Here is a 122880-nt window from a genome sequence, read left to right as displayed (position 1 = left end):
GATTTGTGGTAATATATAGGAATAATCTAACACTGAACTTCAAAAATATTCAAATTAAAATAGTAAATATAAAAATTGTTCACTAAGATAAAAAAATAAATAAATTAAAAGTTAGTCCCACTTACCATTTTACCATTCATATAAAAAACATAAAAATTATTCATTAAGTTTTTAATTGTGAATTCGAGTTTTCGAGCTCGAATTCACAACCAAGAGAATTGTGAATTTTAACTTTAAAATTCGAATTCTCGACCGAAATTATTTCTAGTTGTGAATTGTAACTTTAAAACTCAACTTCACAACCAATCTATATTCTAGTTGTGAAATCTAGTTTTAAAACTCTAATTCACAATCCAGACAATTAGTTGTGAATTCTAGCTTTAAAACTCGAATTCACAATAACCAATCTATATTTAAGTTGTGAATTCAAATTCACAATCAATACTGACGATTCAGTTGTGAATTCAAGAACATTAACAACACAAACTCAGCTCGTAACAATTTTCGAAAATTCCCCAATTTCTATTGATTATTTCTCTCACATTCTCAAACACTATAAAGTCGATCATCTCAATTTTTTCTCCTCAAATCAGCAATTGACGTCGTGAACCACGAGGCAGGAGGTCCTGCCGTTGCCAAAACGGCTTGAACATCGATGGCGCTGCCGACGTAGCATAGATGACCTCCCTCAGCTCGGCAGCTTGGCGGCCTCGGCGCGGGATAACACGAACGACGCCGAGTTGTTCAAATAGACGCACGAACAACGCTGAGCTGTTCAAATCCGAGCATTTTTTTTAAAATGTTATTGTGGTAATTGGATTTCCAATTGAATGTTAGTTACTTCATATTATCATATCATTTGTATGCACCATGTAAATAAAATTTAAATAATTTTCGACATAGGTGGCAAGTTTCATATATCGGAATAGTAGAAATTTGTTTTAAAAAATTATGTGTGTTTTATCGGCGGAGAGAAAAAGAAGAGAAAGAGAGAACAGAGAGTAAAAATTAATGGTAGGGCATAAAATTATCTTTTTATATAAAATTTGGTTAATTTTTAAGTTTGTTATCTTAGTGGATAATTTTTATTTTTGTTATATGAAAATGAATAATTTTGTATATTGACTCTAGAGACACACTTATGTGAGCGCCGCTTAAAAGTAGCGCTCACAGTGAGCGCTCTATACAAATGAAACTTTGATTTCAAATGAAATTATAAAAATGAAACTTTGAAACTTTGATGATATACAAATGAAACTATAAAAATTAAATGAAACTAGAAGATTTCAAATGACACCGGAAGATTTCTAATCCTATAAAAATCAAATGAAACTACAAGATTTCAAATGACACTGGAAGATTTCAAATGACACTTCAACATTTCGAATAACACTACAACATTTCAAACGACACTATACAAGATTTCAAATGACACTACAAGATTTCAAATGACACTGGAAGATTTCATGTAGTATCATTCGAAATCTTAAAGTGTCATTTTAAAATGTTATAGTGTCATTCGAAATGTTATAGTGTCATTTTTAAGATTTCATGTAGTGTCATTCGGAATCTTAAAGTGTCATTTTGAAATGTTATAGTGTCATTCGAAATATTATAATGTCATTTTAAAATGTTATAGTGTCATTTAAAATGTTCAAAAGTGTCATAGTGTCATTCAAAAATTTAAAGTTACATTTGAAATTTTAAAGTTTAATTTGTATATCATCAAAGTTTCAATCTATAATAGTGTGAAAGGAGCGCGCATGGTGAGCGCACAAATTGCACGGCGCTCATTTAAGTTTTTGTCTTGACTCTAACCTATATCATAAAGTATATAACATATGATTTCTCATTATTTAACTTGCTACCAAAAGCGCCGTACAATTTGAATAAGATAATAAAATAATAATTTTTTGAAGAACTCATTTATAAATATTCAATATTATAAATTAATAATTTTAGAATATTATAATTATAAATAATATGGTAATTTGTTAAAAATTAATTGAATATTATTTAATTTTTCCTCAACACACTTTTGTAATTCTTTTTGACTAGTGATCTCTCTTGCACTCACCCAAGACTTTACGCATTTGATCAATCAATCGTGGATGGATGATTTTTGGATACCTTTTAGATAAAAAGTCATAGTTGAGATTTATGATCCAAAACTTTTTTTAATATATATATATATTGAAATTTATATAGTAGTTACAGTATGTATCATTTACAAATATATTTAATTAGTTAAAATGTGTCGGTTAATGTATTTAATTAGTTACATTGAATTTTTAGATGCATAAAAATATTTAAGTGGATACCATGATTTTTTTTTTTTGAGAACCAACATGAACTTCATTCAACTAAAACGCATCAGAGTTTGAGACAAAAGGAAACGAAACAGAGGAAGAAAAGACAGAGCGAGAAACTAAAGCATATTTTGCCAAACGGTCAGCTTCAACAGAGTTTTCTCTCGGCTTCCAGCTCCACTTGACTTGGTGCATACTGTCAGCTCGGGAAAAAATGTCCTTGAGTGTGTCTCCGATGAAAGATAAGTCCTCCTCCCTTTTGAGCAATCTCCAATAAAGCGTTTGACAGTCTGTTTCAAGGATGACATCTCTACATCCCTTCTCTTCGCAGAAGATACAACCTTCAAGAATGGCCCTAGCTTCTCCCTCCTCAGCCGTGAACACCCCCGGGATAAAACCCCACCGAACACCCAACAGAACATTCTCCGCATCTAACATGACAGCTGCAAAACCCATTCCCATTCCCTCTCCAATAGCAGCGTCGCATATGATCTTAACCTGTGTTTCTCGATCACACGAAACACTCCCGGGTTTAGAGCTGATCATCGATGAGCAAGTCGGTCTTTTCCAAGAGGCACCCTGAGCCACCGTGAGGCATTCAATGTGAGTGAGTCTCTTGTTTTGAAAAAGCAACAGATTTCGAGCATACCAAGAGGCCCAAGCAATGGTGGCAAAAGTGGAGTGGACCTCCTTGCTGGGATTCAGCCTCACCTGTTCGAACCACTCTTCAATATTCCATACTGCATTCGCATTCATGGGACGAAGCCGGATTGGCGAGATTTCCCACAGAAAGGTAACCCACGGGCAATCACGAAGAGCGTGCTCCATAGTTTCAACCTCCCCTCCGCATCTACAGCAAGCTGGATCAACCTCAATAGAACGCGCTATTAGAGCTCTTGACGTCGGTAGAGCCCCACTCAAACATTTCCAGAGAAAGATCTTGACTTTGGGTATAACCTCCAGTCCCCAAATCCAATTCCAGAGGTTTGTCGCAGGATGGGAGGAAGAAGCTTCATCACGATTCCGGTGAGAGCAAGCTAAAAGATATCCCGACTTAACGGAGTAAGTGTTACCCTTTCCTGTTGGCCAGATCGGTCTATCCGGGCTGGTCAGATTGATACTCAAGTTACCCAAAAATTTCCATATCTCCTCATTCGGCAAGATTGCAGCCATCTTCTCCAAATCCCATGACATCTCATTTTCCGAAACCAGTTCCACCACTTTGGCATTTTTCCAGCGATCAAGGACACAAGCAGGAGTGAAGCCGCCTTTCCCGTTTGGGATCCAATTGTCTTTCCCGATTCGTATTCTTCCGCCGTCTCCCACTCTCCAAGCAATTCCTTGCTCCAGAAGGTCACGCCCCGCTAGTAAGCTTCTCCAAACAAAAGAGGGATTATGGGCTTTACTAGCCAAAAGGATGTCCGTCCGAGGGAAGTATCTTGCTTTTAAAGAACGAGCTAGAAGGGTCGAATCATTTTGAAGTATTCGCCAAGTTTGTTTAGCGAGCATTGCTTGATTGAACAAACTTATGTCTCTAAAGCCCAGCCCACCTTCATTTTTTGGGACACACAATTTCCTCCAACTTTTCCAATTTATCCTCCTCTCGTCGTTCTTCTGACCCCAGAAAAAACTCACCGCTATGCTGTTCAGTTGCTTACATATCTGATCGGGGATGGAGAAACAACTCATCATATACGTTGGGATAGATTGGAGGACCGATTTGATAAGAACCAGTTTTCCCGCACCTGATAAGAAACGACGCTTCCAATCCTTCGCCTTTTTTCGAGTTCAGTCCACCAGAAGTTGAAAAATCTCCACTTTTGATTTGCCAACTACACAAGGGATGCCCAGATATTTGCCTTGAGAGTTCTCACGCTTTACTCCAAGCTGTGCCGCTAGTTCTGATCTAAGAGACTCCAGAACTCCCGAGCTAAAAGAAATAGCAGATTTATCCATGTTGACTTTCTGGCCCGACACCGCTTCATACCGAGCAAGAATGGAGCTGACCTCTCCAATCTCCTCCCTACATGCTCTCCCGAAGATGATGCAGTCATCTGCAAACAATAAGTGGCTGATCCGAGGGGCGGTGCTGCACAGTCGAGCACCGTGAATGAGGCGGCTCGTCTCCGCCAAACGAAGAAGACTTGAGAGGGCTTCCGCGCAGAACAGGAAAAGAAAAGGCTAGAGCGGGTCTCCTTGTCTAAGGACACGACTTGGTTCTAACGGATCACCTGGAAAACCATTCACAAGCACACGAAAAGAAACAGAGGTAACACACCTCATAATTAGATCAACCACCGAAAAATGAAACCCAAGTTTTCTCATCATGGCATCTAAAAAAGACCACTCGACCCTATCATAAGCTTTCGCCATATCCAACTTAAATGCAAAACAACCTTTAGACTTTGCTTTGTTAGATTTCATCATGTGAAAAATTTCGAACGCAAGCAAAGCATTATCAGTAATTTGGCGACCAGGAACAAAGGCTGACTGACTCTCGTGAATAACAGAAGGGAGAATCCTTTTGAGTCTGTTGGTAATGGCCTTGGAAATAAGTTTATAAACAACGTTACATAAACTTATAGGACGAAAATCTGAGGGGGTGGTGCATTTTTTCTTTTTGGGGATAAGGCAAATGAAGGTCGAATTAAGAGGGCTCGGGCCAGCCCCATTATTCAGAATATCAAGAACAGTAGAAATAACATCAGACTTTGCATGGGACCAACAAGAAGTGTAAAAAATGGTAGGCATACCGTCAGGCCCCGGGGCTTTAAGAGGGGGCATTTGTTTCAATGCACAAGTGATCTCCTCCGCAGAGTAAGGAGCAGTAAGAATGTCGTTCATCTCATCCGTGACAGTTGGCTCGATGGTGCGTAGAACGTCCGTCGGATTCTGATAAGGGCCACCCGAGAAGAGCTCCTGAAAGTGATTTCGGAAAATGATATCCATCTTCTCAAACTTTTTAGTAACCGTGCCATCCAGTCTTTGAATGCTTCGAATGTGGTTTCGTTTCTTTCTACCATCAGCAATTCTGTGAAAGAAGCCCGTATTACGGTCCCCTTCCGCCAACCAGTCAGCCCGGGATCTCTGCTTCCACATTATCTCCTCCTTGGACATAAGATCATCCAGCTCTTTCTCCACCCTCCTCTGGTCATCTTTAGTGAAGGGATCCTTGCTCGGCTTTTGCAGCTGTTCTAACTCCTCTCTTAGCTCCTTACACCTTTTCTTAATATGGCCAAACTCCTTTTGTTCCCAACTTTTGAGTTCGATACCCATGGCTGTCATCTTACGATTGAAAGCATCCGCAGAGTTCGAAGGACCCCCGGAATCCCAAAGAAGGTCGCAAAGAGGCTTACATCTCTCGTCCTTAAGCAACATTGCTTCAAAACGAAACGGTCTCGGACGGGGGCGAGTATCCTCTTCCCCTTGCTCGAGTGATAAGAGGAGTGGGCTGTGATCACTCGACTTCCGAATTAAGTGTGAAACCTCATACCCCGGAAAAGCAACAGTCCATGCCTCGTTGCCAAGAACCCGATCAATCCGTTCCATTATGTTTGCGTCGCCCATCTGATTATTTGTCCAGGTATAAGGATCTCCCGTAAATCCCAGGTCAATGAGGCCACATCTGTCCATCGTCTCTCTAAAAGCACATAAGCGAGAATCAGCCTTTGGGTTCCCTCCCTTTTTCTCAAAATGGTACAACGTTTCATTGAAATCTCCACCACATATCCATCTCTCTCCGAGGGTAGGGAGTAGCGCGAGCATGAGATCCCACATGAGCTGGTGGTCAGCCGTGTTACTCCATCCATAAATTCCGCAAAAATCCCAAGCCGGGTCACTATGGTTGTCGATGGTTGCCAGAATATGATGTTGAGAGCTGGATTTAATGGTGACCAAAATGTCATCAGTCCAACACAAACCTAAACCTCCCTTTCTTCCTCCTACTTCATTGTCACAATCAACTACAAAAGAGTTATCGAAATCAGTTTTCAACAGTATTGGCGTCCAGTCCTCGGCAAAAAGTTTGGATTCCGATATGAACACCAAAGAGGGTTTCTTCTGCTGGATTAACCAGGCAAGTTGACGAATTGTCGGTTGGTTCCCAAGCCCCCGACAATTCCAGAAAAGGCAATTCATTGTGCCCGACGGGATTGCTCCAAAGCAATCTCCGCCGATAGTGCAGTGGGTGGGGAGATATCATTGATCAGATTGGTTCCTTTGAGGCGTTTCTGAACAACTTCAACCTCAACGTTTCCTGATCGAAAAGTGACATTTTCCTCCGCCATCAGATGTCGCTTCCTTTGGTTACCAGTGAGATTATGGACAGTTGGGGTTTTTGGGGTTGGGGATCGGTTAAAGCGGGTCCATGTTTTTCCTTTTTTTGGCTGAGGTTGTTTTGTTGATTGGGTAGGAAGCTTTATGTTCAGGAGCTTAGCAAGGTCGTCATTGGGGGTGATGTCTTTACTTGGATTGAAGGGGGCTGTATCGGCAGAAGGGTTTTTTCCGTCTTGTTCAGTTTTTGATGTCGAGTTCAGTATTTGTTGGTTGGCTTTTGGGGTGGAAGATGATTGTTGAGGGGTGGGCTTGTTACTGGGATGAGATGGAGAGCAGTGAGTTTGGATGGGTGGATTGTGTGCGAGGGGAGGTGGTCTAGGTTTAGTGGGTACAACGGGTGGATGGGTTGGGGCGTGGCATTGAAGGTCACAGGAGGGGTTTGGTTTTGATGCCAGAGCTTGCTGGGGTTTCTTTGTGCGTAGCCGTTTCAAATGAGAAGCTTTAAGGATGGGGCCATACTCAATATCTTCAAATTGTTTACCACCTTCTTCTTCATCCGTTTCTTTCGTACAAGCACGTGTGTGATGGCTCATAATGCCACATTTGTAGCAGAAGATTGGTAAGCTTTCATATTTCAAAGGGATCCATAACTGGCGAGCCTCGAAGAAGATGGTGATTCCCCTCAGCAAAGGGACTGTGATATCCATATTAACCTTAAAGCGGGCAAAGCAACCAGCGTAGTTCGCCGTCTCATCCACATCCTCAACGATACCAATCTGCTTTCCGATGTTCCGGATTATGTTTGGAGTCGTACATTTGATCGGTAAGTTGTAAGCCCTAACCCAGAAGCTTCCTCTGTCCACTCTGATATTTGAGGGTTGGACATTGTCATCAAGGCCTTTAATCGCGAACAAATGGTTATCAAAATGCCACGGTTGTCTCTGCAGCACCCATTCCCGGTCGGCTACAGAATCGAAAGTGAATAGGAAAAGATTTTTCCTCCATTCTTTGGCTTCAAACTCCTTTCGAGTTTTCCAAGACTTCTTCATTATTTCCAAAAGGTGGAAAGCGTTAGGGGGCTTCAGAGATATAAGACTTCCGACCAGGCAGAATCCCTTTGCCGATTGACCATCAAGATCTGAGGAGATATCAATCAGCGTCGACTCCTTTTCAGTCCGTTCTTCCGGGCCGTTCACCAAATCAGAATCACGAGACGGATCTCCACGCTCCATACCTGCGCAACTGAAACAGAGAAACAAAACAGAACAGAACTTACTAAACCAAAGACGAGCGAGAGAGATACACAGCACAACGAAATCAGTCAGACGAGGGAAAGCAAGAAAAAAAGGAAGAAGAGACAGAAGCCGAAACTTGGCAACCAAGACTCCAAGGAGGACGAAACCCTAGGGGAACCTAGAGAACAAACCCTAGAGGTATATGAATGAAAATATTGATTAGCTACAACGAATGGATACATGAATTTATTTGGCTAAACATGCATGAATTTATTTAATTTTAATACATTAAAGTATTATTTATCAGTAATATCTCTAAATTAACATGACAATTTATTGAAAGGTATTGGGCATATAAGTAACATGAAAATGCACCGTGTTTTAATAGCGGGCTTTAGTGTATCTCGGCCATTCTAGTTAATTTATCTAGGACACCTGAAAGTTTTTGCTCCCGCAAAATATAAATGGACAGATTGTTTGAACAATAGATCCAACACCTACTTATCAAAATGAGTATATACAACAGAATAAATTTGTATTATAATGTTAATTAATTACAGTTATGAATCAACTATAAAAATTCCTTCTACAATGAATATACTGATTAATCGAATATATCCAGATCTCTTAATCGATACAATACTGATTGACCGCAACCATTTTACCACCTGTAATTTACTCGATTTGATAGAAAAATCAACTAAAATTGACTCAAACAGAGCTGGTGGCACCAAAGCAAACTATTGGGTCCGGTAAGGAGCAACAAGAGGTGGTGGCGGATGGCGGTCGTTTTTTACTTTTTTTTTATAGAATTATAAAATATAAAGTAGAATTATTTTATTTATTTAAAATTAATACAATTAATCGGAATATTTGGTAATCCCCCGAATATAGTGATTAAGGGAATATATATAAATCATATCCACATATTCATATTACGATAGTGATTTGTAGCAACTGTAAATTGTATGGCCAATTATCTCAAGATAAATAGTACTCCCTCCGTCCGCCAAGATTATGTAAAAATTACTATATTTGGCGCCCGCCAAGATTATGTCACTTTCCTTTTATGGCAATGGTCCCACCATCCTCTTTAATATTTTATCCTTACTAACACTCTTTATTTACCAAAAACCCACTCAAAATTCAATCTCAACCACACATCTCATAAAGTGGTGGGACCCTTTCTCCACTACATCAAAATCATCACCAATTTTATTAAATCCCGTGCCCAAGCAATTTTACATAATTTTAGCGGACGGAGGGAGTAGTATGATGGCCAAGATCACATTGTTGTTGTCAGTGAAAGTTCCGTGCAATTATTGCTGTGTTTGTAGTTTTCTGAGATCGGATCTTACTATTTTCTATGCTAACATATTTCTTTTTCTTCTTCTTTATTGTACAGGAGAGTTATTTAAATTTGTTTCATTGATCCAGGATTTTGACCAAGAATTTAGAATTGGAACTGAAATTAAGGATCAGGATCTGCTAAATTGTTTTTTGGTCATAAAATAATGTTACAATTCTAACCAACTCTAACATGCTGTGCACGAGTTTAAATTTAATCAAATCGGAAAATTGGTTAGTATTTCGCTGAAAATCTCATCTGCCAGCTCAACAGTTAAATCCATATATATCTAAATCTCTTCAACATATTAAATATAGAGGCACTCTCCCGTGCCATCGATTGCACTGCAGCTAATTTTCGAATTTTAAAAGAATTCAACCGTTGCACATATCAGCTTTTCCTTTTTTTGGTTCCCCATTTGACCGTTGATTGCAACGGTAGTATAGGTTTTTAAATTTCTTGTTCTTCTTTTTACATTATCTATATATACCCCATTTCTACTCCATTCAATTCACTTCTTCAAAATCCTCTTCACATCAAAAAAATCTTTACAAAAATGTCTTCTCCACAATCATTTCCTTTTGTGGAAATGAAACTTTAATCATCAAACTAAAACACAAGGGCTGTGGAGGATTAGTGCTTAGACCGAGACCACTATTTAAGCACCAACTTAAGATGCTGTGGATGCTCTAATAACTGGAGTGAAAAACTAATCATGATTAGTCAACTAATAGTTGTTAATTGCGTAGCGTTAAATGAAAATGTCTTGCACTTGATTCCAGCTATTTTCGGAATTTTAATTGGATTCTAGAATAATACTAGGAATAGGATTCAACATGCATCATGTGAATCAGTTTGATCGATCGTATCTTGATTTAAGTAATATTTAAATATCAATGAAATCATTATATGGTACACATTGTTATAGTATAGTGGGAAGAAAGTAGTAATAGTTGGAATAAAATAAAATCAAGGTACATAAAATATTCGAATTGGTTGAGATATGGACGTCCTCTCATGTTTCATGTTAGATGTAGACGTCTTTGTCACAAATATTGACGTTTACGTGATTTGAGTTTCGACCAATTTAGTAATGGGATTCATCACTTTTACTTCTCTAATTTTGATTAAATTTAACTCCGTTGTCATAGTGGTAAGTTAACTGCTTACTTCAAATACAAGTTTGCTACGTTATTTTGAGAAATGGCTAGCAAAGATAAGGTAATGCTATAAAGCTATAGCTGTAAATTAAGATCAAAACTCTAGTGCGAATGCATTCAATTTTAATTAATAATTTATTAAAGTTAATTATAGGTTAATTAATGCTTCAATTAAATATTAGTAAGTCTCAACTAGAATTTAATTAAATAATATTTGGATTTTAATTTTCAATTAGAATTTAATAATTATTTTAATTTAATTAAATAATGAAAAGGAATAATAGCCGCGTGTGCGTCGCATTAATTAATTATGAGTGTCATATGTCAAATGAAAAACTATTATGATAGAAAATTTTCTTCGAGTATGGTGGAATATTTTTTCTCGGACAACTCATTTTCACTCGTTTTCCCTTCAATGCTAGATACTATTATCTTTGAATAGTGGTGTGAAAATATTTTTCAACATTTTTTATTTTTTTTTCATCTTTACATCTCTAATAAATACTATATGATAAAAATTAAATATGAAAAAAATAATAATTTCTCATTTTCTTCTTATCCATCCTTTTTGAATGGTAATTTTACAATCAAAGTTTAAAAATATCTTAACATTTAATTCTTCAATGGATATTTTTGAGAAAAGTGATAAAGGTTGGGAATAATTTTGTAATTTTATTCCTGAAATAAATAATACAGAGAAAACTTTTGGCCCTTGGTGTTTGAATTATTTCTTAGTGTAACTGTGTAAGTGATGTAGCTCTTCACTTGAGAAAGAGTTGATGGTTGCTTGGAAAACTGAAGGGTGATTGTATAAAATATTAATCAGAGCTCATGAGTGATTAAGCATTGCAGATATCAACATAATAACTGGATTTTCAAGAAAAGGCCCATTTTTTTATTTTAATTCGGATTTTGGAAATGACGATAAACATGCTTACCAAGGTATGTGTTTTCCCCCTCTCTACAAAAGCCGCCGTCTCCATTTTTTTATGTTTTTATTTTATTTTTAATGCCATAGCTTTCTGACAATAATTAGTGGTGGGTTTTAGCTCTTTTAAATTCTGGTATATTTAGGATCTAAATATATACATTTCGGGATTTAAAAAAATTTATGCACGATCTTTTTATTAATAGAAATAGCTGATTTTTTATTTTTTTATTTTACGTACAATTTTAAATTTCTTTTGAACTGAAATTAGATTGGTAGTCGAAAATTCCAACGTGGTCAATTCAGCAATAATAAAAGAGTAAAATTTTGAAGTAGTCGAAATGAAGCATAAAACACAATTTATGGCCACACATTGAAAAAACACAAAATTTGGCCATTTTTATTGATTTGGACGTTTGTACCCTTAATGAGGCGGACCGGGTAGGATCAGGCACGCGGGTTGCGTGCCGGGTCGGGTTAGGCACTTATGGCACTATTAGTGCCATAAGTGCCAACAGAAATCCAAAATAAAACTAAGTAAAATGGTCATTTGGGCACTTATGGCACTAATAGTGCCATAAGTGCCATATGTGCAGCACAAATACAAAAACAACAACATCATTTAAACCCTAAATGAAACATCTAAACCCTAAATGGATAATCTAAACCCTAAATGAAACATCTAAACCCCAAATGAATAATCTAAACCCTAAATAGAATATCTAAACCCTAGAGGAAAATGTTTAAAATAGTTTTTTTTTTGCACTTATGGCACTAATAGTGCCATAAGTGCCATACGTGCAGCACAAATACAGATCAGACAAATCTGATCCGCCGACACCTGGTGCTCCTCCGCCACCGTCCTCCAGACCGGCGGCTACAACGACGACGATCGCGCCGCTCTACTCTACAAGCCCTGCGCTGCCGCTGACGCCTCCTGCGACTGGCAGGAGATCAACCCCGCCCTCGCCCTGCGCCGCTGGTACGCCACCAACCACATCCTCCCCGACGGCCGGCTCATCATCGTCGGCGGTCGCCGCCAGTTCAGCTACGAGTTCTACTCGAGGAGATCGGAAGCCGAGAGGCCGCGCAACCTGCCGTTTCTGGAGAGAGAGAGAGGGATCTGAGATGAGAAAGAGAGAGGAGAGAGATGGAAGGGTAGAATAGTCATGATATACAAAAAATGGCCAAAATTTATCTTTTTTCAAATGGTGGACAAAATTTGATGTTGTGTGTTGAATAGGGCCATTCGGCCCTATTGTTTCATAATAAAAAGTGACATAGTATAGGAATATATCAAAATTTCGTCATTTATAACTAAATATAAGTTTCAAATACAAGAAGCTGCTTCAGGCGCAATCGACGAGCTCAATGATGATCTTGAAAAGTATCACATCGTCACGATATGAATTCTTTTTCAACCATGCTCTTGAAAAATGGATTTCAATTTGATCGTGAATCTTTTTTTTAAAGTTGTTGTGAAATCTTCTTAATTGAACGATTTGTGGATTTGAAACTCATATTGAATTATAAACGATGATACTTTAGTGTGTTTCAATACTGTGTCATTTTTTCTTATTGCCAATTTGGTCTAATGTTGAAATTTTCGACTGCCAACTCAACTTTGATTAAGGTTGATTTGTACAAGAGAGAGATGAACGAGAGATATATAAAGTTTTCATTTCGTCAATTAAATATCAAAACGGTATTGTTTGATATTTAGTTAGAAATATATATATATATATATATATATATAGGGCCGCTCCAATGAGAGCCCCTAATTTTAGTGAGATCTAGGGCACGATCTGATGCGTTTATTTTATCAATTCTATGGCTGATACTGTATTTGGAGGGTGATTTTTTTTTCGTAGGGTTTGAATCCTAGAGGGAGCAGAATATTTTAAATTTTGTTATTCATCAGTATATACTGCATTGTTCATCGGTATATAAGGCTTGTTCATCAGTATATATGTCTTATTCATTACGAATTTTTAAAATTTTATTTTTCATCAGTATATACATCTTGTTCATTAGATATACGTTTTGTTCATTAGTATTATACTCAATCCGTCCCAGCTTTTTGTATCTACTTTTAGTAGTATTTATATATATATATATATATATATATATATATATATATATATATATATATATATATAGGGGAGCGCTCCAATGAGACCCCCTATTTTTAGTGAGACCTTAAATATGATCCTGTGCGTTTATTTTATCAATTCTATGACTGATATTGTATTTAGAGGGCGACTTTTTTTTCTCAGGGTTCGAATACTGGAGGGAGCAAAATATTTTAAATTTCGTTATTCATCAGTATATATTGCTTTGTTCATCAGTATATATGTCTTATTCATTACCAATTTTCTAAATTTCGTTATTCATCAGTATATCAATATATACTGATGAATAATGAAATTTAGAAAATTGGTAATATATGTCTTAATCAGTATATATGTCTTATTCATTGAAAAATAAAGGTCTCAGTGTCTCACGAAAAATAAGGATCTCATTGGAGCGCACCCCTATATATATAATTTGATTTATGATGTAAATCAAATCAGATGAAATTATATATGTACAATTAATTCCGTTTGATTTGGTATATAGTTAGAAAAATACAATTTGATTTTTTGTTTATAGAAAATTATTGCTTATAATTTAGGTTTGATTTTGAAAAGCTATGCCCGCTCATCAATTCTCATCGTGACCACTGGCGGCCCATTTTTCCTCCTCCAAACCACAAACATTCACATGTATTGTATATATATATGTTCTTTTTGAATATTTATATTGCCACACACTTATCACGCTTTCATTAGTCTCCCCCTTGGGTCGATGTCTATCTGTGCTGTAAATAATTAGAGATAGAGCCGCCAACGCCAACTATCTGTTCAATACAATTTGGATATATGATATAAATAAATAATAGGTATTAAAATTATAACTAATTTCGATCATTGATTTTTATACTATATGATTATAATTATCAGAAAATGAAATATCATTGAATTATACAAAGAATAATAAACCTCATTTTCCAATTAAAAATGTCTCATTCTATCTTGATAAGACACTCAACACATAACAAACACTAATATGATCATAAATTATGCAATATGTCACAAAAAAAAATTACTCTCTAATTTTTTCTCTCTTACTTAGTTTGACAGTAAACTAATTTTTATTTTCAACTTTATTATAAACAAATCACTTAAAATTAATACTTGTGTCCCAAAAAATAGAGGAAGAGAGTAATATATAAGACTATTATTGAGACACGATGGTCCCTCAAAATTAATTATTAAATGGAGGTGGTGGTAGTATATGTACAAGCTGAGAACACTTGCAAGTTGCAACCTCAAAAATTATTTGAGATAATAACGAAAAATGTGCGAGGTTTAGTTTTTTTAATTTGCAAAACACAAGTCAATATTTCGAACAAGTAGCAAATTCAATCTCTTAAATACATGAACCTAAAAGATGTAATTTAAATTAGTGGAGAGTTTGAGGCAAACAAGGCAACAGAGATTGTGTAAAATTTCTATTCCATGTTGAAGGAATTTTAAAAGCGACAAATTTGACGCTTTCAATTTCCCCACTTTTATTTGTCCTTTTTAGGAACCTTCGTTTCTCTTTCGTTTCTAACCCGGACGCTATTCTTATTGGGAGAAAACTGTAATTTTGGTTTCTCCAAAATAATAAAAAAAATTATTGGCTTTTTGCACAAACGAAACAATCATTTACAGCTCTTTTAAACATGTGAATAATCAGATTTGTTGACGACAGCATTGCTTGGCGTGCAGCCGATCCTGACCACTTTCGCGCACAATAATTATTATTTTCCATCATATGTATTCATATTTATTTTTTACTAATAATTCTGTAAAATCTCGTCTGCGTTTGTGTTGCAAATGAGTGGAAATTTGTTTGTTTGAGCTACTTTATATTAATTTTATATTCAATAAATATCGTTCATAATTTTATTAATATTTGAATTTAAACATGAGTATTGTCTGGATGGGCGTAGACAAATTTGATCAATTATTTTCTTATACATACATATAATTAATATTTGGACAATCATAATACCCACTCATTTAGATTTTTCGTATACATTACTGATTGTTTGATGAATTTTGACTTACTACAAACCTCTCTTTCCTTATAATAAATGTGCATGAGTGTTGTGTAGCACATATATATAGATCTATCTATCTTGAAACTAATCATGGCTGTTTGGTTGAGAGCATTAATTAGGATTGATGGGAACCATTAATTAGTCATACAGTTGAGTCGAAATAGTCATATATGATGAATGTATATTTCGTGACATGAAATTCACGTTGGTAAAAAAAAGGAAAAGGCATAGTGTGAACAATGATTCTTACGTATTTTCTTGTTTTTAATTATTGAGTGAAATGAAATTGACGGAAGAAGGTAGAGAGTATTATTAATAATATTATGACATGGCAATGGCATGTTAGGATGGGGCCAATAAAGAAATTATAAACATGTGAAATCCCATTGCCAACTCTTCCTTTGCTATATTTACGCAGACTATATGGCTATAGCTATTAAATGACGAGTCATCACCTACCACTCGCCTATATATATATTCATCCACAATAATATTACTCATAACACCACAATTTAACACAACATACAGCAACATCAGGCTGCAAATTCTCTCACTAAAATTAGAGGTTTGTTTATTTCATTTACTTCTACTTTTTTAGTGCGTCGGCGTCTCTTTTCTTTTCAAACAAATTTTGTTGATTTCTGGCATTTCAAAAGGATTTACCAAGTTTCTGCATGCTCTCTCTCTCTCTCTCTCAGAGCAGAGATATATATATATATATATATATATATATATATATATATATATAATACAATTTCCGTGTGTTGTTATGACGTTGCTTATTAATTAGAGAATTTGGGCTCTTTCCGACTTAATGCCGAATTGATTAACTGAGTTTTCCTTTTTCACGACAGCCTCTCCACATCACCCTCAAATTTTTATTTTTATTTTTATTTTTCTCCCTTTCTTCTCCTCCTCTTAATTTTGAAAATGTGGATTTATTAGACAATGTTTAATGAACATAATCTAGGTAGCTAGCATTTGTTTGTATGAATTTTTGGGAAATTAATCTCTACAAATCTACTCTTGATATCGATATGCAGTAATTTGTCACATTTTTGGAATGAAGTAATATTTTTCACTCAAAACTTTTGCCCAACATTTTTTTTTCGAACGTAATTTGATGTTACTGTGAAATCTGTCTCTAATATTTAATTAGCCAATTTTTTCAAACATCATTTGACTTTAAAAGTAAATGTTAACTAATTTAACCATTGAGAATCAAGTCTCATGAAAATCACTTCTCTTGATAACAAACCTTCAATTCTTTAGCTTCTTGAAAAAAAGAACATAATGACTCTATTTTTAATTCAAAAATTATTTGGAAATTACGTCAGGTAAAACATATACTCCGTATGTTCTTCAAACATCTTCATTTCTTTCTATTTTGGTCTGTTCCCAAAATATTTTTTTAATCTATTTTTGGAAATACTTTCACTAATTATTATTCTTACTATCTTCACTTTTTATAGGATTCATTTTCCACTCATCAAATACATAACTAACTTTTACTCCGATCCATCCGTCCACAAAAAATAGTTATCTTTTGTCATTTTGGGATGTCCATAAAAATTAATTTCTTGCTATTTTTAAAAACTATATAACACATGGTGGACCTTATTCTCCACTCATAATACAATTAATTATCATTACAAACACTACTTTTTGGGTGAGGTTATTTCTCCACTGACAATACAATAATTATTTTTATTAAAATATATGTGTCGTCTTTTACTATGATTATTTTTTGTGAACAAAGGTAGTATTAAAATTTGTGTCACAATCCCCTAGAAAGATGATCGTGGGACGGATGGAGTATTAGTAAATAATTCCCACTGAGTAATCATTAAACTTGTACAACCACACATCAGTTTTCGTCATTTTACTTCTCACATGTGATTTATATTAAGAAAACCATAGTTAATTTTATTCTGTTTTCACTTTTTTTTTGTTTTCTTGTAATAGATTTTTAATTGCTTCAGTTTTTAATATGTATGAAATTTGTAATACAAAGTAATCCTAGTTAACGAACACCATCTTTTGTAGTATATGATATACTTTACTAATTTAGGGTGGAACATTTAGATGAAAATAATTTTGATTGGAATAATTAATATTTGTAGAGTTTCATTACGTAATGTGAGGCACGATTTGACGCGTATAGAATGTAATTTAGGTGATGTGACTGCATGAGATACCAAACATGAATTCTCTTTTCATTGTCCAAATAAATTACTTAGTTCTATCAATTTAAAATTTAAATATAGTTTTGGTTTGGAGTTTTACACAAATATTAAGGAATAACTTAGATTTTTTTAAACTTAGATATTCACTATATATAATTTCAACTGACACAAAAATTTATATGGACGGACTCGGGACGTAATTCTGCACTTTGATCTAACCTAGTAGTATTATACTTTTCGTATTACAAGAGAATATATATATATATATATATATATATATATATATATATATATATATATATGCGGTATGGTCCGAAAGAAAATCATCTATGCAAATACTTTTTCTAAATTAAATTGACTGACATAAAGAATAATCGAAAATCAACATAAATATTCTAAACGGCACTTTAGTGAAACATCATAGTAACTTTTTAAATGAGTATTATTTTGAATTGGAGGGAGGAATAATTCATGCGTAGCCTCAAAGATTATTAACTCTTAAAATGATCAACAAAAAAAAAAACGTAAATTAGATTAAACTCGCATCTTATTTAGATACATTCATTTCTTGTCTAAAAAATGCATTCATTCCAGAGAGATAAAAAAAAGAAGAAGATTCATTTCAGAATAGGCTGCTCATGATCTTGTGTTTTCCAATCCTTCCATCGCTAGCTCTAATTGAATATTCAAAGTAATAATACAGCTATCACTGACTTTACATTTAATGTTTAGATGCCTTAAATATATTTGTTCGTTTGAGTACTGTTAACGTTACCTTGACTTGTTTATTTATTTGCATTATTATACGATAGAATTTTTGAATCTAGAACACGTTATTTTTCTGAAATTATGAAAAATGGTTGAATTGAAAAAATTGATGAAGCATTATTACAATGTTGGTCCTTTGTTTGGTGACAGATAGAAGAAAAAGTTGTATTAAAAAATGGGGTTGTTATCACTGTTGGGGGTGTCGCTGATGCCGATTCTACAAGTGCTTCTGTTATGTACGTTGGGGGCTTTCATGGCTACTGACTATTTGAAGCTTTTCCCTTCTCAAACTAGAAGAGCTTTGAACCGAGTAATTACTATAATCACTTCTCTCTCTCTAGTTTCCCATTTCCAAGAATGATTAATGGTTGTATTAATTGCATGTGCATGGTGGCAGATAGTGTTTGCAGTGTTCACCCCAGCACTTGTATTTTCAAGCCTTGCAAAGACAGTCAGCCTCCAAGACCTTATCTCATGGTATGGATTGAATGATTAATTTAATTAAATTAGTAAAAAGTAGGTAAATTGAGAGATGCATATGCATATGCAGGTGGTTCATGCCGGTGAACATCGGAATCACGTTTCTGTTGGGAGGCACACTGGGATGGATAGCTTGTAAATTGATGAAACCACAACCCTACCTCCAATATCTGGTCATAGCCATGTGTGCAACTGGAAACTTGGGAAACATAATGGTCATTCTAATCCCAGCAATGTGTGAAGAAGCTGGCAACCCCTTTGGTGACAAATCTACCTGCAGAACACTTGGTCTCTCATATTCGTCTCTCTCCATGGCTGTATGCATACCACTCTCTCTCTCTCTTTCTCTCAACTCTCCACCTCCCCTTATATATGTCTATTTATTCATGTTGTGCAGCTAGGCTGCTTCTACATGTGGACGTACACGTACCACTTGATACAGAACTCGAGCGCCGTGTATCGCTCGTCCCTTGCAGCTCAAGACACCCCTGGGGAACCCAACAAGGATTTGGAAGCCAGTCCCACAACTCTTCTTCTTCATAATAGTGTAGGTGTAGGTCATATTGATATTTACAAATTAACAATTCATTCTTGTGTAATTACCCAAGTGAAATTAATGTGTGTAGACACGGGATTTGAAGCCAGCTGCAGCTGTATGGAACAAGTTGTTGGGGGTTTCACGTCAATTAATGGAAGAACTAAAAGCACCACCAGTTGTTGCTGCCGTGAGTTTCTTTGATATCTCTTAGCTACCTACTCACACTTGGAGCTTATTATATGGAGTACTATTTTGCAGTTCATTGGGTTCGTATTTGGGGCTGTTTCGTGGCTTAGAAACCTTGTTATTGGCGACAATGCTCCACTTAAAGTCATCGATGATTCCATCACAGTCATAGGGTATATATATCTGTATCTCTCTGATATTTCTCTTGATACTTCATCTGATCTAATCTGTACATGTTAATTTAGGGATGCAACCATTCCTTGCATCAACCTCATCCTCGGGGGCAACCTCTTACAAGGATTCAACAAGTCGAAATTGGAGCCAAAACTGGCAGTTGTGGTGATCGTGGTGAGATACATGCTGCTTCCTGCAGCAGGGATCGGAATTGTAAAAGGAGCGGCGCATCTGGGGCTTCTCCCGAACGATCCTCTGTTCCAGTTCGTGCTGATGGTGCAGTACACTCTTCCACCAGCAATGAACATAGGAACCATGACACAACTAGTTGATGTGGCTCAAGAAGAGTGTTCTGTCCTTTTTCTATGGACCTACATCGCTGCAGCCTTTGCTCTCACTGCATGGTCTACTGTTTTCATGTGGTTTTTGTCTTAAACCTTTCTTCCAATCCCATTCAGGAGCTCAACAAGAAGATGAGTCACCACATTATTTTGGTTTGCTATTCTATTCATTGTTTCGAGCATATTTTTCATTTTTTGGGTTGCTTGTATTCATGCATATTGTTGTAATATATATTTTACTTGTTCATTTCAAGTTAATACCACATGTATCTACTCCTTCAAAGCGATGAAGTATATTTCATTGAGCCCTTTGATTAATACAATCAAGTAAACTACCACATGCTGCAAGGCGATGAAATATATTTGATAATGAAAATAAGTACATATGGAGATTACTCAATTAACAAGAAAAAATGAATATGTAGCACAATGATGTACTACTTGAAGTTGATAGTATTCCAAGATTATCAAACAAAACAAGAACAATAAATTATTGCACATATCCACCAGTTCATTCGTGTAAATAAAATCTCCCGATGTTGGTATTACTTACTATCAGCAATGCCAGTAAGCCGTGGTCTGTCTTGGAATATATCTGGGAGCCTGCATATCCCCAAGGATGCAGCAAGCAATCGGTGTACAATCGCATCTGTAAGAATATTGAGTTTTAAAATCACAGAGCTAATTTCAAATCACAAAGTGATGAAAGTAACAATTTTCTACTCATACCTGCATATCTTCTTACGGTGCGTTCTCTTAGGTTGTAAATTTATCATGTGAAAAGGAAGGATAAACAAAATTTCACCCTTTAAATCTTTCATTTCTTTTCCCACATTTTCTACTTGACCCTTACTCATTCCTCATTTACACTACAAATGAGGGATAATATTATCACACCATTTTTGGAGGGATAATATTATCCCTCCTTTTCCCATGATAAATTTATAACTAAGGTCAGAAAAGGAGGGATAAACAAAATTTAATCATATGATTCGTTTGTCCAATAAATTGTCGGGTTTGTATACGAATCTTAGGAATTCTCCCATCTTTTGAGACAAGTGCAATACCACCATCACCAGCAGGCATAGGCATTGGCTCCAAAGATCCACAATAACTGCACATAAGATAAAGCTTGCAAATAAACTATAAAGAGAACAATCATGTATTGCCTACACTCATTCCAGCCTTCTGCTTGTTTGCAATGAGTTTCACGGGTTCAAGAGTAGAAGACAGGCAGTTTTCCTTAATGCCTACAGGTACATATTTACCTCTATAAGGTTTCTTACAGAAAATTGTGTCCTTCTAATGTGCATTTGGATAAGGAAAGCAGTTCTGAACAGACATAGCTCACAGGAAAATGCACACATCATCATGCTCAGATTAAGTCTGGAGATTTGACCAGCAAAAGCGCATTTTCAATTTTCTACACTTTCTCACCCCCCCCCCCACCTCAATCTCATGTTCTTCACTCTATTTACTTATTTTAATAGAATTTAATTCTTCAATATATTCTCATCCATGTCTCATCAGTAGCCTTGCTGTACTTTTTGTAAAGCTTATCATGTTTCTAGCTTCATGGACTTTCCCTTCTAGAGGCTCTTTTCTTGAGTCAAGCCTTTATGAATATATATATCTCATATAATCCACAGTTAATTTGAAAGTAAGCATGGGCACGTCATGTGTGCAGCAATGAAATATAGTTGGCATTATCAACACAGATGAAAAGTCTATAGGATTCAACAGAAGTGCATACATTCATTAAGGTAATTCTTGTCCTTTGGTCCTACTTTTGGTCATTCTCCTTTACCAATGGGACTGTTTGGTTGAGTGCATCCTATTCCCCGAGTAAAATTAATGGTTTACTGCATAAATACCCAGCATGTCTTAAACAACAACAGACAAGCTCAACATTTTCAGAGCATGCTTTTCATGAAATTCTGTCTATAAGGTCCCAAGACAAAGCTGTGATCCTCTCATGCAGTTTAAATCATGCTTTAACTCAACAACCAGCAAGAAATTTCCATATCAGGATGAATAGATAAACTTTATCAAATGGTTTATAGATGAGAAGCATTAATCAGTGCCTGAGAATGCAGGAGGACAAGTTGTGTCATGAAGAAAAAGAAATTAGTTCAGTTACTAGAGCTTACGAGTGCCAGTTCCGCTTTATAATGCCAATAACACGACCTGATGGGCGAGTTGGCACGGCACTCTTGTTCCCAGTTGAAATCTGCCATGGATTTGAGACTCTAGGAGCATCATCAGCACTGCTTGGAGCTAAGTGAAAATCATCATCCTCTGATACACAGTATGAGAAAGGGTTAGATGGGACATCAAAGCAAGAACTGTAGAAAACAAGCATAACGTGAATGTCTACAGTCTACTGTATGTAGATATATATATATATAGAGAGAGAGAGAGAGAATGGATACATGTCTAACTTGTATACTATGAGCATGTTATTAATATGCTTGTAAAAATGAAACATGCTCACACAAAGAGGTGGTCAACATAAAATGGATATATTAAAACCACAAACCATCATTTGCTATTGCGAGAGATTTCTCTTCTTGCCAGCAATCTTGAGGCAAAAGTTCCACAGCCACAATATCACCATCAAAAGCTCTGTTCATGTTTGTAGGTCCATAAATAATAATTTCATCTCCAATACTTTCACTCCCAGCATATGCTTCAAAAGGATTGTAACGATTAACCCGAAGTTTCCCTTGGTGGTAAATTCCACGATGCATACCAGAAGTAATTTCAGACACGGGCTTATGCTGCATGAGGACAGATTACGAAAAAATTTATTAAAATCCCAGCTGCGAGAGAACAGAAATCTATCACGTTAAGTACATCAAAGCAGCAGAATATTTGGGCTGAGTACCTCAGCATAGATTGTTTTTCTCTTCAAGGGCCTTAAATGGCATCTATAAACCAACTTAGTCCCTCAAGTTGAATTTTATGGTGCGACAAAGCCAATATAAATGGCATAGAAATAATAAACAATACCTGTCTCTGCCACCCTCAATAGCCTTCCTTTTGTTTTCTGTATCATTTGTAATAAGCAATACCCGTACTGCAGCGCCAAGGTGATTCTGATACCATTGTGCCGCCACCCGGATTGCTGAAATCAGCATTATTATAACAATTCAAGCAGAAAAATATACTTCCAGAATCCAGTGTGCATTTAACTGGGAATTATACTCAACTTTCTTGCTTAAAATGATCAGGACCAGAAAAAACAAACAATTAAATTCTCCCTCTAATACCAACATGATTGCCCATTTTTTGTTGCATTACCTATCTCGACAAAATTATGTTAGATCAATGGATCCATCAACTATAAGCAAGAACATACCTCTGTCGTTCCTATCATTTGGACTTTCACCAGTTTCAATCTTCACATATGTATCCCTAAAGCAAGAGAGCTAATAAATAAGTAACACATTTTAATCTTTTCTTACTGCAGAAAGACAGTTCAAAACACGACAAGAAAGAGCAACAATTCACCAGGGAGTAACTAAGCAAGCGAAGTTGTTGGATAAAAAGGAAATCAATAGACCATGATTACAAAAATTATGCTCAACTCTCATATTAACTGAGTCAATCTATATCTTATACTCCCTCCGTCCGCCAAGATTATGTCACAATTACTATATTGGGCGTCCGCCAAGATTATGTCACTTTCCTTTTATGGCAATGGTCCCACCATCCTCTTTAATATTTTATCCTTACTAACACTCTTTATTTACAAAAAAACCACTCAAAATTCAATCTCAACCACTCATCTCATAAAGTGGTGGGACCCTTTCTCCACTACATCAAAATCATCACCAATTTTATTAAATCCCGTGCCCAAGCAAATTGCCATAATCTTGGCGGACGGAGGGAGTATATGTTCACTTCTGGACATATGTCGTTTACCTTGAACTCAACAACAGTTAGGGCAAAAATATATTTTATTTAATATTTAATTTATTTATATAAATATGTCGTTTAAATTGGTGGAGGACAAAGTAGCAAGCAAGTAGTATAAAAAGTCATAAGTTTGACTTGGGAGACTAACTCAGAAGAAAAGCAAATTGGCGTCGGGCATGAGGCATTTGGCGTCTCAACGAGGAAGAAGCTACCAAAAACCACCATCTTTGATCTTCTCCAATTCACTCTTCGAATCTTCGTTACCCCTTCGATTTCTCATCCATTCTCTTCGTCTATGTAATCACCCTCGCCACTTTCTAGATCTATCTGTTTATTTATTTATATATTTGTGTATATTAAGTAGAATTAGGGGACGCCTATGATCCGTGAGGAGATGAATCGCCGGTTTTTTCTGCTTTTGTTGTGTGAGTTATTTTTGTTCGGGGCGTTGTACGACTCCGCGCTCGGTTCTCCGAACTCCCCATGGGGAGTGAATCGGTACGGCGCTGCTTTCCAAGCTGCGGGACGCCGGGTTTTGATGTCCGATGCTACCAAGTGAGTTTGGCTTCCTTTTTTTTTTATTTTTATTTTACTACTGTGTTGTTGAATTGATCTCTCCGCTATGTTATAGTTGTATCTACAGTGAATTGGGATTCTGGAACTGGATTTTCGTTTTGCAATCTTAATTTTATTAATAGTTTGTGAGAATTTCATTTATTCATTCTCGTCTTTTTTTTTTTTTCTCTGGCTCAGAGTGCCTGATACTGCATTAGTGGCTGCTTTGGATGGTACTATTTATCTATTGGATGTTGGTGCCCTGAAACCACTTTGGTCATTTTCGTCAGGCCCCAAAATTTACTCATCATATCAGAGTCCCCTTAGTGATAAGGACAATGCATCTGGAATAGAAAGTAATTACTTTATTGATTGTGGAGATGATTGGGAACTATACGCTCATAACAGCCTTGGCAAACTGGTATTTAAATATTTCTTACGTCCTTGAAATTTATTCATTAGAATAACTGGAACTTTGATGTACTATTAGTTTTCTGCAAGGTTAAACATATATGCCTGAAATATATGATCCTAAATCCAGATATAACTTTCTCCTGCACATGTGACATGTCTGTTAGCTTATATGTGTTTTGGATTTGGCTGGAGAGTTCTTGTGTCTCCTCTCACATTACTAACCATGCAGTATATTGTCAAAATGGCCAATCCAACAACATAATCCAATGTGTCAAAATGTATTTTTGCATCTGTTTCTAGTTAATCATGGTTGGTAGTTGAATTATAATGGGAATGTAGATCTTGAACTTACTTAGGGTTTTCAGCGAACTGCCAGTTGAACAATGAATAGCTCAAACCCAGTTCGTTTCAGTTTGATTGAGCTTGACCATGATACAAGCTTTTCATAGTTCAGCTTGAGCTTGATTCATTTTAAAATATATATAGTTTGGAATTCATTGAGTAAGATTCTTCAACGGATCGTTCATCATGTTAGATCAGCCCTGTTTTGGACTCAGGTCGTGAACGTGAAGTATAATTGAGCTCATTAAGCATATTGTCAGATATATATAGATAAGCTCGATGCAATATTTGAACTCAAGATAAACTTGTTAAGAGTTAACGAGCAATCTCAGAAGCCCTTAGTATAATAAAAAGCTTTGAAATGCCAATCAATAGTAGCTTAGACAACCTCACTTTAAAGAGGGGAAAGTCTGGGTCAATTCTTTGTGTCACTTGAAACTGAAATGTAGGCGCAGGAAACTCCATGGGCTTCTTAAAAGTCATTTAATTTATGGAATTGTGTATCTTTATATTGGTAAGGAGATACTAGTTATCAATATTGAAATTGCGTTTCTTTGTGTTCACTAGAATTGCTGGCTTTACTGGTCTTCCTCTTTTATTGTTTGGTTAACTCTCTAACATTCAGTGATTTATAATAACTGCATTGATTCTGTATATTACCTTCTGTGATAAAAAGCATGTAGTTAAGTTCATTTATCATGTATTTGGCCCCTAGACTTAAAAGCATAGCGCACTGTGTCTCATCCGTCCAGCATGCTTCTCGTGAATAAAAAGAAGAGAATCCTTTCTTATACATATATCAATAGTCTATCTAAGTCCACATATTGTATAAATGAATTTGAAAGGAATCATAACTATGATGTATCCTTACATGAAAAATACTAATTTACCTTGCTTTGACTCACTATGACGAACTTCCATGCATAGTTGGGACTATCAAATTGGGGCATGAACCATCATTTCTGTGTGCCCATATAATAAAAATTCAATTACATAATCCCATTTAAGACAACAAAAACAGTCCTAGTGGATGACACATACATGTAAAACATTGTAGTCTCACAATTTTCATGTTATCTATGAATTTTGTAAATTAGCTTTAGCAGCATTAGTGTTGCGTATGAAAGTATTCAGCCACTAAAAACATTTTGATGGTATCTAAGAAATTATTCTCATCCTAAGGAAGTTCTTGTCAGAAACTAATTGCTACTTAGGTATCAACAGAAAATGAAATCAAAATTGCAAATGAAACCTTGACTTCTTAATTTGATTGATGTATTATGTTACAGTGCCTTGTCTTCTAAGAGGCCTATGTTCTTTTCTTCATATCTATATCCATGTCATTTATTTGTTTATTTTTTAACAGTCTGCCTCTAAATTTGTATGTGACTTGCACATCTTTTAGAAACTTATGAAGAGTCTTGAAGAGTATATAAGTTCTACACCTCAAATAGCAGAGGATGGAGGAATTGTACTCGGTACCAAAAAGAGCTCTGCTTTTTTAGTTGATGCAAAGACTGGAAAAGTTATCCATGTATACAGAATGTCTGATTCTCCATCAACCACTGAGAGCAGTTTAAATGAATTTCCATATAATGCCTCTGTCAATAAACAGTATGACTCTGAGTCCAATATAAAGACCGATGAGCTACCACTTTACATTACAAGGACAGATTACACATTGACGTCGTTTCTTCCAAATTCAGACAAAGTCCTATGGAACGTGACAGTTGCTGAAATTGGTGCTGCATTCCTATGTCAAGATGTTGAGAAGTCACTTACGGATACTCTTCCTGACGAGTCTTCGGAGCCTGATCTTCCTTATAAGATGCCACTGCCGTGCCAGTCAAGGGCACTCGTCTTTCGCTTCCGTAATCAGAATATGTTTGAAGCCTTGTCCTTGGCCCATGGGCCGTCAAAGCATCATGATATGATGCTTCCATCATCCACAGCTGATGTTCTTCCGTCACAGCCAAATGTTGAAAAAGTTCTAGAGCTTCTTCCTGTGCAGAACAATGGGGGTAAATTTTTTGAGGCACATGACAGCAAGGACCTTGAGGGTATTCAACCTTCACATGCACTCAATAAGAATTGTGGCATAAGTAATACTCATGACGCGGAAGTCCTTTCAGATTATGGATCTGTAACACCTCAACGGAAATTAAGCACATCCCGAGTTGTTCTTGTTTTTATCTCTCTTCTAGTCTATTTTGTCTACCATTACAGTGTGGTCTCTAGAACAAAAGCATTAGCTGTGCAGGCCACTGGTACGAGTTATATGAATGTACATTCAAAGAGGAAAAAATCTCGAAAAGCAGTAAAAAGCGGAAGTAATGATGGAAAACAAGACAAAGAAAACAATGAGGTTCAACACACCCATATGGGGAGTGATAATAACTTTTGGATGAACCTCAACCGACCAATTTCTTGCAATGGAGATGGAATTGAACGCATGATTGGTAAATTAGTTATTTCAAACAAAGAGATTGCAAAAGGTAGTAATGGTACCATTGTTCTTGAGGGGATTTATGAAGGCAGGCCAGTAGCCGTGAAGCGCCTTGTGAGAGCTTACAATGATATTGCCGTTAAAGAAATCCAAAATCTTATTGTGTCTGATCGTCATCCAAATATTGTTAGATGGTACGGGGTAGAGCAAGACCGAGATTTCGTGTATCTAGCTTTAGAGCGCTGTTCTTGCAGCTTAAACGATCTTATTCTTATGCACTTAAAGTCCCCTACACATCCAACTTTTGAAAAGAACTTGGATGGTGAGGTTGCAGCAGAGTGTTCAATCCGCCTGGATTCTGTGGACGACCTTATGCATGGATTTGACTTGTGGAACTCAGATGGCTATCCTTCGCCTTTATTATTAAAACTGATGAGGTTATCTAACTTTTCTCCATTTTTAGTTTTAGGGTAAAAATCTCAGTAATACAAAATTCTTTGACAGAAAGCTGATTGTGTATTGGGTTTCTTGCTTATTTTTTATGATGCACATGTGAAATGCAGGGATATGATATCAGGAGTTTCCCATCTACATGAGTTGGGAATTGTTCATCGGGACCTGAAGCCTCAAAACGTGTTGATAATAAATGAAAGATCTCTATGTGCAAAGCTTTCAGACATGGGCATTAGCAAGCACCTTGTTGGAGATATGTCAGCCTTGAGTAATCATGGTACAGGTAAGAATAGTTGTTGATAAGTGAGAGAGCCAATTAATGTTTGCCAAGGAAATGTAATATCGTCTTTCTTAGTCAAGTATAGTTCTTGATAGAAAATGAATCTATATAAATGCTAAGGTAGGTCATCATTGGCCGACATATGTGAAGATGTATGTTATCATTATGGAATGTCATTTTTTCTAATGATTCTACTTTAGGCTGTGGTAGTTCCGGATGGCAGGCACCTGAGCTGCTTCTTCATGGGCGGCAAACACGAGCAGTTGATTTGTTTAGCCTTGGTTGTGTTTTCTTTTTCTGCATTACCGGTGGCAGACATCCCTTCGGGAGCCGCTTGGAACGTGATATCAACATTGCAAAAGATAAAGTTGATCTTTCCCGGCTGGATCATTTTCCGGAAGCAGTTGATCTACTCTTGCAATTGCTAAATCCTAATGCTGAAATGAGGTATAAATTTTCTATTCCCTCTTACTTACGGCAACTGCACAATAGTTACTCATAGTAATGTTTAACATTGCCATCTCTGAACTTTCAATTTTAAAGGTTAAAGGCGAGCGAGGTGCTTAACCATCCTTTTTTTTGGAGCGCTGAGATGCGGCTTTCTTTTCTCCGTGACACGAGTGATAGGGTGGAACTGGAAGATAGGGAGGCTCAGTCGGATCTCTTGAAATCATTAGAGAGTATAGCACATTTGGCTTTGGGTGCAAAGTGGAATGAAAAGATGGATCCTTCATTTCTTAATAATATCGGCCATTATAGGCGATACAGGTTTCATAGTGTTCGCGATTTGCTACGAGTCATGCGCAACAAGTTGAGTCATTACCGGGAGATTCCTGCAGAAATTCAGGTACTGTAGTGTGTTGTGATATTTGTTACTTTGGTTACAGTCTGACCACCTCTGTTTAGTTGTGGCTGAAGCCTTTGCCTTTGGTGTTGTGTCGTGTCGTGTTCTTGTCAGGAACTAATCGGACCGGTACCTGAAGGATTCGATAGGTATTTCAGGAGTCGGTTCCCAAAACTATTGATTGAAGTGTATAAAGTGATGAGCACATACTGCAGTAAGGAAGATTGCTTTGCCAAGTACTTCAATGGAACTGGATTCTAGTTGTGCTGCATTAAGCTTCATGTTTGTATTTTGTACATAGAATACGGGTATTGTATTTGTACATAAGTTAATTAAAGCTTGTTTTGAGGTATTTTAATTATTCGTTGTTGCACAATAATCCTCCAAGAAACATTGGTAATTTCTTTGTTGATTAAGAAGACAAGTTGAAACTTTAGAATATCTCAAAATCTTTGATAGTTTCTAAAATTTGAGCTAATTTTGCGATTTCACAAAAAATAAAAAAGTTAACTTTGCTTAATTCATGAATTTCATGTCATTAAAAATGTATGATTGGAAAAAATATAATATTGACGATAAAAAAATTTAATCATGAAAACTAAACGCCTTTATTGTTGTATTCTAGTCATGATTTCTTAGATTTAGCTCATTTTAGCAAAATCAGATTGATAGTTTCTAACGGATGGCAGAAATTATGTTGAAAAATAATTTGATTTAGGGTTAATTACGCCAAAAATCATGAACTTTGGGCCAATTTTCAATTTTTATTTTTATCAAAAAATCCCTGAATTTAAAGAGGTGAATAATTTTTCCATGACTTTCAAGAATCCCAAAAATGAGTGCTGACATGACACCTTTTATGTGATTTGAAAAATGACATGGCGTCGCCGGCGGTGAACCAAAACGACGTCGTTTAGTTGAGGGGGTAAAACGACGTCGTCGGAGAACTGACGAGACGTTGCCGGGACCGCCTGCTTGGCGGCCTCAGGTCTGCTAATCGTCGGAGTCAACGACGCTAGATTCAGCAAGAGAGAGGAGAGCTGGGCTTGATTTTGAGTAATTACCTTGGCTGGAGAATGATTAATGGATCTAAGGGAAAGAAAGAGAGGGGAACACATGGAAACGCGGCGATGGCGCCGGAGTTCGAAGGTCGAGGTGGTAGAGATGACTTTGATGGAGAAGCTAGGGCACGAATTGGGAAGGGAAGACCTCGGTGCGTGCGTGCCTTGCACACATTACGTTTAATGCAATAATTTATTCATAAAATTATTAAAAATATAGTATAGAATTAAAAAGACATAAATTGAGAATTTAGAAAAGGAAAGAAAGAAATATAATATGAAAATAAAAGACATAAATTAAGAATTTAGAAGAAGAAGAAAAGAATGATTAAGTAGAAAAATACTCTTAACGTTCACAAATTAAGGACTTACTTGGCCCAATTTGTGAACATTAACGATTTATTTGCCTCAATTTGTAAACATTAAGAATCTAATTGCACAAAACATAACGTTAGAAACCTATTTGCTTTTTGCCTACTTAACGCTTTTGAATACGATGAGGATTAAATATTGACGATGGAATCAAAGGCAAAGGTAGGGCTGACAATTTTGGATACGATACGAAATCGCACAAAATTAATGGGCCAGTGTCAAGTCTTATCGGGTTCGTGTCCTTATCATGTTGACCTAATAAGGACACGATAATTTCGTGTCGAATTCGTATCGGGTTCGTGTAACTTGTTAGAATTAATATTATTATTTTTAGTAAATTTTATTTTAATTATTATTTTAGAGTTAAGGTTTTTAAGATTTTAGAGACTTTTTTCTCTAATCTTATCCTTTGTTCTGCCGCCAAGAAACACAAATTCATGCTATTCCTTATTTATTTTAATTTTAATCTTGATTGCATTGCTATCGAGTCATGTTTAATAAGCTCTTTACTAAATCGTGTCATTTTCGTGTCGTGTCAATATGATTCAAATCATGTTGCTATCGTCTTTGTGTCGTGTACGTATTTGTGTAGATCGTGTCATGTTCGTGAACAATTTCTTAATAGGTCGTGTTCGTGTTTGATTTTATCGTGTCGACTCGATAATGACCCGACGTCCAGTGGCGGCGACGATCCGGCTGACGGTGCCGGTGCCTCCGGTGGGGCCCGCTCTGGGTCAGTACCGGTTGAATCTGATGGCATTCTGCAAGGATTTCAACGCCCGAACCCAGAAATACAAGGCCGAAACCCCAATGGCGGTGACGATCACGGCGACAACACGTTCGAGTTCGCGGTGAAGTCTCCGTCGGTGACATGGTACCTGAAGAAGGCGGCGGGGATCGAGACCGGGAGCGGGCGGCCGGGGCACGTGAGCGTGTCGATGATAACGGTGAAACACGTGTACGAGATCGCGAAGATCAAGCAGAGCGACCCTTACTGCCATTATTGGGACCGCCAATTCCATGGGGATCAAAACCTCTAGTCTAGGTTGAAAACCTTTATGCTTGTAATTATAACATGATATATGTCAAAACCTCTCGTGGAAGATTGACTTATTCACTTCTCTATTTTATTTGGTTAACTGCTAACTTACAAATGCTTGAATTTGAGATATGTGTAAATCTAAATGGTATAGGAGTCCAGACTAGAGACCAATAATACGGAATTGAAGAACCGTTGAACTTATAAATGCTTGTATTTGATTGCTATGAATAAAACATAAATTTCACTGCAATAATAGAGACAATGATACACTCAAAGTGACAAATGCGAGGGGAAAACATCTTTTGACAATAAATCATTTCTCAAAATCCGACTGAGCATTGAAATGTACTGCTTTAACCAAAGACACGTCCATCAGAATTTAAAAATGTCAAACACTGCTAATGCTATAGAAAGACTTCTCATACAGTGTTACAAATTTTACAATCCTGACATTAAAAATGAATATGCTATTATAAACACCAAAAATAGAAAAATAAAAACACTAATATTCAAGAGCAAGTTAAAAGAAAGTAATTACACAAAAAAAAAAAAAAAAAAAACTGATCGGCTCAATTCTCTGTCAAATGGAAGAACCAAGTTGCCTCTCCTACGACTTGAACTCCCACACAACATAGCTCCATAGCAAACAAGATTGCACACAAAAAATATAATGATAAATTTTCGAAAACTAGAAAGCTTTCCAACTATCAGAGTCCCTCGATGGCGTTTGAGCTTCATGCGTAGACCTAAATGGCTCACCTGACCCGAATGGATCGGCTGTGTCGTCAAAACCATGATGGCCATAATCAGCGTCCCGCGTGCTACTCATGGAATCAAATCTCGTGAACGACCCGCGTGGTGCCCCGAAGTTATAGTCAGAGTCAGCAGTGCTGCGGAAAGAGTCGAACCTTGTGAGGGTCTCTGGTTGAGCAAAGTATTCCTGATCGAAGTCAGCAGAATCTCTAGTGCTTCGCATAGAATCAAATCTGGTGAAGGATTCTCGTGAATTGAAAGGGCCACTGTCTTGCATGTTGAAGGAATCGAATCTTGAGAAGCTGTCAAATGAATGCTGCTCTTCCGAACCATCACTGAATTTTTTCGGAGATGAACTGAAGTTATACATTGGCGTGGTTGGCACAGAGTCTGCAAATGCAAACGGACTATTCCTTGCGAACAGATTGTCCGCATGAGGAGAGCTTAAATTGTAAAGCGGCGTGCTTGGAACTGAATCAAAAAATGGTCCCTGCTTTTGGAAAGATGTGTTGGATGGGGTGCTGGGGACTGAATCGAAAAAGGGGCCCTGCTTTGGAAGAGCTGTGTTGGATGGTGTGCTCGGAACTGAATCGAAAAATGGGCCCTGCTTCGGAAGAGATGCGTCTGTGCCTCTGGCCCCGGTTCTGATTGGGTTTAGACCCCACTCATCAGGGCCAAACAAAGAACCAGCTTCCTGAGTAACAAAGTGAAGGAAAAGTTTAAGATGCCATAGCAAACTCAAAAATTAAAGCTGGAAAAACTACTGAAACCAAAACGTTCTTCCGGCATACCTTTGAAGCAACAGAAACGGAATCCCATGCTGCATCTGCATCATAATGTGAATCGAATGTACCCCAACTTGGATCATCAAAACGTTTGTCCCCAGAAAATATTGATTCAGCCCTGAATTCACTGCAATTGCAAATCAGATTATTTTGGGATTTCTTGTAGAAGAGCCACAAGGTTTATAAACAGATTGAAAAACCTTTAGATGGGAACTCAGATGTCTAAGTTAGCCAGACCACCCGAAAGAGGCAAATTCTTTTAGTCTGGAATATGGAGAAACAAGTAGTGCCATTACCTTTGGGTGTCAAATGCATGTGGTGAGCCATTCATGTTAAAGTCCCTATTCATTCGTAAATCTCGGAATTCCTTGGACGGGCTGGCAACTGCATTACTTCCTGCCGGACTGTCGGGTGGAGTTCTTGCTGTATGCTCTGAGTTGTTGGTCTCTGGCCTGTCATCCTCAGTTCCTCTCTCCACAGAACTTGGCAACTCTGAGTTGTCATCAGCCTTAGAAGGTGATTTTCCAGTCGTGCTGTTATGAAACGAAGAAACCTTCTCTCTAAAGGCAGATTTTGGTTTGGGAGGAGCAATCACGTTTTGCACTTCAAGAGTAAGCTCTTTGACATAAGTGAATCCTAAAAGAATGAACACCGCCAGAGGTGTGACTAAGTGAGAATTATCTAAAACTAAAAGTAAATACTCTGCTCTTTCTAGGTAAGAAGCTTTGGTAGCATCCAAAAGTACTTTTAGCATCAACAGAATCCAAGCTTTACATAAAGTACCTTCATCTTCAAACTTATCCCAATCTTCATCCCAGTCAGCTGCAGTTCCTTCAATGCCAGGTTGCCAACCTGGACATGAGCTTCGCAATTAAATATTGATAAAAAAGATATATCTCATCAACCATGAGAAACTCCAACATATCCTATTTCAATCACTCACTTATGCCAGTCAAGCATAAAAGAAAATTTAACAACCAAAATCAAAGTAAGAAACATAACATCATCCTTAAAAACCAAAGAGAGGTCAACAGTAAAATCATGTTGCATAAGAAAAAACAACTTAAACAATAGAGCTCAAGCTGTGCAGTGGCAGATTATAGACAACAATAAATACATGTTTTCAAGTTTACTATTCAGACTTCTAGTACCAAATTTGCATAAAACTAATCCCAGGATTTGATATACCGTTCACGGACCACATATTAATTAGATTGCAGTGACAAATAAAAGTAGAAAGTAGCAATAACTTATGTTAAAACATACTTTGCAAAATCTAGGGCTAATAAAGTGGTTTTCAATTATTCAAATTACAAGACATGCAGATGATGTCAGCTAGGCACGCATATATTGTGATTACCAAATGGAAGCTCAAGGAGTGAAGTTGGTTTTGCACGTAATCCATAAGTTTTGCACCGTTCATTCAAGGCTTTCACTAGTTCCTCAAGATCTGATTGGACTTGATTAGCTCGATCCTGTTGGACAATGAACTTTTTTTACTTGGAGATTCTCACAAGTCTCCACTAGATCAATCAGAGGTGGTACATACCTGAGCACCATCCGCATTCTCTTGGTCCAGTTTAACAATTGCCCTATACAGTTCCATTTTTTTCTCCTACATATGAAATGATCAATATAGCATCATCTGACATCTAAAAAGATTGAGAATCATACAATTGCCAATACCATTGTTATAGATAACAGCGGAACCAAACATAATGGTTACCTGAATATCACGAAATGTGGCCTCTTCAATTGTTAATTTTGAAGCTACATCTCCAACCTGCATGTACTTCTCTTCGTATTTCTTCGCTAATAATTCAGCCTGAGGAGGGACAGTTCAGACAAATGAGTCAACAAATAGCAATTAAAAGTGGACACGAATGAGTCATATCCGAGAAAATACCTCTCTTTTGTCGCCTACAACTTTTTCAGATATCTCATTCAACCTATTATCGCATCGACTTTTGTACAGGACCTGAAATCAAATGGTACTTCAGGAATGCAGAATATATGTCATAAGTTCACAAGAAATCAAAAGGGAATTTCTTCTTCTTATTATTATTCCTGTGTTGTGACAAAACTGAAAAAAGAAAATTGGTCAGGAAAAAGTTGACCAAGAGATAATGACATATAATGAATGATTATGCAACTTAGCATAAAAAATGAAAGACCCTCAACAAGATATCTTTTCAAATTAAAACTTGACAAGTGTAGATCCCACACATAATTTGCATCTTTATGCTAGCTTTCTCCTTCTCACACAAGAAATGAAGAACAAACTCACAAGTTCTTGCATCTTAGCATGGTAGAAGTGAACTTTCTGTTTAGCTTCCAGAATATCCTTTTCCAGCTCTGCCACCTGTATAGTAGAGATCGCATGTTCAAACAAATGAAGGTTCCAGGGTAAAGGGCAGAAAACTGATACCAGATTATCCGCTCTTTGGTTTGATCATAGTGCCCAATATTACAAGCCAAAGTGAAAGATAATGCTCCATTGTAGGAAAACAAAATTCCTTTTCAAAGCATGGTCAATTTTCATTGCAATTGCCTAGAGATCACGAAAGTAAACTTCCAGAGAAAGCACACCCAGAATGAACAATTAGCTCATCATCACATCCACAACAGATAATATAAAATTACAAGAAATGGATGGGTTGGTAGAGCCTGATATAACGGATTATGCTACAGTATGCTTCACACTGTGATTGAAGAAACCAAACAAACAGAAGCTTGGGGTTAAGCGCGCTTAACATTTTAGCTAAAGACATCAAAAGAAACAGGATCTCAGTCTCTGAACATGACAATGGTTACTCAAAGAAAATATAGGGAGATACCTTATGCCCAACGTTCTTAACATCTATTGCAACCTTACTGCTGTTCAGAAGTAAACTAAAACTCTAGACAAAAATAGGCTAAATTGACATGTAAAATAGGTCACTTCTCCAGTCTCTACAATGTTTTCCTCTAGTGTACTAGTTTCCAGAGTTTAACATTCAAAATATCCAGGGCCATCATCCAGAGGTAGAATCAATAGTCAACTATAAAGTATCAAAGAGTATAGCTTATGTGAAAGAAAACAATATTTGGGGCTTATAATTATATTGAGATACCAGGATCATGATTTTCCTCACACATAAAACTTCCATATGAAGTTAGACTGCCACAGGTTAATAAAAACAATCCCCCAGATGATAAGTGAAAGTTTAGGCCTTGAACCAGATGCTTCACTACATTGTCATTTGTTAATCACCCACAAAGAAAAACCAATGTCGTAAAAGTCCAACGGCACACTTGAGGAATTTTGTCTCGGCAAGGCAAGGCATAAGCCTTGGACTAAAGACCAAAAAAGAAATCAAAAAAATTATAAAACAATAGATAGCAAGTCAAACATAAAACTTAATACTCCCTCCGTCCCCAAAATAAGTTCCTCTTTGAGGACGGCACGGGTTTTAAGGAAAAATGGTAAAGTGTATTGATAGTGGAGAAAAATATGTTATAATTAGTATTGGGAGTGGTGAAAAGGTGAAAACGTGTTATAATTAGTATTGGGAGTGGTGAAAAAGTGAAAAGTAAGAATAACTAAAGTATTATTAGTGGTGGGGTAGCTGTCCAAAAATGGAAAGAAAGAAAGAGGAACTTATTTAGGGGACGTCCCAAAAAGAAAAAAGAGGAACTTATTTCAGGGACGGAGGGAGTAGTTTAGACTTATGCCTTGGACTAAAGACCAAAAAAAAATAAAAAAGATAATGGGTACTCATTTGGTGGTGGCACGGGTTTTAAGAAGCTAATTAAGTGCGTGTGAGTGGAATAAGGGTCCCACTTTTATTGTGAGTGGGTTGTGTGGGGTACACTTACCAAAAAAGGAAATGGGTACTCATTTGGTGGACGAACCAAAAAGAAAATATGGATACTCATTTAGTGGACGGAAGGAGTATAAAACAATAGTCAATAGATAGCAAACATAAAATTTAATAGTTTAGAAGTCTTAAAAACGTCAAATGTAATAGGTGGCAGCGGCAGGCGGTGGTCGGTGCTGGAAGCAAAAGGGAGGAAGGAAGAGGTGTGCAGACACTGCTGGGATTCAAGCTGCTTTCTTTCATCTTCTATTTGTATTTTCTTTTCTTCCTTTTTTTCTTACAGATTTAGGGTTAGAAAATAGTTAAAGGGCTACTGGACTTTCGCTTTTATGCTTAATATTTGTGGGCTTTTACATTTTACTAAAATTAGACTGAAAAAATCAACCCAATTTCACCTATAACCCTAGGACTGCAGAAAGCTGTGAGGCGCACGCCTCACTGCACCTTTCTAACACCCTTGAGGCGTATGCCTCTTCTGGCCGAGGCTTAAGCCTCAGGCAATCCCACGGAGGCACTTGCCTCGAGGAGGCACACGCCTAGACCGCCTTTTACAATACTGTGGGAAACAAAAAAGTTCTAAGTTGTGTATCCAAAAAAAAAATTGGCTTATTTAATTTTTCATAGAAAACTTGAATGATTGCTATTATAATTAAAAACCCAAAGACATTACAAGAAAATGAAGCTCGTAATAGGGAAGTTTTCAAATATAAATTTAGAAAAGAGAAATCCATATATCAAATGAACAAAGAAAACATAAAATGAAGAATCGTTAGAAGAGGTGTGGGATTGGTTAAAGTTTGGAGTTGCCGGTGGATCTCAAGTAAAGATTTTAAGGCGTATTTTGTGTCAGTATTGTTAAGGATTTACATAGTATATGTAGTGAGGTTAACTTCAGCCTTGGGGGATTTCTCAGCCCCTTGTAATTTCTTATTTCTTATTTTCAAGCTACATATTCTGTTACTCTGAAATTTAATTTCTACTTCCTGTGTACTTCAGAATCCCTGCGTTTGTGTGCATGTAAGAGAGAGAGAGAGAGAGAGAGAGAGAGAGGAAGCAAAATGGAAGGATGTTGTATTCCTGGGTCTAAAAATAGCTACCTATAACAAAAGACGCTTCATGTTTGAGAAACAGCGGTAACAATGAGTAGATTCATGATCAACAAATGCTACGTGACATGAGTTCAAATCAATGCACTAACAGCGATGAGTAACTAGTTAAGTCAAAATCACTGAAGAAATGTAGAGAAAAATAAGAAGGAAATTATACTAGTTTGACCAGTTTAAAGCATTTCGCTTTGAAAAATACCAGACTTCTAAGTGTCACTTCATAAAGTTGATTTCCAAGTTTTGTGTATTGACTACACCATACTATTGAAGTGTGACTTCAAGAAAAAAAAGTAAAGGGAAAAGAAACAAGCAGGAAGAGGATGGTTGGGCCAGAGGTAGTCCAGATACATATGTATACACAATTTCAATCTATAACTATGAGACTATAATAGTTTAAGATGGGTTGGGATACCAGAGGTAGTCGAGATACATATGTATACGCAATTTCAGTCTGTATCTATGAGACTATACTAGTTTAACTTCTCTATCCAGTATTGCTACCAAATTTATTTAAGCATGGTAATATTAAATTTTAGTATCCAAAACAAGAGTGAATTACTGGAAAAGCAGAGCAGCGACATAAAATAAAACTCACCTTTTTCTCAGCATCCTTTGCCTCCTCAAACTTTTTGTTCAATGCATTTTGCTCCTCTGTGCTAAGCTGGTCTAAAAGATGCTTCTCCAGCTCTGGTACTTTAGCCTTTTGTTGAATGGGCTCATCAGGGTGGGGAACAGGGACTGGACGTGGTGGCCTACCGGGACCAGCAGAAGGAATAGCTCTTGCATTGTTAGTCCCTTGGGGTTGTTGAAAACCTTACAAACAATAGACGGATCATTAGTCAAGTAAATCAAATTCCAATGTAGAGGTTGTAAATGAATGAAATGAAATGAAATGTCAACCGGAAGGTGGTCTCCAAGATGTAACACCATGTACAGCAGTAGGTTGACCAGGAGCGGCAAACAATGTCTCGTCTAATATAAAGGAGTGAGGAAGCACTGTAGGAAGATGGCGCCCTTCCCTGTATCGCTCCATCAAATAGAGAGCAACACAGAATTCTTTCAAAGAAAGCATACTGTCATTGTCTTCATCAGACAAATCCCAGACCTGCTTCAAGACCTCTAATAAAACAAATACAACAATTGATATCAGGAAAATAGGCAGGACGCAGCTATGGATAGCAGAGGGAGTTTTTTAAATGATGTCAAACAATCATAAACGGACAACATGCTTTTTACAAAGATTAAAAACAATCGTAGGAGCCAGCAAATACCATTAAAAGTTTAGTCGCCTAAGTTTGAGATTTTATTCTTTCAAGCCAGAGGGACCACCACAAGTCAGGGACAATAGACCTCCCACAGGACTTTACCCTTATATAGTTATATTACTAATGAAACTTCCCAAATTGGATAAAATCAGATCACGCACTGAGTGACGGATAGATAGTCCACTCACCAATGCACTCCAAACTTCACGATTACCACACTATGATACATCAGAGATCCCACTAGGCCTATGATATTCAACATAGGCATAGGCAAAGTCTGTTGACCTCCTCCTTAAAGCTTTCAGCCATCGAAAGAAGCCTAGAGAGACAGCTAACTATGAATATCAACATACCATTTGAATGAAAGTTTTGACGCTTAGCTTTACCAAGCACTAGTACTACAACCCAAACTGAAATCAAAATACTGCTTCCTATAAAAAAAATAACACAGCAAGAGCAGATACGACAAAGTCAGAACTCATCATAAATTATTTCAGAATGCAGAATGACCGATAAGAGACAATTACCCTTCAAATCAGTTTTGACCTATTGAAGATAGAAAAGAAACTGCTTTTAAATAAGATGAAACAGTAATAACCGAACACCAAGTCTATTATCAGGATAGAGAGAAAAAATCCACTTTTAACTAACCACGTTTTAAGCATTGATAGAAAAGAAAAACAGACCAGAGAAAGTATAGATAAAACTAGCTTTTCAGATCATAAATGTATTAGAGAATACCTCGAGGTAACTTCCAACTCAAGAATAAATTGCGTGCTTGTTCACCAGTAATTTTCCCATCTCTGTCAGTGTCAACTTGCACAAACACCTTGCCATATTTCTGAACATCAGACCCGGTAATTCTTGGCCAAGGAGGCTTAGATTGTCCAGCTGCAGGAAGACGTGGTCCAGCTGCAGTAGGATGATGTCCAGCTGCAGGAGGATGATGTCCAGCTGCAGCAGGAAACAGAGGAGGTTTATGTGCTGAAACATGCTGGCTTGCTTTCCCAGACTGAAATTGCGGAGGTTGAGAAACACCACTTGGCTGAACTGAAGGCTGGTCTCTAGATAACACTGAATTCCCCACTGACGAGACAGGTCCGCTACCTGTTGGATATGCAGGTCCAGAGGAATTCTGTTGTGGTTGAGAAGATGATGCAGAGAATACATCTCCAAACACCGAGTCTGACGGAAAACCATTTCCAGTTGTTGGAAGTGATTTTGGGTCGTCCTTTTTGACCTGGGTGGAGGAAGCAGATTGTAGCGACCCACTGATGTCTGGTGCTTTCAGTTGAGCCACAGGTGATGCCGTTTGGCCAAAGTCACCCTGAGTTGCAGAAGGAATCAAGCTTCTGTTGGACACTTGAGAAGAAATTCCAGCTCGGGAGCCATCCACACTCCCACCAAGAGAATCAAAGGAATTAGGGGGAGTAGATGTGGTTATTAAACCAGTCCCAGGCATACCGTGGGTTGCAACAATTGGTTGAGATTGAAATCCAGAACCAGGAGGCGTTGTCACTTGGTTTGGCTGCGTTAGAAGTGCCTGCTGGCTACTTACACCAATACCTGGCAGGGGGGATGGAGGACCAGCCGATTGTGCAGGAGACGGATTTGCCTTTGCATTTGACTGAGGAGCCAGTATCCCAAGATTTATCTGAGGAGGGGGAATTTTGGATGAAGCAGGACCATATAAGGCAGCCTTTACAAGTTCTGGAGTCAAATCTCGCTTGCTTTGAGCAACTGTAACAAGTTTAAGAGCATTGTAAAATTCTTGACGACCCAGGAAACCGAGTCGATTTTGATCAGCGAATGTCCATATCTGCACAAAAGCATAATTATTTAGTACCCATTATACAAAACATATCCAAAGGGCAAATTGCCGTAGTTGCAATAGATTAAGGTATTTGCATGACAGTCTATTGTCACAACTATTCTTGCTGAAGCAAATAAATATCTCTTCAATTAAAAAAAGAGCAGCAAGTTAATTACAGTATGTACCGTAGCACTATAAACAAGTATGAAAACACTTATCACTATATGGACTATTTTCAGTGACATGAATAAATTGCAGACATAAATATAATGTTTATGATGGAAGAAAGCGTAACATACCCTACCTATCTTCAAGATTAATTATTAATTTGGTGAACCTCCGCCTACACCTCTACTCTATGTTTTGCATTGATTGTGCAACAAACAATCAAAATAGAGAAGTATAATTCTACATAACCTGCTTCCATCCCAACTTTAAAGCTATTTATTATCAAAACATTTTTCGGAAACACATGTATAGGAAACAAACACGCCAATTAACAAGCAAACAAAAAAAAAGTAGAGAAGCATTCTAAACCTACTCCCATCCAACTTCAAAACAATGGGACTTAATGCTCTCTTTCTAAATCCCATGGATGATTAAGCTTGAACTACAGAAACCAAACAGACCCACCCCTAAAGTTTAACCTTCAGATTCTCACAGATCCATTGTTTCAGCCACCTCGTACAAAGCAAAGATTACTCTAAATCCTCAAGGGAACAGCAAAGTTAACAACTGCAAACCTGCTATGCTGTTTCTTAGCTAAAGTACCTTGGATTTGCTTACTTCTTACATCCAATGATTAGTTTCCGGAACGATTTAGCTAAAACTACAGCAACATGGTTTAACCTTCTAGTTACTAAACAAGCTAACCGTCAGTCGAAGGAAACTCACTGCCACGAGAAACTATCACCGCATCTTCAACTAAATTAGCCAGTAATAAGAATGGCAAACCAACGCATCACTTAGCAATCTTAAGACGGTGAGTTGGTGACTGATTGCAAAGGATAGTACAGTGGGTAAAGCAACTTATCTCATCAACAAGTAACGAGCACACAAAAACAAAACTGATAAAATAGAAAGTAGATAGAAATCCAGAAGATAGTAGAACCTGAGCGAGGACTTGTCTGGGTAAATTTGAAGCTTGGAGAAAATTAACGGCCTCATTCCCACTAATCCGCCCATCCCGATCCACATCAGCTCTCTGGAAATACGCCTCAAATTGATCCATATTCGGATTCTGCCCCGCCATTTCCCTCGATTCCAACGAGAATCGCGACGCCGACGAATCCGATCGATGAATCAATGCACAGATCGAAATTAACCGCGAAGCATTCTAAGGTCGGATGCACGGTGGCGGAACCAGCGGGATCTCTAGATTAGGTTTTAGGTATGGGTAGTGCTTCCGTGTGGGGTGGAAAGCTAAACAGCACAGTGCATCGACTATAAGGATTGAATTGCTTCGGAATTCCGCAGGAAGGACGGCGTCGGGGGAACCTCCGGTGCGGCGGAGGATGCGTCGGTTGTTGCGGCGGCGGCGGCGCCGTGGAAGAATCTAAAAGCGTCGGAGAAAATGTAGTGATGGGAGAATCGAGAGAGGGTAGGGGGGAGACTGGGAAAAAATGATTGTTTCTCTCACCAGATGACACTAATTCCTTGTTTGTCTCTCGTTATAATTTCGATTTGGGATTTTCTTTATCGTTTTTATTTAGTCAGCACTTAGCATCTTCCTTTTTTTCTAATTAGAGGTCTAATTAAAGCATAGGTGAACAAAAAAAATTAAAAACAAACAAAGTTCAATTTTCTTACAGCAGTCATTTGAAAATGAAATCATTTATCAAGTCTTTTGTCTTAAATATAAATCCTTTTATTCGAATTTTATGTGATTCATTTTTGTGATTTAATATTATGATTGAATTATTTTTTCTGATATTATTACTTATTACTTATAATAGTATAAAAGTGTGACAATTTGTACATACAAAAATTGAGCTTAATTCGAATAGAGTTTTTGGTCGAACCGAGTTAGAGCCGCATAATTGAGTGTTTTAATTCTTTTAAATTAATAATTAAATAAAATTATTTAAAGATCACAGCACAATAAATTTAAATTTAAAATCTTTAATCTTAAAAATTAATCATTTTATCATAATAACATACAAAATAATTGAGTGTTTTTACTAACAAATCATCTGGCGGCGATATAGTGGCGGCCAAAGAAAGCAGCATTCAACAAAATTTAGAGGAATAATTTATTTAGCTACGTATTCATGTCGTAACATTTTTTTTTAATGAAATGAAATTCTAACCCGCACAACAGCTAAAATACATATACACTATATATTTGCTTTTTACTTGTTTCAGTTCCAAAAACTCCCAGTCAAAAAGTTTGTCGTACCTTGAAGTTCATATTCGAATCACCATAATAATAACTAAGACACAAAAATGGAGTTATTTTATAAAGTGTTACAATAATTAACCACGTTTTGGTCAGTAGCAAATTAGCACGCTCTAAAAATTTTTGGCAACTAGAAAGAACTAACATGATCCTTTTCCCACTCCTTCATGTCAACGTGGTACCTTTTTTGCATTTGAGAAAAAATGGAGATATATTATTGACATCGCTTATCACAATCCTACTATGCACAGGATTCTCAATATTAGAATAGAAGCAAGGAAAATGTAGAGAAATATTTCCTGCACATTTGGAGCTTGGATTCCCCATGATGAAAATCTGAAACTTCCAATCCTCTGATGATGGCTCCTTAATTTTTGAGAAGCCATGAAATTCACAGCTATCCAACTTGAGCCCAAAACAGAAATTCAAATTTCACTCCTGGGAATTGATACAAAATATTCACTGTTAAACCAGGCCAAAATGTAGATGACAACAACAAAACCCAAAATTAAGTAAAAGATAAAAGGAGAAAATAAATAAAAAGAGAACAAAATGTAGCAGCATTGAAAAACACATAGGGCATAGGGGTATGGAGAAACTGCCTCACCAAGATGTTGGCTCCATAGCATTGGATGGATAATGGAAGCATGCATGATCTTCTGCAAAGAACATCCTTTGTTCTTGACTTTTTGGCATTAATAAAAATGGTTTTTTTTGTTCACGTGTATAAGATTGCATCCATATTGAAGAAGGGCTCCTGCAGCTTGATGTGCATCTGCAATTGATCCAAGACCAAATGTGTGGCTTCCAAATGCGGAAGCTTCTTATCCCCAGCAATAAACTCCAAAACATGGTTATTGATCTCAATGGCACTACATCCCACCTCTTTCTTAGCCCCCCCAATCACCATCTTTCTTTTAATTCGTTCCACATCCCTCCATCTTCTCTCAGTTGCATACAAATTCCTCAGCATGATGTAGTTGCCATCGTTACATGGATCCGCAGTAATTGCCTTCTCCACCACCTTTTCAGCCTTGCTGACATCCTTAGCATAACCGCAAGCAAAAACAAAAGAACTCAAAATGATCCCATTCGCCTCATACGGCATGCTCTTCATCAACCTCTCCGCTTCCTCCAAATGTCCAGCCCTACCCAATAGATCAATTAAACAACCATAATGCTCAATTTTTGGAGTCAGCCTAAATGCAGCCATTTTACTGAACCATCTCTTTCCTTCCTCCACTAAACCACCGTGGTTGCAAGCTGACAGGACACCAAGCATGGTTATGTCGTTTGGATTAAACCCCTCTCTCTTCATCTCTACAAACACCTCTAGTGCCTCCTTAGCACACCCATTGAGAGCCAGACCATTAATCAAAGCATTCCATGTGCATGTCTCTCTTGCCTCAACCTCATCAAAGACTCTTCTTGCTTTCTCAATTTCCCCACATTTACCATACATATCAACCAATGCTGTGGAAACATTTGCAGATCTATCCAACTTCTTCTTCTTCACAAGCTTATAAACCCAATTCCCCAAATCCAGAGCACCCAAATCCGTGATTGCTGGAAGAATACTAACAACGGTAACATCATCCAGCTCAAACAGTTTCTGTGCAAGCAGTTGCTCGAACAACACTAACGCCTCATGGGGTCTCTTATTATGACAATACCCACCAATCATCGCGTTCCAAGAATACAAATTCCTGTTAGGCATCATATCAAACAACAACCTAGCATCATCTACACCTCCATTGCTACAATATCCATCAATCATAGTCGTCCAAGACACTACGTTTTTCTCCGGCATGGCATCAAACAACATCTTTGCCGATCTCATCTCTCCTAACTTCACATACCCATCAAGCATCACATTAAAACCAGCTGTATCTTTCTGAGTCTCAGGCATCCCATCGAAAATTGCTTTTGCAATATCCATATCCCCACCCCTGATATATCCATTGATAAGCGCAGTCCACGACACCGGACTCCTCTCGATCATTTCATCAAACACTTTTCTAGCAAAATCCATCTGCCCCAGCTTCCCATACATATCAACCAACGCAGTCGTCACATACGTATTGGAGTTGAATCCATACCTGACGACATGAGCGTGGACCTCCATTCCTTCCCGCATCAAGAAATCCAAGCCGCAGCACTTGGGCAGTGTGGTGAATGTGTAATTATCCGGCACGAAGCCTTCTTCTCTCCTCAGATGAGCGTAAAGCCTAACGGCTACAGAAAACTGGCGAGATGAGCAGTGCGACTTTATCATAGTGTTGCACAGGAAAGCATCGGACCTGTGCGGCATTTGATCGAACAGACGGCGGGCGTGAGCAGTGCCGCAGTGCGGGTTGGCGGCGGAGAAGGTGGTTATGAGCTTCGTGAGGAGGTTGAGGTTGTCGTGGAGCGCGTTGACGAGCATGAAGGCGTGGATTTGGAGGAGGGTGGTTGTGCGGTGGCCTTTCAGTTGGAGGAGAGAGAGGCACTTTCTCTCTCTTGTGCTCCAACGCACTCCTGATTCTATCATTCTTCAATTAATCCACGGAATCTTCAGCTGCTGCGTGCTCGATAGTCATTCATCCCTACAACTTCATAGTAATGTAGAAATAAATTAGTAACACAAATGGGAGTAGAATGTAATTTCTAAAAATTTCATAAGTTTTAATGGCGGAAGTTGGTCATGCTTCAATGTAAAAAAAAAACAATGCTTTCTTAAGTATATACAGTATATTAATTAAAAAAAGTATATATATTTATTTGAAATCAGAAAAACAAAATAAATCATTTCAGTGTTTTATTTATTCAAAACCTGTATGAAAATGAAATAGTATACGAAAGTTGGATTTCTTATCCGATCATGAGTTGGTGACTTATAATTTAATTCTATCAAAGACATATATGCAATTGAGTTTTTAATTAGTAATTAATTGTTTAAATCAATAATTCTAATGCATATTTATGTTGGGCCTTATTTAATTTTAAGCTAAGACTATATATATATTATACAGGCCCATTTCATCACCACAACTCTAAGCCCATATCAGCTCACATAGTATAAATTTGACTTTATTTGAAGAGGAATTTACGTGTTATCACTAGCTTTAGCCACATATCTTGATTCTCCCAACTTCAGCCACGTTTATTTCACTTGCTTCCACTGATCATATATTAACTTCACCCATTTTTTATTTTTCTACCTCATTTTTCTTAAAAATTTGTCAAAAAGCTTGGTTCAGCAAGCTTTCTTCTCTGATCTTTCATTGCAGAGATTCATGAAATGGTAATGTCATGGTTCCTATAAATTTCCATAATTCTATTTCAACACAACAAAGCACCTTCATCTTTCTTCTTATTCATTTACTTTATGCAGAAATTCAGCCAAAGGGAAATCAGCAACAGTTTCTCCTTCTTTTGATATCTCCTCTACAGCACCAAATTTCTCTTTTCTGATTTTCCCCTATGTAATTCAACCGATAATTTTTATTGTTCTATAAAATTTTCATAACTTTATTTCAACAGACCAAATTACCATCTACTGCTTTCCACTTATTTTGTGCAGACATAACACATAGCTTCATATGCCTCTCACCATAATTCCTAACCTTAAATCCTTGAATTGGGACTTTTCAAAATAACTCAAAATAGTATAAAATTTCTACCTTTTTCATTGAAAAGAAATCAGAAGCATAGAAATAGAATGAGAATGGGAGATAGGCAGCGTGTATTGAATTTTAAATGGGAGACAACTTTTCTGGAGTGCTTTGAGGAGGACGGCGGCGGCGGCAATGGCACCGCGGCGGTCGCTGATCGTCCACGGTGATGTGCAGGGGAGGAGAGTGACGGCGGCGGTGGCCGTCAGGCTGCTGTCCGACCCAAGGCAGAGATGAGGCGATTTCAGGAAAAGAGAGATCAAGAGTGGAGGGCGTCCTGGCGGCAGTCATGGCGACTGCTCGTCGGACTTAAGAGGAAGGGAGACGTTTTAGGGTTTTTGTATTTTTTTTGATTTGGGGAAGAAGATGCTTTTCTGAAATTGGGGGAGAATAGAGAGAGATGAGGAAAAAAAGAGAGGGAGACGCCGGTGGGAGTCGGCGGCTGGCGGAGTGTTCACCGGGCCAGGAGGCGGCAGCTGCCGCTGCAAATTCAGGGGGAGAGAAATGGAGCGTGACTGTGAGTTAGAGAGAGAATGTGAAAAGAAAATGATGAAACGTGAGTTATAGGGAAAGGAATTGGACTCTAGTAATGGACTATACCTTTCGGGTCTTTTTTCATTTAAATAAGAGATTAGAGATTTGGGTTTGGGTGTAGTTTTTTTTTTTTTTTTTTTAAGAAGAAGAAGAGAGAGATTAAATGGTTTAATGACTTGAGCTTTAGGAGTAATTATTTTGATGGGCCAAAGTCTTACATATGGGTAATTTTAGACACAGCCCCCAATTTTCTCACTATAGCCACTTATTAATAAAAATAATTAAATTACTTCTGATTATACTATTATACCCTTATACTATTTTAAATATATAATAAATTATAAGTTATAAAAATTAATTTGAAAGTACGTATATTTTTTTCACAGAAATCATATAGCCCCATCCTTATTTAATACAGATAAATCATATAGTCCCCAATTTAAATTTTACTTAAATACGTGATTTTGACATATAATAAACGCAGAGAACAGAACACAGAAAAAAGAAGAAGAACGTCAACATGAGAAATAACATATGAATTCACAATGACGACAAATTGGCAGAATGAAACACTTTCCACTAGCGAGACTCAGTAATACATTATGTGTATTTTTCCTTGTGTTATGGCAGAATCCATAATCCATCATGTGTAGCCATATATCTAGAATCAAGTCAAAACTGAATAATGCAAGACCATAGTTACATTAATCAATCTGTAACTATTACATAGATGAATAACTAAAATACAGACTCTATCTCTAGCTATAACTAATGAATCGACTGAACAAAGCCTATATATATAGTAGTGTTATATATCTAAACAACAAAACTTTGTCATTCATGTCGACGAAATCTTCCTCCCTACACTTATGAAGGAATGGTGAAACTAACTGAATAATGCTGCCCCGGCTTCTTCATCGCCATTGATGATCTCTTATTCCTTGAGGTTCGTCCCAAGAGATTGAGACGTAACCTCATCCTCGTAATCCTCCTCCTCCTCACGCCCTCTTCACCAGCCCCAAATTCCCAATCTTCGCCCTCAGCCCCCGCTCCCGGGCATCCGGCACCAGCAGGATGTTCTCCGGCTTCAAATCGCAATGAACATAACCAATGCTGTGGATGTGATTCAAACCTCTCAGAAGACATTTCACAAGCACCGGGGCTTCAAATTCTGGGAGACCCAGCCACGGCCTCGCCATCGTTTCAGGCCCAAATGGGGACACCAACGGCTCCCGCAACTTCACCGGCTTCACCTTTGGAGTCTCGGTTTAACTATAATTATACAGAATTGGGGCAGCTGGCATCTCGTAAGAAATCCCGTACTCAACGATTCTGAAATCGAAATTAGGGCATTCTTTTCAATTTCATTTCCTTTGATGGGGATATGTCGGGGTTTGGCGAGGGGTTTGAAGGCGGGGTGGGAAGGAGCGTCTTTGGAGTATTTGGATTTTTTTCAGGGGATAGAAGGGGCGGAGGGGGTGCCGCTCGATTTGAAGGTGGTGACGATGGTCAGGGCGGAATCGAATTGTTGTTCGAGGCGAAGCTCGTCTTGCACCGGATGAATTTCTGCTCATTGGCGTTGTTCCACCGGGAGAAGCGGATTTCGGTAGCCGACCGGTGGGGCTGGGGGCGGACCTGCAGCGAAGCAAGAAATTAAACTCTTGCTGGTGAAAATAAGTATGCTTGGTTGCCACTACAAAAAAATATTTATGTTCTCCAATTATTGATGTTTTTAGATTTTAAGTTGAGGTTATAAAAATGAATTATTTAGAAATACTTGAGCTGGGGTTATAAAGTTTTGAGATTAACGTATCATGTCTTTGAAATTAATTTTCAGAAACTTATTGATTTATTATAAATTTTAAATGGGGCTACAAGGGTATAATAGTAAAATTATAATTATTTTTATTACTTTTTTAAATAAAGGGCTACAATGAGAAATTTTGGGGCTATGTTTAAAATCACCCCTTACATATTTTTTAAACTTATTCTTATTTATCTAAATTGAGCTTCTAATTTTTAAATGAATTTGAGTAAAGAGGTAGGTTTATAATCCGAGCTAGCTTTATTAATTGAAATTGGATTTGGTCTTAATTAAAAGTTTAGTTGATTTTTTTTTCATAAAGAAAATATCTTTAAGTATTTATTTATTAATTAATCTAAAGTTTTATAAATAGTTTCATAGATTAAAATTCTAAGTATTTAATTATTTTCAAGTACATCTAGTCCCTTATAAGTTACTCCCTCCGTCCCATTAAAGTTGGCCACATTTCCTTTTTGGGCGTCCCACTAAAGTTGGCTACTTTCCTTTTTGGGTAAAAATTACACCAAATTAAACTCTATAATTAAGTCAACTAATCTACACCTATTAACCTAACCTATCCTCACTCATATTTCTCTCTCTCACACCGCACCTCCCTCTCGCCTCTCTCTCTTATTCTCCGCCGCCGCCTCTCCCTCTCTCCCCCTCTATTCTTCTCCGGCGGACGCAACCCCCATGGCCGCCGCCCCCGCCCCCGACCTCTCTTGCCTCTGCTCTCCCCCTCTCTCTCTCGTCGTCTCCGGTGAGCAAGGGTTCCGATTCGCGCGATTTAGGGGTGGTTCGCCCAGATCTGAGGTGGCGCGACCCCATGGCCGCCGTCTCTCTGTCTGCGCCGCGACCCCATGGCCGTCGTCCCTCTGTCTGCACCGCGACCCCATGGCCGCCGCCTCTCTGGTCTGCGCCGCGACCACCGCCGACCCTTTCCCCTCTCTGAGGGTGGCGGCAGTTCAGAAAGAAGTACGCGGCGGCGGCGGCGTCTGGTTTTGGGGCGAGAAACAGGGCTGAAAATCTAAGCTTGGCCGCGATTTGGGGGCCTAGGGCTCCAGTTGGAGTGAGCGGCGGAAAATCGAGACATGGGGCCGTTGAACATCGAAGTCAGGGAAGGTTAGCGGCGATGGGACGACCACCGGCGCCGTTTGGTTTTGATTGGGGTTTGATTTGGTTTTGAGAAAATTGGGGTCTGATTTGGTTTTGGTTTTTGATTTTTTTGGTGACAAACGAATTCGCATAGCCAGAAAATTTGGGGCGGTTGTCGTCGGCGGCGCCGGCGCCGGCGACCCCGTCGGCCGGAAAATGGGGAAGAAGATACATATTTAGATTAAAGAAAGACTTAACTATCTCTTTAATTTTGTTGGACCACATTTAATCTCCACTAACTATCTCTTTCTTAATCTCCGTGCCGAAAAGAATGTAGACGACTTTAATGGGACGGAGGGAGTATTTGAATTTTATATGACTAGGTGCGGCGCGACTAGGACATAACTCTTGATTTGAATTATTCAAGTTATCTTCGAGTGCAAATTTTCAGATGTGGGATTTATTTTAAATATATATTGTGGTTAATTATTGTCCATTTTAATATTATGTGTTTACCATATGTGAGTTAAATTAAATATGGTAGGGGCCAGCATAATTGGTCCAGGACGTCACAATCTTTGGTATGCCACAATGCGATTTCATGTTAAAGTTAAGGTTGCAACTATAGTCGCCAGGGTCCAGGACGGAAAGGTCCTTGGTATGCCATCGTGCGAATAAATGTTATGAATGTTAAGATCATATATGTTATCGTTTTATTAATTTGGACAATTATTACATGTTCCGAGACTGAGTATGCTCTGTATGCTCATCGCACATTTAGGGGGGTGTATTAGTTCAAGACTTTAATAGATTTTTGCAGACTTTTAAAATTTGGGTGTATTCGTTCAAGACTTTTAAAAGTCTATGAAAATCTGGGTGTATTTAAAAATCTACGGATTTTAACATTTGACTGATTTCCATGGATTTTGCTCAAAAAATACACATGAACAAATCCGAGCTCGAATCACGAGAATTCAAATCTTGAGAGTTTCCAGCGCTCGCTGGGTGCCAGCGGACGCGGCTGAAGAAGCTAGCGCCGGCTAGCACCTAGCGGCCGCTGATGGAGGAGCTACAACGATGGCTGGGCACTATAAAGCCAGCGGTCGCTGGAACCCAGCGCTCGCTGGGTATCCAGCGCTCATGGGCTCCCAGCGGGCGCTAGGTTCCTCTCTACCGCCCGTTCAATCCCAGCGCTCGCTGGATTTGTGGATTTCAAATCCGGAAAAATCACGTCAAATTCTTGCTAATTCATTAAAAATTCGGGCAGGAATTCATTTAAAATCATGAAGAATCCGTGAGAATTCTATAGACTTTTAAAATCCACAGACTTTTAAAATCTACATAAATCTTGAACTAATACACCCCCCTTAATGTTTCAGGCTATTGTTGTTGGAGAGGCGTGAAGGGTCGAATGAGCACGTCAAGCTATTTTGCAAATAGTTGATTTTAATTGCAATGGCATCTAAGCATCTAATGCTTTACTTAGTAAAGTTTTGTGTTTTAAATTGATTACAAGTTATGATTGAATTAATAATTAAATATCTTCATGGCTTATTTATGTCATGATTTGGGACAAATGTGTTGATTGTTGGCTTTAAATCAAAGTTAGTATTTGAGTATATTATTTAAAAATTGATATCTTTAAAATCGTTTTAAAAAGTGTTTTGAAAGTTTGTTTAAAAGTCTTTTAAAGGTTTATATCATTTCAAGGTTTACATTATTTAAATTGTTTTTAGAATATATATGTACACATATATACATATAGATTTTCGTATTAAATATTTATTTAAAATTCTAGAATAAAACCTTAATTAGATTAGGGTGTTACAATATATATACTATCTGGTGAAGTATAATCGAACGGATACAGATTTAATCGGTGATTTGTTATAGAATTACGAATTATACCTAGTGTTGTTTGGAAAAGCGAGAGAGAAAAGCAAAGTTGAGAGCACGAAAATCTGATTGCTGTAGTGTTGCAAGTGAAGTAAGCGTAAATTACAAAAGGGGTATGCATGGCTATTTATAGATTACAAGCTAAGGGCAAAATAGTAAATTCAGTGCTAAAACATGCGCCTCGCATGGTCGAGGGCATAGTAGTTACATTTGCTCCCAAGCGAGAGACTTCTCCGCTCTTTTGGTGATTTCTCTGGCGGAGGCCATTCCTCTGACACGGGCCACTTCTCTGGCGGGTGTGGCTTCTCTGACAGAGGCCATTTCTCTGGCGGGTATGGCTTCTCTGACGGAAGCCATTTCTCTGGTAAGGCTCATTTCTCTGACGACACTCGTTCCTCTGGCGAGGTCCGTTCCTCTGATAAAGCTCATTCCCTTGCTCTGCATATATTACTCCTCATCACTATCATCTAAATTATTAATTTTTTTTTAAATAATTTTCACCATCTTACATATATATATATCTACCTATTATACAATATATTTTGTTATATACTTAAAAAGAGAGAATAGCCAAAACTCCTAAAAACACACTAAATCACATGCTTTCTCGCCAATTTGCAATTAAGGTAACAATTGTTTGGTCTTATTATGAATGTGAGATAAATAATTATGAACAGTGTATTCACTGTTCCAATCCATGAAGAAGATCTCTGCAAATCTTCATGGGCGAGATTGTATTTAAAATCTTTCATTTTTCCTCATAAATTTCTTCAATAACTTTGCAAATTTTCTATCAGAAAGCTACCTCTTGCCAATGGCATCGCCATTCACCGGCGACAATAGCACCACCACCACCGCCCTTTCTCTCATCTCCTGCTTCATTTGACAATTTAATTGCACCGCCGTTCGTTGGCTACAACCGTAAAAATGCAGCTTTTGTTTGTCCTATTCGCATGAGCCATTTTAACAGTAAATTGACTGTTGAGATTACATTTGCATTTATGGACTTAAGAATACAATTTTTTTTAGGGCAAAGAAACTTTGGCTTCAAGACTTTGTATACACAGACACACATTATTGTTATTGTATTTGTAATCTGGAAAAGGAAATTAGACGTTATTAATGGGATGAAGGGATTATAAAATAATTAATTTAAATGATAATTTGTTAAAGATGGATATTTTCTTATTGAAATTATTTGAGACTTGATAAATTCGAATTGTAATGAATTAAAATTTATTTAATGATTAATTATTTATTAATTAATATTTATTTAGTAATTGATTTGTGATAGTATACTTTAATTAGTGTCTATAAAGAATTTATAAAGAAAAAAATATTTTAAAAATCACCAACATTGTACAAATAGTTTCAATAAAAAAAAACATTTGCATTCAAAAAATTATCATCAATTTTCTTTTGTATTAGTTATTACTAATTAATTGTATCAGCTATTATTAATATATTAGTGTGTGTTAGTATATTAGTATATTAATTAGTTTATTTTTCTAATTTAAAAGCTATAGTACATTCCTCATAAGAATAATATCTATTATTTAAAGATGTTTAAATATTTATTTTTAAATAGATATCACTATGTAACCCATATGAGAAAGTATGGTTCATCAAGTGACCAGCGACAAGAGCCACTTGATGGTATCGCATAATAGTATGCATATAATTGAAAAAAAATATGTGCATAAAGATAAATATAATGTGGAAAGGAGGCAGACCAAGTATATGAGAGAGAAATTGATGTGTTTAATTTGAGGTACAAAGTTGGGCTCTTATTAATTGAGAATTGGGCTGCTATATGTATTATTAGTTACTGTTTGAGAATATAACTGCAAAATTCAAGTGATTTCTCATTAAAAATTAAACAAGTGATAAAATCGGCTACAATGAATTATGTATCTATAAAAAAAATTTAATAATTATATTACAAAGTGATGTCCTGTCGAATTTGAACGGGTAACACACTAGTTTTATTAATTAGCTTGATGGTTCGTGAAACACCAAATCCTTCGCTAATATTTAATTTATGGAAAGTATTTAAGTACTAACTACTAAGTTTGTTGATATTATTGAGGGAATCAATGTTTGCTCAACATTCATAGGTTCAACTACTACTAAATTTCACATTATATATAGAGAAACGATCAATTGAAATTCACAAGTAGTGTAAGAATTGAGAATTCGTCTGAACAGTGGCGAACAAATTATTTCATTTTAATAAACAAATCAATATTTTTTATGAACAAACATTTTGATCTGGGGTTCGAATCCTTATAGTGTCAAAATTTTCAACATATTAAATAGATATGTTTGTTCATCAATTATAGTGGTTTGTTCGTAGAATTTATAATTTTGTTCATTATTCTCAATTCTTACAAGATTTCAATATAACTTAACTTATAAAATAATTGTACTTCACATATAAAGTATCTGCATTTTAGTGGTCTTGAGTTCGAATTCCAAAGGAAGCAAAATTACAGTGCAATTCATTACCACGATTTTTTTTATTATTATTTTTTTTTATATCACAAGTCCACGAAAATGCTAATACTTTATACGTTAAGTGTAGTAACTTTATAGCTTAAGTGCAAGGTTTTTAGTTTTTATGTTATATGTGTTTGTACTGAAACTCAATCATATATATATATATATAAAATACATAAAATACATGAACAAAACACACATTAACAACGATGTTCATGTCTTAGTGTCTTTTGTTAATGTATTTTATGTATTTGTTCATAAATAAAAAACACATGAATACAGATGTTCATGTTTTACTGTCTTTTGTTCATGTATTTTTATGTATTTGTTCATGGGTTCTCCGTTCTCACAAAAAAGATGTGGTTCTCACAGAATCCCCCCTCTATATATAGATATGGTTAGGTTCCATGAAGAAATTGAATAATTTGCGAAATTTAGAATCGTTGAACAGATCAATAATTTTGATGAATAAACATTTTGATTTGGAGTTCGAATCCTAAAATGACGAGATTTTCAACATATTAAATAAAATACGCATGCTCATCAAAATATGTTTACCATGCTTCGTTGATAGTGAGATATCTTGGGCTCTTCACCTCTGACTTGTGATTTATTATTCCCTTGTCTCTAGATGGTTAGCGTTGTATGTCAATATGTTTGTCAGTTGAGAGTTATGTTCCCGTGTGATTTTACTTTCCCCATAATCATTCAAACGATCAGGTATGTCGTATTTAGTCAAATCATTATTGACTAATGTCAGCCTTGTCATGATATCTCTGAGACTTGTTCAATCGAAAGTAAATAGGTTTTCTTACGTGGAATAATTAATGTAATTAATGAGATACATAAATATGCCAGAGCTGATGCAGATCCTACTCCACATTAGTATCACTCTATATGCACTGCAACCACCGCTTAATAAAATCACAGTTGCTACTATAATCTCATTTAACTCAATTTTTTTTTTCAATATCACTTATTATTATTATTATGGTTAATTGTCTGCAAATCCATAACATTTTCTCGGAATTGGTTTTTACTCCCAATTTGAAAAATTAACTTTTAAATCCATAACCTTTAGTTTTTGTCTCAAATTTGTCTGGTGATCGGTTTTTTCTTACACTGGAGTTGACACGGTGTCAGCCGGAATTGACACGGTGTCAACAAGAATTGACATATAGGCATATTTTTGACACGTGGAAATTAAAAAAAAAAAAATCACATCATCATCTTCCCCAACCCCTCACTCCCAAACCATAATTTCCCCTTCCCCCACCCGACGCCCGCCGCCCCCCTCATTTCCCCATCTCAGCGCCGCCACTTCCCATCCCCAGACCCGCGTCGGCCAAATTTTTCCCAGACTCTCATTCACCCTTCCAGACCCTCATTCACCGTCACAGGTTCGAGAAGGCATCGCCAGTGTTGCAGAGGCAGTCTCTTTCTCTACGCTACAATTTTCATCTTTCTCTCTCTCTGTGAAAAGTGAAAGTTTATTCAATTGGAGAATGGTGCGTTGCGACAAGAAGATGAAGGTGGAAAGGTTATATCTTGAGACAAATTTTAATTTATACCATGAAAATACTGTGAAAATCAAAACGAGAAAGAAACACTGGAAATCAAATGTTGTGGGAGTAATTGTTAATGCCAACTTGCTTCAAAAAATTGTTAATGCCAACTTGCGTGATAAAATGGCAGCTGCCAACTGCAAAGGGTCCGACGGAGGTGTGCAAATGGGGGAAAGTAGCCTCTGCCTCTCTCTCTCGGTCTTCTCCTGCGCAGATGGGGGAAAGGGGAAGTGGTGGCACCAAGGTGGGGGGAGAGGGGGCGTCGTGCGCCGGCGTGTGGTGGTGGTGGCGGCGACGGGTGAGGGTGGGGGGAATTATAGGGTTTGAGAGTGGGGGACGTTGGGGAAGATGATGATGTGGTTTTTTTTTTCCACATGTCAAAAATATGTCTAGGTGTCAACTCCGGCTATCACCGTGTCATTTCCGGCGCCGGCGTAAGAAAAAACCGATCACCGAACAAATTTGAGACAAAAACAAAAGGTTATGGATTTAGAAGTCGATTTTTCAAATTAATTGGGAGTAAAAACCAATTCCGAGAAAACATTATGCATTTACAGACAATTACCCCTTATTATTATTATTATTATTATTATTATTATTATTATTATTATTATTATTATTATTATTATTATAAACAAAGTCATATCAGCAATCAATATAATTTTTGTGTGTGCAATCAAAACGCCAACAACATTATCAGTTACGAATGTATTTTTCATGATCATGATATAATTTTTAAAAAAATATTAAATCTTTAAAAATATCATTTGATTGTTTTCAATTTTCAAAAGGCATAGAAATTTCATATGTAAAAATCTAAGATTCAAGTTGATGAGGAGTAAAGTATGTAAATGACTGGGATCTTTACACGCGTATAATAGCGAGCGGGATATGAAGTTGGATCTGTATAAGGATATTGCCTTTATGAGGTCGTGAAGAAGTCGCCAACCGTGTAAATTCGCAGTCCAGGCAGAAAACAAAAGAGATGAACATAGGCGATCATTACGGATGACAACGGGCCAGATCTGGACCGGGTCTCATCAATACCAGATTCAGATCCGTTTTTTCTATCAGATCCAGATCCACAGATCTGAAAATTTTGGATCCAGATCCGTCAGATTCGCGGGTCTACGGGTCCAGATCCATGGATCCATGACTGAATTTATCTAACAATTCGAACACATCTGCCAAATCAACAAATCTAACAATAAGTTTCAAATATATTCATAAATCTAACAATTTATCTAACAAAATGGCTGAATTTCGAACACATCAATGCCTCAATCTAACAAAATAGACATAAACAAATTTCTAACCTTAGATTTTGAACATCCTGTGGTGGACATCGACATCCGGCCGACGGCGAACGAAAGATGAAGCTATGCCGGCGGTGCATTGTTCTGGCGGCGAACGGTGCGTCGAGAGGTGGTTATTATGGCGGCGGCGAATGGTGTGGTGCAACGGCGAGATGGAGAAGCTGACGGAGTCGGGACTCGGCGAGTTGGGCAGAGAGTGTGAAGAGAGCGGCGACCTGTAGGCGCTGTAACTTCGCCTTCTCCGGCGAACTGGATTGAGAGGGAGGCTGGCACTGGCAGGGTGAGGCTGACGATTTGGAAGGAGGCTGGGAGGGAGATGGGCAGGGTGAGGGAGGGCAACGACCTGTAACTATGCCTTCACCAACGAACTGGATTGAGAGGGAAGTCGGCACTGGTAGGGTGAGCTGGTGAGGTCGACAACGACGACTTGGAGGGAGGCTGCGAGAGAGATGCCGAGATGGGCATGGTGAGGGAGACGGCTGGAGAGAGAGGTTGGAGAGAAAATAAAAACTAGGGTTTGTAATTTTAATTTGTGTATTATTATTAATTTTTAATATATTTAATATTATTACTAAATTAAATAAAAAAATAAATAATACATATTAAAATAAACGGGTCCACAGGTCGGATTTGGGTCGGATCCGGATATAAAATTTTAAGATCCAGATCCAGATCCGTTTTAAAAATTGAAATCCAGATCCGGTCCAGATCCGTCGGGTCCAAAAAAATGAGATTTAGATCCGTAAAAACGGATCTGGATCCACGGATCTGGACCGGGTACAGGATCCATTGCCATCCCTAGCGATCATTGCCATAATCGAAGCTGAACTTGAATATTTCCCGGCCTGCATCACATGTATAGACGTCCCCAGTTAACAGGGTTGTATTGAAATCAAACATGAGTCAAGGAGAATCTCTAGCCGTGGCTTATAGCATCTCTACTGGCTCGCATTGATGCTATAAAAGTCCAAAAGCCGACAAACTCTGACACGCCCTCTCCACCAGAGTCGTTATTTTACATGCGCATTACGTGACTTGGATAAGAATTTACTATTTTACCCCTTTGTTCATGTATCTTATAAATAGCTTTCTACCTACTTATTGTAAGGCAAAATATACGCTTTAAGTGAAATACTACACTCGTTCTTTTTATGTCGTATGCGATTTCCCTTTCATCATCATACGTAATTGTGCAGGTAATCCGATGATCTAAAGTAGAATCACAGTTTGTAATTCAGCACAAGTAATTACCCTCTAAAAAAAAGATTCAAGTAATTACTATAAAATCATCAAGTTTTGGCTGAACAAGGACTTCATAGAACCGGATGCTTTAATTTGTAAATTATATAATATAAAGATTTTAATACTCATATATTATTAATAAATTATTAAATTTTAAATATGAAAATTTATTTAAATTAATATTTAATTTTAAAAAAATAATATCTCATGTACATTGCATGAACACAGAATTAGCTTGACAAAAAAGAAAAAAACAATTTGAAGATAGTTGGTTTGGAGGGAATGAAAATAGCGAAATAAAAGGTGTGAAAAAATACAAACTGCTCCTTCCGTCCCGTAAAATCACACAGGTTTTTTTTTTTTTTTTTCGTTCGTCACATAAAAATATGCATACCTCATTTATAGGAATAATTCTCCTATTAAACATAACAATCAATGTGAGACCTTTTTTCCATTCAAATTATATTACAAAATTTATTAAAACCTGTGTCGTTCATACATGCTTTTATGGGACGAAGGGAGTATATAATAAGTAGGTTAAGTATCAAATACGCCCCTAACATAGAGGCCCTTATCACGTATAACACCCTATACTCGACTTGGATCCAACTAAACCCCCAAAGTCCTAAATTGGGTGCAATTAAACCCTCCGCCCTAACGACCGTTTAACACCGTTAACTATTTAATATTTTTTTTATATATAAATTTTGTTGGTGGCCAGCAATTCGCCGGAAAGTTATATCCATCAAGAATCGTGTTATAGGTCACCAAATCCGGTTCGCACTCAAACTTATCCATCTCCCTGAAGAATCTGAAGGGCCTCATCAACCATGGAGTTCTTGCAGAAGCCTCTAATCAAGACGTTGAAGGTGAAAATGTGCTAAGCATTTCATCGTACAGTTGGTAGGCCTTCCCCACCCACCTTCTTTCAAAAAAGCAAGAGCAAGAACAAGCTATTGTATGTGACAGCAGAGGGGGAAACGACCATTTATTTCATGGCCTCGAATATCTTGATGGATTCTTGGAGAAGGTCGGCGTCACCGTAGCTCCGAATCAAGCTGAAGAACTTATCAGTGAACTGGACAGCGTTGCTGGACTTTTTGGGTATCGATGGAGGAATTTTCCGACCGAGTTGATGAGGTGCTGGCCGCCCGAGGATTTCCAGCATCATGAAGTAGGACTGGTTGTGGGCAAAGCCCGAGTCTTGGGCCCAGTTGAAGAAGCGGAGGGATTTGGAGGGGGCTTTGATGCGGCAGAGGGTTTGGAAGAAGGTGGTCTGAGAGAGAGGGGCGAGGGCTGAAAGACGAGCTTCAAGTCGGGCAGACCAGGGAGTGGTGTTGATGAGCCTGGACATTGTTCGGGCTTTCTTGCTTTTGACAGGATTTGCATTCTGAAAGTTCGTGCGGTTGAGAGGGAATGGAACCATGCCGGAGAAGAGATGCCCAATTACATGTCTCTTACTCTAAAACTCGTTGGTGGTGAATTGGCGTGTTTCCGACGTATTTCCGGCGAGCTTGCCGAAGAAGAAGGCGAGTTTCCGGCCAAAAAAAAATTTAAAAAAAAATTAATAGTTAACGGTAAACGACTGTTAGGACGGAGGGTTTAATTGCACTCAATTTAGGACTTTGAGGGTTTAGTTGGACCCAAGTCGAGTATAGGGTGCTATACGTGATATGGGCCTCTATGTTAGGGGATATATGATACTTAACCCTAATAAGTAACCAAACATTTTTTTTTAATTACCAAATAAAAATGAATACTAAAATAAATAAAAGATGAGAGTTGAATCACTCTCTCGGCGAGGCGGTGCTTGAGTGCAGCAGTAGTTCATCATGCAGGTAAGGTAACCGACGTTGTAATAAAGCTATTACGCACATCTCATTCCCCAATAAAAAACCTAATCCCCAGTTTAATCTCTTCAAGCTTCCAGCGACGCCATTCGTTGCGCCCTTTTTCCAGAAACCTGAAATTTAAAAATGGGGTCATTCGGAATACTTCATTCATCACAGGGAAGGTACAGAACTTAGGGTAATCGTGCGGAGAAAATGTACACCATGATACGCTTGTGATTTTACTTAATGTTTCAATCTTGGAATTTGAAACCGGAGGGCTTGTTTTGTTGTTTTATGATCATCCATTCATCCTAACGTAGGGTGGCGAAGTAATTGTTTTGGAGGTGTTTTGTAAGATGAGGAGCATCGAACGGTTGCCTGAGACTACTCGCAGCTCGGTGCGTTCCGGGGTCGTGATATGTGATTTGACGAGGATTGTTGAAGAGTTAGTTTTTAACAGCCTTGATGCTGGTGCTACAGAGGTAATATATTTAGTGAAGTTGCTTTATTGGTGTGGCTACTGACTGGCGTCTGATATTTAGGGATAGTTAGTCTGGAGAAGAATTATTATCATTTTTATACTATCGGGGTGGAAGTGCAAAATTGGATATTGCACTTGGAATGAACTATGAATGTTTAGTGGGACTTTTTATTTCTAACAGGAGAGGTATCTTCTCTTCAAAATCTGGGCTATGGCCTTATGGGAACGTCACATACAATAAACATAATTAGGAGAAATTGATGATGTTTTAAAGTTTAACAGTGGATTGATAATAGTTCTACTACTCTATGTTGATTGGGGATGGGTTACCTTTGAATTATAACTGAGTTACAGAAAGCAATTTGTTTGTCCTACATGTTGTTCTTGTATCTTTTTGTGCATATGTGTTAGCAAAGGGAAGTGGTTAATTGATAGCGGCAATGGAATTTATTGTGCTTCATAATCGTATAACTTGTGGACCCTTTTTTAGATGGTTCACTCTTGAATACTAACTCTGATTGCTTAACTAGGTTTCCGTGTCTGTTGGGGTCGGTAGCTCCTACCTCAAAGTGGTGGATAATGGTATGTCCCATTTCTGTTTTGGATCCATTTCCTTTGACGGCTTGAGGGCTATGGATGAAGATCAAATGAATGAAAACTAGACATATGCAGAAAAAAGTGAAGGATAAAGACAGTTGATTTGTTTTCCTTTCCTTTTTCTCTTCCACTCAACTTTAACTAAGATAGTGATAGAAAGTCTAAGAAGAACCTATTTTAACATATTTTCTCTATTCCTGAAGATTAATCTGCGATCCCGTCATATTCACAAATATATATCTTTTGTAGGATCTGGAATTACGCGGGACGGACTGGTGCTGTTAGGAGAACGATATGGTAAATTAGATAACATATATAATCACCTTCTATTTGTTTCTGCCTGCATATATGATTTTTCCCAAGTAATTGTTGTATGAAGACAAAGACATTTAAAAAAGAACTGGTGGTTATTGTGAAATGCTTCTTAATCCTATTTGTTAACTTGAGTGATATTGTAGCTATGTGATCCAATATAATAATGCTATTTCTGTATTAGTGTATGGTGTATGATTTTTATGTAAGACTTGATGTCTGTATATCTTGTTATCTTGTTTTGAAATAAGTTAAGAAATAATGCAAATTTATATATGAAAAAGTGTGGTTTCATTTGTCTAATTGTTTTCAGATGGCTAATCTTCATGGATCACTATGTTGTAGTTAAAGCTACATCTTCCTTTTATAAGAGAAAATTGGATCTTAGGTAATTTTGTTGCATTGTTGCTGATGAAAATACTGATTTGACCCTGGAAGTTTGGTTGAAGCTTGTTGCCCTTGCATAGGTTAAGAAATATAATTGATTTGCGGATCATCTATGTAATCTTTATAAGGTTTGTTATTGTACTCTTGCCCCTTTATTTGACCGTTTTATCATTGTTCCACAACAGTAACATCAAAAGTTGATCACTTGGCTCTAGTGGATGCTAGTACTGAAAACCTTGACTTTCATGGAGAAGCTCTGTGCTCAATTTCTGATGTTGCTTTGTTGGAGATTGTGACAAAAGCACGAGGGAAACCAAATGGATACAGAAAGATACTGAAGGTACTTGGATCATCAAGCTGTCTTAGGTACAATGCATGTTTGCTAACCCAAGTGCAACTGTTACTGTTGTTCTCTGACTTGCTATTCTGTTGCAGAAAAGCAAGTGTTTGTTCCTTGGAATCAATAATGATAGAGAAGAAGTGGGAACTACAGGTAGTCTTCTTATGGTTTATCACCATTTGCGGCTGAATAATATATCTATTAATTCTAATATGTAATTTGATATTTTTTCTGTGTGCTGCCTGCTGCAATATCTACTAGCACTAGTAACATATTCCCTCCGTCCCCCATAATATGAATAGTTGACCATGGCACGGGTTTTATTAAAAAGTTGTTTGGCGTATTGATAGTGGAGAAAGGGTCCCACATTGAGGGTATTGTTAAGTAGATTGTGGGTAAATAATGTAAGTTACAAGGGTAAAATTGTGATAATTATGTGTGGGGTAGTATCCAAAAGTAGAGAGTGCATGAATTCGGGGGACGTACCAAAAAGGAAAGGTATGCATAAATATGGGGGACGGAGGGAGTATCTAATTATGATCTTGAAACACTTTAAGCTACAGTTGAACTGGACATAGGGAGAAAAGTTAAACCGAACAGTTGTTCCAACTTCAAGAATATGAACTATATTGTCTTCTCTCCTCCAAATCTCTGTTTGATGTGGGAAGTGGAATGAGTAACAAATTAAGTAGCAAAACTTCGATTAGTGAGTGAGGCAATTAGAAACTTGCATCCTTTGTGAAGGAGGACTTTGAATGTCGTATTCTAAGCTGTATTTTTTTCTCTCAAAATTTAAAACAAAACAAACACATTTTCCAATTCATTTCTATCTAACACATCACAAATTTGGTTGCTCTTCTTTTAACAAAAACAGAATTTCTTTTTCATGAAGAAATCAGCTAAACGGAGCTATTGGCACGCATACAAGTCATTGTGACATATATAAGAGAAATGTGTTACCGAACATGTGGTAACTCTAGAAGAAAGTTCAAATAGCTCAAGAAATTGTTAATGCTCTTGCTGCTTATTAAGAAATCAATTATTGATTTGTTTCCTCTAGACACATTTTTATTGGGGCTATTCTTCTTGAAATCTACTAAATATGATACATACGTCAGTTTCTAGATTCTTCAAATTATAAATTCTCATTCTTTATGGTTAAGCTTGGATGTAGTAACAATTTTTGCTGAATTAGGCATGTGGGATTCTTTCGTTCATTCTATCTACTATCTTGGCCTTTTTTCTTTTTTGCAGTCATAACTCATGACATATTTTACAATCAGCCAGTTCGAAGAAAGCACATGCAATCCAGGTTCATTTGGCAAATGGAAATATGCTTTTTGAAGATTTAAACAATTAGCCTCATAGCAAATTTAGGGCTAGCTAACTTGGTGTGGTTTTGATTCGTGTCTCTGAAACTGTAGCCCCAAGAAGGTGCTGGATTCAATCAAAATGAGTGTGCTTAGAATTGCCCTTGTTCATGTTAATGTGTCCTTCAGAGTTGTGGATGTGGAGAGGTATCATCCTTGTTCACCTTTTATTTATTATTATTTAATGTTGTTTTACTCAGTCAATTGTTTTATTTCATCCATTTAATTCAGCTTAGATGAGCTGCTTTGTGTTGGACCTTCATCTTCCCCGTTACCAATACTTTCTACATATTTTGGCATTGAGAGTTCAGCTAGTTTCCACAAACTGGTTCTATCTGATAGTGAGTTGAATCTTTCTGGGTATATTTCTGAACCTCGTGGAATCTTCTCTCTGAAGGTATGGTAGCGTTCAGTTAGTTCTTTACTATTTAAAAGAGAACAAAGCTTATTTTGATTGATGGTTGATTTGCAGGCCATCCAGTATGTCTGTATCCATGTCTACGGTTCCCCTTCTAGAGTTGTTTTTCTTTTTCGTGGAAGTAGTAATCTGAAGATGTGAAATGTTTAGTCTTGTATTTCTTTAATTTTCTGTACAGATATCAACTCAAGATTTGTCTACAAGGGACCCATTCATAAGCTAGTGAATCAGTTGGCTGCTAAATTTGATCTGTCGAGTTCCTGGCAGTTTGCCACCAGTTCCCAAAGGGAGAAGCAGAATAAGTACGACAAGTGTCCAGCCTTTATTCTGAATCTACAATGCCCAACATCTTATTATGATATTATTACTTCTGAGCAATCGAGGACCTCAGTTGAATTTAAGGTAGGCTTTCCTGGTGTGGTATGACTTCATTAAGTTAATGTTTGATGTGAAGTTTCTCATTGCATCTATAGAGTGAAACCGTTTCATGCTTACAGAAGAACTATGAGGTTAGTGTTGCCGTTTTTGTTATTAACATGAGATAGGGAAGCAAAAATATTCTATGGCTATTCGTGTTATTATCAGATTGACAAATGCGGGTTAGAGCTGTTATTATCAGATTGACAAATGTAGTTTCTATGATTGTTTCTTAGTAATCTGGATACTTCAACTTTGTTCCCGGTCTCAACTCATCTCTAGAAATGCCTGTTTCAGTAAATCGTATAGTGTTAGCTACTTAGCTGTTGTTTCACTAATGTGTGGAATTTTTACTGGTGAAATATATTTGAATTATATGTCACAATCTCATGGTTTATTTTTTGTATTTGCTTTTCTGTAATAGGATTGGGCACCCGTTCTTACTTTCGTAGAGGATGGTGTGATGCGTCTTTGGACCAAAAATACGTCTCATGGTAATTCACGAAACTTATGTTCAAAAGTTGTGTGCTAAAATAGTATTTATTCGCCATGGTAGGGAGATTTAATTACTGAACCCGACTAAGTCTTTTCCCGTTATCTAGTATCAACAACACAGACAAATACTTTTTCTAGTTTCTACTATTGTTGACTGGTGCCTGGAAATTCTCCAAAATTGACAACAAATTTCATGGTATGCTATCTCAATCCTATGCATATATCCTTAGTACTGTTGAAACAAGTTTGGGGCTGCTTTATCTAGTAACTTTAGTTAAAGGTGCTGCACCAAAACTCATATATGTTAATTCTTCTGCTGTTCTGGCAGGACATTCTTTTGATGGAATCAGGGTAGTTTCTCCTTTTTTTTTACTAACATCAGAGATACCTTTCCATAATTACACTGTCCATTTGGATCTGAATATGTATGTCTTGCGAGAAGCTAAATTGTTAGATTCATATAATCCTTTGGTGAAAATGTCAGCTGTTACATAAGGCGTGTAAGTAACTAAATAGTCGACCTTCTTGGTGAAGTGTTATGGGGGATCATTGTTCCATAATGATATTAATATGGTCATGGTAAATTATATCAACTTTCCACGAACTTTTGATATTGACTTGAATTCACTACACTACCTTCTTGTTTTCATATTTGACTTGGGATCTGTTTGGGTGTTTTGCATTCATTTAACCACTCATCCACCTTTAAGGAGGTATAAGACATACTTTTCTTGGGCACATTGAATTCTTTCATTTGTTTGAGCAACCTCCTTCTCATGTAAATATCTCTAAGATCCTAAGTATTTGATATGATCATATGAGTTATTGATGATAGAGAAGTCTTGAAATCACTTTATATAAAGTATGTTCCTGTTAGAAAGTCTTATTGAAGTTGAAAATAGCTGTTAACCTGTTTTAACCCCGTCTATCAATGAAACATCTGCATGAGTGAGCAATACCAGTTATTAGAAGCAATGGATGACTTCTATACCTTGGCACCCCCCCCCCCCCTCCTTTTTGTTTCTTCCTTTTTGAGTATTTAGATGGCCAATTTCCTCTTAGAAAATCATGAATAAGACAGTGATTTTCTAATATTTTCCCATTTGAATTTGAAGATATGTTAGGTTATCATGAAAGTGGAAAAAGAAGGTGCCGTAAACAGACCACCCTAATTCCTCTAGATCTTTGCTCCACGCGCTGGGATAAGCCATACGAAAACTACGATAGCGCAGAGGCTTCAGAAGAGACCGTATTTGCATTTGGAAAGTCCTGCAGAGAAGTTCTTGACCTTAAAAAGTTTGAGGCAGAGGCAGATTTTCTACCTGAAACTGACTACATAAGTCAAGCGTGTGATGGATCTACGGTTGACGAAAAAGGAATTAGGGGAAAAGATATTATAAACCATACGTCTCGTTGGTGTGTTTCCTCGCCACTTCTTGTGGCAAATACATATGGTCAAAAGAAGGATGACCTATCTTCAGCTTTAGGGAACATGTTACCTGTATACAACGATACTATAGATAGCAGTTTAATAATGGGTGGGGATTCTATTGATTGTCATTATTTTGGTGATGATAGACATATTGACGAGGAATACAGCATATCATTTCTTAGAAGTTGCTCCTTTGACAAAAGCTTGATGCAAGAGAGAAGATCACCTTCAAGCGACGCCAGATTCGAATTTGGACGGGATGACTGTGGAGCTAAAAGAAGGCGGATTGATTGTTGTGATATCACGGAAGATGAAATCACTCCTGTGATTTGTGGAGGAGATTTTGAGTGCAGTGCAGTTCAACCATTTCAGTGTTCTCCAGTGACTAGACATGGCATCCATGGAATGTTGGAATCTCCTGTAAGGGATTCAGTGAAATCATCTTTCCTAGGGAATATTCTACCTGACTCTGGGCAATTTTGGAAATCCACTTCTAGTTGGAAAGCATTCAGATCTGGATGGTCTCCTCTAACTACAAAGGAAACTGAGATCAAGTTTTTTGACAGTGATAATTATCCTATTGAGAAAAGTTTAGTTGAAGGTCACTCTGGATTAGCTAAAGATATTTTTCATGAACGTCCTATTCACGGAGAAGTTCAATATCTCAAACATAGTCTTGAAGATACAAAATATAATTGGCTGCAGCATGATTGCTCCTTCACGAACCCTTCCCCTGATGAGGAAAGTAGTGAAAGTCAGTTGGATTTTGAGAATTTGTTCTCTTTAAAGCCATTACAAAAATTCACAGATTCACACTGGTCACCGTCGCCCTTTTATGGTGAAGAAAGTCTCGAGAATTATTCAGGGGCATCATCATATGACACTTCTCCCAATGAGCGCGAACATGGAAGGCACAATAGTAGGAATCAGGGGACAATGCTCAACAGAACAAACTTCGCAAGAAGCCATTCAGATCCACCACATTACAGGGGCCATTCAGCTCCACCACATTACAGGCGCAAGAGAAGATTTCTGGATTTGACTGACACTTCCTCCTTGTTTGCAAAAAAATCTTCCGAGAACATCTTTGCGGGACATTCCTCCATGGGTTTGCTCTAAAGACCAGCTCTTATTTATTAATTCAATATACTTACATTAAGTATAGACCAGAATAAGTAAAACAAAAACTAAATTGTACAGCGGCTAGCGACTTTAGCAGTGGACAACTTCATGATGCAACTATGAGCTTGAAATGTTCAGAGAAACCTGATGGTCAATACCACCCGTCTCCAATGGGAAAGAAATTCATGGATTGCACAGCTGCTAAAAGGTCATCGATGCTTTTGGTATTGTTCCACTTCCAAACATTTTAGATTAAATTCTGAACTCTATCTAAATTTTTCAGATCAGTGCTTGAAATAAAACCAGAAATCACTGCAGTTCACAAAAGAGGAACAAAAGAAGAGAAATTTACCAACATTGAGCCTGTTGAGAGTAAGTTGTCTTCTTTATGCCAAGAACAATTAGGTGGAGATCTTGTCCCCTTGATATAATTCTGCTTACTTTTAATAATAATTAAAAATATAGTGGCACTACTGTAATGCACTACTCAGATAAAAATGATATTAGGGTCCATCCTGCAGGTTGTCTTGCGGGTTAAAGAGAGATGACCTTTAACCTGAATTAGTATTATATCACTATAATTTATATTCTTATATGCTTAATTCATATTTAGACGCACATCCATGATACCTTTGCATATCAATATATATAGATATACTTACTAACTTAATAAGTATGTCAAGTTCTATTTGAAAAACCTGAGATACAATGAATCATTTAACCTAGAAATGTGAAACAAATTGTTGTATGATTAAAACATGTTTATAAGCATTTTTCAACACCTTATTTTATTTCCAAGGTTTACAAATTTGAATTGGTTTTCTACTAAAATATGACACTTTTGCTTGTCTTTTAGTAATATACTACTCCCTCCGTCCCAAACGAAATGTCCTATTTCTTTTCGACACGGAGATTAAGAAATGTGTATAAAGTAGAATAGTAGATAAAGTGGGTTGGTGGAAATTATTTAAATATTAAGTATAGAGAGAGAGTGTATTGCCAAAAAAGGAAACAAGACATTTCGTTTGGGACAGCCCAAAAAGGAAAACAGGACATTTCGTTTGGGACGGAGGGAGTATAACATTTACCAAAACAGAATTATGATATATGTTAGATATAATAATATTAAGTACATAATAATTTCATTCACATATTATGTGTTAAATAGTGTGCGTCGTGCATGTCTATATACAAAAGTATGTTAATAGTTAGGGCCCTAATAGTTTAACAATATTCTATATTAAATAGTGGAGAAATAATATAATATCACTTTCTAAATATACTGAGCATTTTTGGCAAGGAGAAATACTTCTTTCTTTCTTTGAGGCATTTTTGCTTATGTGTGTGTGTGTAGATAAAGTTGTGCATAACAAAATTATTAGTTTTTGGCTTCTCCCATTTTATGCATGCATTAGCTAAATTATCTGAGCTTTTATAGAAAAAGGTTTTTAAGTGCATGAAGTCCAGGAAAATACAATTAAATTCACTTTCTTCAGGTCCGGGTTCGAAGGAAATTCAGGATTCCTTAGACTCCAGGTGGAAATGGAGAAATTGTAGTTTAGCCACTGCAGTTGAGTAACTTTATGATTTGTCACATTATGAATCATGTGTAAAGTTTCAGTCTTCTATATATGATTCCAGCAAATGAGATGTAATTGTACCCTACAGGGTAATAGCAGATCAGAGGTTAAAAAAAATCAGGACAGGATCCTTGACATCTCCTCTGATGTCTTGCAACTTGATGGCGCCTCCTTGGTTCCTAAATCAGTTGAGAGGGCTTGCCTTGAGAATGCTAAAGTTCTCAGTCAGGTGGATAAGAAATTCATTGCAATTGTGGCTGGAAAAACCCTTGCTATGATTGATCAGGTTGTTGCCTTCTAGAACCATTGTTGTACATTTTACTTAATGTTCTAGATGCCTTTTTCTGTATCTGCATGGATGTATTTATCTTTCCTTCTCTTTTCACTTATTTTATTGTTTAGTTTCTTTTAGTTTTTCTTTAAAAAGCCCCTCCCCCGTTGCTTTTGCAATTCCTTGGTTCTTACGTGTAACGATGATTAGGGCAAGATTACTATCTCATAAGGGATTTGATTATTTTCATTTTCTAGGCTATTTAATAATGGTAAATGGTAATCTTTAGCATATTTCTTTTCTTCTAAAATAATCCGTGTAGCATTAAGATTTCTGAAAACGAATTATATTGAGCATTAACACTGGACGTACATGGTTGTTTTGTGCAAAAATTTACATATATAAGGCTTCATCAGAACAGCTTAAAACTTAAATAGAACTGACAGTCCTTTTTCTGGTTGTTGACAGCATGCTGCTGATGAAAGAATTAAATTGGAGGAATTACGATGTAAGGTAACCTTTTTGCTTATTTGAGGTGTTAAAAAGGTGCTTCCTGGTGAATATTAGCATGTCCGACTCATTCATTGAAAATATTAGGTGTTATCTGGTGAAATGAAAACAATCAAGTATCTGGATTCAGAGCACGAACTGGTAGGTACTTTTTATCACGAGAAATCTTCATGATTTCTGCAGACTAAACTTAAATTACTTCTGGTTTTGATTTTGATGTTCATAAGCTGGATACAGGTCTTGCCTGAAATTGGTTATCAGTTACTTCACAATTATGCAGAACAAATTCAGACTTGGGGTTGGATCTGCAATATACATTCCCAGGACTTAAATTCCTTTACAAAGTAATATTCACATTGTCCATCATATGTTCCCTCTCCCAGGTGCCCTTAGCCTATGTCGGACTATATTCACCCTGTTATGGTCTTTTTTAAATGCAGACATTTGGATTCTCTACACAGGCAGCCAACACTTATCAAACTTCTTGCGGTAGAGCTTCATTTTCTTTCTTTTGGTATCACACATTTGGCATGTTTTCCTGTCTGCATACTTGTCATCTTTTATAGTCGACTTCCAGTTATGTTTGTTTGCTGAATGTGTTTGGGGTTTAGATTCTTGAGAACTTTCGAAAAACTTCTCCGGGAACATTACGTAAAAAAAGTTGAAAAGTTTATTAAGACATGCAAAACATGATGAGAAAATAGTGGTATTTGTTAGTTGTATTTATTCTACGTAATTTTGGCCTGCTAATTTTATCTGTAAAATTACTTGGTTATCTATGGTAATAGCTGTTTTTTCAGTGTTCCAGGATGTTGATTTTATTTTGATGGATATTATCGCAGCTAGTTTTTGAAATTCTTGCCGATAAGGCAATAATTATAAAACAAGTATTCTAGTATTTTTCTAGTGTTGATTAAGGAATTGTACGTTGGGATGCTTAAGATCCATTATGCTCAATCTAGATTAACAAATTTTGCTGAAGACTCAAATCCATATGTTTGAATAATATTATAATGCAACTCGATTTTAAACCCTGAATTTCTCATTTCGAGGTTTTGAGTCATAGTGAAGTTAAATCCATTCGGATATGGTATCATTTAAACTTGTGGATAGGAGGAAACAGGAAAAAAAAAAAAGAACCTCTGTTGCGTTCCCCTGTGTTTAACTTGGAAACTCTCCACAAGCCTGATACACTAGGTACAATCTTGTGTTATTATGCTCATGTTGCCTTTGCTTTTAAAAATCTTAAAGTTTTTACCGGCTTTCAAGACTTTTAAGGGACTAGGAACATAGTTTTGCTTCTGTATTTACAGTTTAGTAGTTTCCACTGTGCATTAAGGTTTTTTCCAGTGTCAAGTTCCATCTCTTTTTACTAAAACCAACATCTTGAATTTGTTTAAGGTACCTTGCATTTTGGGTGTTGTTTTAAATGATATTGATCTCCTGGAATTCCTTCAACAGGTAATGTTGTTTTTCTATACTTTTGGCTACCTATGTTTCTTTTGCTTGCTTTAATGCTATGCCGCTTGCCTTAGTATCTCTAGACTTGTTTTGACACGTGTTCCTCATGCTGCTGCTGCAGCTTGCTGATACAGATGGATCATCAACCATACCTCCATCTGTTCACCGTGTCCTTAACAGCAAAGCATGCAGGGGTATCGTCAAGCATCTAGAGTTCTACTTAATCTTAACTTTACTCATGATTGGGTATGGAATCGCAAGGATTTCACACATACGTACCTTTATGCAGGGGCAATTATGTTTGGAGACACATTGCTGCCTTCAGAATGTTCCCTCATTGTTGACGAGCTGAAACAAACTTCACTTTGTTTCCAGGTAAGCTGACGCTAAAATAGAAACTCGAGTTTGTCACCTCAAGTAGATTTTGATTGGGCATTTACAAATTTATCCTGCTGCTTTCCAGTGTGCTCATGGCCGACCAACAACCGTTCCTCTTGTCAATCTCGATCTCTTGCATAACAAACTTGGCAGGCTTGGTTTGGATGAGTCCTGGCATGGGTTACGCCAACATAAACTCAGTTTGAAGCGTACTTCTCAGCGCCTAAGATCTGCTGTATCTTAAAGCGCGCAATATCCATCCTTGTACGAGCTTTACAAAATATGGTAAAGGCTTATTCTGTGTGCTGTCAATGATCGTGTCATACACAAGCCTTGTTTTTCACAGTTCCAATGGCAACATGAAAATGGAAATCGTGATTAGATTTAGAAATACGATCTTATGCATAAAGTCATCTCATAGATACATTCCAGATAACCGGAGAAGCTTCTGCGGCCCGTCTCATCTGTAAGTATCGAAATTCATTCTTGTTGATTATGTTTGTCGACGCGACAAGAAACCATTGTTTGTATAGTTAAACAAACGTTTGGATGTTCTTCCAAACGGCCAAAAAAGGAAGGTGTTTCCACAACCAAGTTCAAGCCAAATTTTGTTCCAACTATATTTGGTCACATTATCAAAAGTGTGATCCACTAAAATTATCCCCAAAACAAAAATCTCACATGTGCTTTTTCATTCTAGAACTAGAAAGGCAAAGATTTTTGTCCTTAATTAACAGTTAATTTTTTATTAAATATTAATTAATTATAAATGAACTTTCTAATCATAATTAAGGTTTATTAATTTTTAATCATAGTTTATTTTAATTTATTAATTAAATAAGTGAAGAGATGGTTCTCATGTGCACGGATCACTTGTTCTAGAAAATACTACTAGTACAAAACACCAGTTTGATACATGGATAAATTAGCATATTAGGTGCTCGACTTTCTACTCAACCGTCACTACTTTTGTGAATGATTTCATAAGTAACACCTAAATGAACCAAATAATGTAAGTGGAATCATGGACGTTTGTTCATATTCTGTATAATTTTAGACTGCTTTGCACTTTATGTGCATAAAGGTTTCAATGTAATTAACAATGTTTCCTCTATATCCAGCCTTTTATTTTCCAGAAAATAGTACTCCGCTATGTCTCATTGATAATGACATATTTTTAAAAAGAAAATCATCTTCTTTTACAAAAAAGGGGTATTGGCCTATAAATATCCGAATTTTTTGCATTTTTTGATTTTGCACCTCAATTTTAAAATCAGCCTATAAATACCCGAAATTTGTATTCTTTCTTATTTTGCACCCGATGAATTTTTACCCTCAAATCGTTGACGAGATGACTGCCAGATTGAGAGGTAAGTTTGAAGTTCATAACGAAATAAATAAGTTTGTTGTCAATGTGAAATTTAGAACATGTAATTGTAAATTTGGGATGTCAATCCGGCTGTCATATTAGCAACAACTAGTACGCTCTCCCGTGCGATGCACGGGCTACGATTACACTAAAGCATCCATATAACTAAATTAACAGCCGTCATTTAATATAATAATTTTGGCTCGTAAAAGTCCAAATCGTATATTATTAAATTGTTATATAAATAAATAAGTAATTTGTACACATAATTAAATAAATATATATAATATCTTAAATTCTAATTTTAAGATATATAACTAATATTTTATTTACAAATTCATATTAAAATTAATACAAATTTCCTTCTCATTTAATTGCATTAAAAATTACTGTAGTTTAAACAATTATAATTAAAAATCATGTAAACTTTTTTATAAGGAAAAAAAATGACATATGCTTATGTTTGTTGCCAATAAACGAAAATACAATGAAAATAGAGTACGATATTCAACATTATAGATAAATGAGAGCGAACAAAAATTAATTTTAATATTTTAATCTATCATAACTTAATAATCTCAAATTTATTTTTTATAATTTTTATATCAAATTAAAGGTCTTTTCACAATCTTTAATTTAACATCCATTTTGAGCATTATTTTTATAATAGAAATTAATGATTTTTTAAAAAGAATTAAAAAAAAGAATATAGAAAATTTGGAGGGAAAGTTTATGAGGAGAGAGAAAAATTGGAGGTAAACAAACTCCTCTTTTATATTATATATAGATTTGAGGGTTAAAATTCGTTGGGTGTAAAATCAGAAAGAATACAAAGTTCGGGTATTTATAGGTTAATTTTAAAGTTGGGGTGTAAAATCAAATAATGGTAAAAGTTCGAGTATTTACAAACCAATACTCCCACAAAAAATTATGGGCTGAACTTTCTATCACTTTTCTTCTTAATAATCGTGCTTAACAGTAATGAGTTATTATCAATGAGACGAGATGAAGTATTATATAATAACTTTATACTACAAAGCTTTATTCTATATGTACAATTCATTAAATGTTTATATAAGATTTTTATTAATTTTTTCCTTTAACTAACTAGTAAGAAAATGAAAAGGGTATGTCGTATGAATTCAATTTTTTTAGGAAATTGAACTCCTATGAAAACTACATTCATGCGGTGTTTGAGATTGGTACATTTCTTTAGTACAATTGTCAAAAAAAAAAAAAAAGGAAGATGAAGATAACTGTCACTTTTTAGTTAGAAGATATCAGAATAAATGTCACTTTTATTTTTTATAAAATCCTGAATGCAGAATTGAAAACGGTTCTTAATTTGTATTTTAAAATAAATTTTTATTTTATCTTTTCGTGCGTGCATTCTTATATATTTTAATTTGTATCGATCTTATTTTTTTTTCTTGTACATGTACCTTTATCATTGAAAGACAATTAAGTCGCATTTTATCTTTTCGTACAGTCATTTGTATAGATTTTAATTTGCATTGAGCTATTTTTCTCAAGTACATGCACTTACATCTTTGAAAAAAAAAATTGAATTGCATTTAATGTTTTTGTAAATGTACTTCTATAGATTTTAATTGCACCAAACTATTTTTTAGTACATGCACTTATATCTTTGATGTGCAATTAAACTATATATATGGGTGAAATTCTGTAGTATCCACTCCCCTCATAGTTTATAGGTCTAAATTTGGACCACACAATGGTGACAACAGCCTCCCAAGACCTTCAAAAGGCTTTGAAGGCCCAAAAACACGGAGGGGTAAAATGGTCATTTCGATTTTTTTTTATTTTTTTTACAGAAAATTTATTTTTTCCCGTAGCCGTCGTCAAAATTATGCATATGATTGTACACCAATATGCATAAACATAAACCCAAATATGCATGACGCTGGATAGAAATATGCATGAAAAAAATATCAGTATGCAAACCATCTGGTATATCTCGCTGTCGAAAAATGCCATGTATATATGTGTGTAATGTTATGTATATTTATATTTTTCTTTATGCATATTCGTGTTGAACTATGTATAATAGTTACTTGACGGGTCACACACTGATACTTTCCCATGCATATTTCTATCCAGCGTTATGCATATTTGTGTTTACCTTTATGCATATCGGTGTTCAATTATATGCATAATTTTAACGACGGCCTCGAAAAAAAAAATGGATTTTCGGTGAAAAATATTTTTTTTTTCGAAATGATCATTTTACCCCTCCGCGTTTTTTGTCTGGAAGGCCTTGAAAGGCTGCTGCGCGCTACATGGCAGCAATGTGTGAAGAAGCGCTATATACTAGGATAAGGGGGTGAATCTACATGATTCATTCCCTATATATATAGGGTGCGGTTATAGTGAGAACCACAATTATCGTGAGAACATAAGAACCAATAAAATTACTGCATCTGCTATACAAATTAATGCATCAGTTATTAAATTTAATGCATCCAAAAAAAATAATTTTTTTGCTCCCTTCAGGATTCGAACCCAACATCTGCATCCATCCACCAAGATGATGCATCCACCGTAGATCTTGATGATCGAATGGCTTAAAATGGTTCTCTGTTCTTATTTTATTAGTGGTTCTTATTTGAACCTCTCCCTATATATATATATATATATATATGCCAAGATTCAATGAAAAATGCCTAAATGTAAGAGAGAAGAGATGAGTAATCTCATCCGTTGATCTTATCTAATCTAACGGACATGATTTATTCACGTCATGTTCAACGAAAAAACCTGTTGAACATATGGGGGGTCGAACCCCAGTACCCCTGATGTGTGCGTTTTAGTTGTTCAAATTCTTGGATTATTTTGTGCTTTAATGAAATTTAATATACACATTTGGGTGATTTTCTGGTTCAGAAATTGAAGAGTTTGATGTTGATGAAATCAAGTGAAGAATGATGAAGAAGAAGAGAATTTTGATGCAAAATTATAAGGTTATTATTATTATTATTATTATTATTATTATTATTATTATTATTATTATTATTATTATTATTATTATTATTATTATTATTATATAATATATTTTATAATCAAGCACGGAGCATTAGATCATTATTTGGGCTTAAGAGTTTATTTAAGGGTAATTATATTCATAGCCTCTATTTTACTCACTATAGCCTTTCATTTAAATAATAATAATAATAAATAATTACAAATTTACTATTTAACCCATAGCCCATAACCCCCAAATTAAGAATAATTCATTTTATAATTAAATTAAATTCGAATCTGTATTGTAGCCCCCAATTTTTCATCTTCATCTTTCTGTTTCTTTTTTTACGCATCACTATTGTCGATCCATTACCTAACAACTGTGTTGCACCAAGGGAGATAAGATCCAAGATCAAATTCAAAGTAAAAAAATGCAGTTTATTTTCTTGTAATCATGCATGAGTCCACAATTGGCAAAACGAATGCAAAACCCTAGCAATTGCATTGTTTCTTGTTGAGTTCAAAGTCCTTGTTCAGTGATTATATCTTCTGAGTTAAAATCTTTAATCTTCATATCTGCATCTTTCACATACTTATCTCTCAAAAATATAAGTTTCATAAGTTATATTCCAAAAGATTAATCTGTATAACCATGACTTTATTTTTCAATTATGTTTTTGGTGTTTCTTTCGAGAATCAGCGGCTCCACTTAGTAAATCAGCAGAATAGGTTCGTCCGGAATGCAAAGGTTGTTTTCTATGGCTTCATAATTGTCAGTCGCATCAAACCCATTAGTGAGGATCCCATATAATTTTCACATGTTTTTCACAATGTCTAAAACATGCTTGTATACATTACTCCGTCAGAAAAAGTGATTTTTAGCATATTCGAGGAGTGAATTGAAGAGCAACCTGGGAATTGAAGAAGTCTCCAATGTCTGTAGCGATAGACAGTCTCATTATGGTGGTTGGGGGCTATAAACTTTGAAATTTAATTTAGCTTATTAAAATCGGTTTTAATTTTAAGCTACAAGTTAAAAGGTAAAATAGTAAATTCATAATTATTTTTTATTATTATTTTAAATAGATGATTGTATTGAATAAATTGGGGGCTATGAATAAAATTACCCTTTATTTAATCTCTTTTGTAATTGAGCCCACAAATTAATGTGGAAAACGTGGGCCATTAGAGTTGATTTATAACTTTAACCATTAATTAGATTTGGGGACGTGAGGTATTTGAGGGTAGTTTAAATTGAAGATATATACTTTTGGCAAAAAAACTTGGACGGCACTTTTGATATTGGCGGCTAGGGTTGTAAACGAATCGAATCAAAACGAATATCAGTGTATTCGATTTGTATTCATGAAATTATTCAAGATTCAAATTAATATTCGAATACCTTTCGAATAATAAATCTGATTCGTATTCGATTCGAATTAATATTCGAACTATTCGTATTTGATTCGAATATTCGATTCAATTCAAAATTTTATAAAAAAATATCTAAAATAATATTCTAAACAATGTAAGATTCTATATTCAATTTAGAGACATGAAAGTGAAAGAAAGGTGGGCGCTTACTCTTGAATTTAGGGCTTAGAGATATTAAGATTTATCTATTTAATCATAACGTTTAGGTTGGTTGTTGTTATACATTTCTTTCATTAATTATCTCTATTCAATTATATATAATTAGATTAGATAGTTATAAATAAAATATTGTATATATATATATATTATAAATATTTAATCGAATCAAATACTTACGAATATCGAATCGAATATCAAAATTTTCAATTTGTATTTGGTAACTAATCAAATCAAAAATATTATTTGTATTCGTAAATTTTCGAATACGAATATCAAAATTCGAACACGAATACCAAATCGAACAAAATTATTTGATTCGTATACAACCCTATTGGCGGCTAGGCATCACGAAGTCAAGACTTTGCCGACGGGGTGGAGACTTGATTCTTGGTTTTATATTGTGTTTCGTAGATTATAATTATTTTGAGAGTTTCGATTGGAGTAATCGGTAACAGTTTGTTTATTTCAAATATTTATAGTATTAATTATGTTTTCTTTTTATTTGATTATGTTTTATTTTATTAGCAAAAGTAGCTAATTTCTTAATTCGGCGAGAATAATGAAATACTGATTTAATATCTGTGAGACCTAATTGTTCATATAATTGGTTCCTATTGATTTTGATTTATTCCTTGTGTTTCACGATAATTCTGATTTTATTTAAGCCTCATCAACTTAGATTTAATTGGATTACAGTCAATTAACACTTCCAATCCGTAATTGTTGGAATAGGGCTGATTAGTGATAAAACTACCGTGTTTGTAGTAGGAATAAATTGGTAGATTAACTATTACTAGCGTATCTAGGATAATTGGTCTAAACTGAGTTCCTTCATCTTAATGCTATTATAATATTGAATCTAGGTTATATTTTAATAAGGAAAATAAGCAGGTCTGACGTCTCCAGCTGTTTATCGGCACAGTAAGTAGGAATTGGGATATGTCAGTGCATATCACAGTATCCTATAACTGGTTGGTTGATATGTATTAATTAATCTTTGCGTTGATGATCAGAGAATTGAATTGGTGTGGATTTATTCGAGTCGAGTTATCTTTTATTGATTATTTTAATTAATTTAATTTGCTTTCTTAGGTTAATTCATATTTTCTCAAATTTAAGGCGTGATGGCTACACAAAAAATTACTCCCTCCGTCCACGAAAAAGAGTCCTGTTTCTCCTCTTTTTTTCTCAAATTTAAGGCGTGATTTGCTCAATTTCTTAATGCTTTAATTTCTGTTTGGGGATGAAATCTGTTCGTGAAATTAATGCTTTAATTTCTGTTTGGGGATGAAATCTGTTCGTGAAATTAATGCTTTGAAATCTGTTCGTGAAATTAATGCTTCAATTTCTGTTTGGGGATGAAATCTGAAATTTGAATGAGAAATGAAAGTTGCACTTGATTAGCTTTTTGTTTTTCTTAAATTTGAATTCGGTTTACAGTGCATGATTGAATTTTCATTTTAAGTGTATTCAATTTTGTTTCTTAAATTTGAGTTTGTTTGAATCTGAAATTTTAGTGCACCTTAATTAAATCTTCAATTTCAGGAACATAAAGCAATTAATTAAGTTTAGAAGTTAATAAAGGATTAAGCATTTAAAATTGTTATTAACACTACCCCTATAAATTTACTTCTCTCTCCACTTACACCTACTTTAACAACTTTCTTAAAACCCGTGCCGAGTCCCAAATGGGACTCTTTTTCATGGACGGAGGGAGTATGTCTTTAGGGAATTGAATGATTTTACCTGCTCTCTGTAGTTCGACCTTGCTTACTACTATACTCATTTAATTCTTGATAGTATTGCATGAATTATTTGGTGGAATACGACGACCACCAACCCCCAAATATTTGATGAATGTTCAACGAAAAAATCCGTTGAATATGGCGTGAATAAATCATGTCCGTTGGATTAGATAAGATCAACATATGAGATTACTTCTCTCTTCTCTCTTACATTTAAGCCTTTTTCATTGAACCTAACCCTATATATATATACACTTTTATGGATTTTAATTTGCACCAATATATGCTGTTATTAAATGAACATGCAAGTGTTATTGTTGAACTCATGGAATTTATGATTATGAAGAAGAAGTTCTAAGAACAATAACGAAATAAAGAAGATGAATGCTATTTTCGTTTTGTTATTGACGGGTGTAGAAATGCGGACAGAATAATGACGTGAATGTAGGAACCGAGGCAAGAGTTGGACTCTTTCTCCGTAAGACAAAATTGCCCCGCACAGTACACACGGTTCGATGGCAAATGTCCCCAAGATACAACGGTTTTAATGAGTACGAGACCTTGTACTAGGAACTCGAACTTCCAGCGAACTACAGAATACTCGGGACTTGAGTATGAACTAGAAGAGAGAATGAGTAAAATTAATTATCTGAATTAATTTTGGTGTGTCTAATCTCATTCTGCAGGGATGTATTTATAGGAGAAGGAAGGGTGCTATGAAGAGGTGTCTGCCAGGGGGTGTCTGTTCGAACCAAGCAATGGTCCGAACTTGATTCGGTTCAAAGGGTTGCGAACCAACCATCCCCACCTCATCAGTCTGATCCAAACGATGCCCATGTCAGCAACCTCATCCACCCAAATTCTCCACGCGGTGCCACCGTTTCATTTATCAAAACTAAAGGCTCCTCAAAACTCCTCGCGACGACGCTCAATGAAAGAGCCAAATTCACTCCAGAACAGAGCTAAGCTCGCCAGTGCTGATGTCGCTGTGCCAGAGCAGAGAAGTCCGCAGAACAGACCAGAGGAGTTGAAACGCCAGAGGAGTCGAGACGCCAGAGGAGTCAAGACGCCAGCGGAGTCGAGGCGCCAGCGGAGTCGAGGTGCCAGAGGAATCGTTTCTCCAGAGGAGACTTGATTCCTCTGCGTCAGACTCCTTATCTTTCCAATTGGCATTTAATTACTCATTCAAATTAAGCCATTTATTCCAACACGTTTTCAAAGTCTTATTAAATCTGCTATTTAACATGCAAAAGATATTTACCTTTATATATATATATATATATATATATATATATATATATATATATATATATAGGGTAGGGTTAATATAAAAACCCCTCTTAAGATGAAAACTAGGAACCAATTTAAATCAATTGATTTAAATAAAATATAGGGTTGGGATTAAACTACAGATGCACAATTTCGATTGCATAGATGCACAATTTCAATTGCATAGATGCCCAATTTCGATTTGCTTGAGTATTTTGCATTGTTGGTTTCAATTGCATAAATTGCATATTTTTTAAGTGCACAATAAAATATAATAGATGCACAGTTTCTTTTGTTGACTAAATCCTAACCATTAGATCTAATATTTAAAAGGTCAAGATTAGGTTCCTAGTTCTCATTTTAACAAAGGTTTTTATTAGAACCTCTTCCTATATATATATATATATATATATATATATATATATATTATCTAAAAAAGAAAAATATATTCACACTCTAACTTTATGTTAAATAAAATTGAAAGGATTAATCTCACAGTAAACGTTTTGATTTAGTTACAAATATATTTAAATTACTTTATGACTTTAATAACTTAAAACTGAACAAAAAATGCATCGCTAACTCTAAAACAATTGAAAATGAGATAAAAAAATGCATCCAGCAGATCCCCTAAGTTGGATGGGGCCCACAAAAAATTTTACACCTACCTAAATTGAATCTTAAATTTACACCCACCCTAAATTTATTTTAAGCTTATAATTAGTAGGGCCCACACATAATAATTGTTTTTATGTAAAAAATAGGAGATCTGGTGTATGTATTTATAAAATCGAGATCCTAAAATTAAATAGGGAAGCTTTAGGAAGAAATATAGGAGCATAATTTTGGAATTTCTGCTGGGAGTACTCTAAACCTTCAAATCTTAGCTGCGAATTTTGAAATATTTGTTCTCATTGCATTTAATCCGACCTCTATAAATACTTACCTAATTAAATTAGAAAACAATAATAATGCTAAATATCATTAAACAATATGGACCGGGCATATTTCAAAACTTTATAATGGTGCACTAATATGCATCATATCATTGAATAAAAATAAAAATAAAAATGCATCATGTCATGCAGTATGCCACAATATATTGTGCGCGTAAATTAGGACAATAATAAAAACTAGGAAAAGAAAATAAATTTGTTGAATGCATGAAAACTTTAGGGAATTTTCTTTTTTTAAATAATTATGAACGGAAAAGAGGAAGAATAATGATACAATATTTTTCAAATTTTGTTGCACATCCCCATTTCGTGTGAATAAATCAGTTATACAAATCTATAATCAATATCTATACTAATATAAAAGGTCAAGATTTCAATTTAAAATTGATTTCAAAATTAATTGATAATTTTATAATTATAATAAAATTGAAGATTTATTTGTGAACTATTTTTATTTTCTTTTTCTTTTTCTTTATCTTCTTAATTTTTTTATTTTAATTGCCTATAAATGCACAACGTTTATACGGAATTGGTTTTTGCACCTAATTTTATTTTTAAATACATAACCTTTTGTTTTTGTCTCAAATTTGTTCAGTGATTGATTTTTCCTACGCCGGCACCGGAAATGCCATTGTGGCAACTGGAATTGATGAGGTGACAGCCGGAATTGACACCTAAATATATTTTTTACATGTGGCAAAAAAATGAAAAAATAAAAATAATTTTTTTTTTTTCCAAATCATCATCTTCCCCAACCTAATTCACCTCTCCCTCCATTCTTCCCCCTTCCCCCTAAAGCCTAATTCCCCCGTCGGCGCCGCCCTCTGCCGCCACCACCACCGGCGCCACACACACCACACGCCGACGACGCTCCCTGCCCTCCCTTCCAACACAGCTCCCATAAGAAAGAAACGGGAACACATCGACGCCGCCTGTGCCATCCCACAAACAATTCTCAAACGGCGGCGTCGCCCTCCACAATTCCCCCGCCGGCCTTCTCCTATCCCCTCGCACAAACAATTCCAATGACGAACACATAAAACTCAATCTCAGCAAAATCAACATACAAAAGTGCAAAATCAACAGACAATTCCAAACACTACAAATTCAACAAAAATGTAACATAAAAATCAGATCTTTATCCCTTTAAAGCTTCGAAGCTTCGTCCCCCTCATGAGCGTTCTGAAGCCCAGGTCCGCCCAGAGATTTGCAGAGATCGGTGTTCTGAGGCTGGGTGGCCGATTTGCAGAGATCGGCGCGACCGCTGGGGAGGCAGCGCGTTCGCGAAATTTAGGAGCGGTCGCGGGTTTGGCACTCGGCCGCTGCAAATCGGGCACCGGCGCTGCGAGCTTGACTCGACCGCTGAATAGGCCTCGGTCGCTGCAGAAAATGGAGCGACGACTGGGAGATTTTGCTCGGCCGCGGAGCTACTCATGCGACGCCTGACCGGTGGGGGAGGAAAAAGACGATTGGGGGGGGGGAAGGGGGTTAATTCCACATGTCACGTTATTATTTTTTTTTGTTAAATTTTATTGCACATGTCAAATATATACTTAGGTGTCAATTCCGGCTGCCACCTCGTCGATTCCGATTGCCACCGTGTAATTTTCGGTGCCGGCGTAGAAAAAAATAGGTCACCGGATAAAAATGAGACAAAAACGAAAGGTTATGTATTTAAAAGTAGAAAAATAAAATTAGGTGTAAAAATCAATTCCGTGTAAACGTTATGGATTTACAGGCAATTAACACTTATTTCTTATTTAAAATTATGAAATTCGACTAATTATAAAATGAGATTTAATATACATATCAAATTAAAGATTCTGATGAGAATCTTTGAGTGCCTCAACTTTGCCACTTAAGGTAAGCTTCATTGGCTGCTCCATCTTTTTTTTTTAATACTATTAAGATTATATTTTTCCCATATTCAAATAAGTGTTATTTGAAAACGTGAAAATAACGTATTCATGTAATTTTAAGTATGTCTTATTATTTAGGGTTAATTGTGTTTTATGTCCCGAAGTTTCAACGTTTTTTATAAAATGTCTCGATCTTTAATTTTCTTTTAAAAAAAATCCTCCCAAACTTTTAGTTTTTTTTCTATTAAATGTCCCGTTATACAAAATTTGATGATGAAAATATGATAAAATTTTTTTTTCGAACTTTCAGCGTTTTTCAACAATAGTGGTTCCTGATATAATTTTTCAACAATGACAGTCCCCAAAATGCTTCTTTCAGTGAGATAATTCATCTTTTTGTCACCAAATTTTGTCTAGTGGGACATTAAATGGAAAAAACTGAAAGTTTGGGACATAAAATTCTACTAATTCTATTATTTATTTATTTATTTATTGGGTTGGGCTTGCATGCCAGTTACTTTTAATAAGCATAAGATATACATTTGTTCGCACAAATGTATACTTATGTAAAAGTACAAGTTCTCATGAATAAAAGCAACACTTATCGTGAATAAATGTAATACTTTATAAATATTACATTTCATTCTAACAATAATTACTTTTTGTACGACAATGATTACTTGACCAAATAGTTAAGAATATAAGTATTAATGAGTGAAAATAACTATAAAAGTAAAAGTTCTTATGAATAAAAGTAAACATTATTGTGAAGAAATGTAAACTTTCAAATCGATCGCATACTATGCGATCGGGTGTACCCAATAATTTGCGTTATTTTTAACATTGTTAGTGGCCCTTTTAGGTATGATTTCAACTTTTTTTTTTCTTTGGTGTATTGCTAGCCATTTTTGCATAGGAAGTCGTTGCATGAATTTAATTAGAATCTCTCAAATTAAAGAACACGATAAGAGCTTTAATTTAATATATTTTATGTAAATATTGAATTTAAAATGTAAAATTCATTTGTTTAAAAATTAAAAGTAAAAAAAATAATGTCCCCTTTCTCGTATTTTTTAAAATGATTAATTCTATTAAAACTCATGAACTTTGACCCAATTTCTAACTTTTTCATTTTGTAGCAAAATTGATCTCACCATTAAATTTATAGAATTTCTGACAAAATTTAGCAGCGAATGCATTAAATTCACCGTAATTTAGTGGCAAAATTACTGGACGGATTTGGTCTCATCGCCGGGCTTGTCTATTTGCAACCCAACCGGACACGGTAAGAACCCATAGCCCGGTAGGCCGGCTTGTATTTATATCTGAAAAGGGAAAACAAGTAGAGAGATCTGATCTCACGTTATGGCAAACATAGTAGCGTATGCGATCGCGGTGATAGCAGTTCTGGCGGCGGCGGTCCTGTACCGTTTGGAAACCTTCGAGGCGGCGGCGTATCCGGAGCACGAGTTGACTCGGGTAGGAGCCCCGGCGTTGGTGGCGGCGAAGCGAAACGACAGGCTTCTGCGCGGGTCGGAGAAGATCGGAGAGGGCAAGCTGGTGGGGCCTGAGGATATTGCATATGACCCCAAAACTGGGGTTATTTACACCGGCGGTGAAGATGGGTGGATCAGCCGGGTGTCCGTCACCGAATCGGTGGTGGAGAAGTGGGTCAACACCGGCGGCAGGCCGCTCGGGATCGTTCATGGGGTCCACGGTGAAGTCATCGTCGCGGATGCTTACAAGGTGACAATTTTTTCAATTTTGTTTGTTTTTTATGCCACTCGCAATCACAACCCGCTCATACGCAACTATTCTATCTCAATACTTTTGTCTCATATTGAATGTATTGTATTTTTATTAAAAAATAATTAATCCTAATTCATTTTCAAAATTTAAATTAAATGTCAAAAATAATTATATAATCAACTCTACTCAGCAATTATAAAATTAAATTAAGATACTAGACATTAAAATTAATAAAAAAATATCTAAATGTAAAAGAAATAAGTGAATGATATACGAAAACAAAATATAATAAATCAAATGAAAAATAAATCATTAAAGAAAAAGAAGTAAAATAAGAGAGAGGAGAGAGAAAATAATTTAATTTGAAACTTTAAATTGTAGTAATATCTTTATCATCTTAAATTTATTTTATACTTATTATATATCAAATTAAAGCTAATTTTATGATCTTTAATTTGATATGCATTGAATATTTTATCATTACTCACATTACATGATTTTCAAAAATAAAGAAAAAAAAGTAAAAAAGAAAAGAAAAGAAAAGAAAAGAAAAGAACAAAAGAAGTTTGAATTGAAAACAAAAAACTGCTCCATACCACCACCGAATCTATCTATATAATAAAATAAAATCATGAATGTAAAAGTGAGTGGAAACATACTTGAATAACTGAAATTTAAAAAGTAACTATAATTTTAAATTATGGCGGGAAAAAATAGCCGTTAAACTGTTCTTTTATATAATATATAGATTATAAAAATAAATAATACTCCCTCCCATTTTAATTATACATTGTTTTAGGGTAAAGATTAATTTGTTTAATATATGACGTTATGTTTTCTTTTGTCAAAATAGACCTCATCATTTAATTCAATAGAAGAAGATTTTGAGAGTTCTTATCCATTCACCTAGAGATTGTAGAGTTTTACCTAAAGAATTAATTATCATTCATTAAGGTTATTTCTGACAAATTCTTCTTTAATTAACTTACGTGCTTGAGAATAGGATGACATATAAAAAAAATGGGAGGAGTAAATATTAATAGAACATCGAAATGAGAGAGATGATCCCCTTCCTAAACAATTAAGAATATTTTATCAAACTTTTAATTTTGAGACATTCTCCCTTGCAATCGGTTGCAACTGGTTTATAAATGACACTACTTCAACATATAAATGACACTTGAAGATCTTAAAATGTCATTTGTATGTTGAAGTAGTGTCATTCGGAAATATTCAATTGTTATTTCCCGAATGAAATAGTGTCATTCTGTAAACCAGTTGCACGGTACAATCGATTGCACAAGAATATTTGTGTTTAATTTTTTTATATATATAAACTATTTCTTAATCAATTACTACAACATTAATAAAATCTTAGATCGGGTTAGGATTGATCACCAAAATTCAAATTCGCATCACATGAATTCTAAATTGAAAATTTTGATTGATAAATTGCTACTCTTATGTGTCATTTTTTGTAATATAGATCATTTTAATAACTTTAATTCCAATATCACGTTAATAGGATTTAAAAATAGATATCAAACGAATTGTATATGTGAGTACATATATATTAATTTGTATTTTGTAGTATCCATTTTAACTTTTACGTACAGTCACAGTGACAGAGTAGGAGAAACCCAAAAGATGAGGCATCTGAAATGAGTTTTGTTTCTCCAGCCCTTCTTAATGCTAGTTAATTTGTTTAGATGCTTTTAAATTTTAGGTTAGCTTCTCGAAACGAGAAATGAATATGAATTATAAAATGAGATTAGATTTAAGAAAATCTCTCAAATTTAGGGTTTCTGTGCCTTGGGCGGGTTTTACTAGGCTGACCTCATAGTTCTTCCATAGAGATCTGAAATAAGTATATTTAAATGAAGTGCATCAATTTAATCAGATCAATGAAGTATTTCATGATAGACAAATTTTATTCAAATAGCATTATTGTTACAAATATGTTGTTCGTCATAGTTATTTCAAATAAGTATATCTTAAAGTGTCATTTGTATGTTGAAGTAGTGTCATTCAGAAATAGGTTGAAGTAGTCACTAGATTTATTTTTCAAATCATGGAAAGTTTACTTTTCTTGGTTATTTGATATTTTCAGATTTTTTATTATTTAAATAAATAGGTTAGGAAATTCGTAAAGGCCAACTACCCTCTTATTAAGATGACTTTTGTAATTTTAATTTTTAAATAGCAGAGGTAGGCCGGGGAAGGCGGCTGGGAATTTTGGGGCGTGGGTTGAATTTTTTATTTGAATTTTTGTAATTAAAAATTTAAAATTTTTAAAATTTCAAATTATTCAATTATTCATAAATTCTAAAAATAAAAATAATAGTAATAAATATTTTGATAAGGGTGTTCATAATTAATAATATTATTATTATTGTGGCTACAATGAACTTTTACTTAACTAAAATGACTATTTTAATATATTTTTGCATCAATACCTAATTCAACCTAAGAGTGCCTTTATACACTGATAATTGAAGCAAAACACTGCCTACTTATATCCCTTGATTTTATATAGACAAGCATGCATCTTATTTATTTATACTCTACAGCCACATCATTTTCTAAGCATGAATGTATAATTAGCCGTCGAAGTGATCTAAATATCAACCAATTAATAATGACAACTCACGAGATAATGAAATAATAATTCGAGACACGTGTATTTCTTGCCAAATTGAAACTCTTATCGGAGACGAGGATAGTCTAAAACGAATTAAATTTCGATGCGATGGGATTGTCTATATGCAATCGAATTGCCTCGTTGTTGTCGTGACTCGTGAAATACTTAGAGGGTGTTTGGCTGAGCTTATAAGCTCCTCAAAACAGCTTATAAGCTGTTTAAGAGCTTATAAGTTCCTTTAAAGTGTTTGACAAAATAAGCTCTTCAACAGCTTATAAGCTCCAAAAATAAGCTTCAACAGCTTATAAGCTCCCAAAAAATAAGTCGCTCTATCCCAACTTATTTTTTTATAATCTCATATGCAACAATCTTTTTACAAATATTTTTTAACTATAATTTATTATTTCCATCATATATCATTTAAGTTTATTTTTCTTCGATTTTCTCTCTCTAAAAAAATATTTTCTCTCTCTAGCAAAAAAATTCTCTCTCTTATAAGCTCAATTATCCAAACACTTTGATAACTTATAAGTTCTTAAAAATTACATCTTATAAGTTCTTGAAACATCTTATAAGCTCCAAGAGCTTATAAGCTCTTTAAAATAAGCTTAACCAAACACCCTCTTAGTATTTCTAATTTATATATTCAGTATTTAGTAGTAATAGCATAGTTAAAATAAAAAATATAAAAAATAATATATTAAATATGATTATATATTGATTTAATGTTTCAAAAATAAATTATAATATATACATATGATATTATTTATAATAATTACATAATATCCTGTTAATAATATTTTTATATAAATTAAATATAAATATAAAATTTTTAAACAATTAAAGTATTAAAATTAAGACAAAAGGAAAATTAAAAATATTTAAGATAAGATTTATAGTTTTAAGGCAAATATCATTACATAAAATATAAGTTATTTAATATGTTAAAACTTTAAATTATCATAACTTGTTCATTTTAAATTTATTTTTTATATACCATATATCAAATTAAAGGTTCTTTTATGAAAGATGTATACTACATATTTTATTTGAAACACAATTAAATAAAAATGGAATAAAATTTGTTGTATCTACAAAATGAGAAAAAAGTTAAGAAATTTATAAAGATTAGTGGAAGTTAATTGAGGGGCTAATGGACTATTAATTTGATTTTTTCATGTATTGATTTTAAATTTTGTATAGATTATGACATTGTGTTTAATTTACAAAATTGCCATGAAATTGATTTGAAATTAATTTTAAATTAATTTAAATTAAAAATTTCCCTTTTAATATAGTATAAATAAGTTAGTTATTATATTGTAGGAAAAATTATGTTCATAATTTCGATAATAAAAAAATTATTAGATGTAGACGGTCAATGAAATAAGAGTGGACAGATGAAATATTGTGGAGTGCCATTTTGTAGCTAGTGATGTCCAGTCAAATGAAAACTTAGTAAAGTTAGAGCAAACCTTGCCTTGACTTAGCTTTTCAAAGAGATCTCATTTCATGTCGAACTTTATAGACAAAAACATTGACTTCGTGTGGGTCCATGAAGCTATGGAAACATCACTGGCGGCTCAACTGAGACCATCTCCGCAACTAGGCATGTAATCGAACCGAGCCGAACCAAATAGTGGTGTGCTCAAATTTAGTTTGTTTAGTATCGAATCGAATCCCGAACTTTATTTACCGAATACTTTGAGGCTCACGAGCCTATACGAATTTTCTAAATTTATATTTATATTCAAAATATTGATTATTTTATTTAAAATAATAAATATATTAATTATTTTCTTATGACAAATAAAATTAATTAAAGATTTAATGCAATTATTATTAATATTAATGGATAAATATAAGTTGTATATAGTACTAATTTATATTTTTCAAGTTGAATCACTTGACGAACATGTTCACGAGCTAACGAGCCGAATACTACTAAGCTCAAGTTTGGTTTGTTTATTTATCAAGCTTCTCTAAACGAATTTGAACGAGCTTTTTTCGAACCGAGCTCCCAATAGTTCGCGAGCAGCTTGATTTGTTTACACCCCTACCCTCAACCGTGAGCTCCTCCTAAAATGGCTCTTAAGTGGCTTCTAATCCATCATTTAAGACCCCATTCTTCATAATGAAACTCTCTAATTTTTATTTTTAAATCAAATTAAATATTAAATTTAACAACAATAATTTGCATTAAAATTAAAATTTAACATCGTACTTCTTCAATCTATCGCCGTACTTCTTCAATCTATCACCGCTTCTTCTTCCAATTCAACGCCAATGCGTCACTCTGCTTCATCTTCTTACTCTTCCTTCTTCTTCAATTGTTTTTTTTTTCTTTCTGATTAGTGCGTGTGAGCCACACCCTTATTCTCTCTTCTCGTGTTGCGTCTCTCCCCCCCTTCCCCAGCAGCGGTGCATTGCACCCGTTCTACGAGTCCTGTTGCGGATGCTCTAATAACTAGTTGAAATTCATCTAATTTTGATACAAATTAAATTTCTTGATGAGTCCATCACATTCATACTTCCTTTGTGCAATCAAAATGCTTCTTTCATTCTTCACACCGATTAGGAAGATGCATTTAATATTCTTTAAAAAATATAATTTATATGCAGTTATTCTTTTTTATATTTTCAGAAATATTAAATAAAATTATTCTGGCAAAAACAAAAGAAGACACTTCAAATTAAGAGAAAAGACTGTATTTTGTAGGGGTATAATCGAACCGAGCCGAACCAAATAGTGGTGTGCTCAAGTTTGGTTTGTTTAGTATGGAATCGAATCCTGAACTTTACTTACCGAATACTTTGAGGCTCGCGAGCGGCTCACGAGCCTAATCAAGCCTATACGAACTTTCTAAATTTATATTTATATTCAAAATATTGATTAGTTTATTTTAAAAATAAATTATTTTATTTAAAATAATAAATATATTAATTATTTTCTTATGACAAATAAAATTAATTAGAGATTTAATACAATTATTATTAATTTTAGTGGATAAATATAAGTTGTATATACTAATAATTTATATTTTTCAAGCTGAATCACTTGACGAACATGTTCACGAGCTAACGAGCCGAATACTACTAAGCTCAAGTTTGGTTTGTTTATTTATCGAGCTTCTCTAAACGAACTTGAACGAGCTTTTTTTGAGCCGAGCTCCGAATAGTTCGCGAACGGCTTGGTTTGTTTACACCCCTAATATTTTGGGACACCAAAAATGATGAAAGATGATTGTGTTGTTGAAAAAATTAGGTTTGTATATATATCCGTTCCGTTGTTTGCAGGGGCTATTGAACATAAGTAGAAATGGCGAAATGGAAGTACTAAGTGATGAAGCGGAAGGCCTGAAATTCAAGCTAACTGATGCGGTTGATATCGGCCCCGACGGCACCCTTTACTTCACCGATGCTTCCTACAAATACAGCGTCCACCACGCCTTCTTCGACTTGATGGAAGGCACCCCTCACGGCAGGCTCTTGAGCTACCACCCTTCAACCAAGCAAACAACTCTTCTTTTGAAAGACCTCTACTTCGCAAACGGCGTCGCCGTCTCCGCTGATCAGACCTTCCTCATTGTCTGCGAAACGCCAATGTCAGTTTCTCTCCCTCCCCGTACGTCTGGTATTGCATTCGCAGATATGATTCAATTTAATTAATTAATGCAGGGCGAGGTGCAAGAAGTACTTCATTCAAGGCCCCCGGGCAGGATCCGTCGAAATGTTCGTTGAGAATCTGCCCGGATTGCCCGACAACATACGCTACGACGGCCACGGCCTCTACTGGATCGCACTCGCCACCGTAATACGTATTCCTATTCATCTCCTACCTACATTAATTATTTTTGGTCCTAATTTTGATTTTATATACATAGGATTCGAGTTTTTTAAAGATGGTACAACCATACCCGTGGATTCGAAAGTTGATTGGGATGTTAGACAAGTACGTAGGGCGGCCAAGTATGGAAAAAAATGGAGGGACGATAGCGGTTGATTTGGAGGGGAAAGCCATTGCACATTACTACGATGAAGAGCTTTCATATGTTACGAGCTGCAACAAGATTGCTCACCATTTGTACTGCGGTTCCTTGATCTCTCCCTACATTACTCGACTCGACTTGACTCGATATCCCGCCACCTCCTCATCATAACTTTTTTATTAATATCGTATGTTCAATAATATACCATATGTATCTTGTAATTGGATTTCAATATTAAGTTCAACGCTTGCGTACTGGAATTTATTTATTGTTAATTAGGTTAATGATCCCTTATTTATTAAGATGGATTGGAATTTTGAAATGTGTCAATTTTTTTGATAATTTCTATAATTTGAACTATTTTTTTGCTTGGATTATATCTCATTGAAAGATGAGATTTAAAAAATCATAGTCTTGTGAATGCAAATACTCAATCATGTATTGCAATTGTTCAAAGTAAATGCCATTGTTTTACTTCAACTTTGTTGTAACATTTTTCTTGGTTGATGTACTTTGGTTTGTATGCTTTGTTGTTGGACGCGGAAAATATATAAAATTTTCTTTTAATATTTTGATTAATTTGATCAAGTTATGTCATAGGTTCACAGCCCAAAACCATTTATCTCATTTACAATCTTTATTTACAAATTTTCAAGTTATTTGATTTTTTAAATATTTTATATGTCAAATTTATGTTAGTCTAGTCACACCCCTAGCCAGATATATATCTTTGAATTAAAATTATATCTTTTGAGGCGAATTAAGATTATATTTTTAGAAATATAGATTTTATACAAATATGGGTCTTATTTCGTTAATGGGCTGAAATATTTTGCATAAGTGTAGAAGCCTTTATAATATGGGTGATTCTATTCATAACCCCAATTTTATTTACTCTTTATAGCCTTTAAGCTATTAAAATATTTAAAAAATTAATAAAACTACTATTTCACCCTTGTAGCCTCTAATTAAAAAGTTTGTAAAATTCACGTAGCCCTAAAAATTTAAGTCAGAAGCGGGTTTGCTCGCTTCGCTGCTCATGCATCTAAATTTGACGTTTTTGATTTTTCTGTTGTTCTCATCACAGCAGAGGAAAGAAATAGGTGGCTGTAGCATTTGAAATAGAAGTCTATATAGTCACAGCAAGAACCACACAGATCGAACATGAGAGAGATGAAGGCTTAGAGTTTTTATTTTTTGGGTAATACTAAACATTTTGCCTTCTCTATGAACGAAGGATTGTTTCGCTGGTTTTGGTCCAATCACTGTTTTTCCAAAGAAGAGTTCTTTCGATAAAAATGGTTGTTTGATGCTCTACGCTACATTAGAAACAAAAATGATTTTGGTTGTTTATGTTCTTTCGACAAAAATGGAGTTATTTAAGAGTAATCCTTCAAGTATTAATTTTGTACGATCGTTTTTCCCTCAATGCTTTAACTGCCAGATTTTTGATATTTTTGTCGTCAATCGACGAGTTCATCACCATTGAATGAAAGCTTGAAGAATTTATAATTAAATCCCGCATGTTATCTCTTCAAATTTTTAGGGCTATGAAAGAAGTTATATGTAAATTAAATTGGGGGCTATAAGGATAAAATAGTATATATATATATATATATATATATATATATATATATATATATATATATTAATAATTTTAATATTTTATTAAATAAGAGGCTATATATGAAGAGTAAAATATGGGCTATGAGAGCACTCCCAGCAGAAATCCCAAAATTATGTTCCTATATTCCTCCCTAAAGCTTCCCTATTTAATTTTAGGATGTCGATTTTATAAATGCATACATCAGATCTCCTATTTTCTACATAAAAACAATAATTATGTGTGGCCCCTACTAATTATAAGCTTAAAATAAATTTAGGGTGGGTGTAAATTTAAGATTGAATTTAGGTAGGTGTAAAATTTTTTGTGGGCCCCATCTAATTTAGGGGATTTGCTGGATGCATTTTTTATCTCATTTTCAATTGTTTTAGCCTAAATTTAGAGTTAGTGATGCATTTAGGTGATCTGCTGGGAGTGCTCTGAATAGAATCACCCTTATATATAATGTTAGATACATTATTAACTAATCTTATTTCCTAAAATAAATTTACGTGTCTATTTTTACTTCAACCACGTAAGTCTGACTTATCAGCCACATTTTGGCCACCAATTCCAAATTATTCTTGCAAAACATGTATTCTTGAGCAGAAAGTAATTCCCTCTAGTATATATATTTCATTTTCTTCACCATTGTATTTCACACCCACAACAACACAAACACTTGACTTTTTGTTCTGCTCCTTTCACCACATAACGCATACTGTTCATTACATTGCTGAGTTTCTACCGGTAATTTAATTATATTCCAGTGAATCTATGCAATTTCATTTTAATACAACAACTATTTTCTTCTATTTTTCCTTTACGCAGAATCATAGCCATAAACTCCTACAATTGCTTGTTTTTTTTTTAAATCCAATACCCATCGAATTATCTTTTGAGCTTAATTTCTTTTATTCAATTTTGATACTTGATTTATAGTTAAGAAACTAATTTTATAATAGAATAACAAATAATTAATTATAAAATAATGATAACCACTTTCTCGTAGCAAGTTATTTTGCCAAATTACTAGATCTTTAATTTTTTCAATAAACTTCTTAGATTTAAAATTTATATTTCTTTAATAAAAAAGAAATATTTCCAATAATATATTGTAATTATTTATTTTAGCTAAGATTGTTTTATTTTAAATCTACCTTTAAGTCTTTATGAAATTATTTGAATTTTTTTGACTAGGTGCGGTGCGACTAGGACATGGATTTTAATTTGAATTATCAGAATTACCTGTCAAGTTCAAATTTCAGGTGTGAGATTTATTTAAATACATGCTCGTGGTTAATTATCGTCCATTTTAATATTACGTGTTTACCATATGTGTTATGAATTACATTTATCGCCAGGGGCCCGTAAATAGATGCACATCCCATATTTAACATTTTCAGGTTTCGAAGGTCGGAGGCGCGTGGAAGGTAGAATGGCGAATCAAATATTTTTGTATTTAGCTTTACCTAAACATGTTATTTTGAGTAAAGAATTTTAAATATAAAATTTATTTGACGATTTTCACATTAGATATTTATTTATATACATGATTTTTCGCATGAATTTTCATTAAAATTTTAGTTAGATTTTGGTGTCACAAGTTATTTGTAATAAATATTTTTAGAATTCATTCCAACAATCTGACTGCGGTATATCAGATGGGATCCTCTGTCCGAGCATCTAGTGTGTACCATCGTGTACCACTCTTAATTTCTTTATTTTAAAATTATTTTTTATAAAAATAAAAATTATTATTATATTATGAAGTCTAATTAATATTTATCACTAGAAATTGAAATTAAAAAAAATTATATATCCTAACTTTGAATTAATGAACCCAAATAATCTATTATTAATTCAAATAAATATAAAAAATAATTATAAATCCTAATTGGATGAGTGAACCCTTGTTAATTATTTTTATATTCTATTAAAGTATAATAAATTGAAATTGAATAATAATTAATTAAAAATTATAAAAAAAATTAAGAGTGATACACACTACATTTGGGATAGAAGATCCCATTTGGTGGTATATACTACTCCATTAAACTTAAGTTCAGAAATGCCAGCGACACAATCTGACCGTCATTTTAATCAAAATTTCAAAATTATTATTGATTCAATTTAATTAATTTGAAAATTGAATATTAACCTTTTAATATAGTATAGATTATATACTCATAATTTTTAAATTTAGATAATGTAATTAAATAATAAATTAATAGCAAAAATATTTAAAATACAAAACACAATGGATAAAGGATTCGAAACGCCAAATAGGACATTCACGAGTATCATGAAGTTTCAAAGGTTGTAACGTGAACCAAACACCAAAGTGAAAATAGAGACAAGGAAAACTAATGGGCCGGCCATAGTTTTAATTTTTTCTACGAAAAAAACATGGATTTATAGCACAACCCAAATATTAAAGCTGGAAAAGGAAATATGGTAGTAGTACGTTTCATACTTTCATATATAGTTCTTTCCAGTCTCAAGTTATACTGCACTTTTCTTATAACTAGCAGGAAGTTACGAAGTAGTATTAAATTTAACTAATAAATATATACCTAAAAATAAATAAACTATAAGATTAAAAATATACTCTTTTATAATAGTAATATATATGTGTGTATATATATATATGGGGAGAGGTTCAAGAAAGAACCACTAAATAAAAGAAGAACGGATAACCATTTCCAGCCATTCGATCATCAAGATCTACGGTGGATGCATCATCTTGTTGGATGAATGCAGATCCTGGGTTTGAATCCTGAAGGGAACAATTTTTTTTTTTGAGTGCATTAATTTTAACAACGAATGTATTAATTTTACAGTGGATGCATTAGATTTGATGGTTCTCACGTTCTCACAAATAATGTAGTTCTCTCTAGAAAGTAGAACCACACCATATATATATATATATATATATAATACTATTCCATACCTTAATTTAAATATATAATAGACAAATTATAACACGATCTATATAGAAATTACAAGTAGTCAAGTACGAAGAGCAAGTTGATTTATTTATTATGGATAAGAATAAGTCCTTTCGGAGAGTGAGAGGAAGTGGGCCGACAACTTAGGTCAACTATGCAATGCAAATACTCATGCAACTATTTTCTTTATAAATAAGGCGAAATACATTTTAAATTTCGATAGCTTTTTATACATTTTTCTAAAGTTCATCGCACCATCACATTCTTATCTGACGGAACTAATCAATTTGTTAACTTTTTCAATACTTTGAATTATTTGCCGGTAGTTTTATTTTGTTTTAAATTCCATATCATATTTTAATACCAAACTTTATTACAGACCATAGAATTTTAACCCTAATATTGCTTCTCTCACCCTGGATCCAATCGTTCTCTCTCTCTCACACACACGCTAGCTACTTGATGGATAGGAAATGATAGCTAGTCCTGGTGAATGATAGATATGAAATGTTCATTGCAGAAAATTAATAGAATAAGGAATATTGAATAGTAGAATTAAAGTCAAAGTCAACGTCTGGTAAGAGTTTTTCGATGGATTCATGGTGCATATAGCGCTTGTGAAAAAAAAAAAAACTGAAGGAAGAAAATACTGGGTGAAATTTTGTGGTTAATTTTAAATTTCGGATATAAATTCGTCGTTAATTCATAATTTTTTTGTAGTGAAATTTTTGCGGTTTACTTAATAAGTTTTTTTAATTAAGATATTATATTAAATATTGAGCAGATAAATAATTTAAAAGTTAACTCCACTAGATAAAGACTTGATGCTATGAATTTTTGAAAGTACGGTGACTTATAAAAACTTGAAGCGTGGATTCAATCCTTCCCAGGCTTCGAGGTTCAACATTTAGTGCGTAAATCCAGTGATCATTGTCCTCTTATCCTTAATACAGATAAGTTTGATGGTGATTCGCGACCCCGCCCTCGCCCGTTTCGTTTTGAAGCTATGTGGCTTAAAGATGAGAGATGTAAACCGCTTTGTCTTCGGCTTTGGGATACGGGAGCTCTTACGGGATCGGTGGCGGAGTTCCAGCAGAAAATCTCCGAGATGGGTATGGAATTGAAAACTTGGGAGAAGAATGAGTTTGGCCATATTAAGAAGAAAAGTCGGGAGCTTAGGGAGGAGCTGGAGAAACTTCAAAAGAACAATGTTAACCCTTATACCTTAGATGATCAGCGCAGGATTGAAAGGGAACTGGACGAGCTTCTTACCAAAGAAGAAATTATGTGGAAGCAGCGTTCGAGGGCTGATTGGCTGGCAGAGGGTGATCGGAATTCTGGTTTTTTCCATCGTGTGGCTAACGGTCGGAAACAACGAAATCATATTAAAGAAATCAAAAGAGTGGATGGTACTACTACGAGGAAGCTTGAAGAGATGGACCTTATCTTCAGACAGTACTTTCAGGACCTCTTTTTGGCTGGCCCTTATCAGAATCCCACGGAAATCCTTAGCTCCATCGAGCCTACTGTGACGGATGAAATGAACAACACCCTCACCAGTCCCTACACGGCGGACGAGATCACTCGGGCATTAAAACAGATGCCCCCTCTCAAAGCCCCGGGGCCGGATGGTATGCCTGCTTTGTTTTATTCTTCTTGTTGGTCTCGTGCTAAGTTTGATGTTATTCCTCTGGTTCTTAATATTCTTAATAATGGTGTCGATCCTGGTCCCATTAACTCTACTTTTATTTGTCTTATTCCTAAGAAAAAAAATTGTAGTCAGCCGGCTGATTTCCGTCCCATTAGTTTATGCAATGTCATCTATAAGCTTGTTTCTAAAGTCATCACCAATAGGCTTAAGTTGATCCTCCCTTCTGTGATTAATGAGAGTCAGAGTGCTTTTGTTCCTGGTCGTCAAATAACTGATAATGCTCTTCTAGCTTTTGAGATTTTTCATATGATGAAACTGAATAAAGCTAAATCAAAAGGATGTTTTGCTTTTAAACTTGACATGACTAAAGCTTATGATCGTGTGGAATGGAGCTTTCTTGAAGCTATGATGAGGCAACTCGGTTTTCATTCCTCGGTGGTGAATTTACTAATGCGTTGTGTTACTTCGGTTTCTTTTCGTGTGCTTGTTAACGGCTTTCCAGGTGATTCTTTCGAGCCTAGTAGGGGTCTTCGCCAAGGAGATCCGCTGTCGCCTTTCCTTTTCCTCTTTTGTGCGGAAGCTTTGTCGGGGTTGTTGCGCAAAGCGGAAACCAGTCAGCTTATTCATGGGGCGAGGCTTTGTCGATCTGCTCCTGCTGTCAGTCACTTGTTATTTGCAGATGACTGCATTATTTTTGGGAGGGCTTGCACGAAAGAGATTTCTGAAGTTAAAGATATTTTGCTAAAGTATGAGATGGCTTCGGGCCAAAAAGTCAATCTTGATAAATCAACTATCTCTTTTAGCAATGGGGTACCTGAGTCCTTGATACAAGATCTGACGGAGCAGCTGGGTGTGCGAAGGGAGAATCAGCAAGGAAAGTATTTGGGTATTCCGTGTTCGGTTGGCCGATCTAAAGTTGAGATTTTTCAACTTCTTGTAGATCGAACCCGGAAAAAAGCAAAGGATTGGAAACGTCGTTTTTTATCGGGAGCAGGGAAGATGGTGCTCATACAATCTGTTCTTCAGTCGATTCCCACTTATCTTATGAGTTGTTTTCTTATTCCTGAACAGATTTGCCAAAGGCTGAATGGTATTGCGGCTAGTTTCTTTTGGGGACAGAAGAATGACGAAAGAAAGATTCACTGGAAAAGCTGGAAAAAACTCTGTGTCCCCAAGAATGAAGGAGGACTGAGCTTTAGAGATATTAGCTTGTTCAACCAAGCGATGCTAGCTAAACAGACTTGGCGGATAATTCAAAACGGCTCATCTCTCTTAGCTCGTTCTCTCAAAGCAAGATACTTTCCCCGATCGGACATTCTTTTGGCTAGTAACGCCCATAATCCATCTTATACTTGGAGAAGCTTACTAGCAGGTCGTGACCTTTTGGTGAAGGGTATTGCTTGGCGTGTGGGAGACGGTTCCAGAATTCGGATTGGTAGGGATGCGTGGATTCCGGATAACAAAGGCAATTTCAGTGTGGCGCGGGTATCTGAACAGTGGATTGATTTAAGGGTTGAGGAGTTACTTTTGGATAATCAGGTTATGTGGGATCAGTCTAAACTTGCTTCGCTGCTTCCCCGGGATGAGCTGTGGAAATTTTCTGGTAAGCTGGTGGTTAATCCGACCATTCTGGATAGGCCACTGTGGCCTCACGGAAAAGGGAACACTTATTCTGTTAAATCAGGGTATCGCTTTGCATGCTCCTTGAAGAATCGTGATGAAGCTTCCTCGTCTCATGCGAACCAGGGGCTGTGGGCATGGATTTGGGGGTTGGATGTCATTCCCAAAGTTAAACTTTTCCTTTGGAAGTGCTTATCCGGAGCTCTTCCTACGGCGTGCTCGCTCTTATCGCGATCAATTGATGTGGATCCTTTTTGCCGAAGGTGTGGAAAGGAGATGGAAACCTTGGAACATGCTTTGCGCGACTGTTCTTGGGTGAACTTTTTGTGGGAAGTTTCGCCTCTCCGTCTTTCGCCGCTGGATGGTAGTGAGTCCTGTTCTTTCAGCGATTGGCTTCTTCTGATACGCTCCATCCCTGAGAAAGAAGCTCATAATATCTTCGCTACTATTGCTTGGGCTTCGTGGTTCTCCCGAAATCTGCTCATCTTTCAAGGGAAGGTTGTCTCACATGCTGATTGTCTTTCGATTGCTAGAGGTGCTGGTTGGATAAGGCCTCCTAACTCTATTCCAGCAGATTCCTTTTCTTTGACAGTCCGGTGTAGTCGAGATGCTCAGGTGAAGGTGCAATGTGATGCTGCTATTGGTGAGGGGGTGGGGATCGGCTTGGGGGTTGTCATGCTGGATGCAGAGGATCAGATTCTTGGCGTGAGATTTGGATTTATGCCGGGAGTCTTTTCGGTAGAGGAAGGTGAAGCATGCGCTGTTCTGGAAGGGCTCCATCTCTGCGAAGAAAAAGGAATGACCGACGTTATTCTGGAAACTGACAGCCAGCTGCTGTACTGGCGTCTTACCAACCGTGAGGAGGACTTGTCGTTTATCGGCGATACTTTGAAAGACATTGAGTTAAGGACTGAAGGTTTGCTTCACGTTTGTTTTAGCTGGATTTCTAGAGACTGCAATATGGCTGCTGATAGTCTCGCTCGTTATGCTCTTAGTTTTCGTTTGCCTTGTTTATCTTCTAGTGTTTTTCCTGCTGATGTAAACTCTCATGGTTTGTTTTAATGGTAGTTCTGATCTTTCTCTCAAAAAAAAAAAAAAAAAACAAGAAATTTGTATAAGAACATATTAAAATATATATATATATATACTATAATAAAGATAGAATTCACTACCTCTTGGAGACGTCCATAATGCACCGACCAACAAACGGACTCAGGAAGTACTCATGTTCAATCGATCAGAGGGAATGGAGGAAAGGCTAAGATACAAGATAAAAAATGATGAAGAAGAAAACAAAAATGAGAACGTTTAATATGATGTGTATATTGATTTTTATTTTTTAACATCCATGTAGGCAAGTCATGTTGGATTGGCAATCCACGTCAATTTTTGGGAGTCGATTTTTTTAATTAAGATACAAACAATATTGTTTTAGTAGGTTGGGTATTGTTTTAGTAATATATTTAACTTAGGACATGTTTTTGAATTTAAAAAAATATGATAAGATAAAAAGTGACCTTTACCCAATTAAGAATGCTTTAAATGGTGGTATAGCAAATGTAAAATGAGATGTTTGTTAAATTTAAAGAGTACATCACGTGAATTTCTAGAATCTAGACTTTTTCTGGAAAAAAAAAATGAAGAAGGAGAAGAAGAAGAACAATCAGATTTCAGCGGTGCTTATTTAATATGCAGAATATATTGTCCCTGTATATAAAAATTTGAATTGTAATAATTTTGGGGGAAGTTAATTGAGGGGATCATATTTAGGCTGTCTATTTATTAATATAGGTTTACTTCACATCTGTTATAATTTAACCATATAGTTTGATGTTAATAAACTCTTTACATTTAGGCTACATTATATGCAAGCTTTAAATTTACCAAACGTAAAAACATGTTAAAAAATTTATTTTAGTTAACTTTTGCTAAATTATATTAACATAATCCTTTTTTTAGGGGGGAGGAGAATATATATATTTCATTACTAGATTAACATAAATTTGTATACTTGAATACCGCAGCCAGGGGCTTAATTAGTCAATGGAGGTTGGCGTCGGCTGAATTAGTAGTATTATTTTATTTTTATATCTGATCAATTTTTGTTATATATTTATATACAAAATTTGACCAATAGCCTTTCTAATTAAATGGAACTATGTCTCATTTTAATTCGATAGTTCTTTTCTTACTAAAAGACTATTTCTCTGAGCAATAACTGAAGCTAATATGAAAAATTCAACATATATAACTGAAGATATATGTAAAGAGACAGAAACTACCTAGTATAAGTCAAGTCTTCATCAAAGATCAAAACTAAATGACTGATCGATTGAAGAACTTACTTAATAGGAAAAAAAAAAAGAGTAGTTGAATTTGAATAAGTCATCTAAGTCTAACTAGGGAACAAAAAGAAGGTATGTGGTTGCATGGATACAAAAGTTGTAATTAACGTATATAATATGACACGCGGATTCCCATTACATCTTTTATATTAAAAAAAGAAATCATTATAGTTAGAGTCTAGATTAAATTAATCTACACCTAAATTCTTTTCTTACCATTAAAATAATTTATAGGTTAGATCTGATAAAATGTCAAACTAAGATTCAATACTATCAAGCTCAACTTTTCATCACAAAGAAAAGCTCAACTTTGATGTAACTCGTTCATATGCTCTTATTTGGATCTCAAATCCAACCTTATATTAATTTGGAATTTGTTCGGTCATGATTGAAGGAATTCAATATTGACTTGCTCCAAAATTAACGTATTCGGCTTAGTGGGATGAGGTCCTCTCACCAAATATTAATAATAAAACCCACAATCGCAACTAGTACCAAAAAGAAACAAATAAAAGTGGGGACAAGCTTTAGTGAAAATAATTAAATATTTGCATGAACAAAAAAGTAATGTGATGATACAAGGAGAAAGTAATTCGTGAGTGAAAGCATATGCACAGCGGAATATCAAAATACAGCCTGTTTACACAAATACCATATGTTAATAAAATTTGATAACTTCATATATCAAAATTAATTAATAACAAAAGTATTGTAGCAGACCTGAAAATATCTTATTGAATATATGTGTCAAATTACGGAATGGGTCTGGTCTGTTATTGACCTAGACTAAGACAAATGACATGTCTATTAACAACGCAAATACATGGATTATCTCTTATGTATTTGTCTTGTGTTTAGCGTCTATCATAAATTTATGGACCCAAATATTTGGGAGATTCTAATTAAATTCGTGCAACAACTTCCTATGCGAAAATGGCTAGCAATACAAAAATAAAATTAAGTAGAAATCATACCTAAAAGGGCCACTAACAATGTCAAAATAAATAAATAACGTATTCACGTCAATTAAAATTAATTACGTGAATACTTTTGGTGGACAGAGATAGTACTTTTTTTAGGGGAATAATAAGACATACTTAAAATAATGTGAATATGTTATTTTCGCATCTTCAAATAACACTTATTTGAAGATGGAAAAAAAAATATATTAGTATTAAAAAGAGATGGATCAAAATCTAATAATGTTAATTGCTACTGCCTCTGTCTCATTACAAATATCTCATTTTTTATAATGAGATGTTTCATTATAAATGTTTCATTTTATTTCTGGCAATATATTCTCTCTATATATCTAATATTTAAATAATTTTTATTAATTTATTTTATTTATTTTCTACATAAATTTTTCTTAATCTCTATTTTCAAAATTAATGAGACATTTGTAATAGGATTGAGGATATTTAATTTGATCACGACCAATATGGCAATATGAACTGACAAATATGTGGGGCTCCCATGTTAATTAATTTTCTTTGAAGACAATAAAGTTGACAGCCGGAACACGTCAAGTTGCTATGACTGAAACCGTAGCTAAGAGAAGAAGACTGTAACATTGCAATAACTTCCTTAATAGTTCTCTCCACTTAAATGGAGTATAAAAAAAATAAAATTTCCTTAATTGACGCCAAAATTTTCAACGCTGTAATTAATTTTGCAGATCTTTTCCATAATTATTGAAGTTTGGATCATATATTACATACGGTAATATTACGTGCACCAATAATTTGTTTTGCAGGAACATACGTGATTTAAAATGGAACGTCACCTAATTCATGCATTTTTCATATTACATACTTCTTCTTTCAGTCGTTCTTGTTGCTCATTTTCCATTCTATATATATACAGGAGCGCGCTCCAGTATGACCCCCTATTTTTCGTGTAACATGAGGACAATGAATAAGACATATAGTACTAATGAACAAGACTTATATCTAACGAACAAGATGTATATACTGATGAAAAACAAAATTTTAAAAATTGGTAACGAATAAGACATATATACTGATGAACAAGGCAGTATATATTGATGAACAATGCGATATATACTGATGAATAACAAAATTTAAAATATTCTGCTCCCGGATTCGAACCCTGTGAAAAAAAAAATCTCTCTCCAGATACAATATCAGCCATAAGATTTATAAAATAAACATACCAAATCGTGCCCTAGATCTCACTAAAATTAGGGGGTCTCATTGGAGCGGCCCCTATATATATATATATATATATAGGGGCGCGCTCCAGTGAGACCCCCTATTTTTCGTGAAACACTAGGACAATGCATAAGACACATAATACTAATGAACAAAACGTATTCCTAATGAACAAGATGTATATACTGATGAAAAACAAAATTTTAAAAATTGTTAATGAATAAGACATATATACTGATGAACAAGATAATATATATTGATGAACAATGCAGTATATACAATGAATAACAAAATTTAAAATATTCTGCTCCCTCCAGGATTCGAACCCTGCGAAAAAAAATCACCCTCCAGATACAATATCAGCCATAGGATTGATAAAATAAACGCACCAGATCGTGCCCTAGATCTCACTAAAATTAGGGGGTCTCATTGGAGCGGCCCCCTATATATATATATATATATATATATATAGGGTGCGGTTATAGTGAGAACCACAATTATCGTGAGAATATAAGAACCAATAAAATTACTGCATTTGCTATACAAATTAATGCATCCGCTATTAAATTTAATGCATCCGAAAAAAATAATTTTTTTGCTCCTTTCGGGATTCGAACCCAGCACATGCATCCATCCACCAAGATGATGCATCCACCGTAGATCTTGATGATCGAATGGCTTAAAATAGTTCTCCGTTCTTATTTTATTAGTGGTTCTTATTTGAACCTCTCCCTATATATATATATATATATATATATATATATATATATATATATATCATTTTCGGTATTTATATATTTTTCAGTTCTTGTGTGTTACAAAATTGAAATTACAATGTAAACCAATCAATAAAGACAAAATTTATGAACCAACAAACATAAAGTTCGATTATAAATTTAAAATAACTTAAAGTTAGACGAAACCTACGTCTTTAATGATGTCTTTCTTGTTCCATTAAGTGTCTTTTATTGTTTATTTGATGTACACTTAATTGTTCATAATATACTCCCTCCGATTTTTATTAAGTGTCCCCAGCCGTCAAAATACACATACCAATAAAATAAGGTATTTTACAGTTGTAACCTTAGTAATTGTCATAATAAATGCATTTATACAACTAATTATTACATTCATACAAGTATTAAATAAGGATAAAATAGGAAAAATGTCATAAATATACTCTCAAATTTTGAAATGGGACACTTATTGAGAAACAAAAAAATGAGCTAAATGGGACACTTATAAAAAATCGGAGGGAGTACTCCCTCCGTTTTTTATTAAGTGTCCCCAGTTGTCAAAATACACTTACCAATAAAATAAGATATTTTACATTTATAATCTTAGAAATTGTCATAATAAATGCATATATACAACTAATTATTATATTCATACAAGTATTAAATAAGGATAAAATAGAAAAATTGTCATAAATATACTCTCAAAATTTGAAATGAGATACTTATTGATAAACAAAAAATGAGCTAAATGGGACACTTATAAAAAAACGGATTTATTTGTTGGATTACATGGTACTTAATACTAACCTTTATTAAATTTTATATCTCGCGTGTACTCGACGCTAATAATTTGATTTTTCATTCTTTTAAACTGGCGGCTGCAATATTTTATGTCCATTTTGCTTTTATTTAGTCCTCTGAGAACCTTCGATATTGATGTCCATTTTGTTTTCATTTAGTCCTTTCAAAACTTTTAATATCAATATCATTTTTCATTTAATGAAAATAATAAATCCTTTGTTGACTGATCCGGCATATTATTTTACTAATTCGGTTCTAAGTTTTTATTTAGTATAATTTCTCCTTTGGGAAATTGGTTTGTGTGTGTATTTGCGAAATGAAATTACTAATTTACCATAGGGTCAACGTTGATTATTAGCTGGTAAGATTTACTCTCTCCGTTTTTTTTAAGTGTCCCATGGAAAAAAAGTACATATATCAAGGAAGTTGGAGTATTACTTTTGTGCCCATATTTATTATTTTCAAAGTGTAATAAATTTATTCTCAAATTTTGAAATATGACACTTAAAAAGGGGTAAAATAGGAACTTTATTATTTTTTATTCTCAAATTTTGAAATAGGACACTTATAAAAGAACAATAAATTTATCTTAATAGAACACTTAAAAAAAATAGAGGGAGTAAATATTTCACAGAAAGTCAATTCACTCGAAAAGTCAACAATGGCATGAGATTTCACATAAATCATCGTGCTTCGCATTTAATTACTCAAGTTAATAGTTTTAGACTTTAGAGCTTGTAATTTCAATTCAGTATTACTCTTTTCTTTTCTTTTCTTTTGAGGGGCAATATTCCTCTTATATTAATAAAAATATTATTCCGATTCCGACTATAGAGCTTAAATTTGAAGTCCATAGATATATGCGATTTGAAAGTAATAAAATGTTTTTAATCGGTCCCAAGATCAGATCTACATTTGTTTAAGATTAACACTAATTCCCCACCACCAAATTTAAAAACCGTCAACTTGCATAATTAAGAAAAAAATATACGCTCAAAAACCAAGGACAAGAGAAAATACTCCATCTTTCTCATGAAAATTAAGAGAAATTAATACAGAAAACGTGGAAATAGTAAAAAAAAAAAAGACAAAGATAAAATTAATCAGCATCCCTTTTATGAACAGTCCAATAAATGGGCTGTCTGTCGCTACCAACTACAGTAATCTTTGATTATTTTCCAACCATATCTGCAAAACACGCATTTGTGAGTGTATAAATTCTTCTGTATATGACTTCAATATTCCTTGGCGGATAGAAAGTAAAAAGAAAAGAAAAAAGCAGCAGTTGCTCAAAAAGGTCAGAAAAGGAGCAGCCATATAGCTGAATATCTGTGCACAAATTGGAAAAAGAGAGGGTCTGTGTTTGAGTGCGTGCGAATTTCTATGGCTGTAGAGCCCAGTTCGGGGGCTAAAGAGAGAGATCTTCAGCAGACAGCAACATGGGCAGTTGCTGGTGTTTGTGCTGTGATTATAATTATCTCTATTGTCCTAGAAAAGCTCCTTCACAAAGTCGGAACGGTAAGAAAATCGACGCTGTTGACCGTTTCTCGTCGTTGACCTGATGGGGTGTGCAAGATTGTTTCTTGGGTTTTGTGTTTGTTTATGTTAGGTTTGGCCTAATTAGGAAATGATTTGTCAAGTTTTGTGCTTTCTGTCTGTGAACATGCAACATATCTTGCGTTGTGAATAATAATTTGGAGAGGGCTATGTAATAGTGAGTTGTTTTCGGAACATGAAGATCGCAAGAAAAAGAAAAGAATAGAAATGTAATTGGTTTCTTGTTAGTTTGTTCCTTGTTTTAATTCACATTTTATTACTAAAAGGGATTCTGGTTAATCCTGTTTGTGAGTATATTCTTGTTATGTCCGTTTTACTTTAATTTTTGAACGATGCAAGCTCCTTCCTTTGTTGTTCAAAATTGTGCTGAAAAGGCGATTCTTCGCCTACTTGTTTGTGTTGCTTTCATAGTTTTGCATTTGCTGTGCATTGTGTTTATATTTCAATGGATTTCAATAATGGAGTGGTGAATTTTTTTCAGTGGTTAACAGATAGGCATAAGAGAGCTCTTTACGAGGCGTTGGAGAAGGTCAAAGCTGGTAGATCACTCGCAGCTACCTTGGTTTCCTTTTGTTGCAGAAATTTCCTCAGTTGATAACTCAATTTGTTTCTTTGCTGCAGAGTTGATGATTCTTGGTTTCATCTCTCTAACCCTTGTATTCAGTCAATACTACATTGCTGAAATCTGCATACCTACCAATGTTGCCGATACCATGCTGCCTTGTTCTAATAAAGAATATAAGGATGCGAAGGAGGAAGAGACTCGTCGCAGGCTTTTGTCAATTGAACGCCGTGTTTTAGCTTCCAAATCTTCTAAGTGCTTGGAGGTAAAGCTTTCTTGTTGAAGAAAGAATTCGTATATAAACTGTTTCCTGTAAATTTTCATTGAAATTCCTCAAAAAAGAACGAATTGCTTAATAGTATTACTTATTTATAAGCCGCGTCAAGTCAGTTGAAACCTGAGTCGAGTGAAACAGTCGGATTTTTCGTAGAATTATTTGGAATAGTGCAGGGTAAAATGTAGTCGGCAATGACTGTTGGTAGTTGTTATTTCAGCAACTTTCTTGTGAAGGATATAGTTAAATGAGGGGCATATATTGCATTTTTTGGTATCTATTGTGTTTGTGTGAGGTGTACATTCCAATTAAGACACAATCTAATCGCTTAACCTATCTGACATTTTCAGAAGGGGAAAGTACCACTTATAACGGTGGATGGACTGCATCAGATACATATTCTTATATTCTTTTTAGCAGTCTTGCACGTGAGTTACAGTGCTATCACTATGGCTCTCGGAAGACTTAAGGTACATCTCAACGTTTAATTTATCGAATGTGTTTTTGCATCTGTTTGTCTGTCTCATCTATTGAACTGGTTTCTATCAAATTCTTTCTTCACCATATTATGGAGAAGATTGCATTTGGTCTAGAAGTAAAAAAGGATCTATATCTGAGCCTCTTGGATCAATCCATATATTGATATATGTATATATCTGAATGTTGTGTAGATTCGTGGCTGGAAAGGATGGGAGCAGGAAACTTCTACCCACGACTATGAGTTTTCTAATGGTATATCACTGCATACACTTGGCTTCATTTGTCATGAATTTGTGTATCTTACTTGATCTCGTTACATGAGTAGGCACACTTACTGGTTATCTATCTATCTGGACTTTGCAGATCCTTCAAGATTCAGGCTTACCCACGAGACATCTTTTGTGAGGGCACACACTAGTTTCTGGACCCGGATACCTCTGTTTTTCTATATTGTGAGTTATAACTTTATGTCATGTTTCCTTTTTTCTTTTTATTTATTTATTTTTGTTCTCGATTTTCTGTTGTCACTATGTCGTTGTAGCTTACTGATGCTTATCTTTCATATGCAGGGATGCTTTTTTCGACAGTTCTTTAGGTCTGTTAGCAGATCTGATTACTTGACTTTACGCAATGGGTTCATTTCCGTGAGTCCTCCTTTCTATTGATCTTCTTTTTCACTGCCCAAGTAGTCATTTTTGCTCCTTGTTCGATCTTTTTTAATAAATCTTTACTTCTTTTTTAGGTTCATTTGGCCCCAGGAAGCAAGTTCAACTTCCAAAAATACATCAAAAGGTCACTAGAAGACGACTTTAAGACTGTTGTGGGAGTAAGGTAAATATTGTTGATTGAATACATATTCAGATGATTTCATTGATCATTTCAGATTTCTCTCGCACCCACAAATATATGGCTTATTTCTTTTCCTCTTTGCTTATACGTTGACAGTCCGGTTTTGTGGGGATCGTTCGTGGTGTTCTTACTCCTAAATGTTCACGGTATATTGCTGTTACTCTATATAACTATATAGCCCCCCCTGGGTTCTTTGGGTTTTATTAGTCTCTTGCCATATTGTTTTATTCGTTCAAACTATTTTAGGGTGGCAAGCACTGTTTTGGGCATCCTTAATTCCTGTGATTGTAAGATCCTCATCACTAATACAAGTTACAAATACATAAGAAGAACAACCTATTGACATAATGTTTCTTTCAGATAATCTTGGCTGTCGGCACGAAGCTACAAGCTATTTTGACAAAAATGGCCCTTGAGATAACAGAGAGACATGCAGTAGTCCAGGGCATACCTCTCGTCCAAGGCTCGGACAAATATTTCTGGTTTGGTCGGCCTCGGTTGGTGCTGCATCTCATTCACTTTGCACTGTTTCAGGTACTGAATATTCTCCTTTACAGAGGACAAGTCTGAGTTCATTGCTTCCTTTTCATTATTCATAGATGCTGAATCTTAAAACAGGCAAATAAAAAGATTCACCATAGTGTTGCAGTTGTCATAGTTATGCGTATAATTCGACTTCTGTTTGTATGCTAATCCATGTAATCATCTATGCAGAACGCGTTCCAAGTGACATACTTCTTGTGGATTTGGGTAATGTTCCTCACCAACCTTATCAACTTTGAATGTAAATTTTTCCTTCTACCATGTCACTAACTAGAGGAATAAATTCTCTTGTGCAGTACGAGTTTGGGATCGATTCTTGCATCCATGACAATCTCGGACTTGTGATTGCCAAGATCGGTGTAGGGTAAGTGATATTCGACGCCATTTACAAATCATGGTTCCTTGCATTCTTGATGTAATGACTTCAATTTGGTGTTGCTATTGCAGGGTGGCAGTCCTATGTTTGTGCAGCTACATTACACTTCCACTATATGCCCTCATCGCTCAGGTAATCTTGATATATTAATAATTTCTTGGTGAATTCTGTGCATTATAAATAGGGAAAAAATATCTAAAATGTCCCAAACTATTGAAACCCAGATGGGATCAAATATGAAGAAAACCATCTTCGACGAGCAAACATCCAAGGCCCTCAAGAAGTGGCATATGGCGGTGAAGAAGAAGCAAGGGCGGGGAGGAAGCACCCCTACGCGAACCTTAGGTGGGAACGCGAGCCCAACGTCTTCAGTGGGGTCCCCGTTCCACCCTACAGGCGCGATGCTTCAGCGTTTTAAGACCACTGGTCACTCAACTCGAGGATTTGGTTATGAAGAGCAGGATGCATCTGATCTCGAGGATCCATCCACACCTCCACCACCCACCGCCAGCTTGATCATACGCTCCAATGATCCTTTGGATCATGATCACGACCACGACCATGATGTCCGCCATCTTGATGACGAGCATGATGGGGAATTTGCTACGAATGGACAAGAAACGATGAGGAACGAAGATGACTTCTCGTTTGTGCGCCCGGCGCCCACCCAGCAGAAGTGAGGTTGGTTGGCACCTTGCTGTTTGTTGGATTTTATCAAAATTTGCCATCAGCTTGATTTGCTCTACTTGATTCTGTATTTACATGTGAAAATTTTCACAATTTTAGTAGGCACCTGTGATTACATATTTAGATATTTTTATGTACATTTTTTATAAATTTTGTTTCTGTTTTGAGTTTTTTAGGTTTACCATATCTTCAAGATCTTATATTGTTGGTTTATAACCATTTCATATTTTGGATCTTCAGATTTCATTCAATTATGATTACATCTTTGATATTTCTTAGTTTTGTATTTTGTTTAGCTCAAGTGATGGAGGCTCGATCCTTCCAAAACACAAGAAGTGCATTTCTACATAATACCAAATATTTTATTAAAATTTATGTCAAGCTCAATGTTATATTTTTTGTGGACAAATGATGTATTTTATTCGAGAGTTTAATATTTTGTCATTGATTCTATTTACTAGAAAATACTTGGTGATACGTTAAACATAATTATCGAGAGCGAATTTCGTCGTGTTGCATATAATAATTAATATACATAGCATTAGCATCCTCGAGAATTCTTTTTTGGGCATTCAGTATATTTAAGGTATTTTTTTTATTAAAATACGAGCATAATACTAATAATAACGAACAATATTTTCATAGATTATATAGTTTCAATATATCACAAAACTTTTTTTGGAAATTCCGTATATTTAAGACATTTTTTATTAAAAGGCAAGCATAATAATAATAATAACAAACAACATGTCCATAGATTATATATTTTCTATATATTACAAATTAGTTTCAATACATTATAATTTTTTTTAGCATTTCATACATATTAGGCATTTTTTATTAAAAGACAAGTATAATAGTAATAATAACAAACAATATTTCATAGATCATATAATTTTAAAAAACAAAATTATCCTTAAATTAAGTATATATGAGAGAATATAATAACCAAATACTCTTTTATAAAACAAAATTATTTTATAATAGGTATAAACATATATCTATATATATTTTAATATTTAAAAAAAAAACTCAAAATTTGGGAGGGGGCTCTAGCCCCCCTAGCCCCCCGGCTCCGTCCCTGTTTACGGTTGTTGTAGTCACCAGATTTGATCAAACCAGCTTATTGGATTTGAAATTTCATAATTTTACATAAAATCTATAATAATGACAAAAAAAAGTTATAAAAATAAATTGGACAGTACCCCTCTCCCACCAGCTTGCTACACTGACTAATTTTTCTATACTTTCAGTTTCTAAATTTTAAATTTATAAAAATTGTAACCCTAATTTCAAAGTTCGCAAAAACTAGTTAAAAAACTAAAACTTCTACTGCATTTTGTAATTAAAAATTACTTTTATACTTGAAGTTTCAGACTGTTAAAAAATGGGCAATTGCCAATTGTGATTAAACTCTAAATTATTTGTATTATCTAAAAACTGTCTTGAATTTTCAGAAATATCAATCAAATACGCAAATTATTGACATTGTACTCAAAAGGAACTAACGTCTTTGGTTGATAGAATCACTACAATCTTAATAGGACGCTCGTAAGCTTCCCATTATGTGACATTGAGTTTGAATTATTAGTAAAATAAATTAATGTCACAAAAAAAAATGAAATATATAATTTAAATTCTGTATCAAAATAAATAAATGTTGACACGAGCTAACTGATCATTCGAACGCAACAAAATAAATCAAGAGTTTATACATTAACAAATGCATTTAGGCGTGCTCAAATGAAGTGCAATAATTTATCGAATTAGTCGAACTGTGTCAAAAGAAATTAATGTTGAACCCTTTTTTCAAATTTAGTAATAGTCTAGGATTTGATATGATAATGCTTTCATTTGAATTGTATGTCACTAATTTTTTCTGTAACATTTATTTATTTTGACACTAATTTTAAAGGGTTAATGACGCCTAAATTACTCAACTATAGGCGAATTCTGGTTTAGGTACCAAATTTTAAGATCTGTAATGAATAATAGTAAACTTCTAATTTGTCTGATTTAGATACTCTGTCTAATTTTCGGCGCGATTTATGATGACATGGACTACCTGAATATCTACGTGGAAACGCCAGAGACCAAACTAAACGACGTCGTATTTTTGCTTCAAAAACGTCGTCGTTTTCTTCTTTTTTTAATATAACATCCTAACCTTAAATCAATCGTTTCTAAACCCTAGCTTCTCACTTCTCTAATCAAAGAACGGAAGAGTGGAATCGGTAGGAATGAGGAAATCGTGGGACAGTGAGAATGGTGAATCATTTTCGACGAGCTCCAATTCGACTGGCTTGGGGAATCATTTTCGAGCTAATTGGATGGCGCGGCCTAAGCTTTGTAAGCATGGCGTCGCCTCATTGAGGACTTCACACACGCCATTGAATCCTATGCGTCGTTTCTACTGCTGCAGTCGAAGGGGGGTGCATTGATTTATATGCCTTTGAGATTAAATTTGTTATTTTGTGTGGAATTTAATTAGTTTGAACTGAATTTTGTTTATGTTGATGTAGTCTAGCTAAGATTGTGGTTTATGGGAATGGCTTGATCCTGAATTGAGTGATCACTACAAAAAGTGCATTTCAAAACTGAAGCTACAAATTGTTAGGGCCGAGGAGGAGCGCGAGCAAGCTACAATGGCGGGGAATTTGAGCCGTGGAAGGTTGGAATCTAGACTATCTCAATTCAATTCAGCCATTTTTGAGCTTGATTTACTCAAAGGCGAAGAATGACGAGCTAGAAGGCATTGTCCATGCTCAGTATGTGAAGCTTCGTACGACCAAATGACTGCTCTGCGTTGTGGCTGTCTTGTTTTTTGTTCTCTGGCTATTGAAGTGAAGAAGTGGTTTGCTTAAGTTTGTAGATAGGTGGGAGAAGACATAGTCTTCCTTTTGAATTAGACTAAGGTTAATGGTTTAGATAAGGCCATTGAAGACTGAAAAATGTCTTACTTTTGTTTAGTATTTGTAGGCCTATAATCATGAACTATGTAATTATCATGGAAGACTTATAATGTCTTCGTTTTCTAGTTAATATATTTGGAAATCCCATTAGTGCGACATTTCCATTTGTGCAGTTGTTAATATGCTATGTGTTCTAACATGTCCAACTCTAAAACACCTGTAACACATCCAAAATATGTTCTAACATATCCAACTCAAAATATGGAACCACTGACATTCATTACTTTCAAAATGACAAGGTCAAAACACTGCATAATTCACTTTACATAATTCATGATGATGCAAAAGCTATTTGTTTCATATCTAGACACCAATAAACCATTAAAGCTTCAAAAAAAAAAGTTGTTCTTCAAATGGACAGACAACAATTCATTACACCATAACTATTTCTAAAGTTTCTTTCTTTCAGTGAGGCTGGCCTGATCCTCCTTCATTCCTACTTTCTTGGGTTGTTGCAACTTCAGTGACACTGCTTTTCTCAGGTGCCGAGCTTTGACTAGCATCTCCCGTCCTTGGTTTCTTAAACTTGCGCATTTGAAATGCTTTCTTTGACAATGTTTCTTTAAGAAATGTAAGTTAGTTCACTTACATGGTAGAATGTATTCCCCGTTTTCTCGTTGATGTAGACCCCAATGCCTTTCAAAGCAACCCCTCTACCCCTGAATTGCGTTGAGCTACCTTTTTTGCTTGACTTTGATTGATTGCCAGAACCTGATCCTTTTTTTGATTGAGTGGTTGAACTTTCTCCTTCTTTGGACTTTTGCTTGTCTTTGCTTCCTTTTCCAGTTCCACCCCCTTTGAAGGTCTTCATCTCCTCCGCTTTTGGAAAGTAAACACAAGAATTTCATAGATTCAGAGATTAATGTTCAAATATACTGAAATCATGTTGGATATCTAGTTAGTCTAACCTTGTCACCCTTCGGCTCTTCGACGACTGCATTTGTATATTTTCTCTTGTTATGCCCTTGCTGCTTGCATTTACTGCATGAGATGACAACTCCATGCTTCGACATTCCCCCGTCTTTCTCGTGAGGCGCCCTAACCCTCTTCTTCTTTGGCTGACCAGGCATCTTGGTCTTAGGTGGTGGTTTCACAACCTTGCCCTCAACTTCGGGCCACATCTTCGTACCAACTATAGGTTTTATCCCAAATTCATAGCCAGACAGATATGTTTCCACAGTATAGTAGTTTGAGACAAAGTCTGTTGGATTACGCACCATGTATCTAATTGCAAAAATTGCATGCTTACAAGGAATTCCAGTTAAATCCCATTTCCTGCATGAACACTTGTTCGTACCCATTGACATTTGTTTTTACATGGACCACAAAGGTGTCACCCTCGCAGTGGACCTGGAAACCATCATGCATGGCTGGAAGGGCAATACAGTATGCACTAGCATTCAAACTTCTCCCCAACAACTTACAAACATTAGGTGTCAGTTTAGTGGTAACACATGACATAGACTTAAATTTCTGAACTTGCCTAACCATCAAAGAAGACCTTATTTCCTCTAACATGTGGATCACATGCTTACCCCTAGCATTCAATATGCAGCCATTAAAACACTCACTTATATTGTTGTTAGAGATCTGTTTCGCAGCTCCATGTCTTTTGCAACAATGTGGAGAGAAGTTTGGAGTAAGGGAGAGTGTGGTTTGGTAGCTGCTGTTGTAGTTACTGATGTTGTTACTGCTGATGGAGCTGGTACATGTACTGTCATTTTTGAAACACCAGTTAAAGAAAGATGTGATGATAAGGACGATCTTGTCATGATGAGGATGCCGAGACTGACCCTTCGTCATTTATTGAGACAAAAGAGGAAGAAGATGTTACTTGATGTTTGGTTATCTTGGTTGTTGTTGTTGTTGCTGCTTTGTTACCCTTTTTAAATTGAGGGAGAGTTTATTAAGCAAGAGGGAGCTTTGGGTATATTGTTGTTCGTTCAAGTGTTGAAGCAATAATATATGTTTTGTCTATATAGATTTGCTCGTTGATACCAAACGTGATACCAGAAGTGATACCAAGTCCGCTGATGAATTTTCTTTGGATAAGATCATATCTTGAAGATTTTATTTCCTATTTTTGGGTGATTTTCGGAGGAAATCTTTGTGCATCTTTTGGATTGGCTTGCAAGACTTTAAAGATGAGTCTTTATTCAAGAAGGAAACTTAAGGTTTCACCTCTATATAAGCTAATCTCCTCCAAGCAGCTAGGGTTGGCGATTTAGGCATTTATTCAAGCAGTTGGGGTGTGCAGCAAGGATTTGAGCGTGAGAACATTATTCTATGATCGAATGTTCTGGTATTTAGCTCTTTGCTTTTACGTTTATTGAGTACAAAGTATTTTGTTTTGTTTATCTCATTTGAGAGTTGAATTTCGAGTTGTAAGGGTGTAAGTGTGTTCGTCGGGGTTCACACTTAGAGAGTTAGTGTTATCTAGCTTTCAACGTTTTACTAGTGTTGAGGTTTTGAGAAATTATAGAGGCATAGATCGTTGAGTCTTGTGTGAGTCCTGCTGTAATTTAATCTCTCATAGTGAATAGTTTTCCCTTGGGTGAGGCTCCCCAGACGTAGGTTGTTTAACCGAACTGGGTTACCACTTCGTGTGTTCTTGTTCGCGCTTATATTTATCTTCTGTTGTGCTTTGGTATCTCAACTGGTACCAACTTGGGTATCTACAAGAGATATTATATGTGTATTTGGATAGGTGGCTGGTATTTCAATTGTTGTCCACACTGTCACTTTTGGGATTTGTAGAGATAAAGGCCTTACAGAACTTGTTTGTGTCTCTTGACATGAAATCTTCATAGGCTGCCACACTCTCTTACTTCAATTCCTGCACTGCATGCTTGAACTCAGCTTCGTGCGTTGCATATACTGCCCTGAAGAAGAGATTCTTAAGGGTTTGGCCCTTATGATCCTTCTTCCAATTTATATATATATATATATATATATATATATATATATATATGCCGCACGCAGTTTCTGTGCTCAGCTTGTGGAGCCAATGTTGCAACTGTATTTTGCAAGCCCTATCAAAATGAATGCATTAGATTCCATTGGAAACAATTCAGCAACATGAATTTGAAAAACTAAAGTGATTTTCATAATTTGAAAAGATTACCTTTTGCTGATCATTCACAAAGCACTAACCACTACCACTCCCACATCTAAATCCTCGAAAAGCAATTTCAAGAACCAAGTCCAGCAAACTTCGTTCTCTGCCTCAACAACAACCCAAGCAATTGGAAACATACCATTGTTTCCATCCTTGCATGTTGCACACAACAGATGCCCCCAAGGTACGTTTTTAAGAAGCACCTGTCAATCCCTATTACAGGCCTACAACTGGTTTTGAAACCCTTCATCAAGGCACTCAAACCAATGTATAGAGCTTTAAAGACACTATCAGCTTCTAGAACAAGCTCATACCTTCCTCGTCATCTACCCTACGCAATTCAGCTACATAATTTCTCACAGAGGCATAGTGCTCCTCTATGGACCCTCTCACCATTTCCTGTGCCATCCTCCTAGCTTTGTATAGCCTATCCTTTGGAACCCTGACCTTAAACCTCTCTAAAATATCTGCACCTAACTCTTTCACACATAAATTGTATCTAACCCTGTAAACATTGAGATATCTTTCTGCAAACCACTGTGAACTCAACAGTTTATTGCTGATTGCCTTAGGACAGTTATGGTCACCTGCATATGATTTGATCATAAAGGTACCATTGGACGGAACTATGCTTGCCCACACTTTCCAAGGGCAAGGTGGAGTACACTTGGCCAATAATTTTTTCTTTGAAACCGCCCTAAACCTAATGTATCTATCATTTTCAATCGCCCATGTTGTTAGGGCCTGCCTACACTCAAACCTATCCTGAAAATACATGCCAATTACAATTTGCATCTTACTGTGATCACACTTCGGGTCATACACAACTCTTTTTTTCCTCAGTTTTGGTTGAAAGTCAGAATCACTACCTTCAGACACATATTTTTGGTTTTCATTTTCATAATCAAATGCATAAGTGTGCTCAAAGTCAGCCTCAAACCCATCATTCTCATTCATAAGTTTGAACACATTATCTACAGTTTTTAGTTTTTTCCTCAATTCAATATTCTCTTCATCGGATATGTAGTCTAGATCAGCAAGACTAACATCTAACAAGTCAGTGTCACTAGAGATGTATTCTTCCTCATTGCTCTTACCCCAACAATCCCTACTTATGACATCATCTATCTCAGAATAAGTTGCATTTTCTAAGGGACCTTAGTCATCTACATCCATTAGACTTTCATTTTCATTTTGGTCATGTACTTGCAAACCCTCATTCCCTTGTACAATTTCAGTTTCATGTAACCCACCCTCCGACCCCCCATCACCATCCACATCACTACCCTCACCATCCCCATCACTGCCCTCATCATCCCCTTCAATGCCCTAACTAACCCCATCACCCTCGGTATAACCTTCACTGCACTCACCATCTCCATCACTTGCCTCACCATACACTTTTTCTGACTGTATGACATGCTCCATATCCTCTGCTATTTTTGCTCCCACATCTGACTCTTTACTCCTACCCTCGACACACACAATAACAATCATATGTCTACCCATGGCAGTCAACATATCCATTACACCACTATCATCTTTTATTACTTTATGTGTTTGAGTGGTGGGCACTCGGTAGTACAGGTTTTCCCATGATACATAACCTAGTTCTTTGACATAATCAACTAGGTCAAAGTAGCCAAACATATCAGGGTCTAATCCACCTTTAGTGATAAACCCCCCTCCCAAATAGTGTTGCTTTAATTATTTGTTAATGAATCTACCACCATGGCATATATGCAAACCGAAATCACCACTGCAAACAAATTAAACAGCCAATAACCCAATATTACAAACAGCAACATGCGAAGACAGAAAATAAAGACAAAACCTAAAATTTCAAACAGCAATCTTGGTTCACCAAAAATGAAGACAAAACAAACAGTAAACATTAGCTACCACATTAAAGACGAACGCTACAACGCACACTTTTCAAGTAATTATTGTCAACAAAGAATGGCGACAATTCAGTGACAAAAAAGGCTATTGTATCCAGCATGGGCGACAATCACATGCACTAAACTATTAAACAAATTAAAGATTTTTACCTTTTCGCCATTTTTAACACTCTGGGACCACTTCCAAAAGACGACACAATCTGTCACGACCGGACCTAATTAAGGATAATTAAGTCGGGGAAACCATGACTAAGGGAGGGAGATTAGAAGCGGGGAGAGAAAGGGGTGAATAAATAATGAAGGCTCGAAATCAAATCATTGTTAAGGAGGGACAATCATAAGATAACTGTTGTTTAGTCGCAAGGACTCGATTAACTCGTAAGTTCGGATGAACCCGACTTAGCTTAAAGACATATTACTTGAGAGTATGCAGCGGAATAACATAATCTGATTACATGTATGAAGACATGTATCCAAGAGTCCATTTATTAAACTTATGACAAAAGCTCCGCTCATCACTTCATCTTCATCAGCCATTGCTCAACCTGCACATTTAGAAATATATGCAGGGCTGAGTACAAAAGTACTCAGTGGGCACGTATGCCTAAGTATAAAAATACATGCTTCAAAACTGTAAATTGTCATGCCATCATAAATAGTACATCAAGGGAGTTTTAGCTAAAAGGCCCAAGCTTACTAAATTCATTTGTGATTCTTAAAATTCGACTGCAGTCTAAGTTCTCTTGTAATCTATCATATCTGGAACTGTGTGCCGGAGAGGTGGCCACCTCTCACGGTCACTTGACCGGCCAACCCGCTAGATGACTCACGGTCACTGGTGTACACTAGCCCTGGCAGGATAGCTATCAACTGCTCAGGACCCGAATTCGATTGCATCATTGGCAAAGCCAAAGCAGATAGATATCATACTAAAATTTAAACATTTTATGGCAAGACAATACTTGAAATAACTTTAACTCAAAGATTTTATCATGAAATAACTTGCTTGAATATAACATTTAAACTCATTTGATATATATGAAAGTAATGCCCACCTGATAGAAACTTTCTGTGGTACAGTAGCTCCTTGATTGATTATTAATCTCGCGCTTGACCTTTATTACGAGAATTATAAATAAGATACTTGCTCGAGCAGAATGCGAAAATAAATATGCATGACTCTCTCTTATGCATGATTCTTTATTCCGACTTATTAGTCCGGGAAATTTTACTATTAATCCTAACTCTCGGATTAAATAAATTAAATAACTTAAATAAGGCTCGTCGCATGAGGTCGGATAATAACTATAATTAATCCGTTCTCTTCAGGGTGTTCTAATCCGCCGATTAGATAAACCCCGCTCCTCGTAGTCGATAGAAAAGAATAAATAAATACTTCGACTTACTCGCTTTTATCCTCGTAAAACTCAATCGGGCTTAAATAAAAACGGAAATAATATTATAAGTTCGAAATAATTAAAAGCTCATCATAAGGCAACCTGATAATTAATTAAATGAAAGTGGGCATGAATTAAATAGTGAAAAGCCCAACTGAATTAATCATCCAGCCCATTCCACTGAATTAAAATCGGGCCAATTAAAAGAAATAGCCCAAGCCCAAAACAATTAAAATCTGCAGCTCATAAAAAGAAGGCCCAGTTCGAATTTGACATAAGGAAAAAGCCCAAACAATTAAATTGTGAGGCCCAACTAACATAAGGAAATAGGCCCAACAAAAGAAATAATAACAAGCCCAAACTCTCTCTCTTTCTCAAAACTGTCGGTCCCTCTCTCTAACTCAAGGACCGCTCTTCACAAGCCGATCCCTCTCTCTCTCGGCCAAGTTCTGGTCGGCCGCGCCTCCTCCGGCCGTTCAGCCGTCATCTGCTCCGGTCAGCTTCGACCGGCGGCGCGTTAAACACCGGCGCTGTCCTCTACCTTCATTGCAAAGCCCAAAATCGAGCCCTAGACTAATCTGGTAGGTCGCCGCTGCTACTTCTTCGTTCGGAATCCGGCGACTCAGTTGGCGCCGGTTGCACCTGCCTCTCTCTCTCCCCGTCTCTATCGTGAAGGGGATCGAAAGCCCTAATTCTCCCATGTACTTCGATCTGCTGTCGCCGCCGCGGGACCGGCGAGCGGCGCCGCTGTCCTTGCGTCCCTCCGACGCCAGCGCTCCTCCTCCCTGGTGAAAGCTCCGACGAGAGCTTCTCCTTTTTCGGATGTAAGATTTCCGGCGAGCAGTGGAAAGTCTGCCATCTCTGGGAAGCTCGCGAATGGCCGCTGCCCTCGTTGAAGAACCAGTGGGATGTCGCTACTTGATCTGAAATCGGCGAGGCTCGCCGTCCGTCTTCCGGTTCGACGGAACAGACCGAATGTCGGGTGCCTTTTAAAAGCTAAGTCTTTATTCGATCTCCCTCTTCTTCTTTTATCCTCTTCTTCTTTTATATAAGTCTTTTATGCAAACAATGGTGTGTGGTTTGAAGTTAAAGGGGTCTCTTTTGTGTGCCTATTTTGATATAGCTAGAGATTAAACTAAGCGTGTAGTTGTTTCTATATCATAGGAGTTCTTACTGACTTCGTGATTGCTAAGCCCCTTATGCATATATACTCATTATATACTTGGTATTCATTAACTGATCATGCTTGTTGGATGAAATGCTAATGGATTGAATAGGGGAGCTTAGTATATACCTGTGGATCCTTGTTTTTGGGTGGCTGCTGTGTGATTGAGT

The 122880-nt window shown here is 35.7% G+C and overlaps 9 protein-coding genes across 21 annotated transcripts; 6 read left to right on the top strand and 3 right to left on the bottom strand.

The window, feature by feature from the left end:
- The first annotated feature begins 15754 nt into the window (after positions 1 to 15754).
- Positions 15755 to 20396, top strand: LOC131023787 (protein PIN-LIKES 7-like). The gene is made up of 8 exons (XM_057953377.1): positions 15755 to 15970; positions 18510 to 18669; positions 18757 to 18836; positions 18910 to 19156; positions 19237 to 19386; positions 19466 to 19564; positions 19636 to 19736; positions 19809 to 20396. Exons 2-8 carry the CDS (start codon positions 18535 to 18537, stop codon positions 20170 to 20172), a joined length of 1176 nt encoding a protein of 391 aa, XP_057809360.1. The 5' UTR covers positions 15755 to 15970; positions 18510 to 18534; the 3' UTR covers positions 20173 to 20396.
- Positions 20397 to 20454: 58 nt separating this feature from the next.
- LOC131023788 (exosome complex exonuclease RRP44 homolog A-like) lies at positions 20455 to 23701 on the bottom strand. 6 transcript variants are annotated; one of them, XR_009101528.1, is made up of 6 exons: positions 23592 to 23701; positions 23440 to 23495; positions 23091 to 23205; positions 22618 to 22858; positions 20808 to 22376; positions 20455 to 20727 (listed from the first exon to the last, which is right to left on the bottom strand). XR_009101528.1 is itself a non-coding variant. In XM_057953379.1 (6 exons), the coding sequence occupies exons 4-6, from the start codon at positions 22826 to 22828 to the stop codon at positions 20634 to 20636; spliced, it is 453 nt and encodes a 150-aa protein (XP_057809362.1). In that variant the 5' UTR covers positions 22829 to 22858; positions 22966 to 23205; positions 23440 to 23495; positions 23592 to 23701; the 3' UTR covers positions 20455 to 20633. The 6 variants fall into 6 exon arrangements, 2 of the variants coding, with proteins under 2 accessions (XP_057809362.1, XP_057809361.1); XR_009101527.1 differs by having other exon boundaries at positions 20455 to 21940; positions 22229 to 22376; XM_057953379.1 differs by having other exon boundaries at positions 22229 to 22376; positions 22966 to 23205.
- Positions 23702 to 24008: 307 nt separating this feature from the next.
- Positions 24009 to 29694, top strand: LOC131023786 (serine/threonine-protein kinase/endoribonuclease IRE1a-like). 2 transcript variants are annotated; one of them, XM_057953375.1, is made up of 7 exons: positions 24009 to 24554; positions 24753 to 24975; positions 26716 to 28193; positions 28320 to 28492; positions 28690 to 28936; positions 29033 to 29336; positions 29448 to 29694. In XM_057953375.1, the coding sequence occupies exons 1-7, from the start codon at positions 24379 to 24381 to the stop codon at positions 29592 to 29594; spliced, it is 2748 nt and encodes a 915-aa protein (XP_057809358.1). In that variant the 5' UTR covers positions 24009 to 24378; the 3' UTR covers positions 29595 to 29694. The 2 variants fall into 2 exon arrangements, with proteins under 2 accessions (XP_057809358.1, XP_057809359.1); XM_057953376.1 differs by lacking the exon at positions 24753 to 24975 and having other exon boundaries at positions 24115 to 24554.
- A 1735-nt stretch (positions 29695 to 31429) lies between these two features.
- LOC131023516 (uncharacterized) lies at positions 31430 to 32091 on the top strand. Its single transcript, XM_057953060.1, is given in 2 exon segments — positions 31430 to 31592; positions 31595 to 32091. Coding segments are annotated over 2 exon segments (375 nt in total). The 3' UTR covers positions 31807 to 32091.
- A 92-nt stretch (positions 32092 to 32183) lies between these two features.
- On the bottom strand, positions 32184 to 43071 carry LOC131023777 (uncharacterized). The gene is made up of 13 exons (XM_057953362.1): positions 42502 to 43071; positions 40319 to 41396; positions 39213 to 39431; positions 38908 to 39125; positions 35634 to 35708; positions 35253 to 35324; positions 35073 to 35171; positions 34896 to 34961; positions 34707 to 34821; positions 34130 to 34198; positions 33643 to 33982; positions 33353 to 33473; positions 32184 to 33255 (listed from the first exon to the last, which is right to left on the bottom strand). Exons 1-13 carry the CDS (start codon positions 42640 to 42642, stop codon positions 32497 to 32499), a joined length of 3372 nt encoding a protein of 1123 aa, XP_057809345.1. The 5' UTR covers positions 42643 to 43071; the 3' UTR covers positions 32184 to 32496.
- On the top strand, positions 35438 to 112428 carry LOC131023783 (MLO-like protein 10). 2 transcript variants are annotated; one of them, XM_057953371.1, is made up of 16 exons: positions 35438 to 35443; positions 108092 to 108347; positions 108868 to 108925; positions 109008 to 109213; positions 109573 to 109692; positions 109894 to 109954; positions 110066 to 110154; positions 110272 to 110346; positions 110445 to 110533; positions 110648 to 110697; positions 110798 to 110838; positions 110912 to 111085; positions 111266 to 111301; positions 111391 to 111458; positions 111542 to 111602; positions 111695 to 112428. In XM_057953371.1, the coding sequence occupies exons 2-16, from the start codon at positions 108213 to 108215 to the stop codon at positions 112148 to 112150; spliced, it is 1719 nt and encodes a 572-aa protein (XP_057809354.1). In that variant the 5' UTR covers positions 35438 to 35443; positions 108092 to 108212; the 3' UTR covers positions 112151 to 112428. The 2 variants fall into 2 exon arrangements, with proteins under 2 accessions (XP_057809354.1, XP_057809353.1); XM_057953370.1 differs by lacking the exon at positions 35438 to 35443 and having other exon boundaries at positions 108069 to 108347.
- Positions 43824 to 48048, bottom strand: LOC131023780 (pentatricopeptide repeat-containing protein At2g44880). 3 transcript variants are annotated; one of them, XR_009101524.1, is made up of 3 exons: positions 47451 to 48047; positions 44396 to 46379; positions 43824 to 44226 (listed from the first exon to the last, which is right to left on the bottom strand). XR_009101524.1 is itself a non-coding variant. In XM_057953366.1 (2 exons), the coding sequence occupies exon 2, from the start codon at positions 46316 to 46318 to the stop codon at positions 44507 to 44509; it is 1812 nt and encodes a 603-aa protein (XP_057809349.1). In that variant the 5' UTR covers positions 46319 to 46379; positions 47451 to 48048; the 3' UTR covers positions 44236 to 44506. The 3 variants fall into 3 exon arrangements, 1 of the variants encoding a protein (XP_057809349.1); XR_009101525.1 differs by having other exon boundaries at positions 44396 to 46373; XM_057953366.1 differs by lacking the exon at positions 43824 to 44226 and having other exon boundaries at positions 44236 to 46379; positions 47451 to 48048.
- LOC131023776 (DNA mismatch repair protein MLH3-like) lies at positions 61176 to 73412 on the top strand. 4 transcript variants are annotated; one of them, XM_057953358.1, is made up of 26 exons: positions 61181 to 61235; positions 61316 to 61406; positions 61545 to 61706; positions 62236 to 62287; positions 62552 to 62599; positions 63187 to 63341; positions 63437 to 63494; positions 64596 to 64653; positions 64766 to 64858; positions 64943 to 65108; positions 65184 to 65199; positions 65308 to 65531; positions 65971 to 66040; positions 67157 to 68581; positions 68674 to 68803; positions 68879 to 68967; positions 70092 to 70165; positions 70264 to 70461; positions 70915 to 70959; positions 71044 to 71097; positions 71194 to 71300; positions 71397 to 71445; positions 72358 to 72417; positions 72539 to 72611; positions 72707 to 72792; positions 72881 to 73412. In XM_057953358.1, exons 1-26 carry the CDS (start codon positions 61225 to 61227, stop codon positions 73037 to 73039), a joined length of 3753 nt encoding a protein of 1250 aa, XP_057809341.1. In that variant the 5' UTR covers positions 61181 to 61224; the 3' UTR covers positions 73040 to 73412. The 4 variants fall into 4 exon arrangements, 3 of the variants coding, with proteins under 3 accessions (XP_057809342.1, XP_057809343.1, XP_057809341.1); XR_009101521.1 differs by lacking the exons at positions 72358 to 72417; positions 72539 to 72611; positions 72707 to 72792; positions 72881 to 73412 and having other exon boundaries at positions 61176 to 61235; positions 71184 to 71300; positions 71397 to 71438; XM_057953359.1 differs by lacking the exons at positions 71397 to 71445; positions 72358 to 72417; positions 72539 to 72611; positions 72707 to 72792; positions 72881 to 73412 and having other exon boundaries at positions 61176 to 61235; positions 70915 to 70954.
- On the top strand, positions 85654 to 93269 carry LOC131023784 (protein STRICTOSIDINE SYNTHASE-LIKE 5-like). The gene is made up of 4 exons (XM_057953373.1): positions 85654 to 86314; positions 92256 to 92563; positions 92637 to 92769; positions 92843 to 93269. Exons 1-4 carry the CDS (start codon positions 85934 to 85936, stop codon positions 93116 to 93118), a joined length of 1098 nt encoding a protein of 365 aa, XP_057809356.1. The 5' UTR covers positions 85654 to 85933; the 3' UTR covers positions 93119 to 93269.
- Positions 112429 to 122880: the final 10452 nt, after the last annotated feature.

The sequence above is a fragment of the Salvia miltiorrhiza genome, chromosome 4 (genome assembly GCF_028751815.1).
Source record: "Salvia miltiorrhiza cultivar Shanhuang (shh) chromosome 4, IMPLAD_Smil_shh, whole genome shotgun sequence".
In the NCBI taxonomy this organism is placed as follows: Eukaryota; Viridiplantae; Streptophyta; class Magnoliopsida; order Lamiales; family Lamiaceae; genus Salvia; species Salvia miltiorrhiza.
This window is presented reverse-complemented; position numbering and strand designations above follow the sequence as displayed.

Coding starts and splice junctions, on each gene's coding strand:
- LOC131023787 (XM_057953377.1), top strand. CDS start 18,535: ATGGGGTTGTTATCACTGTTGGGGGTGTCGCTGATGCCGATTCTACAA. Junction 18,837..18,909: donor CTCCAAGACCTTATCTCATG/GTATGGATTGAA, acceptor ATGCATATGCAG/GTGGTTCATGCCGGTGAACA. Junction 19,737..19,808: donor GATTCCATCACAGTCATAGG/GTATATATATCT, acceptor ATGTTAATTTAG/GGATGCAACCATTCCTTGCA.
- LOC131023788 (XM_057953379.1), bottom strand. CDS start 22,828: ATGCATCGTGGAATTTACCACCAAGGGAAACTTCGGGTTAATCGTTAC. Junction 22,377..22,617: donor TCTCGCAATAGCAAATGATG/GTTTGTGGTTTT, acceptor ACTGTGTATCAG/AGGATGATGATTTTCACTTA. Junction 20,728..22,228: donor ATAAAGCGGAACTGGCACTC/GTAAGCTCTAGT, acceptor ATATTCTTACAG/ATGCGATTGTACACCGATTG.
- LOC131023786 (XM_057953375.1), top strand. CDS start 24,379: ATGATCCGTGAGGAGATGAATCGCCGGTTTTTTCTGCTTTTGTTGTGT. Junction 24,976..26,715: donor ATAACAGCCTTGGCAAACTG/GTATTTAAATAT, acceptor CACATCTTTTAG/AAACTTATGAAGAGTCTTGA. Junction 28,493..28,689: donor CTTGAGTAATCATGGTACAG/GTAAGAATAGTT, acceptor ATTCTACTTTAG/GCTGTGGTAGTTCCGGATGG.
- LOC131023777 (XM_057953362.1), bottom strand. CDS start 42,642: ATGGCGGGGCAGAATCCGAATATGGATCAATTTGAGGCGTATTTCCAG. Junction 39,432..40,318: donor GAGTTGGAAGTTACCTCGAG/GTATTCTCTAAT, acceptor TTGTTTTATTAG/AGGTCTTGAAGCAGGTCTGG. Junction 35,709..38,907: donor CAAAGGATGCTGAGAAAAAG/GTGAGTTTTATT, acceptor TCTACTATACAG/GTGGCAGAGCTGGAAAAGGA.
- LOC131023780 (XM_057953366.1), bottom strand. CDS start 46,318: ATGATAGAATCAGGAGTGCGTTGGAGCACAAGAGAGAGAAAGTGCCTC.
- LOC131023776 (XM_057953358.1), top strand. Junction 70,166..70,263: donor ATTGTAGTTTAGCCACTGCA/GTTGAGTAACTT, acceptor TGTACCCTACAG/GGTAATAGCAGATCAGAGGT. Junction 71,098..71,193: donor TGGATTCAGAGCACGAACTG/GTAGGTACTTTT, acceptor AGCTGGATACAG/GTCTTGCCTGAAATTGGTTA.
- LOC131023784 (XM_057953373.1), top strand. CDS start 85,934: ATGGCAAACATAGTAGCGTATGCGATCGCGGTGATAGCAGTTCTGGCG. Junction 86,315..92,255: donor TCGTCGCGGATGCTTACAAG/GTGACAATTTTT, acceptor CGTTGTTTGCAG/GGGCTATTGAACATAAGTAG. Junction 92,770..92,842: donor ACTGGATCGCACTCGCCACC/GTAATACGTATT, acceptor TTATATACATAG/GATTCGAGTTTTTTAAAGAT.
- LOC131023783 (XM_057953371.1), top strand. CDS start 108,213: ATGGCTGTAGAGCCCAGTTCGGGGGCTAAAGAGAGAGATCTTCAGCAG. Junction 110,534..110,647: donor AAGACTGTTGTGGGAGTAAG/GTAAATATTGTT, acceptor ATACGTTGACAG/TCCGGTTTTGTGGGGATCGT. Junction 111,086..111,265: donor TTCACTTTGCACTGTTTCAG/GTACTGAATATT, acceptor TCATCTATGCAG/AACGCGTTCCAAGTGACATA.